Source organism: Leucopleurus acutus, assembly GCF_964270905.1.
Source record: "Leucopleurus acutus genome assembly, chromosome: 8".
In the NCBI taxonomy this organism is placed as follows: domain Eukaryota; kingdom Metazoa; phylum Chordata; class Mammalia; order Artiodactyla; family Delphinidae; genus Leucopleurus; species Leucopleurus acutus.
Window position 1 is genome coordinate 102,493,889 of NC_139151.1, and position 140,078 is coordinate 102,633,966.

At 51.5% G+C, this 140,078-nt stretch overlaps 6 protein-coding genes across 8 annotated transcripts; 5 read left to right on the plus strand and 1 right to left on the minus strand.

Moving 5' to 3' along the window:
* Positions 1 to 21,011: 21,011 nt before the first annotated feature.
* POLA2 (DNA polymerase alpha 2, accessory subunit) lies at positions 21,012 to 46,326 on the plus strand (the record flags this gene model as incomplete). Its single annotated transcript, XM_082844141.1, has 18 exons — positions 21,012 to 21,090; positions 24,562 to 24,686; positions 25,199 to 25,290; positions 25,506 to 25,563; positions 29,048 to 29,154; positions 31,365 to 31,558; positions 32,182 to 32,270; positions 33,521 to 33,676; positions 34,599 to 34,661; positions 35,346 to 35,388; positions 38,867 to 38,991; positions 39,573 to 39,611; positions 40,292 to 40,365; positions 43,326 to 43,434; positions 43,705 to 43,811; positions 44,638 to 44,697; positions 44,962 to 45,088; positions 45,828 to 46,326. 18 exons carry the CDS (start codon positions 21,012 to 21,014, stop codon positions 45,975 to 45,977), a joined length of 1,797 nt encoding a protein of 598 aa, XP_082700267.1. The 3' UTR covers positions 45,978 to 46,326.
* Positions 46,327 to 65,700: 19,374 nt separating this feature from the next.
* CDC42EP2 (CDC42 effector protein 2) lies at positions 65,701 to 66,479 on the plus strand. Its single transcript, XM_082844773.1, has one exon. It carries the CDS (start codon positions 65,788 to 65,790, stop codon positions 66,430 to 66,432), a length of 645 nt encoding a protein of 214 aa, XP_082700899.1. The 5' UTR covers positions 65,701 to 65,787; the 3' UTR covers positions 66,433 to 66,479.
* Positions 66,480 to 76,302: 9,823 nt separating this feature from the next.
* On the plus strand, positions 76,303 to 89,781 carry DPF2 (double PHD fingers 2). Of its 3 annotated transcripts, none has more exons than XM_082844385.1 (12): positions 76,303 to 76,368; positions 77,202 to 77,284; positions 80,847 to 81,007; positions 81,383 to 81,490; positions 81,817 to 81,980; positions 82,828 to 82,920; positions 83,100 to 83,178; positions 84,745 to 84,882; positions 85,010 to 85,138; positions 85,290 to 85,402; positions 86,278 to 86,359; positions 88,390 to 89,781. In XM_082844385.1, exons 2-12 carry the CDS (start codon positions 77,226 to 77,228, stop codon positions 88,464 to 88,466), a joined length of 1,203 nt encoding a protein of 400 aa, XP_082700511.1. In that variant the 5' UTR covers positions 76,303 to 76,368; positions 77,202 to 77,225; the 3' UTR covers positions 88,467 to 89,781. The 3 variants fall into 3 exon arrangements, with proteins under 3 accessions (XP_082700511.1, XP_082700512.1, XP_082700510.1); XM_082844384.1 differs by having other exon boundaries at positions 76,342 to 76,368; positions 77,216 to 77,284; XM_082844386.1 differs by lacking the exon at positions 77,202 to 77,284.
* A 3,261-nt stretch (positions 89,782 to 93,042) lies between these two features.
* Positions 93,043 to 94,458, plus strand: TIGD3 (tigger transposable element derived 3; the record flags this gene model as incomplete). Its single annotated transcript, XM_082844709.1, has 1 exon — positions 93,043 to 94,458. One exon carries the CDS (start codon positions 93,043 to 93,045, stop codon positions 94,456 to 94,458), a length of 1,416 nt encoding a protein of 471 aa, XP_082700835.1.
* A 10,832-nt stretch (positions 94,459 to 105,290) lies between these two features.
* SLC25A45 (solute carrier family 25 member 45) lies at positions 105,291 to 110,467 on the minus strand (the record flags this gene model as incomplete). Its single annotated transcript, XM_082844142.1, is given in 7 exon segments — positions 105,291 to 105,559; positions 105,712 to 105,841; positions 105,845 to 105,970; positions 108,251 to 108,436; positions 108,760 to 108,831; positions 109,021 to 109,064; positions 110,446 to 110,467. Coding segments are annotated over 5 exon segments (738 nt in total). The 5' UTR covers positions 108,787 to 108,831; positions 109,021 to 109,064; positions 110,446 to 110,467.
* A 6,393-nt stretch (positions 110,468 to 116,860) lies between these two features.
* FRMD8 (FERM domain containing 8) lies at positions 116,861 to 137,249 on the plus strand. Its single transcript, XM_082844641.1, has 11 exons — positions 116,861 to 116,975; positions 117,280 to 117,364; positions 118,356 to 118,523; positions 121,226 to 121,327; positions 121,672 to 121,730; positions 121,860 to 122,026; positions 124,500 to 124,724; positions 127,053 to 127,176; positions 128,096 to 128,239; positions 134,258 to 134,462; positions 137,095 to 137,249. Exons 2-11 carry the CDS (start codon positions 117,280 to 117,282, stop codon positions 137,211 to 137,213), a joined length of 1,398 nt encoding a protein of 465 aa, XP_082700767.1. The 5' UTR covers positions 116,861 to 116,975; the 3' UTR covers positions 137,214 to 137,249.
* The last annotated feature ends 2,829 nt before the right edge of the window (positions 137,250 to 140,078 follow it).

A 140,078-nucleotide genomic window follows, 5' to 3' on the forward strand; every position in this document is an offset into this window, starting at 1 on the left:
CGCTCAGCACAACTAGAGAAAGCCCACGCACAGCAACAAAGACCCAATGCAGCCAAAAATATAAATAAATAAATTTAAAAAAAAAACAGGCAAAGTACTCGAATAGACATTTCTCCAAGGATGTACAAATAGCTAATAAGCACACGGAAAGATGTTCAGCATCACTAAATGCTGTGGACCGAATGTTTGTGTCCTCCCCAAAGATCATATGTTGAAACCCTACCCCTCAATGTGATGTTATTTGAAGGTAGGGCCTCTGGGAGGTAATTAGATTAGTTCATGAAGGCAGGGCCCCTATGAAGGGATTAAAGCCCTAATAGAAAGAGGAAGGACCACAAGATTCATCTCTCTCTACCATGTGAGGATACAGTAAGAAGGCCATCACTTGCAAACCAGGAAGAAGATTCTCACCAGACACCAGTTCGGCACCTTGATCTGAACTTCCCAGCCCTCAGAACTGTAAGAAATAAATGCTTGTTTTTTAAGCCACCCAACTTATGGTATTCTGTTATCGTAGACCGAACTGACTAAGGCACTAATCGTTAGGGAAATACAAGTCAAAACCACGATGAGACACCACTTCACACAAATAACAAGGGTTGTCAAGGATGTGAAGAAGTTTGAACCCTGTGCACTGCTGGTGGGAATGTAAAATGGTGCGGCCACCGTGGAAAACAGTATGGCAGTTCCTCAAAAAATTAAAAATAGAATTACCATATCAGCCAGCCATTTCACTTCTAGGTATACACCCAAAAGAATTAAAAGCAGGGATAAGAAGATGTATGTGCACACCAAGTGTCATAGCAGCATTATTCACAATAGCTAAAGCATGGAAGCAACCCAAGTGTCCATCAATGGATGAAGAGATAAACAAAATGTGGTACATACGTACAATGGAATATTATTTCGTCTTAAAAAGGAAAGAAATTCTGACCCATGCTACAACATGAATGAATCTTTAGGACGTTATGTTAAATGAAATAAGCCAGTTGCAAAAGGACAAATATTGTATGATTCTACCTATAGGAAGTACATAGACTAGTCAGACTCACAGAGACGGAAAGTAGAGTGGTGGTTGCCAGGGGCTGAAGGGGAGGGAGGAATAGGCAGTCATTGCTTAATGGGTACAGAGTTTCAGTTTTGCAAGATGAAAACAGTTCTATGGATGGATGGTTATGTTGGTGGTACAACAACATGAATGTACTTAGGCCACTGAATTGTACACTTAAAAATGTTTAAAGTGGTCAATTTTATGTTACGTGTATTTTATCACAATTTTAAAAGTAAATAATGAAAAATAAAACAGGGAAGTTCCCTGGCGGTCCCGTGGTTAGGACTCGGCACTTTCATGGCTGGGGCCTGGGTTCATTCCCTGGCTGGGGAACTAAGATCCCACAAGCCGCCAAAAAAAACCCCAAACAAACAACAAAACAAAACAAAAAAGCTAAAGGACAAACTAATTTTTTTAATTGGCAGCTTTATGTGGTGGTTTCTAATAACAGCTTTATTGATGTATAACTCACCTATCATAAAGTTTACTTTTTTAAGGTTCATAATTGTGTGGTTTTTAGTGTATTCACAGAGTCGTGCAACCATCACCACTGTCAAATTTTATGATATTTTCATCACCTCCAAAAAGAGACTCAGTACCCGTTAGGAGTCATTCCCCATTTCTCCCTTCTCCTAATACCTGGCAATCAATTATCTACTTTCTGTCTCTATAGATTTGCCTATTTTGAATATTTCATATAGATGGAATCATATAAAATCTGGTCTATTGTGTCTGGTTTCTTTCACTTTGTATAATGCTTTCAAGGGTTATCCTCGTTGTAGCATGTATCGGTGTGTCATCCTTTTTTATGCCCAAATAATAGTCCTTTGCGTGGCTAAACCACACTTTGTTTAGCCATTCATCAACTAACTGTCATTTGAGTTGTCTCCACTTTGAGGATGTTGTGAATAGTGGCTCCGAACATTCGTGTACAAGTATTTGTTCGAATACCTGTTTTCAATTCTTTTGGTTGAATTCCTCCAGGGGAGGAATTCCTGGGTCATCAGGTAACTCTGAGCAACTGCACAGTGGCTGCAACGTTCTCCATTCCCGCCAGCAAAGCAATGTATGAGAGTTCCAGTTTCTTCACATCCTTGCCAATACTTGTTATTTTCCATTTTTTAAATTATGGTCATCCTAGTGGGTGTAAAGTGGTATCTCATTGCAGTTTTGATTTGCACGTCCTTAATGACTAATCCGTTGAGCATCTGTTGCAAGCCTTTGACTAATTTTGATTAATTTTCAGAGTTCTGGAAAAGTTGACTTTAACATCTTTTGCCAGTGTTCACATGGCTTTATGCAGGAGAAGATTTTGCAGATCCTTACCCCGCTGTAAGGCCCACCGTCCCTGCTGACTCTTGGTGGATGACATTGATGACATTACCCTCATCATCGTGTTGCAAGGTGGTTTCTGTTATACAACAGAGTCTAACAGCACAGTGGGAAAGGGACTGAGTCAATTTTAGATCCCATCAGCTCATAGATTCTATAACTTTTACATCTTAGTTCATGTTCCATATCCTGTCTCCTTGTCAATACAAGCTTCTGGAAGCAGGAACTGTGGGTTGCTTTGCAGCCTTCCCTCTGGTTCCCAGCACCGTTCTTTGCCTGCTTAAAACATTTAATATAACCAGTTTGGGACATTATTTGGGTCTTTACAAATATTTTAAAGTTGTCTGGGGTTACGATGTTCTGAATCTAGACTCCAGATTTAGTCTGCATTGTCCAATGTGATTGCTATAGGGTCCCTGTGGCTACTGAGATTGAAATTAATTAAAATGAAATAAAATTTACAACGTAGTTCCTTGGTTTCACTAGCCACATTCCAAGCGCACAGTAGCTACGTGTGGCTAGTGGCTACTGTATCAAGCGGCACAGAGCTAGAAATTTCCACCATGACCCTGCTCTAGATACTTCCTCTCCAGCTGTCTCAGAGCACAGGATCATCACTGTTGGGAAGTTGAAGGGGCACTGGGCATAGATTCTCCTTCATTTGCAAGGAGGCAGCTCTTTTAATGAGTCCTGATTACTTTTTTAAAAATTTATTTATTTTATTTTAATTTTTGGTTGTGTTGGGTCTTTGTTGCTGCGCGCAAGCTTTCTCTAGTTTCGGGGAGCGGGGGCTACTCTTCATTGCGGTGCGTGGGCTTCTCTTTGCAGTGGCTTCTCTTGTTGTGGAGCACGGGCTCTAGGCATGCAGGCTTCAGTAGCTGTGGCTCGTGGGCTCTAGAGCGCAGGCTCAGTAGTTGTGGTGCACGGGCTTAGTTGCTCCAAGGTATGTGGGATTGTCCCAGACCAGGGATCGAACCCCTGTCCCCTGAATTGGCAGGCAGACACTGCGCCACCAGGGAAGTCCCCTGATTACTTTTAATGATAAGGTAATGGATAAAGGATATGATTTTCCTGGGTGATTTCCAACTACTAGACAAAGTTTCCAGAGAGGATGACTGTGCAAAATACAAAAAAACAAAACAAAACCAACCTTAAATAATGCTACCATTGTTATCTCTTCAGGGCAGCCTTTCATCAGCTCCCAGCATCAGGACCACTTCTCTCTTTATCAAGCACTCACCCAAGGTCAGTCGTCATATAATCCTAGCCACAACCCAGCCTTACCTGGAGAGAGAACCCAGCCAGGTCTCCTGGTTCCCCAGCCGGGGCTGCTCCCAGAGCACCCCTCCCCTCTCACAGACCAGCCTCCCATCTCCGAAAGACTTAGTGAGGATTATAAAATAGACCCATCAAGCCGAGATGAAGCAGCTGAGACGCCCAAGTCAGGAGAAGGGCAGCCAGCCCACGTGGTCCTGGCCCAGTGCTGGCTTCAAGCAAAGGAAGGCTCTGGCATTAGCGAGAATGACTGTGAACACAGCTGACTTCATGGGTGTGCAACCTTGCAGTTGCTCGGGACCCCACGCCCAGAAGGGTCCCACATTTGGGTTAATGCTCTGCTGCCGCCATCTTGAAATTCTCAATCATTTCTGAACGAGGAGCCCTGAATTTTCACTTTGCACTGAGCCTTGCAAATTATGTGGCTGGTCCTGACCTTTTCCATGGAAGGCGTTAATCTTCGAGCAAGAGACAGGCCAGGCAGGGAGATGGGGGGAGTGAAGAGTTGGGCAGCAACCATGGAGAGCCAAGCAGGGGTCAGCAAGCTGCAGAGCCACCTCAGGGGCCCCTGGGGTCCAGGCATTTAAGGGGTAAATGCTTGCTTGTTGCAGAAACATAACTATTCAGAGAAATTCTTTTTCTTTTCTTCTTTTTTTTTTTGGCCACATGCGCGGCTTGTGGGATCTTAGTTCCCCGACCAGGGATCGAACCCGCGTCCCCTGCAGTGGAAGCACAGAGTCCTAACCACTGGACCACCAGGGAATTCCTCTTCAGAGAAGTTGTAATGACACATAACAAAGGTTTCCATGTTGTAACTTTGTTTTACCGTGATGTTGACAGTTTATTCTCTTCCCAAACTTTTGCCTGGTTTCATGTTCAGGTAAAAGCTAAGAAGTGTTTGAAAGGAAATTCAACCAACAAACTTGTAAAGATAATTTTTCATTCAATATGCCAAACAAGACACTACTATTTAACAGCAAGCCATACTACATGCAATACATTTTTGATGGTTTAAAAAGCAACAAAGTGACTTTAGAACATAAAGGAATACTTAAATATTACTCACAGAAGAAGAAATAGCTAAATGTCCTCTTGTATCTGAAAAAGACTCAAAATGTTCTAGATTTTTTTTTCTTTTGGCCCGATTAGGAAAGAAGAAATAACTAATAAACTATGTAAATACATTAGTTAAAAGAAAACAAGATAAAGAAACAGGAAATAAATCAACTATACTTCAATTTAAAAAAAAAGATAAAACTTTTCTTTTATGCCCACACACAAAAAAGGAAAAGACGGAAAGGAACAGAATGTCAGAGTCAGCCTGCTAATTTTGATGAGGAAGCTCATTGTAGCTACTAACACAAACCGAAAATCTGCTGTTTACTAAAGTAGGAGGATGTATAACAACTGTAGCTTTAATTCCATATAAATGGAGCTAAAAATGCACTACAGCTTGTGGTCACTTGCTAGCTACATGCACGCAGGTATTTCGGTATTTGTTTTGCTTTGTTCATTAATAAAAAATCAGCTAATTCTAAAAAACAAAACAAAACAGGAAAAAAAACTTGCCTTCTTGATAGCTCCATCTTCCCAGCTTGTCTTCCTGAAAGCTTATACTGTGCCCACAACCAGCCAGAAGAACATTTGGACTCATTAAACTTGCCCACCCCTCCAGCCCAAGAAGCTGAAGTGCTTGGGACAACAGGTCTCCTCTGGCTGGACCTCGGGGTGAAACACCTTAGAAGGGGAACAGCATTCCTCCTCAGCTGCTGTCCCCACCCACTCGCCAGCCTTGAGGGAGAGGGGCCGGGGAGGAACAGCTCTTCTTTGATAAATGGGGGGGCGGGGGGGAGGCCAGAGGACCATAGGGGAGAAAGGAGTCGCCTCGAGTTTCCCTTCAGTGAGTGCTTCCTAAAGGGAGAAGCACAGTTCGTCTTGTACGCTCACATGATCCTTGGAGACACAACTCATCTCCCACGATGTCACCTGTAAGGACAAGATAAACAGCCACACCTGGGGCCCAGCTCAGGCCAACCCTGGTTCTAGTTCACGTCACGTCCTAAGGAAGAACGTCTAGATGCTGAGGATCATGCACCTCAAGAGCAGGGCTGGGACAGCGCGGGGAAGAAAGATTGACGGCATTTCCATATTTTCCCTTTTATATACAACACTCCCCAAATAAACAAGTTGCCTTTTCTTCCTAAATTCTTACAGCACAGAGCGCTTGATTCAATTAAAACATGTGACGGTATAGGGCTTCCCTGGTGGCGCAGTTGTTGAGAGTCCGCCTGCCGATGCAGGGGACACGGGTTTGTGCCCCGATCCGGGAGGATCCCACATGCCGCGGAGCGGCTAAGCCCGTGAGCCATGGCCGCTGGGCCTGCGCGTCCGGAGCTTGTGCTCCGCAGCAGAAGAGGCCACAACAGTGAGAGGCCCGCGTACTGCAAAAAAAAAAAAAAAAAAAACATGTGAGGGGACTTCCCTGGTGGTCCAGAGGTTAAGACTCTGTGCTCCCAATGCAGGGAGCCTGGGTTTGATCCCTGGTCAGGGAACTAGATCCCGCATGCTGTAACTCAAGATCCCGCGTGCCACACTAAAGACCTGGTGCAGCCAAATAAATACATTAATTCATTAAAAAAAATTAAAAAGTAAAACATGTGAGTGGACTGACCACAACTGACCATAAATGCAGGGCCACCTAGTCCATACACCACACCTGAGTGAACTTGGAAAAGGTACCCCCCTCCAGGAAGATGCAGCATCCTGGGCACTCAGCTTGGTGGGTGAATGGTGCCCATCCCACCCCCAGGGAGATACAGCTTCACAGTAGGATGCACAGCTTGGCCAGTAAAACATAGGCTCAATTTCGGCAGCCTGTCCTCACCCATCTGGCCAGGCCTCCTTGCTCAGTGAACAGCCTGCACAACTGCACTCAGAGGTTCTGCTTAATCACTAAACATAGCTGTTCTACAATAGGAGGAAAGCAGTTTGCCTGGCCCAGTTCCTATCGTGTACAGTTTACTGATAATCCTTAAAGCCTCACAGCAATAGCTACTTTCTTTTTTTTTTTTTTAAAGAGGAGGCTGTTAACTCAAGAGAGTCTCAGGAAATTGTCTGGTTATGTAAAAGAAAGTGAACCAAATGAGACAAAACTCAGAAAGATATTTGGGCAAAGGTGCAACAGAGGGATAGATGACTTGGTCTCTAGAGTGAGCTGGAGGTGAGTTCAGATTATGGCTACATGACCTCGCTAAGTCATTTAGCCTCAGTTTCGCCATCTGGAAAATGGAGATAATAACGTGCACCTCATCGGGCTATTCTGAAGATTAAAGGAGGTAACATTCATTTATTCATTCATTCATTCATTCATTCAATTGATACTTACTAGCACTTGTTACATGCCAGGCACTGAAACACAACTGTGAATATATATATATAGGGCCCCTACCATCTAGAATGGGGTCAAAAATAGTATAAAGTTTCCATTAAGATGAGTTATGAGAGAGTATGATGAAGGGTAATTGGCCTGGTCAGGTGGGTCAAGGAGAGTTTCTTGTTGGTCTGTGATCTAGAGAAAGAGTGGGAGCTACCAGGCAATGAGAGACCCAAGTAGAGGGAAGGGCATGTGCAAGGGTCCTGTGGCAGGAGGAAGCTTGGCTCATTCATGGAAGCTAGACCACTGGGGCTGGAGCACAAGAATCAAGGGGAAGAGTAATATCAGAGGCGGCTGGAGGGAGGTAGCTGGGGTCAGACTGGGCAGAGGCTTCAGGCCTCAATGAGGATGTGGTTCTTCATCCTATAAGCAATGGGAAATGAAAGATTGGTCTTACGTTAGATGGGGCAAGAGGCGAGAGGTGGCCGGTGTGACAGGATTACATTGCTCTTTGAAAAGATTGCTCTGGCTGCGGAGTAGAAAATAGATTAGAAGGAAGCCAGAGTGGTGTGGGGACCAATTGGTAGGTCACTCCAGCCATCCCGGTGGGATAGGATGGTAGCCTGGACTAGCATGGTGGTGATGGAAAGAGGAAGGCGGTTTCATTGGGAAGAGAAGAGTGAAATAAGCATATCTTGGAAATACTGCAGGTTCAGGTTCAAACCACCCCCAATGAAGTGAATATTACAATAAGGCGAGTCACATGAATTTTTTGGTTTTCCAGTGCATATAAAAATTTTGTTTATACTGTAGTCTATTAAATGTGCAATAGCATATGTCTAAAAAAGGTACATATCTTAATTCTAAAATAGTTTATTGCTAACAAAATGCTATCATCTGAGCTTTCAGCAAGTCGTAGTAGTAACATCAAAGGTCACTGATCACAGATCCCCATAAAAAGTATGACTGGGGCTTCCCTGGTGGTGCAGCGGTTAGGAATCCACCTGCCAGTGCAGGGGACACGGGTTTGATCCCTGGTCCGGAAGATCCCACATGCCGCGGAGCAACTAAGCCCATGTGCCACAACTACTGAAGCCCGCACGCCTAGAGCCCGTGCTCCACAACAAGAGAAGCCACTGCATTGAGAAGCCCGCGCACCACAACTAAGAGTAGCCCCCGCTCACTGCAACTAGAAAAAGCTCGTGCACAGCAATGAAGACCCAACGCAGCCAAAAATAATTTCTTTAAAAAAATGACAATAATGAAAAGGTTTGAAATATTCTGAGAATTAAAATGTGACACGGAGACATAAAGTGACCAAATGCCGTGAAAAAAATAGTGCCGATAGACTTGCTTGTTGAAGGGTTGCCACAAACCTTCAATTTAAGTGGAGTAAAATGAGGTATGCCTACAAATAGGTGATGTGGCGGGAGGGGATGAGAGCTTTGTCGTGAGGACTCCTAGACTTCTGATGTGTGGGCCTAGGTGGACACTAGTGTCACTTGCTGGGACAGACAATGCTAGAAGAGGACCAGGTTGTACGCGAAACCCTAATTTAGTTTTGGGAATACTGAATTTAAGATGCTTCCTCTCTAAAAGAGGCACCAAAAAAGCAGTTGTGCCTGTACCTCTGCCTCAGAGGAAATGTCTGGGCTAGAGATAAAAATCCATGTTGGGAGTTCCCTGGTGGTCTAGTGGTTAGGATTCCAGGCTTCCACTGCCGTGGTCCAGGTTCAATCCCCGGTTGGGGAACTGAGATCCCAGAAGATGTGCGGCACAGCCAAAAAAAAAAAGAAAAATCCATGAGTCATCTGTGTAGAGGTGGCGCCTGGGGTAAGATTGCCTCAACACCACTTGGATCATTTGTAAACTTAAAAAAATTATATACCGTCTTGTGTATGCTTGTTCTGTAACCAAATCACTGAATTAATATTTTAAACTTTTTATTCCTAAAGATTTTATACAATATAAGAATTCATCCAGCCAAGAAGGATATGAGTTCAAGGGAAGCTCCCACACAGAGAAATCTCAGAAAACCTATGTTAGTTATCTATTGCCATGAAACAAATTCATCTAAAATTCAGCAGCTTAAAGCAACAAACATACTATCTCACAGTTTCTATGGGTCAGGAGCTGGGGGGAGCTGAGCTGGGTTCTTCTGCCTCAGGGTCCCTCATGAGGTTGCAGACAGAATGTTGGCTGGGGTGGCATCATCTGAAATCTGGACGGGGCTGGAGGATCTGCTTCCAAGATGCTCATTCATGGCTGTGGGCAGGAGGCCTCAGTCTTTGCTGGGTACATCTATCCCTAGGACTGCTTGGGTGTCCTCATGACATGGCAGCTGGTTCCCCCGGAGCAAGTGAACGGTGAGAGGCTGGCTTTTATGTCCTCGTTCCAGACGTCACACACGGGCTCTTCCACCACATTCAGTCCACTAAAAACAAGTCACTAGGTCCAGGCCACACTCAAGGGGAGGGGGATGAGGCTTCACATTTTAAAGGGAGAAGTATCAACGAATTTGTGGACATATTTTAAACCTCTAAACTGAAATTACACCGTCAAATTCTTTGACCGACAAGAATCAACTCCTTCCTCTGGGTTTCTCCATGGCCTTCCACATTCAGAGGGAGTGGCTGTCGTACCCATATCCACTGATTTCCTTGGCTCTTCAGTAACCACCGGTAATTAAGCCCAGGGCTTTCATTTTGTCCTTCTGAGAACACAGAAGGTGAGTTGCGAGCTGGGAACTGACGCTGATGCAGCCCTGACTGTCTACACTGGTTCTTCACAGCTCCTTCATGCTTCAGATTCTGGTCCTCAGCTTTGCATGAAACAACAAACATGCATCACATGTTTGTTGGGATGGAAACAACATAAAACATGTATCACATCCTCAGAGATAATCAGAATCTGGAGAGGTGGTCCCCACTAAACTCACTTTTGAGAGACTACTTTATAAATACTTAGAATAATTCATACACCAGAACACCTCTGTGCTTGTGGCCTCCCGGGAATCTTTTAGGCCTTATGAATGCAGGTCCACCTAGGGCCATACGGAGCCACTCTGGGCATCTCCAAGAGGACCTGGTCAGCCACCAGGGATACTGCCTCCAAACACCCAGCCTGCTGGGCTCTTCCTTCAGGAAACAGGACAAAGGAGTAGAGATGGATGCCCTTGGAGAAGCAACGATGTCCATGCCCAGCTTCCTCCAGCCACAGCAAAGACCTCAAGACACAAGCTCAGCTTTGCCTGGTTCTGAACCAATCTGGACCAAGGCAAGCATGGGAATCCTGGTATCCAAGGTGCCAGCTTGGGCAACTTCTGGGCACCAGAGCTGCATGAGTTAGAGTACACAGAAAGCCACAATAATAGTGGCCTTAAAATTGTATTATTATGATAATCACTATTTTGGCTACGCCGGGAAGCTTGTGGGATCTTAGCTCCCCAACGAGGGATTGAACCCGGGCCCTTGGCAGCGAAAGCACTGAGTCCTAACCACTGGACCACCAGGGAATTCCCTAAAAAATTAATTTCTTCTGTAATAAGCTAGGCATAAGCCTCAGGGCTGGGAAGAATATGTCTCTACAGCATCAGACACCCAAGATTATTCTCTTTGTAGCTCTGTCGTCCCTTGAGCATTTCCTTTGTTCTCAGAGTCCCCATTCCAGATGGCTACCACCATGTCCCCATTCCAGCCACAGGGAAGGGAAAGAAGGGGAAGTGCCGGCATGCCCTTTCTTCCTCTTAAGGGCACAGCCCAGAGGATGCCCACTCACATGCTATCGGACAGAGCCTGGTCACATGACCACACCTGGCTGCAAGGGAGGCTGGGAGATGCAGTCCTGATTCTGGGGAGCAATGGGCCCAGCTAAAAAGCAGGAGTGTCTTGGCACAAGAAGAAAAATGTGGATATGGGGCAACTAGCTGTTCCCACCATCAGAGTTCTGTCTAATCCCTGCCACGCGCATAAGTAGGATAGTTTACATTTATCAAGGGCATTCCAGGCACCAAGCATTGTGCAAGGGTTTCACTTACATCATCACACAATTTTCACAAAACTTACACTTACTGAGATTCAGGAATATCGGCAAATTTTTCCAGTCCACCCAATAGTGCAAGGCAAAGCCTGCATTTGGACCACCCAGCTAATATTCCACATCTGAACCAGGATCTAGAACAGCACCAGTAGAAATATAACGCAAGTTACGTGTGTAATTTAAAGTTTTCTAGTGGCCACGTTAAAAAAAGTAAAAAGAAATTAATTTATAGGGACTTGCCTGGTGGTCCAGTGCTTAAGAATCCGCCTTCCAGTGCAGGGGACACAGGTTGGATGCCTGGTCGGGTAACTAAGATCCCACATGCCGCGGGCAACTAAGCCCATGCACTCGAGAGCCCACGTGCCACAACTACTGAGCCCGCGCGCTCTGGAGCCTGCGTGCCATAACTAGAGAGAAGCCCACGTGCCACAACTAAGACCCAATGCAGCCAAACAAATAAATAGTTTTTTAAATCTATTGTGACTTGTCAGAAAAATGAATAAATAGGCACATTATTTTTTTAAAAAACAAATTAATTTATAATATACATTATAGTAAAATATAACATTTTTAACCCAATATTTTGGGTTAAATATGTAATCAATATAAAGCATTATTAATGAGATATTTTACATTCTTTCGTTGGCCTCTAGCCAACACTCCAATGCCCAGATGTTTCCTTCACATGTGTCAACTCATTTCATTTTCACAGCCATCCTGGAGTCCACCTGGTTTTATACCCATTTGACAAACTGGGAAACTGAAGTGCAGATGAACTGAAGTTCATGTGTCCAAGGTCACATAGGGCTCAAAGCCAACTTGAGTGGACAGAGTGGAAATCTGCACCCAGTCTACGCTGGCATCTCTACTGGCTGCTGGACCCTAAGCAAGGCATTCCAACCTCCACTTCTTTCCTTTGGTCAATAAGCACCTCCTGAGAGCATCTACCTGCCACACGTCAGGCACCAGAATATAAGAACAGACACGTGGGACTTCCCTGGTGGCGCAGTGGTTAAGAATCCGCCTGTCAGTGCAGGGGACACGGGTTTGAGCCCTGGTCTGGGAAGATCCCACATGCCGCAGAGCAACTAAGCCCGTGCACCACAACTAATGAGCCTGTGCTGTAGAGCCCATGAGCCACACCTACTGAGCCCGTGCACCACAACTACTGAGCCTGCACTCTAGAGCCCGCGAGCCACAACTACTGAAGCCTGCATGCCACAGCTACTGAAGCCCGCGTGACTATAGCCCTGCTCCACAACAGAAGACACCGCAGTGAGAAGCCCGCTCACCACAATGAAGAGTAGTCCCTGCTCACTGCAACTAGAGAAAGCCTGCACACAGCAACGAAGACCCAACGCAGCCAAAAATTAATTATTTTTTAAAAACATTAAAAAACAAGAACAGACATGTGATCTGCCCCAGGGAGCTTACAGTAAAATGAGCTGGAGAAATATGAATCCAAGAAGGACAAATGTGAAATTAAAGCTGTGATAAGGGTCATGAAGGAGAGACTCTGGAGGTCAAGGAAGAGGCCCTGAGAAAGAGGAGCTGGACCACAGCAGGGACTAAAGCTCTGTGGCAGATGGACCAGTGTGGCCTGAGACAGGAGAACAAAGGCTGGACCTTGGGGGTCCAAAGGTAAGAGGAACCCACTGAAAGGGTTCTACGCAGGATGCTTGAATTTCAAACAGATCGCAGTGGCCATAATAAGGAAACGATCTGGGCAGTAGAGGCTAGTCGCAGTAATGCACACCGGGTTGCCTTACATACGAGTAAGGACTACACAGAAGAGGCACCCAGTAGGGCTAGTGCGCAGTAGACATCAGCTGCTGGTATGGCCCCGGCCCTCAGCCCTCCCCGATGTAACGCCCCTCCCCCTCCCACCATCTCCGCACCACGAGGCCAACGCAGCGCCTCAGACGTGGTAGTAAGTCAATAAACTGTAGTTAATTGGTTCAAGGTTCATAGCTTTGTTTTTTAAAATCTTGCCTCCGCCTCTCCAGAAAGCCTTAGTTTCCCATAGCAACAGCGTGGGGAATCTGGGAAGGGTTTGGATAACAATCCTGCAGAAGCGCAGTCCCTGGGACTGTACCACACTACCGCCACCTGGTGGTAACATGTCCACACTGCAGAGCAGTGCCCTCCAAGCAATATTAGTGTCAAAAATAAATAAAAGATAACATTAATGAAGTGTACAAATAAAAATGATTAAGATGGTAAATTTTCGTTTATGTTTTTTACCACAATAAAAATAAATAAAATAATAAAAGTATAAAATAAATGAAATTATTATATAGAGAATGGAATAAATGTTTTTTAAATAAAATAAATTAAAAGTGTAAAATAGGGCTTCCCTGTGGCGCAGTGGTTGAGAGTCCGCCTGCCGATGCAGGAGACACGGGTTCGTGTCCCGGTCCGGGAAGATCCCACATGCCGCGGAGCGGCTGGGCCCGTGAGCCATGGCCGCTGAGCCTGCGCGTCCGGAGCCTGTGCTCCGCAACGGGAGAGGCCACAACAGTGAGAGGCCCGCGTACTGCAAAAAAAAAAGTGTAAAATAAGTCCTTTCTCACTTGACTTAGGATATAACATTGCTTAATCTTGGGATTATGTTGTAGTCTCAAAATTTACTTCTCATTATTATAAATTACATTATTACATGACAGTTCAAAGTATTTCTGTCCTATCTCTACACTTCCCTCAAGCCCTTTAAAATTTCTATTTGGCAAACTTCGGGGGGGTGTATATAATTATATACTATTATACATGTATCATTAATTATGCTATATAGTATATAAAATATATGCTATATTTATACTGCTGTTCTTGGCTCAAAAGCCACCCTTTATTAAGTTTGCATTTTCCAAACATACATTCTCAGCATCGTGTTCCATATGATTTCCACTTTGCGCCAGCTCTTGCTGGGGTACAGAATACATGTGACCTATCCACCCTGTGTGTGCCAACAGCAGTGTACAATTGGCCCTGACCTTAAGCCTTTCAATCATTTCTAGCAAATGTGAGGTCCATGAGGTCCCCATTTGCAATCAAAGTCCAGGATCCAAGACAGGAGATGGTTTGAAATCTCACCTCATTGTTCCCTGGGAGTTCCCCACAATAGTTTTGCTACACCTACTCACAGCTGCAATATAAAAGAACTGGTCCACAGTTTAGTCTGTTCCTTACCAGCAATGCAACCTCCAGCAAATTATCTAAACTCTCCAAGTTTGTAGAATCCCTATCAGTAAAATGGGACTAACAACGTCTTCCTTGCATGTGCTAAAAATGTGCTAGAAATCAAGTGATAAGGTATAGTAAAAGCATTATAAGCTGTAAAGCACTATGCAAGTATTGTATTCCTATGTTAAGATGGGATTCTCTCTGCTTTTTTGGTTTTGGGGGGGGTTTGTTTGTTTGGGGCTGTAGTTAAAACATGAACTTGTGTTGGAGACCTGGGCTGGGCTGGATCTGCCTCAACCTTTAAGCTAGAACCCTCTCCAGACGTGTCACTTCCCTCTCTGAGTTTCCTTATTTGCATGTGGGAAATAGAGGTAACAATACCAATAACTCAGGGATTGCATCATCATTACATGACACAGTGAAGGTCAAAGAGCTGCCCCAGAGCAGGTGTGCAGTACCTGGTAGCCAAGGGCTCTCTTAGAGCACAGGCTGGTCTGGAAGGCCCCCCAGAGAGTGGCTGTTTCCTGACTGGCCACACGGCCACGTGGGCCAGAAGCTGTGCCTCTCTCCACCATAGATAGCCTGGGTTTTATGCCCACAGACAGACTTTATATTGGGAGAACAGCACGTCACTGCATGAAACATTGTATTTTATTCCCTGACCAAACTGTTCCTTTGAGATGATAAGCCACTCGAAAAAATAACGATAAACCCTACCCACCTCAGCCCTTCAGGATATGAAGGGTTTTTTATGGCTTAACAGGAATTATATTATTTCCTTTAATGTGAGATACTATATAACGAGCACTTGTATTGGACTATATTGCTTACAAAACACAGCTACATGAACATTTTTAAAATAAAAGCTTTATTGAGATAATTCACCCTTTCAAAGGGTACCATTTGATGTTTTATGGTATATTCACACTATTGTGCAACCATCACCACTATCAACTGCTAGTATATTTTCATCACCCCAAAAAGAAACCCTGTACCGATTAGCAATCACTCCCCATTCTCCCCTCCCCAGCTCCTGCAACCACAAATCTACTCTCTGTCTCCACCGGTGTCTATTCTGAATATTTCACATGAATGGAAATATACAACATGTGGCCTTTTGTTTCTGTCTTCTCTCATATAACATAATGCTTTCAAGTTTCAGCCATGTTACAGCATATATCAGTGACTTTATTCCCTTTATTTACTGAATAATATCCCATTGTATGGATATACCATATTTTATTTGTCCATTCATGTCGATGGACATTGGAGTTGTTTCCAGTCTTGGGCTATTATAAATAGTGCTGCTATGAATATTTTTGTAGAAGCATTTTGTGTATTCATATGCCTTCGATTCTCTTGGGTACACACCTAGGAGAGGAATTGCTGGATCATAGGGCAATTCTATATTTAACTACTTGAGGAACCACCAGACTGTTTGCTTCACCATTTTGTATTCCCACCAGCATGTTTGAGGGTTCCAATTTCTTCACAAATTCGACAACATTAGCTGTTGTTCCTCTTTTTTTGTTATAGCCATTCTATTGTGAAGTAATATGATCTGCATTTCTCTAATGACTAATGAGGTTAGGTATATTTTCATGTTTTATTGGCTATTTATATATCTTCTTTAGGAAAAAGTCTATTCAAGTCCTTTGCCCATTTCAAATTGGGCTGTTTGTCTTTTTGTTTTTTAGTTATGAGTTCTTTATGTATTCTGGAAAATGGACCCTTATCAGATACATGATTTGCAAATATTTCCCCCTATTCTGTGGATTATTTTTTCACTTTCTTGATAGTGTCCTTTGATGCACAAATTTTTTAATTAAAGTGAATATTTTATCATTTTAAAAGTGACATGCTATTATATCCATTAGTTAAAAGAGGAAATCATTCTCTTGTGGTATTGAGTACAATTCAGCAGCCGTTCCTAATAAACTCTAAGTAAAATAGAACTAGAAGAAAATAACTAAATTCTGATTGTGCATTCTTAACACAAACCAGTAGCAACCATCAAGCCAAATGAGGTCATCCTGAAAACCCTGCCCTCAGATACAGAAGAAGACAAGGTTGTCCACTGTGATTCAATAATGTTTTCAAGGTTTGGATTAGTGTAAAAGGTAAAGCAATTAAATTAACGCAAGAAATATCAGAAGAATAGTTGCATAAGCTTAGGTTGGGAAGATCTTATTAAGCAAAGTAGGAAACCTAAAAGTCATAAGGGAAAAGATAGACATAAAAGTTGTAACACTTTGGATGAAGAAACATGGTTAAAAGATTGAGGAAGAAAACACAGGTAAGATGCTCTTTGACATAGGTCTTAGCAATATTTCTTTTGGATATGTCTCCTCAGACAAGGGAAACAAAAGCAAAAATAAACAAATGGAATGACATCAAACTAAAAAGTTTTTGAATGGTGAAGGAAACTATCAACAAAACAAAAAGGCTGCCTACTGAATGGGAGAAGAAATTTGCAAACGATATATCTGATGAGATGTTAATATACTATACAAAGAACTCATATAACTCGACATCAAAAAACAACCCAATTTTAAAAGTAGGAAGAAAACCCGAATAGACATTTTTCCAAAGACATACAGATGGCCAACAGACACATGAAAAAATGTTCAACATCACTAACCATCAGAGAAATGCAAATCGAAACCGCAATATCACCTCACACCTGTCAGAATGGCTATTATCAAAAAGACAACAGGGACTTCCCTGGTGGTGCAGCGGTTAAGAATCCACCTGCCAATGCAGGGGACATGGGTTGGATCCCTGGTCTGGGAAGATCCCACATGCCGCAGAACAACTAAGCCTGTGCACCACAACTACTGAACCTGCACTCTAGAGCCCGCGAGCCACAACTACTGAGGCCCGCGAGCCTAGAGACCGTGCTCCACAACAAGAGAAGCCCCCGCTCCCTGCAGCTAGAGAAAGCCCGCATGCAGCCAAATAAATAAATAAAATAAAAAACCAAAACAAATGAACAAACAACAAAACAGAAACAGAGTCATAGATACAGAGAATAAATAGGCGTTTGCCAGAGGGGAGGGGGTGGAAGGAGGAGAGAAATAGGTAAGGGAGATAAAGAGGTACAGACCTCCAATACAAAATAAATGAGTCACAGGAATGAAATGTACAGTGTGGGGAATATAGTCAATAATTTTGTAATATCTTTGTATGGTGTCAGATGGTAACTAGACTTATCGTGGGATCATTTTGAAATGTACAGAAATATCGAATCACTCTGTTGTGTAACAGGTACTAGCATAGTGTTGTAGGCCAACTATACTTCAAAAACAAACAAAATCATAGAAAAAGAGATCAGATTTGTTGTTATGAGAGGCAGGGGTGGGGTGATACGGAATTGGATGAAGGTGGTCAAAAGGTACAAACTTCCAGTTAAGATAAATAAGTACTAGGGATGTGATGAACATGATAAATGTAATTAACGCCATTGTACATTATATATGAAAGTTGTTATGTTAGAAAATCCTGAGTTCTCATCACATACACAAGTTTGGTGGGTTTTTTTTTTTCTATTTCTTTAATGTATCTCTAGGAGAGATGGATGTTCACTAAACTTCTTGTGGTGATCATTTCATGATGTATGTAAGTCAAATCATTACACTGTACACTTTAAACTTATACAATGCTGTATGTCAATTATATCTCAATGAAACTGGAAGAAAAGAAAAGAAAAATACCTCTGCTTAAAAAAAAAAAAAAAGACAGGTTGGGAAAAAAATGTGTGCAACGCATTTGATGGACAGTGGTTATTGTCTATGGCAGGGGTCTGCAAACATTTTCTGTAGAGACAGACAGTAAATATTTGAGGGCCACAAGGTCTCTGTCACAACTGTTCAAGTCTGTCTTTATAGCACAAATGCAACCATAGACCATTCATATACAAATAAGCATGGCTGTGTTCCAAGAAAACTTCATGGATACTGAAGTTTGCATTTCATATAATTTCCATCATACATCATAACATCATGGAATATTATTATTCTTTTTTCTCCAACCATTTAAAAATGTAAAAACTGGAAATTCCCTGGCAGTCCAGTGGTTAGGACTCCACGCTTTTACTGCCATGGGCCCGGGTTCAATGTCTGGTCAGGGAACTAAGATCCCGCAAAACACCCGGCGTGGCCAAATAAATAAATAACTAAACAAATATGTAAACACTATTCTTAACTTACAGGCCTCATAAAAACAGGTAGCTGGTCAAATTTGGCCTAACGGCCATAGTTTACAACCCCTGATCTTTGATATACAAAAACTCCTGCTACTTGGTAAGAAAGGCAAAGGACAAAGGATGTAAACCTGCAGAAAAGGAAATCCAAATGGTCAGTAAGCATTTGTAACAGGATATGGAGAGATTTTTTTCCTGTTAACAGAGTAAATATATGACAAATAACCCCACATTCTAGAGGGAGGGTCTTGACATGCTTTTAAAAGCTTTCAAGAGGCCAGAACCAGTCCTTTGACTATCAACCCCCATCACCCACCTCCAAATAATAGGAGACAGCTAAATGATTCATTAAAGGAAAGAGAGGGGGTCAGTGTCATACTTAGCCTATTTGACACACAGAACAGATGACTTTTTAACTCTTTCTCCCCTTTATGAGACTATTTTGGTAATTATCATGAAATGAAGCTACACCCAATATTGAAGACATTACGTATTTCAAAATAGATCATGTCTTTGTTCCAGTAACTTCCTCTTTTGCTTTTTTTCTTAGTTGTGCTCTATTGGGCCAATGTCTTTTCCTGTTGGAACAGTGCCCTCTTCACATGCTATAAAGGGATTCTGCAGATGCAGTTATGTCCCCAAATCAGTTGACCTTAAGAAAGCGACATTATCAATGTGGTCCTAACCTAATAACATGAGCCCATTAAAAGCAGTGTCTCTGGCTGGTAGAAGAAACCTCTAGAAAGGAATGCAACTTAGCTGACACTTTGATTTCAGCCTTACTGAGAACCCAGACATGCTGTGCCCAGACTTCTGACCTACAGATCTGTGGGCTAATAAATGAATGTTGTTTTATGCCACTAAATTTGTGATAAATTATTACATAGCAATAGAAAACAAATATACGCTCTACTGCCCATACCCAGGTAGACTGCTCCCACCCTCTGCCCTTGGTACCCACCAGTAAGAAGCCTTAGGGGAATGTAAGGTGGTTTTCCCTCTCCAGCCCTCCCCCAACTGTGGTTAGTATGCAGACTACCCCCTGTTTCACACGGCTGGACTGAGGCCAAGACAGGGCTCTGCCTGGCTCTTCCTCCCTCATCTCATGTCCTGAGGTGCCCGCTAAGTCTTTGGTCTCTTTAGTGCAGTCGTGAGAATCACTGCTGTAGTGATACCCTATACTTTCCTACCTTTGGATGCTGTTTCCATTTTTTAATTGTACTTTTTTATCGTAAATTAAAAAACGAAGAGCATCTTTGTTCATAAAACTTTGAATTTTGGCTGGTTTTCTTAGGATAAGAAATGCTGAGTCAAGGCGGATGAACATTTTTAAGGCTCCTGACATACACCGCCAAAGTTTTCTAGAGACTCTACCCATCTACCATCCCATTAGTCAAGTATGATGCCTAAGGTTATTTTATCTAAGCTGAGGCAGTGGAGATTTTGGGTCAAAGAACTAGGAGATATTTCGGGGTAAGACCCTCTTCTCATTTTACCTCTGAACTCTCTCCCCCTTAGGGACCCATCTTCACTCCCAAGCTTCCAGTCGCCTAATGGGAACCTCTACCTGGAAATTCCAAAGGCACCCAAACTTGATATGTCCAAAACCAAATCATTTCTGTCACCTTTCCACCTCTTTTCCACTGAAATGCTCCAGATCCAGAAAACTGACCTATCGCTGTGGCTGGGACCACGGTGGTAACCATGACGATAACCATGGCAACCAGATTCCCTAACGAAGTCACACGGAGTGCAGACATGAAGCAGGAGACACAGAGGGACGACAAGCCCGTCCTCTCCCGCATTGGGCACAAAATGGGACACTTAAGGGCATATACACGACAGCGCCTGCGCACCAAGGCACGGAACGAAAGAGTGACGAACATACGTCACGGAGCTTCGCGAAGCCCGGAAGTCAAGGCATCGGCGGCTGGTGCAGAACCGCGGTTTCGGTTCCGGGAGTCCGGGTTTTTGTGCGCCCAGGCCTTGCTTTCGCGCCCGGCTGGGGATAACTGCGCAGCCGCCGTAGGGCGGGCCGACCGCCAGGCGCGGGCGCACGAGCGGGCGCGCAGGCGTTTGTGCGCACGCGCCCTCGGACGCGCGTGCGCGCGTGTAGTCCGGGAACTGGGAACAGGAAGCAGAGGGGAAGGGGTGGGGTTGAACCCGGGTCTCGCGCATGCGGGCGGCATACAAAGCATTTGGCGGGTTTTTCCGGGCTGCTCAGCTCTAATCCCGTCTTGAGATGTTCAGTGGTGGCTTTTAGGAAGCTGGACGTTCTCCCCAGGAGAACGACTTCTCAAGATTTCTGCTCTCTTCCTTCAGGCGTTTGGGGGCTTCAAGAAAAAGAAAACGTGTTTCTCCGTGACTGACGGCTGGGGCCTTCCGACGGCCTGAGGTCTTGGGCCATTTGGTCACTCTTCGTCTCGGTCCCTTGGAGGGTGAAAGGATCAGAGGGACCTCGTCCTGCTCATCGATCTCCACGCCTGTGGGTTTCTTGGCGTCAGGTCGGAGCTGGGTGGGCCCGGCCCCGGCCCCGGCCCCGGCCCTCCTCCTGGGTCATCATGGCCGTGTCCGCCCAGCTCTTGGTGGAGGAGTTGGAGATCTTCGGCCTAGAATGCGAGGAGGCTCTGGTTGAGAAGTGTGAGTCCCTTGCCCCCTCCCTGGACCCCAGCCCAGGTTCACGCTCCCGCTCGGTTCCGAGGTTCACCTCCCCTAGATGGGGCTTCTCCGTGTTTGTGAGATGAGTTAAACTGAGTATTGAGGTTTGGGATGTGAGGACTGTGAAACGCTCACAGGGTACTGCGTGGATTCCCAAATCAAAAATAATATGAAGAGCGATTTTAAATCGGCGCAGTCTCACCGAGTTTGGAAAATGCTTAAAGCTCAATAACAAAGCAAGAGATGTTGGGGTTTTGAAAAGTAGCTTTTTATTCCTGGCTCCTCCCTTTCCAGCCTACACCTAAACTTATGCTGAAGCATCACTTCTCATCAAAACTGTTGGTCTGTGCAAATATGAGTCCCTTGAGGTGGGTTCCTAAAATTGAATTTTAGCTTTGGAAGGAACTTTAAGGAGCTTGTCAGCTGTTTACAGATGGAGAAACAAATAAGGAGAGTTAATTGCCTGAGCTGGTCTGTGAACCAGGTCTCCTGTGCCCGAGTCCGGTGCTGCATTGTATTGGTCCATCGTATCGGTCAGGGCCTGGGGCAGTGTAAGGAGTTGTTGGAAGCAAAGTCTTTGGAGGTGTGGACAGTCTCAGTTTTAGAATCAGGGTGATTGTGCACCTGCCTTAATCATTCATCAGCATATTGAACTTCTTTTTTAATATATAAAACCAGGATGCAAACGTGGTAATTTATGAGAGACCAGAATACTCCAAGTTTTTATCTCCAGGGCATTCTCTTCCTAACAGGAGACTTGAATGAGAAAGCCAATCATAGTCAGAAATTTATTTGGTGAGCCTGAAATCAAAACAAGAGAATTTATAAAGGCTTCCATCTCATGTAGGACTACATTGGCAGTGCTGTTGGAATTCTAGACTTGGAATTCATAATTGCTAACCTCGCTGGGACTTTAATATTGCCTGACAGTCATACCATATTTCCCTGGTCTGTTCACCCTGAGTCTCCTATGATTATTCGTCACCTGCCGCGCCTTTAACAACCTTCTGTCCCACTCTCACTCTCAGCCGATGAACTTACTTCCTGTTTTGCTGAGAAGAATAGAAGGAATTAGAAAACTTCTTTAAGCTACCCCCATTACTTCTTCCCACTGACCTGTGTCTGTGCCATATTCCTTGCCTCCTCCCATTACAGTAAATAAATTCTCCATATTCCTGGCAAAAGTCACATGCTCCACTTGAGTCCTAAATCCCATTCCTTCTCCTCCTCAAGAACATCACTCTAATAATTCTCCCCTTATTTTCCGTTTTTCTCTCTATAAGGTTTTTTTTTCCTAATAGCCTAGGAATGTGACTCTTAGACTCCCTCCGTTTAAATACTGCATTGTCCCGCCTTCCCACTCCAGTTATCTTCTCCCAATTACAACAAACCTCCTCCTCAGGATTACCTGTTCTTCAAATTTTCTTCTTTAAGCCCATTTCAGTCAGCTTTTTCATCCCCACCACTTCACTGAAATTGCTCCTCTCAGGGTCACCGACGACCTTCACCTAAAGCCAGGGATGCATTTGCAGTCTTCGTTTGGATGAATAGCAGCATTTGATGCCATTTATCGTGTCCTCTCCTTTAAAACACGTTTTTTCTCATAGCTGCTTGGATGCTCCTCCCAGGTGTTCTCTACCATGCGTGTCACCTCCTCTCAGCCTTTGCGGATTCACCCGCATCCTGAGCCCCGAGATGCACTCGGCTTCTTGGTGATCTCACCTGGTCTCCTGGGTTTACATTCATGTGTTTGCTGATGACTTCCAAATTATATCTCAGCCCAGACCTTTTGCCTGATCTGCGGGCTGGTCTGCCTCCTAGATGTCTCCAGCTGGATGTCTCATTGGCATGTAAACTCCACGTGTCTAAAGCTAAGCTCCTGCTTCCTCTCCTCATAGTTCTTCCTGCTGCCTCCCCAGCTCAGTTAACTGCCCCCTTCCAGGTGCTCAGGCTAAATCCACAGCATCATCCTTGTCGCCTTTCTCTCTTCACACCCCCCATATCCAGTCAGCAAATCCCACTAGCTTTACCTTCAAAGTGTTTCCCACCTAGAGTCCAACCACTTCTCCCCCTTGTCCACTGCCACCACCTTGATCCAAGCCACCATCATCTCTCACCTGGACTTTGCCATGGTTCTCTTAATTGGTCCCCCTGATTCTGCCCTTGTCCCCTTCAGTCTGCTTAACACAGCAGCCAGGGTGACCCTGTTGAGTGGAAGTCAGATCTTGTTACTGCTCTGTTCAAACCCTCTGGTGATTTCTTGGCTTGCTCAATAATTACAGTGGCCAACGGTCTGCACCCCCTTCACCCTTTCAACTCATCTTCTGTCGCCTCCTTCCTCAGTGCATCCCAGCCCCAGAGGCCTTACCGATCTTGCTTCTCCCTCAGGATCTTTGCCTGAAAGCTCTTCCCCTCAACACTGTCTGACTTGCTCCTTTACTTCCTTCAAGTCCTTACTCAAGTGTCACCTCCTCGGGCTTCCCTGGTGGCGCAGTGGTTGAGAGTCCGCTGGCCGATGCAGGGGACACGGGTTCGTGCCCTGGTCCGGGAAGGTCCCATGTGCTGCAGAGCGGCTGGGCCCGTGAGCCATGGCCGCTGAGCCTGCGCGTCCGGAGCCTGTGCTCAGCTATGGGAGAGGCCCCAACGGTGAGAGGCCCGCGTACCGCAAAAAAAAAAAAAAAAAAAAGTCACCTCCTCAATGAAGCCTTCCCTAATCACTGGGTTTAAAATTGCCAGCCCAGGGCTTCCCTGGTGGCGCAAGGAAAAAAATTTTTTTTTAATTGCCAGCCCCTCCCCCCACTCCCCCATCCCTGTCCAAGCTTTATTTTCCTACAAAGCACATTTAATTGTCTAACGTACATCTTTTACTTATTTGTTTTATTTTTTCATTTTTTAAAATTTATTTATTTATTTTTGGCTGCATTGGGTCTTTGTTGCTGAACGCGGGCTTTCTCTAGTTGCAGTGCACGGGCTTCTCATTGCGATGGCTTCTCTTGTTGAGGAGCAGGGGCTCTAGGCGCGCGGGCTTCAGTAGTTCTGGCATGTGGGCTCAGTAGTTGTGGCACGCGGGCTCGAGAGTGCAGGCTCAGTAGTTGTGGCACGCGGGCTCAGTAGTTGTGTTACATGGGCTTAGTTGCTCCGTGGCATGTGGGATCTTCCCAGACCAGGGCTCGAACTCATGTCCCCTGCATTGGCAGGCAGATTCCCAACAACTGAGCCACCAGGGAAGCCCTACTTATTTGTTTTCTGTTTCCCCTCCATAGTGAGCTGCGTTAAGGACAAGGGTGCGTCTCTTTTTATTCACTGCTGTGTCCTTGGGCCTCGAACAGTGCCTGTCCCTAGTAGGTGCTGAATAAATTTTGATTGAATTTAAGTAGAGGATTATTTTCACTTTTCAAGATGAAAGCTGCAAGCAATGAACTAAGTTCTTACGTGTCCAATTTCCCCCTGCAGTGATAGAGCTGTGTGTTCTGTATGGACAGAATGAGGAGGGAATGGCTGGCGAGCTTATAGCCTTCTGCACCAGCACACGTAAAGACTGCCTCACCTCAGAGACCCTAAACTCTTTTGAGCACGAGGTAAGAACAAACTAAAAAAAAAAGAAAAGAGAAGAAAAAAGAACAAACTGTAGGCAAACTGATAACGTAACTCTCCGTGTCTACTCAGTCGGGCGACAGTGCACTGTATTGAGAAGAGTGTGGGCTTTGGAGTCGGGCCTGGATTTCAGTCCCAGTGTGAGCTTGGACCAACTAACCTAATGGCTCCGAGCCTCAGTTTCCTCTCCTCTCAGTGGTTCTCTTGATCTGTACTTTTTATGGTTATTGAATGAAATGAGAATGGATGTAAATCACCTAAAACTGTCTTCAACAAATAATTGGTGTTAATATTAGAACTATTATGTGTTGTAGGGAAACAGTCACAGGTGAAGTCTTTAATTTTTGGTCTATCGTGCATCTTCTGCATTCTTCCTTTGAGGAATTTTATATCTTTGATTATGTTTCAAATGCCCATTATTACCTCATGGCTGTGGGGAACGCCTCCTCTATTACTTGACTGTGGAATAATATATTCATTATCTTTTCTTCCTCAGTTTCTGAGCAAAAGATTGTCCAAAGCCAGGCTCAGTGCCTCCAAGGACAGTGGGCATGCGGGAGCCAGAGACATCGTTTCCATACAAGAGCTGTATCCTTTTCTGATCAAGGCCTTTGCATCAAACCACATATTGTATTTCATCATTTATCTATCGTTATTGTTGTCATTGCATTATTGTTATCTGTTGCATATATAATTTTAGAAACAAGCAACAAATGTAACTAATACTCAGATTTCTTATTTGATCAACCCTTGCCTTAGATTTTGGGTGGAAGTTTATTGTTTCTCTTAACCAGTGTTCTTAGAATTGAAGTGGAGGAGGAAGAGGAGACCCTCTTGAATGCTTACACCACACCCTCTAAGGTGCGTGTGCCGTGTTTAGAAATTGCGTTCTACACATAGCATTTTTTTCTTTAGTCTAAAAATATCAGCACAGCGTTTGAAGTTCTAAGGGAGAAAATTCACCACTCATACAGTTTCCTGCTCTACTTCCACTTATGCATCGTCCTTTCCGATCACATGCATAGATGTTTATGCATGATGGCAGTCCTTGTGGACACATGGTTGTCCTGCTTCAGTTATCATATCATAAAATTTTTATAAATGCAATTTCTCCATAATTACTCTTTTTTAATGGTTGCCTAGTTTTGTATCAAGTGGACTGTAACTGAATGATCCGACTTGGGTGTTGGACCCCAGTGTGAGAGGTGGAGTAGGGCAGTGGAAAAGCATGGCTTTCCATGCCTGAGTCAGAGACCTCGGTGACCTTGAGTGAGTTGCTTTTATCTCTCTGAGCTGCCTTTTCCTTTCCTTTAAAATCAGGATCCATTCATTCACTTATTGAGCAGCTACTATATGCCAGGCACTGGGTGAACTGGTGAATGAAACAGGTTTGGGTGTGCTCTGCCCTCAAGAAGCTGGCAGCCAGCGCCGATAATATCTCCTATCTCAGAGGGCTTGAAAATTAAATGAATGTGTAAAGCGCCAAGCCCAAAGCAATGTATTCAGTAATATCAAGAGTAGTTACTCTTTATAGAAAATACGTTTGTGGAAATCCTTAACCAGAGAGTAAGCCTTAATCTTTCAAAGTAAATTACATTGTAAGAAGGGAGGTGAATAGTTTAGGTGCGCCTGTCCAGAGCAAGAAAGCGAAAATGTTCACAGTGTTCTGCAGGACTGACTCATGGTAATTCAGCTCTCAGTAGACTGATGCATAAGTCAGATGCCAATTTACTTAATTTACTGTTGACGTATACACCCTTCTGATGGCTGAAATACCATATCGAGGACACCCCATTCCTGCTACAAAAGTACCTAAGAGGCTCAGTCACAGATTAAAATTTGTGACCATGGAATCAGAGCTGAGAGAGTTGGGTTGAAATGAGCAAACAATTTGAAATATGTGTCTGAAGCTCAGAGGAGAGGCAGAATGGGGCTGGGCTAGAAACGGGAAAAATGCTTAGAACAGTGCCCATCACACACAAACTGTCAGGCATCAGTGGCAGCATGATGACAGAGTCAGAGCCAAGCCTTGGCCTTTCCCACCCAAACAGTGCCAGTGTCAGATCTTAGGGGCAGGGGTGCCCCTGTTACAGAGGTGAATATGTCAGTGGTCTTAGCTTGTCACCATTAAATATTTGGCTTGTGCAATTGACAGCTACACTTTTGCTCCCATGCTCACCATAAATCTTGGCTCTTCACGTGTCCTTCCTGCCAGGGAGAGATGCGTTCGCCTGAGGATTTGAAGTTCCCATGATGTCGGCATTATGATTCTAATAAGTGAATAAGCTGGCATCCTTGGCTACAATTTGGGTTCCTGTGTGGTGTGAGGATATGCTCACCCCAGGATATGAGACTGTGGTCCCTCGGTATTTCTCATTACAGGTGAATGAACTGGCACGTAGTATTAGCAGTGAGTCTCCTGAGCTTGGTTAGAGGGAGCGCACCCCCAAGGAGCGTAGCTGGAGCTGGTTTGCTGACACAATCAGGTTTCACCGCAAGGTCTGAGGATGAGAGCCGCGAGGCTCTGCTCTCTCCCAGAGTCCCATCCTCTGTCCATGTCCTGGGAGACATAGAGTTCTGTAGCCCACTGTATATTAGAAGGGTCTTTGGGGGAAATAGTTTGAGAAAATATATCAAAACCATAAAATCTTTACCATCCTATGGCCCAATAATCGTCCCTAGTAAGAGTCTCCCCTAAAAAAATAATCCAGGGCTTCCCTGGTGGCGCAGTGGTTGAGAGTCCGCGTGCCGATGCAGGGGACACGGGTTCGTGCCCCGGTCCGGGAAGATCCCACATGCCGCGGAGTGGCTAGGCCCGTGAACCATGGCTGTTGAGCCTGCGCGTACGGAGCCTGTGCTCCGCAACGGGAGAGGCCACAACAGTGAGAGGCCCACGTACCGCAAAAAAAAAAAACAAAACAAAAAAACAAATCCAAATTCTAGGAAAAGCTGTGTGTGTGAAAATGGGCATCTCAGCATTATTTATAGTCACCAGAAATTACAAATGCACCCAGAAATAGAGAAGTAGTTAAGTAAATTATTGTATATCAGTTCAATCAACACAGCTACTAAAAAGGATGAAGATTGTGACAATGTGGGAAAATGCTCATAATTAATATAGAGCAAAAAATTCAGTGTATGTATTACTTAAGTGAAGGTTCATATTCAAAATAAGATTACAACTATTAGGATTTTTTTAATTGGAAAAACATTCAAATACTAGGAAGGAATATTTTTATTATTTATTTATTTATTTTTTGCGGCACGCCTCTCACTGTTGCAGCCTCTCCCGTTGCGGAGCACAGGCTCCGGACGTGCAGGCCCAGCGGCCATGGCTCACGGGCCCAGCCGCTCCGCGGCATGTGGGATCCTCCCGGACCGGGGCACGAACCCGTGTCCCCTGCATCAGCAGGCGGACTCTCAACCACTGCGCCACCTGGGAAGCCCTAGGAAGGAATATTTTTAAATGGCTCTTGTATAAGGGTGGTAGCATAAGGGTCTTTTTAAAATCTAGTTTCCATTCCAGCTCCTTAATGGTGGTTTTGAATCCTTTCTCTCCCATCTGTTCGTCGTCACCCCTCTAGGCAGCTTTGGTGGCATAACTTAAACCTGCAGCCAGGAGGAGCCCAAGGATAGGGGAATGTCTGCAGACTAGCTGGCCGCCTGGTTGCCATCCAGGCAAGGATTTTGTCATTCCTCAGCCACGGTTGGTCGTCCCAGACTCTGGGGAGCAATGGATCTCGGGATTTGGGGGTTTCACCCTATGCTCTGGGCATCTCTGGATTCTTGATGAGCAAAACCCAGAAAACAGAAGTGACCATCAGTGAGGCATTTGCTAAGTCCTCTCCAAGTATGAGCTCACTCATGTTATCTGCCTGGAGTCACTCCCTTCTTTAATTTTGAAAATGCGTGGTAGACTTTGCCAAAATAAATAGTAACATGGTCCCATCCCTTGTCAGGAAAATGTGTCCACGCAGGTCAGAACCGTATGCATAGCAAAACTCACAGCTGTTGTAAAGCAAAGAGAGGTGGGGAAGGAAAGTGAACATGTGAGTGATTTGAGAGGACAGATCGCCTGCTTGGCAATCCTTTTTGGGGAATGTTGGCGTTTGTTTCATAATTGCCTCCCAAATGGAGACATGATACTGATGAATACTGGGTTACAGTTGACGAGGATTTCTCTCTGAGATTATACTTGGAAAATGGGGCCTTAAGAAGAAAACCAACCCTATCCTATCTGTGCCCTTCATTCGGGCACCGTTCTCCCTTTCTTCCTAAGGAACTGTACACTTAATTAGCAGCCTGGATCTAGAGTGACTGGGCTCTTTTCCTCTTTTGTTTCTAGGGTTCTCAGAAGCGAGCTATCACCACTCCGGAAACCCCCCTCACAAAAAGGAGTGTGTCTACTCGAAGCCCCCATCAGCTCCTGTCACCATCAAGTTTCTCTCCAAGGTATGGCTCATAATTAATTCAGCTGCCCAACAGCAGGCCTGCCCTTGCCTTTCTCTGGTTTCTAGTGGCGGCTGACACTACAGCATGACTGAATGAATATGAGTGGACCTCTGCAGTGAGCTGGCTGGAAAGCCTATGGCTCTCTGCCCTCCCTGCTCTCTTGTCCTGTGTGGAAAATTACTGTTTCTTACGGTAATTAAGGGAACTCACTTTCTACCTGCTTTTCTGTGGCTCAGTTCCTAGATCAGGAACTGATATCTTCTACTGAAAACAACCTGTCTATTCAGAAGTTGGGAGGCCTTTGAGTCTTGCCAGTAGAGGCAAATAGGTTTCCACCTGCTTCTGTTAGTTCGTGTGTTGTTGGGTTTTTTTTTTTTAATCTGAAGTATTTATTTTTAAAAAAGAAAAGCACGTATCTTTGTTCATAATGTTGCGTAACCTGTTCTTTGTCCCTCACTCGGGTTACAGTTAGTTTCTGAGAGTTTTCTTGTCACTGGGAATCTACACCAACTTACTTGGTATTTTATCCCTGCTGCCACCTCTGCACATAAATCCACAAAGATCACATGTGACTTTTGGAAATCCATAAATGACATGTCTTATGTGAGAGAATTCCATAGATGAGAGCTCTACTGAGGAGGAGAAAGGCGCTGCCACATCAGGATGAGGCAAAGGAACAGTGATGTTAACCAGTTAGGGAAACACTTGGCTGCTAGGAGTCACTTCTTCTAGACGGAGCAGAGCTTAAGACTTTCTAGCCCTGTCACATTAGAAAGGAGATGATAGGGAATTCCCTGGCGGTCCAGTGGTTAGGACTCGGTGCTTTCACTGCCGTGGTCCTGGGTTCAATCCCTGGTCGGGGAACTAAGATCCCGCAAGCCACGCGTCATGGCCAAAAAATATTAAAAAAAGAAAAGAAAGGAGGTGATAGCCGTCATTCAAGCTGAACGGTGGTTGGATTCTGAGGGACGATTTGACTTTAGTGTGGTCCACTCCTGCTTTCGGGAGTTCTCAAACGGGCTTCCGAAGTGAGCTTTCCAGACTTAGAAGGGCATCTTTGGATGCACAGAGATGGTTGGTGTGGTGTACAGAGATGGTTCTTATAGGTGCTGGCACCATGACAGCAGTTCTATCCTCTCAACAAGCAAGGCTTTGCAACTCGTAGATCTGTCTACAGCTGACGCCCTGTGAGCGACTCCCTGCATTAAAGGGCCGGCTGTAACGCCCACCCCATGGAGCTTCACAGGGAGGAGCTCGGAGCAGTCGGCGATGTGCTGCCTAGTCATTTTTTAATGCACGCCATTTTTTAATGCAAGCTGACATTAGAAACTCGCTTTGTAATTTATGAAAGTAACTTCTAAATTATTCAGGTAGAGGCAGCATTGGAGATAGAGGTAATTAATGAAGCTCGCTTTCTGTAGCCTCCCTGGGAAGGAGGAACTGGTAGCACCCATTGCAACGGTGCCCCCATAGAACTTGTTCCTGCAGAGTTTCGGAACATTAAATGAAGCCTGTTTTAATTGGACCTCTCTCTACGCCGTGTTCATGACCAAAGGGTTAGAAGACCTTGCTGTCCTCTAAGCAGATCAGCAATACCCGTGTGTCCTTGGAGGTGGAATTTATCAGTCAGTGAGTGGAAATACGAGAACTTGTCCGTTGAGACTCGGAGAATGGGAGTGTTTGTTCACCAGCTGACAGAACTCGTTATGCGTCCACCTGCAGAGACACTGGGGAAAGCTGATTCATTTCATTTAACTTCACTTCATTGCTGTTTCTACCTTGAACTGTGTCGTGAGGTCTTAGGTGTATGCACGGCAACTTTTGGCTTATCCACAGTTCCAGGCTCTGATGATGTTCTAACAAACGCTGAAAATTCATAAGAAGAAAATAGTACTCGGAACTTGCTTTTTAATCAATTCAGAGTTTGGGTTTTGTTTTACTTTGTTTAGTTTTAAGCCAGTAGAAGACCTTTTAAAATGTGTCCTTGCATCTAAACTCCTCTGAACACGTTTGGTATTCCTCAACCCCCTCGTTCCTGAAATTCCTTAAAGGTCCAGAATGTCCAACCCCATTAAGCTGATTAGATTTATAAAATGTGAGGCCAGCCTGATGTTCCTCCAAATCTCCATTTTCAAAAGGTAGCCTCATCCTATTCCTCTCTCCTTTTAGGTATGAACACACTAACACTAATGTCTTTTGCTTCCAATTAGTGCTACTCCCTCTCAGAAATACAGCTCGAGAAGTAACCGAGGAGAAGTGGTTACCTCCTTTGGCTCAGCACAGGTGATGTCTTGGTCCGGGAGAGAAGGAGCCAGTAACATCAGCGTGAAGGTCTTGGGGTATCCAGAGCCACTAACCGGGAGCTACAAATCCATGTTTCAGAAGCTCCCAGACATTCGAGAAGGTAATTGTTTTTCTCTTTGAAATTCTGGAGGATATAAAACCACCCGGAAGGGTCTCGAGTCAGTAACAAAGCTTCAGCTAGGCTGGTAGAACAAGTTTCAAGGTTGCCTTTGATAGATGTCCTCCGGGTGCCCCTATTAGTAAAAGGATATGAGATGATAACTCTCAATATTTCTCCCAAATCACGTCACTTTGCTAAAGAGAAAGCACATAACCATTTCCCAGTAACAACCACTTGAACTGTTTAAAGAAAGCCAATTAAAGTGTTAAAGGAAGCAAAGACATTTATGGCTTCTTCCTTGTGAAGAATGGAAGGCTTTCCAGGTTGGGCTTCGCTTCCCCGAAACCTCCCTGACGACCTGAGTGAGAGGAAGGCTAGGGTGGGAGCCGGACTGACTCTGGGATTGTGCTGCGTGACCCCCTGTGGCCAAATGGAAGGCCGGGTTCAGCAGCACAACATCGGGAAATTGGCTCGGCCTTCAGAAAGTTACGAACTGGCCGGTGTCCTAGGCACCCTTCCTGCTTCTGTAAAATGACTGACTTTAATGTTTTACAAGGTGCTATGTTTTCTCTTCTTGGCAAGTAAAATGTCTTAAACACACTTTCTGCCCTCTGGGATTTCAGTTCTGACCTGTAAGATAGAAGAACTTGGCAGTGAGCTCAAGGAGCATTACAAGATTGAGGCTTTTACTCCTGTTCTAGTCACAGCACAAGTAAGAATTATTCTAATAATCTTTCCTGAATGATATTGTTTTTTTAAATCGATGAAAAAGCAGCCTCCTGCTTCCTTTTCACTGATCGTCTACCTTCTAGTTAGAACACCTATCTGGGATGAATTTGGTAAAATGGGTTGTAAGTGCTCTCTGGTTTTGTGACCAGAGAAAATCATTTCCTTTGCACTTGTATTAGAGTCTTGCATGTAAACAAAGATTGAGGGATTCAAGCATTCAAGTATCAGGATATGAGGACAGCAGCAAGGTGAGGATCTCCAGAAACGGTGACTCACAGTCTCTCCCCTTCTCTGGCCTCTGTCATTAGGGACCAAGTATTGCCAATCGTGTCTTTATGTCATAGTTTAATCTGGCACGTGCACCAGTGCTTTCTCTCTAGAACGTACTTTAAGGGGAGATGTGTTCTCAAAGATTCTTTATGGTACCTCTGTCATGTGTTTGCATTCAGAGAAGAATGGCCAGTTGGGGAAGATAGGCAAAACCATGTCATATAAGGAAGTTTTGGGGGAATTTGGGAGGAAGTAGTGGAGGGGAGGCTGGGATGTACGATCTCGTGGGGAAAGATTAGACTTCCTCAGTTTGCCCCCGGGAGTGGGAACAGGATAGAGGAAGCCACAGAGAGGGAAATTTCAGCTCAGTTTAACGAAGAACTTCCTGTTAAGAGGCACTCTGGTGTGTGGTTCAGGATATGGCCCTGGAGCCGAACTTCTGGGCTTCAAACCCAGGCTTCTCCCACTGTTTGACCTTGAATAAATTATCTAACCTTTCCGTTACTGGTTTTTCTCATCTGTAATATGGATGCAGTAATAGCATCCACCTTCGGTTGTTGTGAGGATTAAATGAGTTAATACACGTAAGCCTTTAGAACGGTGCCTGCTGTTTAGTGAGCTCAGTAAATGAGAGCTTTTGTTAACGGTTATCCAGGGATGCGGTGCATGGGCTGCTGGGGGTGGCAAGGGGGCAAGTTCCCCTTAACTAGAGATGCTCTGGCTCAGGCAGCCACTTAGAGGGGCTCAAGCATTAGGTGGTGGGCAGACTAGATGCCTTTTAAGGGTCCTTCCACCCCAAGGAGCCAGTGATGATGTTTGTGGTCACCTCAGGCTCAAAATGATGCCCCGACAAAAAAAAACGTGTGTTGTTGTTTTGAAAAGGTCTGTTTCGCTCTTCATTACATTGACCAGATTTTGAGCTCCTGTCCCAAAGACTGTCATTCTTATGTGTACCTTCGGCAGGAGCCCGTCACCCTGCTGGGCCAGATTGGCTGTGACAGCAACGGGAAGCTGAACCACAAGTCGGTGATTCTTGAGGGAGATCGGGAGCATTCCTCAGGCGCTCAGATTCCAGTGGATCTATCTGAGCTCAAAGAGTATTCTCTGTTTCCTGGACAGGTGAGATCAGGGGCGTCTCCCACTGGGCACGGGCGTGCTTGTTTGCTCCGTAGTGTGTGTAGAGGGCTGTGGCTCCAAGAGTGAGCGTTTCGTCACTGGCCAGCTGCCCCTCGCTTTTGACGTCTGATGCCGTGAGGTGTAGCTGGAGCTCGGGCCCAAGAGGGGACACCAGTGTAGGGATTTCAACCTTCCCCCATATGCTCGGACCTTGGCTCTGGGATCTGCTGCCAGGTTCAAACCCCAGTTCCACCCCACAAGGCGGGTGATTACAGAGATATTACTAACCTCTCAAAACCAGAGTGTCCTTGCCTGTGAAATGGGGATGATAATTCCTACCTCACAGGAGAGAGGTAAAATGAGGTCACCCATGTAAAGTACAATTATTATTACGCCAACATAACCCCCTTGGTTTGTTTTCTAGAAAAATACCCCCAAGTTTACAATTACAGAATGAGAGTAGCTGGACAATACTTCTTTTTTTTCTGGCTACGTTGGGTCTTCGTTGCTGCGTGTGGGCTTTCTCTAGTTGCGGCGAGCAGGGGCTACTCTTCCTTGTAGTGCGCGGGCTTCTCATTGCGGTGGCTTCTCTTGCTGCGGAGCACAGGCTCTAGGCATGCGGGCTTCAGTAGTTGCGGCACGCGGTCTCAGTAGTTGAGGTGCGCGGGCTCAGTAGTTTTGGCTTGCGGGCTCTAGAGCACAGGCTCAGTAGTTGTGGTGCACGGGCTTAGTTGCTCCGCGGCATGTGGGATCCTCCCGGACCAGGGCTCGAACCCGTGTCCCTTGCATTGGCAGGTGGATTCTTAACCACTGCGCCACCAGGGAAGTCCTGGACAATACTTTTAACTCTATCAGAGTATAACTTATTCCAGACCTCCCGTTCATCTCCCCTGTGATGCAAGCCTGTCTGCTGCCTGTCTTTCAGGTTGTGGTTATGGAAGGAATCAACACCACTGGTAGAAAACTTGTTGCCACCAGACTCTACGAGGTACCGGTGTCCCCCCGCTCCCCCCCGGTTTGCTGCAGGCAGTGTATGCGGTTCTGTCTGTCCTAGAGCCCGTCCTTTGTAAGGGCCCAGTTATTTGCTTCTCAATTCTCTGTCTATAGAGTGAGACTTACCTCTAGGTCAGGGCCTCGCAAACCGTTCCCCTAAAGGGCCAGACAGTAAATATTTCAGGCTCTTGTAGGCCGTATGGTCTCTGTCACAATGTCAGCTCTGCCATCGTAGCACAAAGGCAGCCATAGGCAACCCGTAAACCAACGAGTGTGCTGTGTGCTAGTAAAAGTTTACTTACAAAAACAGGCGGTAGCCAGATTTGCCCCATAGCCCGTAGCTTAGCAGTCCCTGCTCTAGCAACAATCCTCCACAGATTTCCAGAGGATGCGAGGAGAAGTAGCAGGACCCATCCTCGTCTAGCAGGACCCTGATCCTACAGGCACCTGTTTTGCTCCTGCTTTTTGCTGGGTGTTTTATGAGTTTAGCCGTGACCTTGTGCTACCCAGGTTTCTTTGCCACTCAGTAAAGAAAAATGGCAGGACCATCAACTCTGTAGGCTTTTAGCTCCAAGGGGCAAGACACCCGCAAACACACCACCATTCAGTGCTCACCGCATTCCTGACCAAAGACAGTGCCGGGGGCAAAACCTCACCGTAGCTTCTCTCCTGTTTGAAGGGCGTGCCACTTCCGTTCCATCAGCCCACTGAAGAGGATGGAGGTAAACTTTGCTTCAAACATTATTTTGCTAACAGTGCGGGTGGAGGGTGGTGGACAAGGGTACAGGAGTGCAGTTCCTCAGGCCCCAGGGAAGCTACACAAGCTGTTTGAGAGCACCATGCCGGAGCTCCAAGGGCGACTGTGAATTGGTGGGTTCACTGGCCCTTTGTGGAAGGCCAGGGGTCTGAGCCTACATGGCTTTGTCAGCGTTATCGCCTGTGCTCTGACTCCACAAGGCCTGTCGTTTAAAGACTAATGTTTAACAGGTATTTGAAGGTAGCTTTGAAAAGGGAAAAGAACAACTATTTATTTATTTATTTAAATTTAGAAAAATTTTTTAAAGAGCAGCCATTTTTAAAAGAATTTCTGTAAATGCCATGTGATATCCTGGACTAGATCCTGGAAGAGAAAGGGGACATTAATGGGAAAACTAGTGACATTTAAATAAAGTCAGGAGTTAGCAGTAATATACCAGCATTAATTCCTTAGTTTCAACAAATGTACCATAGTTATATAAGATGCTAGCATTAACATTAGCGGATGCTGGGTGAAAGGTGTACATATGGGAACTCTGGACTATGTTTGGAACTTTTCTACAATTCTAAAGTTATTCCAAAATAAAAAATGTGTTTAAAAATTAGGCAAATTTCTCAGAAAGCCTAGAGTTATTTGGTCACTAACCTAGACGGGAAAAGACGAACATTTTAATAAACTTTGCTTCAGAACAATTGCAAGCATTTTTGTAAGCAAAGCAGAAGACTGCTGAGGATTAGCAGGGAGATGGCTGACACTAGCACATTGTCAACACCCCCTCCACGTTAATATCGTGTGAGGTCATTCTTAGTGGCAGCCTGGAATCAGGAACGAAATCTAGGAGTTTATGACATTGCACATTCGCTCAGAAAATAAGTGTTTATGGAAGCAAGAGTGCTGGTACTGGATCGACTTCAGGTAACGAAGAAAACAGACAGGGCTGAAATGCCCAGAGCCTGAGCTGTGCCAGGGAAGCCTTTGGAAGCAGTTGAGTAGGTTGTTAACAGACAGTTTGTGAGCAGCGTCTGGGCTCACAGCACCCTGGGTGTGGACACACAGAATAGGACGTGAGCCTGGCCCTCCTGGCACTCACCGTTTACCTGGGATTGACGTCTCCTGTAGGCTCCTCAGAACCATTAGCTTTGTCCCCCGCAGCAGCACGGCACTGCTGGGTGTGGCGAGTGTTACGCTTCCCCTTGAATTCTCTGTCTCAGTTGAGTTGTTGCCACTCTGGCAGGTGAATAATGGTCCTCATTCCTGGAATATATTCCTGAACGTATTACTTTATATGGCAAAAGGAACTTTGCAGGTGTGACTGAGTTAAGGCTCTCGAGATGGGGATTGTCTAGGTGAGCTCAGTGTAATCACAGGGGTCCTGATAAGGGAGGGCAGGAGGGTGAGAGTCACAAAGATTAGAAATGTTAGGCCGCCGGCTTCAAAGGTGGGGGAGGGGCCATGAGCCACGGACTGCAGGCAGCCTCTGGAAGCTGGAAAGTGCAAGAAAACAGATTCCCCTCAGAGCCTCCAGAAGGAATGCAGCCCTGCCCACCCCTTGATTTTAGGACTTCTGACCTCTAGGACTGTAAGATGATAAATGTGTATTGTTTTGAGCCGCGAAGCTTGTGGTAATTTGTTACAGCAGCCGTAGGAAACTAATGAAACTGCCTGTTAAGAGGTCAGGGGGACTTCCCTGGTGGCGCAGTGTTTAAGAATCCACCTGCCGACACCATTGTAAAGCAATTATACCCCAATAAAGATGTTAAAAAAAAAAAAAAAGAATCCACCTGCCGATGAAGGGGACACGGGTTTGAGCCCTGGACCGGGAAGATCCCACATGCCGTGGAGCAACTAAGCCCATGCGCCACAACTACTGAGCCTGCACTCTGGAGCCCGTGCGCCACAACTACTGAAGCCTGTGCACCTAGAGCCTGTGCTCTGCAACAAGAGAAGCCACCGCAATGAGAAGCCCACGCACCGCAACGAAGAGTAGCCCCCGCTCGCCGCAACGTGGCCAACAAAGACCCAAAGTAGCCAAAAATAAAATAAATTAATTAAAAAAAGAAAAAAAAAAAAAGAGGTCAGGGATCTTTGGGTTTTGTTGTTGTAAGCTACAGAACCAGGTTCAGACTAACTTAATAAAAAGAGAATTTGTTAGGGGAAATCCAGGTAGCTCACAGACTGGACAGGTGGCTGGAACAGGCTTACAACACGGATTAGGGCTTAGTAACTCTAGGTGTCCAGGTAGCAGGGAGTCCCCCGCTGTCTCTTCCAGGCATCTCTGCTGGGGAGGGTCAGCGCCAATCTTTTTCTGTCCTTGGGTAGTTCACCTTGAGATTCCAGAATCCAGAGGAGAGTGTGAATGGCTTAAGCTGGGTCCCGTACCTGCTCCTTGGCTAGGGGAGGACAGTGCACCTAATTTACAGCCCCCCCTGGTGGAGGGGGGCGCTTATGGAGGACGAGGCTGATTCTCCACAAGGAAAGCAGACGCTGTGAGGAAAAGGGTGCCCCAAAACAATGGCCCTGCACCCCATCACACAAGAGTCTCCCGTCCCAAGCCTTGCACCCCAGCCTGTCATTGTGGACTCCTCGAGGTGCCAGATTCTCCAGCTGCACTCACCAGCAGATGGTCCCACACCGAGCACTCAAATCTCAGGGCCATCCGGGCCCCTGCCTTGCCCTGGCTTCCGGCACACCCTACTTACAAGTGTAAGCAAAGTCGCAAAAAGGCAAATACCACAAGATTCCCCTCAGACGAGGTTCCTAGAGTCGTCAGAATCATAGAGACAGACAGTGGGAGGGTGGGGGCCGGGGAGCAGGAGTTGGTGTTGAACGGGAACAGAGTTTCGGTTTTACGAGATAGAAAGAGTTGTGGAGAGGGGTGGTGGTGATAACTACACACCATTATGAATTTACTTAATACCACTGAAATGTTTACTTAAGATCAGAGGGAATCCCCTGGAAGTCCAGTGGTTAGGATCCGCTCTTTCACTGTCAAGGGCATGGGTTCAATCCCTGGCTGGGGAACTAAGATCCCGCAAGCCTCTCAGCGCAGCCAAAAACAAAGGTTAAGACGGTAAGTTTTGTGTTATATGTATTTTACCACACCCCCACCCCCCCCACCCCCCCAAAGTAAATGTTGGGAGGAAAACCATGTAAGCAAATGGTACTTTGATCAAGTCTCTCCAGACGCCCACTTCCCTACCATGACTCGTGCACTGCTGGTAAATATCTACCGAGTTCTAGTTGTTTGCGTACTTACCTGTCTCTGCCAGCAATGGAGGGTTCTTTGAGGGCAGGATGAGGTCTTGCTTCTCCTGGATTCCTGGAGTTGCACACGTAAGGAGACTCTCAGTGAATTGAGTCCCGTGGCATCTTTCCCTAATTGTCCTTTCTCCCACCATCCCAGCGTCCTCTCATCAGCATCTTAACAATCTTTTCTTTCTTAGATTCTGAGCAAATCATGGTCCTGGTGGCCTGTGGGCCATACACCACATCTGACAGCATCACGTTTGACCCCCTGCTCGACCTGATCACCATCATCAACCGTGACCAGCCCGACGTCTGCATCCTGGTAGGAGGCCCTCCTGGGACAGCTTCACCCGGGGAGGCACCAATGGGAAAACTGGGGGGTTGGTCTTAGAAAAAGGTCTGATGGGGTTCTAAATTTTTAGGATGAGTGTGGGACTCTCCTCCTTTTTAAAAATATTTTTTAGCGCTCAGCCTACATCTTTGGCGAGGTGAGGTGTGCGTGGAATTAGTCCAAAAGCCCGAGCTGTTTTGCCGCCCTGCACTGACTTTACAGTATCCCCACCTCTGTCTCTTACTCCAGTTTGTGAACTCACCTCTTCTGAAAACTCACAATACAACTGCATGGAGGTAGATTTCCCGTGCTGGGTTGAGAAAGGAAGAAGCCCGGTATTGTAGGAGGCAAAACAGCTAGCATCCAGGCGTCAGGTCCTTCTGCCTGTGATGCTAGCTGGGCGCCCCTGCCCCAGCTGCTGCCTGACCCAGGCTGTACAGGTGGCCTTGGAGGGACGATGGACCCTGGACAGACAACTGCTAGGAGAGGCTATGTGAGGGCACTCACACACACGTGTGGTTCTGATTTGTTCTTTCGGTACCTTTGTTTCTCCCCTGCGGGCTTATCTGCAGTTTGGACCTTTCCTGGATGCTAAGCATGAACAGGTAGAGGTAAGTGACTGGGGTTGGGAGGGGGAGATACCGGGTACTCACATTCAGTCGAGCCCCCACTGTTACTTTCGTCTCTTTGAGTTTACCCTGCATCTGTAACAACCTAAATGAATCCGTGTGGCTGATCAGGAAAGCATTATCACAGGGCATTTTTAATAAAGGTACTGAATTTGAGGGCTTCATTTCACCAGAATACAGAGCTGTTTGGAAGCTGGGGGAGGGGGATCCAGATATCCGAGTCCCGGTCCTCCTGGTGTGCGACCGACCCTTGGTGCTGAGGCAGGTGCCCGCGGGTCCCGGAGGTGCGCCTGTGAAAGTACCTTCCTGGCTGCTACCCTCAGCTCCATGACCCACATCATCTTGCCATCCTTTGAACTTAAAACACAAATGACCCTTCTGAGGACATTTCTTCCCTTTGTCTCAGGAGGTTTTACCTGCCACAGAAAAGATTTCAAAACGCTCTTCTTCCTAGTCGTCCCCTCGGCTCACTTTCAGGAGGACTGATTCTCCACTGCCTCCTTCCTGCCCCCAGCTAGACTCAGCTCCTGGAGCACAGAGGCCACTGTGACTCCTTCAGCTCCTCGCTCAGGGGCTGGCCCCCAGGGTCATCTGACAAGCGCTCAACAAGTGAATAAATGCCAAACGTCTCCCCTGTAAACCTGTCTCCTCTTTTCTTGCAGAGCTGTCTACTGACAAGCCCATTTGAAGAAGTTTTCAAGCAATGTCTACGAACGATTATCGAAGGGACACGAAGGTCAGAGTTCAAAATACTGGGCAGAACCTTACGCTTCCTAAGTTTCTCCAGGGCTTCTCATTAAGAAACTGAAACTATTCAAAAGTCGTGGTAGTTCCCATCCTTATATCCTTTTGAACTACAAAGATCAGATAGAACCCTTGAACTTCAAGTGCACAGATGCTGAGTGAGGAGGCGTCTTTGTAAAACACAAAGATAAACACACTTGAAAAGGCTACACAGACTTGCGCTCTTCCCTTGCTCTTTCTTTCCTTCCTTCCTCCTCTCACTCCCTTTTGTATAAACTCATATTCCACGGGAATCTTCCCAGGGTGGTGTTTGATGACTTACACCACAAAATCCCTTGTGTGAGTGAGAGTTTGGGGTGAGCCCAAGTCCTTCCCCGAGTCAGTGCTTCCCTCGTTTCACGGGCGCCGCCGGCTTGTATGAACCATCGTAGAAACTCATGAGGGTGGGGATCTTGAATGCTTGCCCCAGACCCTAGGGACGAGACTGGGAAAGGTCATAGCAGTGATGAGAAATGGGCAGTTCTAAATTGAGAGAAAAGCCTCTATTCCAGGAAGGGTCTAAGCTAGAAGTAGAAAGTTTTTCAGGAAGCTGACACCTCCGCTTCCTGTCCCTTCCCTCCAGCGCCAGGGTTTGAGAGAAATTGCCCTTGGTGGCGGATCTCCTCCTCTGGGGATCTGCCTCCCTGTAGCTGAGCTCATCAAAAACAAACATTCCCGAGGCTAAGCTTTTAAAAGTAAGTCTGTAACAAAGGTGGTTTTTAAAACAAGATGTATAATCTTCTGCCCCTTGGCCGTGAGACCTGATCTCAGGCTTGATTAGCTGTAACTCTACCTTCTTGTACCAGCAGCACGGGCCAGTGTCGTAGGCCTCTCGGACTGGGGAGGAACACCCCCAACTGGCCCAGAGTCAGGGGGCATGAATCGTGCAGGTGACAGCCTGCAGCTGGATCTGCCCCTCCCTCCCTCCAAGTGAGATAACATACGTGCCTTCCCTCTGCCTCCCAGGTTTGTTGTGACCCTGAATGAGTTTGTCAGACCTGGAGGCCCCTAGCACTCCTCAGGAGATAAATCCCGAAACACGAAACAGGGAGCAGGGCTGGTGTCCCTGTTTTATCAGCCCTCAGGTCCCCTCTGGGATAGGCAGGGACTGCGGGGCGGTGCCCTTGCGCAGGCTGGGTGCTTTTCAATTTGAGATGGGGTTCTGTTTTGGGTTCCTCACCCCGTATGGTATTGACAGCAGTGCTACAAACAAAGAACAAACCAGGCATTGTTGCCCTGGGGGTGAGCTCCCAGCACCACCAGGCACTTTCATCTGAGGCCAGTGTGTGCCTCGGGGAGAGGGGCTGCCCCACCCTTCCCAAAACAGTATAAAAATGGCCCTCCTTTGGGGGGAATTTATTTTTATTCTGAGAGGTCAGACACGCAGAGCATTAAGCTGATTTATCAGTGAAAACCAGAGCCAGTGAGGAAGCACCTCCCCTCGCAAGAGCCCAGCAGAGGGGGGGGGGGCTTGCGGGAGGGAGCGGCTGCAAGGCCCCTCCCCACCGTGATGTGTGAAGTTGTGCAATGCTCAGCATAGTTGGAGTTTTCTCTCGGATCCCTCCCCCTGCAGCCAGCCTATAACCCTGAGCCAGAGGCCCGTTTCCTCCTTAACTGTTGCTCTGCCAGAGCCTGCGCAGAAGCAGAGCAAGTCCATCTCTTAACGGCGGCCAGCCGTGCCTCCGCCTTCCTGTCCGTTACGGACTGAGCCCCGGGGATCTGAAGCACAGACTGTCCCCTTCGGGTCCCCCCCCGGCCTGTCTGCCAGACTTCAGCACCCAAATCCATAGACTTGGCTACTTACAGGGACTTAACTTTCAATGTCAAAGGGACTATAACTAATTCACAAAGTGCCTTTGGTCTCAAGATTCTGAATTTCCGCTGCAGAAGCCTCACTTCACGCTTTGAGCGGGCCTGACAAACAAGTGACAGGTGTGACAACCATCACCAACACCTTTATCCCATGTGAGAGGCAGCCACGTCCCTATACCTGCACAGGTGCCTGTACCTGCCTCTGGGAAGCCACTGCGTCTTAAGCAAGAGAGGGCGCTAGAAGTGAGAGCTATTGGTGGCTGTTAAACTCGCCCCAAAGTAACACTTTCCGTCTTTACAATAGACCCCACCCCGCCAAGGACAGGTTTTTTTCCCCCTTTCTTCTGCGTGGCTGGAGAGGTTAAAGGTTGGCCTCTAGAGTTAAAGGGTTTTTCTTCACTTACATCTTGTAACCCTAGAGATTCTCCTGCCTCCATCAAAGGAAATGTCTGTCATCTCTGCTTTTACTGTTGCAGTTAGATATTTCTTTCATCTTTGTAAGACAGGCTGCTAAGAAAAACCAAGGGCGTTGATTCCCTGTGCGGGAGGGGTGGGCGGGGCGGGCTCTTGGCGAACCAGAACCTGCCGTGCCTTCCCCTCCCAGATCTGCTCAGCCTGCCGGGTCCCTCCCGAGGGAAGAGGCCCCCAGCCAGGGAGGCTAGTGACGCCTAAAAGCCACGTCTGTTCACACAGTGTGAAGAGTCAGAACTTTGGCTTCAGATCTGGCTCTGAGGATTTTCAGTCAAATCCTCGTCTTTCCTGCTTTCCTAGATCTCCGTTTCTTCTCCCCTTTTTCTACGAAACAGTAGTCCTCTTCCTCTCTCGAGTAGAACATCGTACGGAGCCAGGAGAAAGCGTGTCCTGGGAGAGAGCCATGAGCCCCATCCAGGTGGTTGTGTGTAAATTAGGACAGGTCGTCTCTCGTTCCCGGTGTCCCACGGGGAACGGCACCCCGCCTGCATAGGAGAGCTCCGTTCGGAACTTCTTCCCTGGAAGTAGGCTCTCGTGTCCAGCTCTGACCCTTTAAGTCTGTCACCCAGCTATGCTAACTCAGTTGCACTCATTTTCCTTCCTGTTCTGATGCTTTCTTTGGCAAAGTAGCTCCGGCTCACACCTCATCTTCGTCCCATCATTGAGAGACGTGCACCACGAGCCTGTGTACCCACAGCCGCCCTTCAGCTGCTCCGACCTGCCTCGGGAGGACAAAAAGGTACCAGCGCCCCCTCCTCGACCAGGCAGCCAGAGTCCAACGTGCCGAAGGCGACCCAACTCGTCCCGGAAGCAGAGGGCGGGGGCGCCTTTGAGGCACACGTGCCTGCGTCTTAAGCTTCTCTTTGTAACAGGCAGGCGTGTGACTTACTGTCCGTTGGGTTGGTCCCCCTTTCACTGGTCCCCCCAGCCCTTGCAGACCCCCCATTTTCACGGGGAAGAAGTTTCTAGCTTTGGTGTGCAAACGTCTGTCCCACCCTTCTCATTTTAGCGAGTGCAGTTTGTGTCCGAGCCCTGCACGCTCTCCATAAATGGAACGATCTTTGGCTTGACATCCACCGATCTGCTGCTCCACATGGGGGCTGAGGAGATCAGTAGGTGAGAAGGGTTTTTCGGTCCCACAGGCAGTTCCTCTGGATCCTGGTCCTGTCCTTGGCCAAGGGTTGCTTGGCAGGGTTGAGAGGGCAGCCCCTAGAGCAGCACTTTGTGCCAAAGCCTTTGGCCACTGAGTTTCTCTGCACCCAAGGGGAGCGGTGGGATGCATGTGTTTCTGTTACCACTTGTTTCTGTGGTGTTTGAGACCCTGAAGGACCACATCCATTCTGTCTTTGCACTTAACTTCTAGTCATAGAAGTTCATCTACTTTTCTTTGTTTGCCACATTTGTGACCTAAACAAGATGTCCCTGCTTGTAGAGGGTGACTGTGAATTCACCCCGCAGGGTGTTCCCCCTCCCAGAACAGTGTGTAGCCCTGCAGAGGATCAGACACAGCCAGATGTGTTGAGCTGAGGCTCAGCGGTTCACTTCTCGCATCGCCGTGATGGGAAGGAGTGTGGAGCAGTTTGCGTCCTAGGCGAGAATGGGTGTGTGTTTGGTGGCTCCGGTTGGAGGAACAAGGGTCACGCCGGCTACAGCTGGCCTCGCGCCGGGACAGACTCCACGTTCTCTGGCACGATGCGGAGCTGGTGATAGCCTGCCTGGGCCCTGATCGCAAGGGGTTCCTGCTCTTTCCCTTCTCAACCCAGTGTCCTGCTCAGCAGACCGAGCATTTGTGGGCAGGTCTTTAAACTTCCCCAGAGGTACCTTCTTGTCACACGCCTTGGCCGCGTCGCTTCTCTCTAGTTTAATAACTCCTCCCCGAGGAGAAACAGGCACTGATAAACAAGGTTCCACTTTCCGTTTCTTGCTTTTCTTCCTCTCCTAGTTCTTCCGGAACTTCAGACAGGTTCAGCCGAATACTCAAGCACATCCTGACGCAGCGGAGGTGAGCCTGCCCGGCGGAGTAGCTGACCGTGAAGGGAGTGCTTAGGGCTCAGGGAGCTCTGACAGATTTGACCTCGACACCTTTCCCAGGCCACTACCAGGGAACTCCACCCTGGGATGACAAGCCTGCGTCCTGTCCCCTAAACACAGAGGAGAGGGAGAGACGGTCTGTGAAACCGTGGGAACCAGTGACATAGAGGAAATCCATCTGGGGAGGGGGGTCCCTGAATCAGCTGCCGCTGACTGTCTCTCTCTGTCTCTGCAGCTACTACCCGCTCTACCCTCCCCAGGAGGACATGGCCATTGACTATGAGAATTTCTATGCCTATGCACAGCTGCCCGTCACCCCCGATGTCTTCATAGCCCCTTCAGAGCTGAGATACTTTGTGAAGGTAGGTTTGAACTCCACCATTTCCCAGAAACGCCAGAACCAGTCTCAGAAAACAAATGTTAGTAAAATGCGTAAGTGAGCAGCGCCCCCTCGCTGCCCTCCCCGCCCCAGGGCACGGCACTCCGTCAGCCCAGCCTGGGGTGTTAGTAAAACGCGCAAGTGAGCAGCGCCCCTTCGCTGCCCTCCCCGCCCCAGGGCACGGTACTCAGTCAGCCCAGCCTGGGGGCGCCGGAGACAGGTAGGAAGACCCTCAAACCATGGTTCGCACCTGAGGCCACCTCAGGTGCCCTGGGCTTGCCTGCCCCCCTCCTGAATTCTGAGATGACCTCCAAGCAGCTCTCGGTCATTCTCATCTCTGCCGCCTGAGGCCCTGCCCGGGGATCGGGTCCCTCACAGGGAATCCACCTGATCAAGCCCCTCTTGCCAAACCAGAGCCAGTTCAACCTCGAGAGGTAAACTTTTTTTCATGTTGGGAAACAAATAGATCAAGTTTGTCTCCAAGTTTGGGAGCTTATTGTCACCCTGCCGAGTCATCTTCTTTATTTTGTTTCAGAGACTCAAAAGGTTCTGAGTTTTCTAATAATAAATTAACATATTTGACTTAGATGGTTTTGTCGGCCTGCATTTCCAGTTTATAAAGTCCTCTTTAGGGTCTAATCGCTAGATGAGTCCAGCTTTTTCACATCAGTCCCGATGATTTTGGCCTTTCCAAACCCACAGTCTTTCTTTCCTTCCCCCAGGACATCCTTGGCTGCGTCTGTGTGAATCCCGGGCGCCTCACCAAAGGGCAGGTGGGGGGCACCTTCGGCCGACTCTACCTTAGGAGGCAGGCCGCGGGCGCCGAGGGCAGGCGGAGCCCATGTACTGCTGCCCAGGTGGTCAGGATCTGAGTCTCGGTCCTCTGTCATCCCCCCCGTCGTGCGGGCCTCCCAGACACTGAGAGCCCGGGAGTAGACCTCTGCCAAGATCCCACCCGTGGAAGGAGAGGGGGCAGCCAGCTGGGGAGGACAGGGCTGCGGGCAGGGGGCCCAGCGGGAGGACCTTGGGCAGCTGGACCCCTACTCCGCGTCGAGCTTCTCTGGAAGAAGCTGTTGTTTCTTCATGGACACTAGGAGCCCAGCGAGAACTGACTGTGGACGCGGTGCGCTCGGGAAGGTCAAGGCTTTGCGATTTCCTACTGTCAGACATAGAAACAACTTTTGGAGATATGAAAGTAAATTCTGTGGCTTCTGAGTTTAATCTTCTTTCCGCTCCGTCTTTTTCCTGGTAGTGAACAAAGAATGTTGCCCCCCTGGACCTCTGTGCGGCGTCTGTCACTGGGTTCCGCCCAGCCCCAGCCCCGATCCTCCTAAGGCTGCTCCCAAGGCCCCCGCAGCCTCTGTGCTGAGGAGGCGCTGGGCTTGGGCCATGGAGCGAGCAGCTGGCTGCGGGCCCGGCCCACCCAGCACGGTCCTTGCCGGCCTGCTGTGGTCCCAGCCTGACCCCTCCATCGGGAGGGGCGGCCTCCCCGAGCTGCGCCAGAGCTGGATTCCCCGGCGCTGGCTCAGCCGAGTCACCAGCAGCCTGGGGCTCACCTCTAGCCCAGAACACTTGGAAGGCCAGGCCTTCCAGGGTCCCCAACACGTCCCCGCACCTGTGTGTCCTGGCATCTGGGGAGAGGATGTCGCTGGCTAAACGTGGAGCGGGTTTCTGCCCTGAGCTGGCGGCCGTCTTGCCTCACACGCCAAAGCCAAGGCTGGAAACCCGCAGCTGTCAGGCCGGGGGAGCAGCCCGTGCCGATGCCTTGAGTCAGAGATAAATAGTTAACCTAATAGTGTGCAACCTTTGCCTTCCTCCTCTGATGGTGAAGTGGAATCAACAACAGATCGGACCAGGCTTGGGTAAAACTGGTCTCCCTCTGAAAACAAGCAGTCGCTGCTTTGTTTCATTCGTTTTATAAGCGCCTCCTCTGAAGGCAGGAATTGGAGACAAGCCCCAGCCTGGGGAGCTGATTTTCCCTCCTCCCCAGGATCCCCCACACGGGAAGCATCCAGCCACGGTCAAAGGGCCACTGTGACTTAGCAGCCTCAGGATGGAGCCCGGGCCCCTCTTCCACAACCTGATAGAGTTGCCGCAGTTCGAGAATGTCATTTGTATTTCTATCAAGCCACATATCAGCTAAAACCCCACCCCTCCCCACCTTGGAAAACCCTTGCCGGGGAAGATTACGAGCCTTTGGCCACAATAGACAAGGCTCCGGCCCTTACCGTTTGAGCCCATGTGCGGCTCCTTGGGTGTCACGGCTCTGGCAATTCTTATGTTGCTGCTGCAGCAGCCTTGTGGGGAATGGTAATGTCCTGGTGCCCATTGGTCAAGGACGATCCAGAGGCCCCAGTGGGATGGGGCGGTTTACAGAGGGGAGAAAAGACTTGTATCCTGGTGGGAGGGAGGCGTGTGCCGGGCAGGCAGGCGGTGGTGTGCAGCTTCCCGGGAAAGAGCCCGTTGCCTGGATACAAGTCGTGTGACTGTTGGCAATGCTCTGGGAGGACCTGAGCAGGCATTTAAAACAAACAAAAAAAGCAGGATGAGAACCCCAGATTGCAGACAGGTCTGGCGACCCGTGCCCCTCTGACACCAGACGCTTCCCTTTTGCTCTTGGCGGGAAGTCGGTGCCCAGCGACTACCGGCTGACTGCTCCTCGGCCCTTCTTCACCTGGGTCACCAGTTTCCTGAAGCCTCGTCCCACTTGCTTGTGGGGGGATCTCTTCCCCCCTCCCCTCACTGGGGCTCAGGATTCTGAAATAAGGCTCTGGGAGGGGGCACTGGTGACGGGGGTGGATGAAGTGGAGGAACCTGGCTGGGCCTGGACTCCTGGGACCCACCTGCTTCAGAATCCCCTTTGGTGGCATCTTCCCTCGTCCTGGTCGTGCCCTGGGCCTTCAAGACACAAGCCCAAGGATGAAGCAGATGGTTCTGAAGAAGCAAAGTCCTGCGCTCTTACCACGTTTGCCTCCCAGGCCTCGATGCCCCAGCCCTGCCCAGCCCTGGCCTCGGTGTTTCCTTTCCCTTCACTCAGGGTCTCCTAGCCCGGCTCAGCCCAGCCTTGCGGCTTCCCCTAGTGCTGGGAGTAGCCATTGGGCTGATTTTTCACTTCTCTGTTTGATACACGCTTCCTTTCCCCCGACCCTGGGGCTCCTGGCTGAGCCACCTGAGAGCCAGTTCTGGTTGGACACACGTGGCCTCTCCCTCCAGACGGCCCTCTAAGTAGATGTGAAAGGTCTTGACTGACTGGGGTGGGGTGAGGTAGGTTTTTTTTTTTTTACATTAAAAAAAAAATGTTACTGAGATATAATAATAACATGAATTTCACCTTTTTTTTTTCCTTTTCTTCTTTTTTTTTTTTTTTTTGCCAGCAAGGTCTGTGGGATCTTAGTTCCCAGACCAGGGATTGAACCCGGGACCCCAGCAGTGGAAGTGCAGAGTCCTAAACACTGGACCGCCAGGGAATTCCCGAATTTCACCATTTTAATGTGTATAGATAGTTCAGTGGCTTTTAGTACATTCACAATGTTATGCAAACATCATCACTATTTCTAGAATATTTTCTTCACCCCAGAAAGAAGCCCCATACCCACTAGCACTCACTCACCATCTCCACCCCACTCCCATCCCCTGGCAAATGCTAAACTACTTTCTGGCTCTATAGATTTACCTATTCTGGGCATATCGTATAAATGGAATCAACCAGTATGTAGTCTTTTGTGTCTGGCTTCTTTCACTTGGCATAATGTTTTCAGGGTTCACCCATGTTGTAGCATTATCAGTGCTTCGTTCCTTTTTATGACTGAATACTATTCCACTGTACAGATAGACCATGTTTGGTTTCTCCATTCATCAGTTGATGGACATTAGTGTTTCCACTTTGGGGGCTATTGTGAGTAGTGCTGCTGTAAACACTACAAGTTTTTGTGTGAACATGTTCTCAATGCTCTTGGGTATATTATATACCCAGGTATGGGGGGAGGGGCTTTAGAGTTATGGAAGAAGGGAATGCAAGGGAAGGGAGGGAGAAGAGAAGAAAGAAAAGAAGGAAAGAAAGAAGTGATGGGCCTGGAACTGTGCTTGCTTAGGAGCCAGATGCCTCGAGGAGGCTAGACTGCCTTGCTAAGAAGTTTGGATCGATTCTTGTGCCTTGGGGAATCTTTGAAGGCTTCTGAGTAGTGGAAGGACAACATCCAATCTGTGTCTTAGGAAAGGGCTGGCAGTGCCGCAAAGGGCAAAGTGAAGCTGGGAGAGGCGGGAGACGGGAGACACGTCCAGAGCCATCAGAGGACAGAGCCCCCCCAGCAGTCTCTCTCTGTTCCTATGGAAACAGTACCCCAGTTCCCCTCTGGAAGAACTGCCTGTCCTCCCCCCACCTCCCTTGCCTAAACCAAACCGCACGTTGCATTTCTCTGGCCTCAGTGATTGGCCAGGGATAGGCACAACCAAGACATGCCAAACACAATGACTCTAAGGCTTCTGCTGGAGGTGGGAGAAAAGACACACCATAAGGGTGGAGCTGCTGCAGCCATCTTGCCACCATGAAGGGAAACGCCTCCTGAATATGGATCATTCATATGATCCATATGATTCATATGATTCTGAGAGCCAGAAGCTGGGGAGAGAGGTCAGCACCAGGCTACAATGTCCGAGCTCTGGTGAAGTGAGCCTCCTGCCCCCAAACCTAAAGCACAAATACCAACCCCCCTTTGCAACAATGTGTGTGAACCTAGAGAATATTATGCTTAGTGAAATAAGTCAGAGAAAGACAAATACTCTATGTTAGCACCTATATGTGGAATCTAAACAATAAAACAAACAAGTGTATCTAACAAAACAGAAACAGACTCAGATGCTGAGAACAAAGCAGTGCTTACCAGTGGGAGGAGGAAGGGGGAGAAGCAAGATAGGGGTATGGGATTAAGAGATAAAAACTACTATATATAAAATGGATAAGCAGCAAGGATATAGTGTACAGCAAAGGGAGATATAGCCATTGTTTTGTAATAACTTTAAATGGAGTATAATCTATAAAAGTACTGAATGACTATGTTGTACACTTGAAACTAATACTGTACATCAACTATACTTCAATTTAGAAAATAAAATAAAAAGAGAAACAGCAAATACCACCACCACCACCACCATCCGGGTTTTGTTTGTTTTGGCCATGCTGCGCGGCTTTCGGGATCTTAGTTCCCTGACCAGGGATTTAACCTGGGCCGCAGCGGTGAAAGCGCCAAGTCCTAAGCCCTAACCACTGGACCACAAGGGAATTCCCCCCCACACCCCTTTTTTTTTCTTAAGTTTAAGTTGAGGAGAAAACACAGCTTGGGTAGGAAGGAAAGGGAATTACCATTTCTGAGGACCAACTGTGTGTACTTTGACACAGAGATCACATCTAACCCTCTGGCAGCCTCCAAGAGGTTCAAGATCACCGGCCGAAGTAAGCAATGGGGCTGGGATTTGAACTCCAATCCCTCGTCTCTCCTCTGTGCCATACTGACCAACTTGGCCACCCAGCAAGGACAGACTTCAGAGGAGTCCCAGGGAGCAACCCAGGTGCCTGGGAGCATGTGGGAGGAGGGGATGCCTGGGTCTGTTGGGGCAGGTCGGGATGAAGGGGGCACCCAGATGGGCCCAGCCTCCCAGGACATCAGGGATGACAGATCCGGGGTCTGGTGAGGCGTGAGGATTGGAGGCGTTGATCCAGGGGTCGCCTGCGTAGAACTCATTACGCTCAAGAGAACCCAGAGCACTGGGAGTCTGGCCGAGGAGAGGGGAGACCAGAGGGGGAGCTTACGCGCCTGGCCTCAGAGTCCGGAGGTCGCTGGGGTGGGACTTAATCACCCACGCTCAGGCATTTGGGCCCCTCTGTCACCCTGGCCTCATCATTCTAGATCTTCTTTCCCTGAGCGGCCAGGCCTATCTATGTCTGCTCCCTCTGGGTCTGCCCTGGAAATGCCAGGGCCCCATGGGCCTCAGGGCTGGTCTGCTCTGGGACCCACTGGGCCCACGGCCAGCTCCAGACTCCCCACCCAGACCCACCCTCCTTCTCCTGTCAGCAGGGAGCCCGCCTAACAGCTGAGAGCCATGCAGCTGCCGGGGCCCAGGGCCCCTCGGGGGTCTTGGGGACAGCTGCTGGTCCGTGACCCCACTGACCCCTGTCCCCGTGCACTGCTCCCTGAGAGCCTGGGCATCTGCCCTGAGCCTGGCGGGGCCCCGCAGAGCCCCATCTCTCCTGCTGGCTCCCGTGGCTCCCAGATCCTCCCAGGGTCTGAGCATTTCTCACTGAGAGAGAGAACTGAAGGCCTGCAGGGCTGAGTCAGCAGGCCCTACCCCCAGGAAAGGGGGAGAGCAGGGTGGGCAGAGGCAGTCCCGTAGCAGCCCCTCTCTGCTCCGGGAGCTGGAGGAGCCCTGGGCCAGTGTCTGGAAGGCTCAGCCATGCCTGAGTCCTGGGGGGCTGCTCCCGGGGCCCACTTTCCCATGAGATCTGGAGTCCTCTTCAAATGTTCTTCTTCTTAGCCTAACTTCCAAAATATACAAATAGCTCAAACAACTCAATAACAAAGAAACAAACAACCCAATCAAGAAAGGGGCAGAAGACCTAAATAGACATTTCTCCAAAGAAGACATACAGGTGGCCAAGAGGCACATGAAAAGATGCTCCACATCGCTAATTATTAGAGAAATGCAAATCAAAACTACAATAAGGTATCACCTCACACCGGTCAGAATGGCCATCATTAAAAAGTCTACAAATAACAAATGCTGGAGAGGGTGTGAAAAAAAGGAAACTCTCGTATACTGTTGGTGGGGATGTAAGTTGGTGCAGCCACTATGGAGAACAGTATGGAGGTTACTAAAAATAGAACTACTATATGACCCAGCAATCCCACTCCCGGGTATATATCTGGACAAACCTATAATTCAAAAAGATACATGCACCCCTATGCTCATAGCGGCACTATTTACAATAGCCAAGATATGGAAACAACCTAAATGTCCATCGACAGATGAATGGATGAAGAAGATGTGGTATATATATATATATATATATATATATATATATATATATATATATATATATATATATAATGGAATACTACTCAGCCATAAAAAAGAATGAAATAATGCCATTTGCAGCAACATGGATGGACCTAGAGATTATCACACTAAGTGAAGTAAGTCAGACAGAAAGATAAATACCATACGATATCACTTATATGTGGAATCTAAAACATGACGCAAATGAACTTATCTACGAAACAGAAACAGACTCACAGACATAGAGAATAGACTTGTGGTTGCCAAGGGGAAGGGGGGTGGGGGAAGGATGGATTGGGAGTTTGAGATTAGCAGATGCAAACCATTATATATATATATGTATAACTGAATTGCTTTGCTGTACACCAGAAACTAACACAACATTGTAAATTAACTATACTTCAGTAAAATAAATTAAAAACAAAATAAATGAACAAAGAAACCCCAAATGTTCTGACCTTAGATTATTTCCAATCACAGTGGTTTACCTCTGGGGATGGGTGTTGGAGAACCAGGGGTCAGGGCTCGGAGGATTATTTGTCGTGTCCATTCTCACATCCTGTTTGACATCTTTTGCCATGTGCATGGACTATTTTAAAAGAAAGAAAAAATTATGTGTGTGTGTGTATACACACAACTCTCTTGCCCCTCTGCTCCACGATGCCTGCTCCCTGAGGGCAGGGACCCTGTCCCGTCCCTGTAGAGTGCTTGGCGCACAGTAGGCCCACAAGAGATACCTGCCGAAGGGATGCCTTGTCATGAAACGTCCACCTGGGCCCTAGCCCGTCAGTTCCCATGCCTGTTCCCACGCCTGCTCCTGTTCGCAGACACTTGCAGTGGTGCCGGCTCTGTGTGGGGATCTCTTCTCAGCATCGGGATGCAGACACGTACCACCAAATGGAGAGAATTCCTGCTCCACCTAGAGGGGGCGCCAGGAAAGCACCGAGAGCCACTGTGCCTCAAACAGAGGTAGCCCACTCCAGGGTCTTTTTTTTTTTTTTGCCTGCATTGGGTCTCTGTTGCTGCGTGCGGGCTTTCTCTAGTTGCTGCAAGCGGGGGTTTCTCTTGTTGCAGAGCACAGGCTCTAGGCGCACGGGCTTCAGTAGTTGTGGCACGTGGGCTCAGTAGTTGTGGCTTTCGCTCTCTAGAGCGCAGGCTCAGTAGTTGTGGCGCCCAGCCTTAGTTGCTCCACAGCATATGGGATCTTCCCAGACCAGGGCTGGAACCCTCGTCCCCTGCACTGGCAGGCAGATTCTTAATCACTGCACCACCAGGGAAGTCTCAACTGCAGGCTCTTTTACTTCCTAAACCCTCGTCTCCTATTTGCCCCCTGTATGCTACCCACGGTACCCTGCCCTTCATTCATTCATCTGTTCATTCATTCACATTCATTGGCATCCACTCTGGGGAGGCAACAGTGGTTACAGCCCAGTGGGGGATGGACATGAATCAGATGACGATGGCTCAGAGAGGACCGTGGTCTGGAGTTTCTCCGAGGGAACTCGACATCGATTGGGGTCCGGAATGCTTCCCCGAGGGGAGATACCATGGCTGAGACCTGCAGGAATCGCAGGAGGCGGCCGGTGAAGGGAGGAGCCATGTAAGGAGCCCGTCCTGGAGGCTGGGTGTGCTCAAGGCCAGAGAAGAGGGAGCTGAGAGGTGGCTTGAGGCTGGAGGCCAGCAGGGTCCCTGACCAGGGTTTGTGGCCACTGAAGCATGTGAGCAGGGGCGTGTGGCCGTCAGGTTGGTGTTTTGCATCAGTCACGATGTGGGGTGGAGAGTGGGCGGGGCCCCTGCTGGGATCCTCCATCTCCCTTGGTGGCCCCACTGTCCTCCCTTTCCTCCCTGGCCCCTCTCATCACCCAAGTCACCACGCTGGACCGGCCTGACCCCGGTCCTTCCTCCCTGGCCCCTGTGGCCCATCTGTCACCAAATTCCAATCTTTCGACCTCATCATCTCCAGCGCCGTCTTTCACACCACAGCTCAGAGCCAAGTTCCGTCTCTCTCCTGATCCATCCCCCCCAAAGTGGCACCTGCCTCCAATCAGGCCTCCCTCCACGTCCCCTTCTCTGAATCGATCCTCTTAAGCATAATTCTCTAATTCCTTTTCCAGTTCATGGAAAAGGAAATAGAAATGGCCCTGAAGCCTATGAAAAATGGCCAAACTCACTTACAAGAGAAACACAGATTAAAACCACACTGAGGCTCCTTTGTCTTTAGTTAATGTTTACCTACCAGAGTGACACAAATCAAAAAGGCTGAGAACCAGTTGCCAGTGAGGCTGAGGAGAAATGGGCCCTGTGGTCCCCCTGGACCTGGCACATCACCTGAGAAAGACAAGTGGACAGAGCTGACCAAATGACAACAGAGAGTGTCCTGTGACCCCCAAGTCCCTATGAACTTATTCTTCAGCTGTGCTCACACGAGTGTGTAACAGCATCTGTGCAAGATGGCAGCACTGCTTGTCACAGGAAAGGGCTGGGGACAACCTAAACGTCCGTCAACTGAGGCCATGGGGGTGGCTGATGGGCTGAAAGGCCCTTGTCCAGAACAGAGGGAGTGGAGAGGGGGCTTGAGGCTGGAGAGGCCATAATTTGCATAAATTATGGTACACCCCATGTGAAATACTGTGCAGCTGTGAGAAAATGAAACTGACGATATACTCTATGAACTGACATGAAGTGGTCATAGATATAATGTCAACTGAAGAAAGGAAGGTGCCGGACAATGTGAATAGCAGAGGCTCAATAAATTGTGGCTTCCCATGGCTCCTGCAGAATCTCCCCCATCGCCCCCAGCAGTGGGGCCTGTCCTCCCCCTGCTCCCACCAAGGTCTGCTGTACTTTGGGGCTCTACTTGTCTAAATATTGCCATTTGTGTAAAAAAAAAAACGGACGGGGCTTTGCTTGCATGTGCAAAGAGTATCTCTAGAAGTGTTTACAAGAAACTGATAACGCTGGTTGTTTGTGGAGAGGAGAACTGGTGCCTGGGGAACAGGGGTAAGAGGGAGACGTTTTGCCTCTTGTGACTTCTTCTTTTATATTTTTATTTATTTATTTATCTGGCAGCTTCGGGTCTTTAGTTGCAGCACGCGGGATCTTCGTCACGACATGCGGGATCTTTCGATGTGGCGCGTGGGCTCTTCAGCCTGCTGTGATTTCTAAATTGTGAACCACACGAAAGCATTACCATGTCAACAAGATAGTTTAAATTAAAAAAATGCAATTCTGGTCATGTCGCACTTCTGCACAGATCCTTGCTTCCCTCCCACAGCATTTGGCAGCTCTTGTGAGCTATTGTCTGCTTTTAATTATTCTTTAATGGGCAAGTGACAGAAACCCAATTCCAATAGGACTAAACAAAAATTGTAAGTTGTTGCTTCATGTAATGGATGTCTGATTCAGGCATGGCTGGATCCAGAAGCACGAACAATGTTATTGAGAGTCATTCTCTGGGCTCTGCTTTCCTCTGTGCTGGCTTTATTCTTGGACAAGCTCTTCCGTGAGTTGACAGCCCTGAGTTGACATCTTGGCATCTGTCACCCTAATAGTCACCACAAGTTCCCAGGCTGAAGCCCACTGCTGACATGCCCATCCCTAAACCATCCCTATGACTCAGATTGGGTAGGCTGGGGCCTCAGACCCACTTTTAGAGCTTGGAGGCAAGGTCAATCATACTGGAGACTCTGGAAAATTGAGGGGTAGTCATCAGAATAAGAGGAATGGGAGCTGGGCAAGGATAATGGTGCTCGCCAGCCACCCTCCTGGTCTTTCCCCCTCTCCTATGCCGTGGTCTGCTGGACACATCTATCCTGTTTCCCGCTCACACCACGCATCTACTTGCATTCCTTCTGGCCTTTGCCTTTGCCTCTCCCTGCTCCCCCTGAAATATCCTTTCCTTCCTCTGCCTGGCAAATTCCTACTCATCCATTAATACCCTGCTCAAATATCACCTCCTCTTGAAGCCTTCCTAACTCTTCCATCTGTTTCCCCACCTCTAGCAGAACAAATCCTTCTTACTGCTGTTCTTTTTGGTTCTTCACTCAATCCATAGTCGCTCACTGAGCCTCGCCTATGCTGCCTGGGATAGAAAGAGGTAAATCAGAACTGGCCTCTGCTTTCAAGGACCTCCATTATGGCACAGAATGTGCTGTGTTAGAATTGGTTATTTGTTTCACTCAGGGTATCTGTTCTCTGAGGGCTGGGCCCAGCCTTGACCCTCTGTGTCTTCTCCAGTCAGCACAGCTCTAGGCACAAGGTAGATGCAAATGAGTTTTCAAAATGAATAATGACAAGGTGCCTTGAAGGGGTGGGAAGTGTTGAAAACAACGCCTGCTAACTCTGTGTTCCCCAGGCCAAAAGACAGCCCTGTGGCTTGGATGTTCCCAGAGGCCTCCGGGAGGAAGTGCCTCAGTCCCTGCTAGGACAGGGCTGTCACCACTCCGGAAACCCCCATGGCCCTGGGCCTGGGGCCAAAAATCCAGACCCAAAGGAAAGTCCCCCAGTAAGGCCCTGCCACCCAACTCCCAAGGAGGGGTCCAAGGCAGAGGCAGAAGCTGGCGGTAGCTTCGAAGGGACTCTCATCTCGAATCCCAGCCTCTGCCAGGTCAGAGTTCTATGAAGGCAAGTGAAAAGCGAGGAGGGCAGGGCTGGAGTTGGCAGGAGCCCAGGGGAGGAAGGAAACAAGAAACAATCAAGGAAAAATCCAAACCAGGCCTGGGGTTGGCTCAGGCCACGGAGCCCTGCAGGCTGAGCTCAGGCTGTGTGGAGGAGGCTTCCTAGGGGTGGACGGAGCTCCTGCCCTGCTCCCTGTCTCCCTGTGGCAGGGGATCGGGGTGGCGGGGGCTGAGGCCCTTCCAGAGACCTTGTCTCCTCGCACTGCCCCCTAGACGCCCCCAAGAGTATCACCACCCTTCCCTTTTGACTCCCTGCTCTTAGACCTGTCCCCAGACTCCTGGTCCCCTCATCCCACCTGCCTCCCTAGGTCCCAGGGTGGGCGGGGCCGAGGATAGCTGGCTCCGGCCTGGGAGTCCTACCCCTCCGGCTCAGTTCCTCCGTTCTTCCAGGCTAACCTCGGAAAAGGGGGCCTCAGACTCTATCCCCCAGGGCCTTTGGGGGCTGGGGCTGCTGACGTGGGTGATTTTCAGGAAGAAGAGGCTGGGCGCGGGGAAGGAAGGGCTGAGTCAGTCCCTGTGTGGTGATTACAGGTCCTGTGGGTGCGGGGAGTTGCTGTGGGACTGGGCGGCAGATGGGTGGGGACTGGGCTTATCTCAGGATCAAGGCAAGCCTCCAGGCTGAGAAGAAGGAATTTGAATACCACATTTTTTTTTTGGATTTTTTGGCCGTGCCGCACAGCATGTGGGATCTTAGTTCCCCGACCAGGGATTGAACCCTGCATTGCAGGCACAGTCTTAACCACTGGACCTCCAGGGAAGCCCCTTGGGGCATTGCTCCTCCCAGGCTTCCTTGCCTCTAACCTGTCCTGAATGTCCCTCAGGGTCCTACCCCCTCAGACACCGGGGTGTCCAGGAGTCCTTCCAGCAAGAATAGTCCAGGCCCTAGCTGAGGCAGCAAACCCTCAGTCAGGCTGGGCAGGGGGCACTTGGCCTGAGTGTCTACGGGGTCAGAAATTCAGGACACCCTGGCCCTCCCATGGCTCAGGATCCCGGCCTCACCACCCGTACTTGGGCCTTTACACACTCCCTGAGAAGTTGCATAAAAAAGCCAGTTTTAGTCAATGAAATCCTGTTTTATAAATGCTCATTAATTGCAGGGCTGCCATGGCAACACTGGGCGTATCTGCAAAGATCTCGTCCATTCAGCAGAGCAGAGAGCTGCCAGCAGCCCCATCCCCAGGGATTCCTCAGGCCCCAGCCAAGTGACATGACCGCATCTGTGAATGGGGAGAATGAACCACCTACCTGAGTGCTTGCAAAGCACAGAACCCAGTGCCCGGCACAAAGCGGGCCTTGGATGTGGGCTTTGTGGGGGCCGTATCTCTGGCTGATGGCAGGAGAGCAGCACAGGGAGCCGGCACTGGGCGGAGCCACATCACAGCCAGGTGGGATTAAAACAGTCCCCAGAGCGCAGTTCCTGTCGCTTTGGGTCCTGGTTGGGAGGATGGCTAGTCGCTGAGGGAGGGGTCCGGGGGTTGGGTCAGGCTCAGGGGCCAAATCTGCTGCTCTCTATCCATCCCTCAAGGCTCCCCAACTGCACAAACACACACACACACACACACACACACACCCCAGAACCTCTCCAAAGGGCTCTGGAGTTCGTTCCTGGCTTTGAGTGACCTTGGATGAGGGTCTTTGCCTCTGCAAGCTTTCACCTCTGTAACTTTGTTTTGCCGCCAGCCCTGAATGGAGCTCCTGACCTTCCCCGAGCCCCTTCCTCCAACGGAGGACGCTCAGCTGATGGGCGGGGCTGCGCCGCAGGCTCAGGGGGTCATTATTAGAGTCATCTAGGCATCATTAGACTCATTCCAGGTCAGGTGACAAGGCCAGTCACCACCCCCCAAAGCTCCTGTTATAATGTTTCCATGAAACTCCTGCCTGCGGGGACTGTGTGGTCCCATCAACAATACACTCGCAAGTCCCTTCTCTTGTTTGGGACTCATGTAACTCCCATTTTACAGACAAGAAGGCTCAGAAAGGGACTGTCCGTTCTTCGTCTGTGGCCACAGAGCAAGTCAGCAGCACAGCCAGCTCAGAACCTGGGTCTGTGGCTCAGAAGCAGTGCTCAGGGCCTGGCACCTAGCTGTCCCCCTACCTGGCTGTGTGTGGGAAGGAAGGCGGGGTGGGGGGTGACAATGGCTGGGTGAGAAGACTGAGTGGGGACGAGGGCCCAGAGCTAGCATGTCTTGCCACTTGCAGTCTAAGTAGATCACTGTCAGGGCCCGAGCTTCGGTTTCCATTTCTGTAAAGGGGGATAGTGATGCTGGCTCTGCCCACCTTGCTGGGCTCTCAGAGGATTTGAGGAGCTCAGGGGCAAGAAGCACTTGGTAAGGGGCACAGGCAAGCCTGGGTGGGTGGATTCTTGGCAGAGCCGCGGTGGCAGGAAGGGAGAGAGGTACAATACTTATCCACACACACGACAATTTGGCCCAGGGCCCCATTCCTCCACTGTCCAGGCCTCAGTTTTCCTCTGAGCCACCAGGCCAGTCCTGGCAGAATCCACCTGACTGATGCTCCCTGGGGAGTTAAAGGAGGACACTTCCCTGTATGTTTTCTATTGCTGCTGTAACAAACCACCGCAAACTTGGGGGCTTAAGACAACACAAATGTATTAACTTACAGTCCCGTTGGTTTGAAGTCCGACATGGGTCTAAAATCAAGCCGCCAGCTGGGCCGTGTTCCTTCTGGAGGTTCTGGGGGAGAATCTGTTTCCTTGGCTTTTCCAGCTTCTAGAGGCCACCCACATGCCTTTGTCTGTGGCCCCCTCTTCCATCTTCCAAAGCAGCAACACAGCATTTCTGTGTCATCACATCTCTTTCTCTGACTCTCCTGTCTCCCTCTTCCACTTTTAAGGACCATCATGATTACATTGGGCCCACCCAGATAATTCAGGGTAATCTCCCTCTTTTAAAGTCAGTTGATTAGTAACTGTAATTCCATTGGCAACCTTAATTATTCTTTGCTGTGTAACGAAATATATTCACAGGTTCCAGAGACTAGGACATGGACATCTTTAGGGAGGGGCCATTTGCCTACTCCACTCCCCTTCTCCCCAACCTTCCCTCCCTCAGGATGCCTTCCTGACCCCCTCTCCCTAAGAGTCCCACCCACATTTACAGTATGGAAGCTTTCATCATCCTGGTCACATTGTACGGTCACAGCTGTCACCCTCCAGAAAGCAAGGTCCCCTCACCTCATTACCATCCACCCTTCCTTTGCCCCACTCTTCTTAGCACTTGCTCCCGCAGACGGGTATCACAGTCTACTTGGGGACTTGGGTTTCCTCCATTTCCCTTCATTGGACAGTAGGTCCCAGTCCGGAGGGGGCTGCGTCCCCAGCGACAAGAACAGCGCCTGGCACCTATAGATGCACAATTATCTGCTGAATCACTGAAAGGAGCAAGGGCAGAGTTCCCTTTAGTCTATCTCCAGCTCCTGTGTAGGGCCTGCCCTTCAGTAAATGTTGCTCGTACCGAATGAATGAATGAACCAACCAACCAGCCAATCAACTAATGTTGGAAAGAGTCTAAGTAAGGGTCCCACCCCAGCCCCGGAAGTCACTTAGCCTGACAGCAAACACTGGCATGGCCCGGCCACTCCGCCCGCACACACCCTCAATGCCCTCTATTCTAAGGGGCGGCAAACTCCTGAAAGCTCTCGGAAGTCTGTAATATTTTAACATAGACGCCTCTAAGGCCTCATTCATTTCCTTAGTAGTCACTGAATACACTTGTGCGGGCGCCTCCCCGGACCCGGCCCTCCTAGAACCGAGAGTTTTGGTTCCGACGGGCACAGCCGGAGTCCGCGGAGTCCAGCCCGGGCAGCCGACGCTGCCTGGGCCGCAGCCGCCCGAGCTTGGACTGGACCCTCGGGCCTGCGCGACTGCTGGACCCCCGCGCTGCGCCTCCAGAGGGGGAACCCAGGCGGGCCAGGGAGTAGGGCGAGGCTGTGGGCGGGGCCTAGTTGGGGCGGTCCCGGCATTGGCTCCGCGGCAGGGGGCGGGGCTTTAGGGGCCACTGTCAGCACTGTAAATTCACAGCCCAGGTCTGTCCCATCGCCGCGCGGTCCAGCTCCTGAGCTTTCGCCGCCCGCCGGTCAGTCGCTTGAACGCGCTCAAGGTGAGTTCAGGCCGGGACTCTGCGGCCCGACCGCGGCTCCTAGGGAGGCCCATCCTTGAGGCGCCCCATCCCAGCTCGCGCCCCGGCCCCCGACTCACCTCCACGTAGATCCTTTCCCGGGTGCCTCGGGCTGCACCATGTTTCCCGCCCGCGCCTTGGTCCCGGCGGCCACGCCCGCTTCCCCCTCGGCCTGCGGTGCGCCGCGCATCCCGAACCTGAGCTCCCGGTCCAGCCTTCCACACTGCGCCAGAGCCCCCGCCCCCCACCCCAGGACCCGGGAGTGCCCTCCCGCCGCCATCCCCGCCCGGGCTCAGGGTCGTATTTTTAGTCGATGGTGAGGTGTCCTCCTATCTTTAGCCGTGGCCGCGAGTGTCCTGAAACGGATCCGGACTGCGCTGGGCTGCACTCGGGCAGAGGGCTGGGAGGGGTCGGCGCCGGAACCCGAGCTGGGGCTGAGGAGCCGGACCCACGGGAGCCAGGGGCGGGGGCTGCACGCCAGAGCTCTGGCCCTGAGCCGAGCGGACACTCGGACATCGCCCAGGCCGGAAAGCACGGGGGAGGCTCCTCCCTGAGTTTGGATACCCGGGCAGGGTCCAGGATCTCTCCCTTTCCCCCCACTGTCGGGTTGTGAGACCAGAGCCCCCCAAGAGAAGATCCCGCAGACAATCCTCACCTGGTACGTCAACGTGCGGCTCCTTGGGGGAGCAGGAGACGCTCTGGAGACCCGGGTGCGCGCCGGGAACCCTCCGGGACGAGGGGCAGTATAGGGAGAGAGCGCGCCACCTAGTGGCCGCGGAGCCGAGCGCCGCTCCGCACAGCGACGCTGGGAGACCCCGCTGCCAGCGAGGGGGACTCTACGCAGGCAGGCTAAGTCCTGGCCGGCAGGCGGAGGCGGACCCCTCTGCTCGGGGGCTGTTCATTTTTGGTCTTGTTTGGAGCACTGTCCCCGGAGAACCAAAATGCTTGAGGAAGGCCCTACAGCTATTTGCTGAATAAATATCGGGGCTGACAAGTGACCCGCTAACCCTGTCTTTGTACATCGGCGCTCTCTCTCACTTGCAGTATGGCAGTAGGGTCTCCAGTAGCCCCCTGGTAATGGCTTTATTGTCATCCCATTTCATAGACGAGGAAGGTGAGGCCCAGAGAGGAAAGGTGTCTTCCCAAGGTTAGGGTGAGTTCCAGGTAGAGATGGGTTCAAGGTCAGAGGCCTGCTTTTTGAACACTCCTGGTGGAGAGTGGCCTAGTATTTCTTGTGACAGGAGTGGTTCTGCATCCAGGAAGTCATTTTCTCTAAAGGAGGCCCCGGGCTCCTTCCAGAGCAAGCCAACAGAGCTGGGATGTCTCCCATCTGCTCCTCCCAAAGCTGCAGGAAGGCCCCCTGTCCCAGGCCCCCAGAGCCTTGTCCTGATGGAGAGCTCATTCTCACATCTCTGGACACTTGCAAATTGAGAGAGGGGGCCAACCAAGAGGTAGGACTTAAATGGAGGAGGTCTGGGGACCCGGTGGCCCCAGCCCAGGTGGGAGCCTATTTCTCTCCTGCTCCCCAAGCAGTTCACAGAGGTTGACACGGCCCACTGCATCGGAGCCACTGGGACCCAGCTACGTAGTAGTGCCCACTCTTCCTCTTACTAGCTGGGTGACCTCAGCAAAGTTGCTTAACATCTCTGAGTTTCAGCTTCTGCCTCTGTAAAGGCCAGTAATGACACCCACCGTGCTGTGCCTGGGACGTTAAAATGGAAACCATGCAAGGGTAGCTGGAGCCTGGGGTCTTGTAGTTGCCAAATCTGAATACTTGGGGCTTGACGGTTGCAATTCCCAGCTCTCCCCTGGTGGTTGAGGCTGGCCCAACCCTTCCCCCCAGCCTCAGTTCTCCCCACATCTGGAATTGGGTGGGTACATCTGGCTCAGAGCAAGAGAGCTGTCAGGGACACCGGATTTGTTGTGGAAACATTCAGGCTGTCTTGGCACCCCTGAATGATGGGAGGGAACTGGCCCAAGTTCTGGGCAGATCCCCTCCGTTAGCCCCCCTCTCCGTGAGTGAAAAAGAAGGAAAAGCTACCCCAAGACTTCTCCTGCCAAGGGGACAGATAGGAGGTGTGTCGGCATGCCCCCAGGCCTGGCATGGTGGGCACAGATAAATGTTTGTTAGATAAAGGAGTGATAGGAGTCCAAGACTTCCACTTCAGAGCACTCCCTGCCTCCCTCTTCCTCCCTCCAGCTTCTTCCAAGCTTAGCTGGAATTCTGCCACCGGAGAGTCATTCTTTTGTTTCCTATTAAGCTGCAGGTGCTCTGGGAGGGGCAAGATGTCCGGTCTCTTTGGCTCAGCTCGACTGACCCAGGGTGTCCGGTCCTGGGGTGGGGTTTCCTGAGTAAGGGCCTGGGCTGGGGGGGGGGGGTGTAGCTGGGACTCAGCCTCTCCTGCATCCTCTTTCCTCCTTCCTGCTCCCTCCTGCCAGTCCCCTCACTCTTCCCTCGCCCTGCCCGGCCTGGCCTGGGATGAATAATGGGGCAGAGGACCTGGCAGAGGCCTCCCTGATGCTGCTCGGTGCTTCCCCAGTGATTTCCCACCTGCTCAGCCCCTGTTGGCCTGGGGAGAGTGGGCTCATCTAGGTACCTGCTGGGTGACCTTGGGCAAGTTGCTTTGCCTTCCATGCTCTGATTCTACACATCAGGCCAATCCCCCACCGTGGGAACTAGAGGAAGTGCTTGCTCCACTTCCTTTTTCTGTCAAACCTGCACGATACCCCTCCAGAGTGTATTTATTTTTTCCACATTAAAAAATCTTTATTTTTTCTGACTACATGAATAATACGTGCTCATAAATAATACATGCTTCTTATTAAGAATTTGAGCTTATAGGGCTTCCCTGGTGGCGCAGTGGTTGAGAATCTGCCTGCCAATGCAGGGGACACGGGTTCGAGCCCTGGTCTGGGAAGATCCCACATGCTGCGGAGCAACTAGGCACGTGAGCCACAACTACTGAGCCTGCGCGTCTGGAGCCTGTGCTCCGCAACAAGAGAGGCCACGATAGTGAGAGGCCCGCGCACCGCGATGAAGAGTGGCCCCCACTCGCTGCAACTAGAGAAAGCCCTTGCACAGAAACGAAGACCCAACACAGCCAAAAATAAATAAATAAAAGAGTTCCTTTTAAAAAATTTTTTAAAAAAAAGAATTTGAGCTTATTAAAGTATGAACAAGAGAGGGAAGTCACCTGAAATTCTACCACTTTGAGGGAACCACCATCAACATTTTGGTGACCATCCTTTCATATTTGGCTTACATATATCATTTCTTAGTAATGGTCCCCAGATATTAGTTTTTTCTGAGGACAACTTTCCTCCCATGTCACAAGCCCCACACCCCATCCCTGCCCTCTACCCCAGTCTAGGTATCCCATATGACAACCTAGTGCCAGCCTTCTATATTCGTCTCTGTTCCTATATCGAATATAATCCTATGCAGACCTGTATATGCAGGTACACATACATGCCTGTTCAGGGAGTGGGGAGGAGAGCTGGTCAATGTTTTCAAAAAATGGAATCTTCTAGACTACATTTTTTCATTTTGCTTCTCTCTCTCTGCAATGCCTTATGGGAATCCCTCCAAAATGTCCGATAGCTCTAATTTTATTTATTTATTTGTTTGTTTGTTTATTTAGTGGCTTGTGGGATCTTAGTTCCCCTACCAGAGATTGAACCCCGGCCACAGCAGTGAAAGCGCTGAGTCCTAACCACTGAACTGCCAGGGAATTCCCTGATAGCTCTAATTTTAAAATGGGAATGATAGGAGGGTGGTTGTGATGATTAAATGAGATGTGTGTGCAAAGAACTCAACGAAATTCCAGGCACAGAGCAGAGCTGCCATGCCCCAGATATTTGTATCCCCCACTCCATCTTCCCCTTAGGCGCTGGGGCAGGGAGGAGGGGCAGAAACTACATTAAGCTTAGGCCCTGCCCATAAGGAACTCCTCACGGAGAGGAGGAGAAAAGGGAAGCTCTGAGCAGGTGACCTCACTTCCAGTAGGATGTGATGGGGCCAAATGGGAGGTGTCGGTCGTTATGCACTGTTGGCTGAACTCCTGCTGTGCCAGGCCTGGGAGGGTGAGACAGAGGTTACAAGATCTCAGTCCTCCGTCAATCGGGAGCTGAGACAAATCTGCGAGACCTCCAGACAATTTGGCACTGGTCATGTCCTGGGCACAGTTGAATGCAGACCACAGCGATGAGCAGAGCTGGGGACTCAGGGCAAGAGATCAGAGCCGGGGCAGGTATGTGACTTCAGTCCTGTCGCTTAGGTTCCCCACTCACGGAGGGAGGGGCTTGGCGCTGCTGATCCAGGCCTTGAGGTGCAACAAGTCCATGAGCGAACACAGGCTTCAGCCAGGAGGGCTCCCCACAGGCGTGCAGCGCCACGTGGGCTCCCAGGGCTGACGAAAGAGACCCAGAACCAAGACGGATGCCTCTGCCTTTGTCCTTCTGTCCCTGACTTGTACCCTTGATGTTTCAGCTCCTCAGCCCTGGACCAGAGAGAAGCTGGCGAGGACGAGCCCAGAGAGCGTCACTGCCTACGAGCTCTGCGCCTTCCTGCTTCCAGTTTTCAGACGAGTTTTCAACCCTCTTGGGAGAAAGTGATTTTGTTATCTCGATCCTCTGACTTCATCGATCGTTTATCTTTCTTTTCCAAATTCCTTGGGCCAACTTTGGTCACACCACACGCACTTGGCAAGTGCTTGGTGTCTGGAAACCTCCCTCTAGGTGTTTCTTGAGGGTGGTGAGAGGAGGCAGCGGAGGCCGTGGTCCTGCGAGCAGACTGTCCAGGCCTGGGTGGTGAGGTCGCGATGTCCACCAAGGTGCCCATCTATCTGAAGCGCGGCAGCCGCAAAGGCAAGAAGGAGAAGCTGCGGGACCTGCTGTCCTCAGACATGATCAGCCCGCCACTGGGGGACTTCCGCCACACCATTCACATCGGCAGTGGTGGCGGCAGTGACATGTTCGGCGACATCTCCTTCCTGCAAGGCAAGTTCCACCTCCTGCCGGGGACGGCGGTCGAGGAGGCCGAGGAGGATGGTGGCTTTGAGCTGCCCTTCCAGTTCACACGCACAGCCACCCTGTGCGGGCGGGAGCTCCCCGACGGGCCGTCCCCTCTGCTCAAGAACGCCATCTCCCTCCCTGTCATCGGCGGGCCCCAGGCACTCACCTTGCCTGCCGCCCAGGCCCCACCCAAACCCCCTCGCCTGCACCTGGAGAGCCCTCAGCCTTCCCCACAGCCCTCCCCGCAGGAGGCAGGGAGTGTGGACATCTGGCGGATTCCAGAGGCTGCCTCAACCCACAGTGGGCTGAGCCCCGAGTCTGGGGCTGAGGAGCCCTTCCTGTCCCACGCCAGCTCCCTGCTCTCCCTGCACGTAGACCTGGGGCCTTCCATCCTGGACGACGTTCTCCAGATCATGGACCAGGACCTGGGCCACCTGCAGATCCCCACATAGGACCCAAGAATGGCCAGGCTGGGGTGAATGCCAGAGACAGTTGGTGGACACGGCCCTGATCTAGAAGTCGGGGTCCCAAGGTCCCACCTGCGTGGTTGCTGGCCAGTGATTTCTCACTTTGAGCCTTTGTTTCCCCTCCCTCCCACCCTCTCCCCGTGGACAGAGTGGCCTCTTTGCTTTCCCCTAAGCCCCACGAGGATATGTGTAGACGTCAGCCCAAAGTGCCCTGTGCCTCCTGGGCCACCCGGACCCCCACCGCCAACTGCTCCTCAGACCCCTTGGACTGAGGCTCTGCTGAAATGGAATCTGCTTTTCACCTCCCTCTGCCTCAGCCCCATCAGCGCCCTGCTGGGGGGCGGAGGGTGAGGGAAGACGTGGGGCACAGCCAGCTGGATCTCTGGCTCTGTGTCCTTAACTGGGAATGTGGCACCAGTGACCGATGTCCCTCCGCCCCACCCCTCCTACATGACCAGGGGATTCTGGTTGCAATAAAACTTGCTGCTGCTGGTACTTGTGTTCGCCGTACCCTGCCCCCAGGCTCCTCTTGAAGTCAGGCCAGGCTCTGGGAGCTGTGGGCTGACCCTGGGGGAGACCCCAGCCCCAGAGAGCCTTGAACAGGGCGGGGCCTGCCTTCTGGAAGACGGTACCCCATTCCTAGCCCATAGTGAGAATGAAGCAGGAACGAACCAAGTGCCAACTGGGGATATTCTGACATTAATTCGGGTGTTTGACAAGAGGCGGCCAAGCACCGGAGTAGGCCAGGAGCTGGCCCTGGGGGCTGGGGTTTGTCAGGGAGGCCCAAGAGGCAAGGAATAACCACAGGCCTGGCGCAGTGGAACCAACAGCTTCTCGGGCGCCAGAGGGCTGAGGGAGCGCACGGGAGGGCGGGCTGGGCCTGGGGCTGGGCGGGATCAGCCTTGCTCATCAGCAGACCCATCTCATCAGCGCTGCCTATTGAGCACCTGCAGTGCTTCAGACATGCTCCAAGTCTGGTGGGGCGAAGGGGCAAATCTGTAAGCAAGTAAATTTCCAATAGTGTTGAACACCATGAAGAAAACACCAAGATCGGTAATGTCTGGGGCAAGGGTGCGGTGGTGTCGTGATTCTGAGCCAAACCTGAGGGCTGACGGACTTATGCTCACGCATAAGCAAAGGCACTGAGGCACCAGATTGAGTGACAGAGAGGATCTGACACGTGGCAAAAAGAGCAAAGGTCTCTGAGTCCAACCTAGCCTTGTGAGGCTCAGTTTCCCCATCTCTAAAATGCAGTCAGTGATACCTACCTAACAACCTTGCAGGGTTGTTAAGCAAGTCAGGGATAACGTTTATTAGCGTGCACATGGAAGGTATTCAAACATGGTTATGCTGTGAGACATAAAGGAACCCGGGGCTCGGGAAAGGCAGGACCGTAAAGCTGGAAAACTGGGTCGGAGTCGGCTTAGAACAGTTCTCCTTGCAAGGCTGAAGCTGAGGCCATGGGAGCTGCCGAAAGAGTTTAAGCAGGAGAGACGGGGGGTCAGACCCAGGTTTTAGAAGGGTCACCAGCCAGGCCGAGTGGGGAGACGGACCAAAGATCAAAGAGGAAGAAGCCGTTGCAGGAAGAGGGCTGGCTCCGCGTGGGGACAGTGGGAACCGAGAGGAGGGGAAGGTGCTGGCGTGGGGCTTGGTATCTGACTGGTACAGACCACGTGGGCAGCTGGAGGCCAATGCCGGCCTCGGTGACCCCTCTTCCATTCTCTGCTGGTTCTTTTCCATCCTTTTGACCCTACAAATCTCAGACTCCCACCTCACCCCCAGGCTTTTCTACCTCTAGGGAGAGATTTCATACCAGAGGCCGAAGCAGAATTAGACCAGGAGGCATTTTTCTTGACTACACTGATTTGTTTTTTAAAAGGTGATTTGTTTTTTATTCTGATAAAACATATATAACACGAAATTTACCATTTTAACCTTTTTTAAAATTTATTTATTTATTTTTGGCTGTGTTGGGTCTCTGTTGCTGCACGCAGGCTTTCTCTAGTTGCGGCGAGCGGGGGCTACTCCTCATTGTGGTGCGCGGGCTTCTCATTGCCATGGCTTCTCTTGTTGTGGAGCGTGGGCTCTAGAGCACACGGGCTTAGTTGCTCTGCAGCAGGTGGAATCTTCCTGGATCAGGGCTCAAACCCATGTCCCCTGCATTGGCAGGCGGGTTCTTAACCACTGCGCCACCAGGCAAGCCCCCATTTCAACCATTTTTAAGCATATGGTTCAGTGGCATTAAGTACATTCACATTATTCTGCAACCATCACCACCATCCATTTCCAGAACTTTTTTCATCTTCCCGAAGTGAAACTCTGTACCCATTAAACACTAACTCCACATTTCCCCACACCCCCTGCCCCGGCCCCTGGCAGCCACCCTTCTACTTTATGTGTCTATGAATTTGACTACTCTAGGGACCTGATACGAGTGGAATCATACGGTATTTAGTTTGGGGGTTTGTTTTATTCTTTTGGCCGAGCCTCACGGCTTATGGGATCTTAGTTCCCAGACCAGGAATTGAACCAGGGCAGTGAAAGCACCGAGTCCTGACCACTGGACCACCAGGGAATTCCCTGTTTGTCTTTTTGTGACTGCCTTATTTCACTTAGCATGATGTCTTCAAGGTTTATCCATGCTGTAGCATGTGTTGAAATTTCATTCTTTTTAAAAGCTGAGGACTTCCCTGGTGGCACAGTGGTTAAGTATCCACCTGCCAATGCAGGGGACACGGGTTTGATCCCTAATCAAAGATGCCACATGCTGTGGAGCAACTAAGCCCATGCGCCACAACTACTGAGTCTGTGCTCTAGAGCCCGCAAGCCACAACTACTGAAGCCCACGCGCCTAGAGCCCGTGCTCCGCAACAAGAGAAGACACCACAATGAGAAGCCCATGCACCACAGCGAAGAGTAGCCCCCGCTCACCACACCTAGAGAAAGCCCGCACGCAGCAACAAAGACCCAACACAGCCAAAAATAAATAAATAAATATTTTTTAAAAAGCTGAATAATATTCCATTGTCTGTGTATTCCACATTTTGTTTATCCATCCATCCATCAATGGACACCTGGGTTGCTTCTGTCTTTGGCAATTTTGAACAATGCTGCTCTGAATGTGAGTGTACCCATATCTGTTTGAGTCCCTGCTTTCATTTCTTTTGTGTGTGTACACTGAAGTGGGATTGCTGGATCACATGATCATTCTATATTTAATTTCTTAAGGAACTGCCATTTTCCATAGGAGCTGCACCATTTTACGTTCCCACCAAACTTTTTGTTTTTAATCTGAAATTTTTGCCATCATTTACAGAATAGGAGATGTACTATCTGTAGTGGGATTTGAACCCACTGTGAGACCCCAAAGCCTGTACTCAACTGCAACCCTCTCCCCCAACACGGGTTCAGCTTCAGACCCTGGTAAAGTGTGAAGGCAAAGGGTGGGGAGCTGAAGGCCAGCACCGTCTTACCTGCAGGTTCCCCCTCGGGGCTTGAGTGGCTTGTCTCCATCTGCCCAGGAGGGGGAGACAAGAAAAAGGACAGCTTCCTTATAGCTTCACCCAGCTGGAAGAAGGCACCTCAGCTTGGACCTGAGGTGAAGACAGAGTGGCCATGAAAGAGGGACATTCTTGTCCCGGTTCCCCTGGCAGTGCTCCCCACCTACCTTGCATCAGGCATCAGGCCAAGGACCCTGGGAAACCACTCAGGGTTGCCATGTCTGGGTGGAGAAAGGGGACTAGATGGCGAAACTGAAGCATCAGACTAAACTCGGGATACCTGCTTCACCAAGGTAGCCAGAGGCGAAGTGAAGGACTTTCCCTCTTCAACTTGGATCGCGCTATACATATCCTGCAGATACCACCTCCCACAAATAGGAGGACAAGTTGTCGTTGGACAGTCAAAAACATGACAAATATGCCACGGGAATTCCCTGGTGGTCCAGTGGTTAGGACTCTGCGCTTTCACTGCTGTGGGCCCAGGTTCAATCCCTGGTCAGAGAACTAACATCCCGCAAGCCTCATGGCACAGCCAAAAAAAAAAAAAAAAGACAAATATCCCTACAGTCCACTGTTTTAGATGTCCAACGTCCATGCATGTCCTTATTCTAGTATTTACTCTTAAAAATATCATAGGTATTATATATATATTATATATATATTATTATATAATATATAATACATACATGGTATAATACATCTATGCCTCTTTCTGTCCAAAATACATTCACTCATTTCCCAAAGGGAGACAACTCACAATCTTGTCAATGACCACATCCACTTCCAAGTCCAGGATTTCGAGATGATGTCCATTCCCCCTGCAATTCCTTTACCAGCCCATCTCAATATTTTGCAAACTACAAACTACACTGTAAAGTTAATTACCACCAATATACCCTATACACAAGAGTGGAGAGAAAGAGAGAAGAATGGGAGAATTAAAATATATAAAAAATACACTGGACACAGCAATAAAAGAAATATATGTAGACTTTTCTACAACAAAGCTTTGTCTGGTGTGAATAACCTCCCTTCTTCACTACCCAGTTCTTGATACCTTTGCCTTCAACCTGCATCTTGCCTGTTCAGGGTTCTTTACCAGGTGACATGTCCTAAATCTTCTTTTTTAAAGAATTTGAGCTCTTGGAGGATCTCCCTGTATAGACACTTCCCCGAAACTTTTTATTTTGGAGCATTTCCAACCCACAGAAATATTAGAAGAATGGTACAGTGTACACCCATACACCTTCATCTAGATCTGCCAGTTATTACCATTTCGCCTCATTTGCTCTATCTCTTTAATATAAAAACTTTCTTCCTGACCTTCTGAAAGTAAGTTGCAGACGTCAGGACACTTCAGTATTTATTTCCATTGTCTTTCTTTAGCTTGCTTGGGCCTTATTTGGCTTCTGCAACGTGTGAATTCGTGTATTTCATCATTTTTGGAAAATTATTGATCACTTTCTCTTTAAATATTGCCTCTACCCCCTTTCTTTCTCCTTACCCTCTGGGACTCCAGTTAAATGCATCTTAGATCTCTCTATATATCCTCTATGTTTCTAGTCTAATTCTGTATTTTCTTTTCTTTTGTCTTCCATGCTGTATTAAGGACAAGACAATGTCTTCCTATGTACCCTGTAGTTCACTTGTTCTCTCTTCAGCAGTGCCTATTCGCTTTTTCACCAATTTATTGTGTTCTTAATTTTGGTGTTGGTATTTTTCAGTTGGACGAGTTCTATGTGGTTCTTTAAAAGTTCTGTTGTGACACTTCTTAATAGAAATGTGTTGCCTGCAGATATTTTTACACTTGTCTTTATCTTCTTTAAACACAATTAGCAGTGTTATGTTATGGTCGGTATCAGATAATTCCAGCATCTTAAATCTGTATGGGTCAATCTGTGCTTTATATTATTTGCAGTCAGTTTTTTCTTTCTTTCTTAATTTTATTTATTTTTAGCTGTGTTGGGTCTTCGTTGCTGCGTGTGGGCTTTCTCTAGTTGCTGTGAACAGGGGCTACTCTTTGTTGCGGTGCATGGGCTTCTCATTGTGGTGGCTTCTCTTGTTGCGGAGCCCGGGCTCTAGAGCACAGGCTCAGTAGCTGTGGCACATGGGTTTAGTTGCTCCGCCGCATGTGGGATCTTCCTGGACTGGGGTTCAAACCCGTGTCCCTTGCGTTGGCAGGCAGATTCTTAACCACTGCACTATCAGGGAAGCCCTGCAGTCAGTTCTTGTGCAAGGTTTCTTGTTTCTTTGTGTGCTTGATTATCTTTGACAAAGAGCTGGATATTGTATCTGAAAAAGTATTTTTAGAAATAATTTGAGGCCTTGGATGACAGTACATTCTTTCAGAAAGGATAGTGCTTGGTCCCAAATATGCTTCCTTCTGCTAGGTGACTAGAGGCATTATAAGGATGGGTCCACTTAATCCAAGTTCAAGGCTTGAGCTTCCCTGGACCACCTGCATAATATGACTCTGGACTACTAGTCCACAGAAGTTAGGATCCCATCTTAAAGTGGGCATGTATTGGTAGTAGGGCATCTGACTTCTACCTTGGGCAGGCTCTGGGTTTTGATTTTGACCTTCCCCACCAAAGACCACCAAACAACAGCTTAGCTTCACAGTTATATCTTCCAGATCAGTAAATGTCCCCAGGACAAAAATTGCCTTGAATTCTGGGCTTACAGCTCTGGGCTTCAACCTCTTAAATGTTAGCTCAGGAATTCGTCACTATACTACTAGCTTGTCAATGCTTTTAAGTTTTTTTTCACTTCCTCTGTTTTTTTAGTTTGTATTCAGTGGGAAGGTTGGAATTAAATACCAAATCAGGTGGGCTTCCCTGGTGGTGCAGTGGTTAAGAATCCGCCTGCCAATGCGGGGACACAGGTTTGAGCCCTGGTCTGGGAAGATCCCACATGCTGCAGAGCAACTAAGTCCATGAACGACAGCTACTGAGGCTGTGCTCTACAGCCCCCGAGCCAGAACTACTGAGCCCGTGAGCCACAACTACTGAAGCCCACGTGCCTAGAGCCCGCACACCGCAACGAAGAGTAGTCCCCGCTCTCTGCAACTAGAGAAAGCCCGCACGCAGCAACGAAGACCCAACGCAGCCAAAAATAAAGAAAGAAAGAAAATAATTTTTTTTTTTCTGTCCGCGGGCCTCTCACTGTTGTGGCCTCTCCCATAGCGGAGCACAGGCTCCGGACGCGCAGGCTCAGCGGCCATGGCTCACGGGCCCAGCCGCTCCGCGGCATGTGGGATTCTCCTGGACTGGGGCACGAACCCGTGTCCCCTGCATTAGCAAGCAGACTCTCAACCACTCTGCCACCAGGGAAGCCCCAGAAAATAATTTTTTGAAAACTACCCAATCAGGAGCCTGTCTCCCTGACTGTAATTTTTTTTTTGGTCTCACAGCTTGCGGGATCCTAGTTCCCCCACCAGGGATCGAACCCGGGCCCTCACAGTGAAAGCGCCGAGTCCTAACCACTGGATTGTCAGGGTATTCCCATCACTGAACACAATATTAAGCAGATCCCCTGGGTTTTGTTTATATTTCTCCCTGCCCCCACTGGGTAACAGCAATCCCATTTACCCTAGAGAATTAAAATCAGTCACCCCAGCCAACAATGGTACCCACTTTTTACTTTGCCCAGTGGCAGGTGGAACTCAAAATAGCCCACTGGCAGTCTCAGATCCTAATTTAGAGAAAACATTTTTGTGCCCCCTGGTGGAAGCATTCCTTCATTGGGTCCTAAAGGCTCTAGATCAGCCAGAGCCCTGAGCGGCAGAAACAGAAAACAAACATTTTGCAAAAGAGTCATTAGTTGAGCTTGCAAGAGGCTGCACCCCGACTTCCACTGCTTGGTTCCTGTCTGTAAGAGTAACACTATATATATATATCGGTCACTGGTTCAGAGCATAGGGAGTATCTGTTATTCAGTGATGGAATATTTCTTAAAAGAATCCTAAAAGAATCAAAAGCCATTGGTGCTGCGCTCATAAACTGCCTTTCCAATAATAGAGAACTAGCCTACTTATCATTTCTAATATTTTTTATTTAAAATTTTTTATTGAGACATACCTACAGAGAAGTGCACAAATCTTGTGTAGGTCAATGAATTTTTACAAAGTGAATAAACCTGTGTAACCCAGATGAAGAAAAGGAACATTACTAGGCACCTAGTGCCCCCCACTCCTTGTTATTATCTTCCACAGGGAACCATTTTCCTGAATTCTATCCCCATAGGTTAGTGTGTCTGTTTACATAACTTGATATAAATGGAATCATACGATATGTCCTCTTTCAAAATTGGCTTCTTTTATTCAAATATTAAGTTTTTTGAGATTCATTCGTGTTGTTGTGTAGCAATAGTTTGTTCTTTTCAATGTTGTTTAATCCACTCTAGCGCTGTGGGCATTTGGGATGCTCCAGTTTGAGGCTATTACAATTAATGCTGCTGTGAGCATTCTCATACAGGCTTTCCCATATATGTATCCACGGACAGAACTGCTCAGTCATGGGGTATGTGTGTGCTCAGCTTCAGGGCTCGCACACTGTCTTAGACAGTTCAGGCTGCTGTAACAAAGTACCACAGACAACAGACATTAACTTCTCAGTTCTGGAGGCTGGGAAGTCCAAGATCAAGGTGCCAACAGATTTGATTCTTGGTGGAAGTCCACTTCCTGGTTTGTAGACGTCTGCCTTCTTGCTGTGTCCTTACATGGCCTTTCCTCATGGAGAGAGATATTTCTGGATTCCTTTTCTAATTAGGGCACTAATCCCATCATGAGGGCCCCACCCTCAGACCTCCTCTAAATCTAATAACCTCCCAAAGACCCCACCTCCAAATACTATCACACTGGGGGTAGGGCTTTAATATATGCATTTGGGGGTCACAAACATTCAGGCTGTAATGCATACTTTTGACTCCTGCTTTGGAGTCACCTGTGATACCCACAATCATTTGGAGGTACAAGAGTGCACCAGGATTGTTGCTGGGTGTCCTTCCAAGCCGCTGATGCCTATTCTGCAAGTTTGTGCAAGGTAGGCAATGAAAATACCTCTCAACTCTCATCTGCCAAACATGATTTTAAGGCACAGTGATGGTAAGATGTGTCCTGATTCTGAAATATTAAAATGGGGGTGGGGTGGGGAATAGGTGCATCTTAGAATTGCTGAAATAAGATATATTACCAGGACCAAAGACCAAGCCCTGGAGGCTCTGACAGTTACAGGTGGAAGAGAGGCTGGAGAGAGCCAGCAAAAGAGGCTGAAGGTGAGCCTCTGTGATAGCATAGGATAGCCTCTTTGTGAAGGTGTGCCAGTGTGATAGGGGGACAGCCAGAAGAGTGCATGTCTCAGAGACCTGGAGAAGAGTTTGAAAAAGAAGGGAATGGTCAGTGGTGTCATGGGGGTTGATAGGCTGATAAGGACAGAGAGGAAATCTCTAAATCTGTTGAAATGGAGGTCGTGGTGTCTTTGTTAGAAGATGTTTCAATGAACTGGGGGAACAAAATCCCCATTAAACTGGGCAGAAAGAGACTTGGAAATAAGTCAACAGAGATATGGAGTATAAACAGAATATGTGTTTTTATAGGGTGAAAAGAGATGGGGTGACAATCAAAAGCAGAATGGGCTTAAGGAAGGGCTCTGATCTTTTTCAAAGTCGTATTTGTAGATGAATTTGCGTGATTCAATAGTGAAGGAGAAATGAATGGTACAGAAGATAGTTGCAGGAGGGAAGTTCTTCATGGAGGTTACGAGCTTGGGAGTAGGAAGCAAGGGAGAAGAGGCGGGCATCAATTAAGTTGGTGGCAGGAAGGTGGGGGAACTTCTGTCAGACCCCCAATATTCAGGTCAAAGATCTGCCAGGTTCTGGGAGTTAACTTCGCCCTCCCTAAAATGGGCACATGTTTGGCAGCCCAAGTGGACTGTTCACTCCTCTTACCTTCGAGTACCCACCAACCCCTGGCCTGTAAGTGAGGGTAAAGGGTTAACCATGAGGTTAAAGAAAGGTCGGCGAGGTAGCAGGACGCATGAACTCTATCTAGGCCACCTCTGGGCCTGCCAGTTCTCACCAACCTCTCACCTTCTCATTTTTGGACGGGCCCAGACCCTCTCTCTCTCCTCCCACTCCACCAGGTGGAAGAGGGAGAACTGGAGCCGGAGTCTCGGGACGCGCGCCCGTCTCCGTCGCGCCTGCGCATTCGTCCCTCGTCGCCATGGCCCAGGAGAACCTGCAAGTATCTCGTACTCCGTCGCTCGCTCTCGGGCGCGCGCGCCCGGGCGGCGCCTGCGCAGAAGGACGAGGAAACTGGCTCCCCGTGCGGCCCCAGCGCCTGCGCGCTGCGGGCTCCGGGCCTCTAGGCCTGAGGGAGAGGAGCCGGGAAGATGGCGGCTGTGGTGGAAAATGTAGTGAAGCTGTGAGTGGTCGTTTCGATCTCTCCTAGGCCGGGAGGTCTTGTAAGGGGCCTGGGAGCAGGGGGCGGTATGGGAAGGGACGAGGCGGAGAGAAGGACGTGCCCGGGAAGGCATTGTTGCGACTCCTAGTGGGGAGGGCAACAGGAGACTCCAGAGAAGACGTTGCGCTTCTTTGGAAACTTGTGGAGGCCCTGAGGGTGGCCCACAGGAGCCCCTAACGGGCAGCCTCCCTGTGGGGCTAAGCGGTCTGGGCGCTGCCTTCATGCTGAGGGTTTCCAGAGTATGGCGCCCTTGTTGCGTACGAGAGACGGTCCCGGGTTCGCTCCCGAGACGTCTCAGTCCGGGGGAGCCGGGCAGAGGGCGGACCCGGGAGTGGCCCGGCCGCCGACCCCTTCTCATCGGCTGCACGCAACCGGCCCTGGAGGAGCGGGCTCGGCAGCCCTGGCGCTGTTAAGCACTCTGGGCTGTTTTATTCTAAACAGCCCCGTGATGTTCCGGGTGGCGGAGGGGGCGGCGGGTGGTCCTTGAGTATCAGGTACCCGAGACCAAAAATATTCTTGGGAAGAATTTGTTGAGGAGCAGATACAGAGGGAAAGAACTTCAGGGAATAGGGCCTTTGCGCCGCCCAATCCCAGCCATCCAAAAGCGGGCATTGGACGGACGCGGTCCAGGCCGCCCTGCCGCCCAGAGGGGCATCTAGGCCGTCCGTCTTCGCTGTGCAGTACTCTTGGGCTAGGCAGATTTCGAGCAAGGTTAAAGTTAATGGTTGTTGGGTAAATGGAGAATGGCCTGTTAGCTGTGAGTTAAAGATGCCTTGGGACTTGATGTAACCCAGCCTCCTCCCTGCAGAAGAATCTGAATGAATTTTGCAATGGGTTCATGCCCCCCGTGGGCGAATACAGCAAGCTCCTTTGATGGGTAAGTTTGGCTGGCTGCAGAGGTAGGAAAATTGAGAGCTGTCTGGGTGTCTAGTTTTGGATTTTGACTGAATGACAAGGTAAAGGTTTGGGAACTCTTCTAAAGGACTCACAGCTTCTCATCTGTCTTTGTGGGGGGCTGAGCCCCACTCTTCCCAAGAGCCCTTTTTAAGGGTACATTTGCTTCTCTCCCTCCCCCTGCCTGGAGCCTTTTCTTTGAGAATGCTTTCCCACTTCCATTAAGCTAAGTGCCTTCTCCTTCTCCTCTTGTGGGTTGTTGTTGTTTTTTTTTAACTTGCTTTCAGCTCCATCCTGCTGCCTCTTTCAGCCACCCCTCCTCCCAACGCTATTATCTTTCTCTCTGATCTGCCCACTCCAGTTTCCCCAGCTCTCTCTTCAAGCTGACATTTCCATCAATTTAGGAATGATGCTGTTGATCCTTATATAGTTATCCTTCCTGACTCAGATGTTCTTTCTTTGTTTCCCTCCCTTTCTCTTTGTTGACTCCCCCTGTCCCATCGTAAGGGGAGGTTTGACACAGGTTTCATGCTTCTCGAAAAAGAATCTAAGCTTCTACTTTGGAAACCTTACTGTACTGGGGGAATGTCAGACTAGCCTAGGTTTAAGAGTTATACGTAGTGAGATTCTTTATGTTGGAAGACTTTCATCGGGGAAATAGGGGTAGCAACTCTTTTGTGTGATGTTAGAAATGAGGGTTTGGCCATTTAAGTAGAGCATGACTTATTTCTCTTTAAAGAACTGTAGAGATCGTGGTTCCTGAATACCAGTAATGAGAAACCAACTTTCTCCTCCTCAGTTCTAGCTGTAGAGAGCTGTGGACCACAGTTAATACAGTTCCCTACAGAACTTGCCCTTTAAGAAGGGACTTGCCGGCTTCCTGTACCATATTCTCATCCTGGAAAGAGGTGCTTTTCTGGCGCTTCTCTTGACCATGGTGTGTGCCTAGTCTTCTGACAGCTGAGGTTATACATCGAGGTCAGGACTACTAGCTCATCTTTTCTGACTTGCATCTTGTTCTGGGAGAAGAATTTCCCTGTTTATAAATTTTCTGTCCCTCCCAAACGTGGTGTCAGAATTGAAACGATCTTTAAGGGGTCTTACTAGGGCAACATAATGGTATAAAATAGCTGTGGTTGCTGACTGGTTTTGAAATCCTCTGAGTTAGGTAACGAGATCTGGAGAATGATGTTACCTTGAAATTTCTTGAAATAGGAGCCTTAGATTCTTAAGAGATCTCTCTCATTCTCTCTTGCTCTGTCCTCGTCAGATCCTCTCTTCCTCCAACTGGTGTTTCATTCTCAGCTGTCTTACTCACGAGACAGTTTGCCCCACCTTCCGAAATCCCACTTAACTCTCAAGAGCTCTGATAGAACATCTCTCATCCATCCCCCCCAGCTGTTTCCAGCTTCCTTGTTCTGACTTTGCAGCTCTCAGCCTGTCTAGCCCTTCCTTCCATTTGACTTACAGTGTCAGTGTCAATTCTCATCAGTGGAAACAAAGGAGCTGCTGCACTCAGCCTTGTTTATCCAGTTTTCCTCTGTTTAGTGAGGACATGGCTGCCTCCTAAAGGCGAGCAAATATGAACCTGTTCCCTTCGCTCTACTGTCCAATACAGGATTCATGCCTACCTCAAATTACAGTCATTACGGCGGTTGAATTAAGCCAGGCTGTCTTGTGGTGTCACAAGATGTGTGTGCAGTGCGTGTCTTTTTCAGCTGCTGGGAATGTGCTAAGCTGTGCCTAAGTGGTCTATTGTGGCTGCCCAGTGAAAGCCCCCCTCAGATTCCAGAGAAGGGTTTGTTGCTGTAGCTTGAGTTATGGACATAAACAACAGAAGACCTCGGTTCAGCTTCTTTTGCTAGGAGTCTCCCTCTTGTAGAATATGTCAGAGCTTATCTAGTTCAGCCTCCCCAGTCAATAGCATAGGAACCTGAGGTCCATGTAGGTTGATTAAATGTCCACATTTATGTGGTGACTTGCAGCCAAGCCAGGACTTTTTACTCCTTAGTCAAGATGCTTCAGACACCATCGTGGGTACTGAGGATATTGTGGGAAAGAAATCATCTCTGCCCTCATTTTGTTTATTTTGAGATTGATTGGATATATAAATGTGAATATAGTTAAAGTTCCCATACTAAAGTACTTGTTAAACCCTGAAGCATGAGAACAAGATTGGTTCTATATACATGCTTCTTAATTTATTTACTTTTATTTTTGGCTGCATTGGATCTTCGTTGCTGTGCGTGGGCTTTCTCTAGTTGTGGTGAGCTGGGGCTACTCTTTGTTGCAGTGTGCGGGCTTCTCATTGCGGTGGCTTCTCTTGTTGCAGAGCACGGGCTCTAGGTGCACGGGCTTCAGTAGTTGTGGCTCGCGGGCTCTAGAGCGCAGGCTTAGTAGTTGTGGCGCACAGGCTTAGTTGCTCTGTGGCATGTGGGATCTTCCCGGACCAGGGATCAAACCCGTGTCCCCTGCATTGGCCGGTGGATTCTTAACCACTGCACCACCAGGGAAGCCCATACATGCTTCTTAGAACCAGATAACTCCTGGCACTGTGCAGTTTTGCAGCTTTTTAAAGCACTTTAAAAAATCAGATTTCAAATTGAATCTTTTGAGTCCAAGAAGTTTCTTTCCTAAAAAATTTGATGGTGTGAAAATGGAGAATGGAGAATGTCCTAGGATAGGCCTTTGAGCAAACAGGTTTTGTATCAGTGTAATGGTACTCAGTAGAAAGTAGGCTTCGAGAGTGTCCAAGTATTTTCTGATGTTTTCCATTTATTGTAAAATTAGTATATAGAATTAGTTGGCTAAACACCTAGTTTAAAGTTCAGAAGAATAAAATGGCACATAGGAGAAAGTCCCCTAGTCACCTGGTTTTTCTCCTTGGAGGCCTACAGTTTCTTTTCCACCAATTGGCTACATAAATGGTGGCATCCTATAACACTGCTCAGCCCTGTACCTTTTTTTTTCTAGTTGTCTTGGAGATTGTTTAATGTTAGTACACGAAGAGTTTCCTTTTTTTTTTTTATGGCTAAGTAGAATTTCATTGTATAGATAGAGTTAGTATAGAGTTTGCTAAATATAGTTTCATAAGTCTCCCAGACCTTTTTGAATTCTTTTCTCATTTGTAAAAAGGAGCTAACCTCTGCTTCTCAGAATCCTGAGGGTTAAGAGAAATAGCATCTTGGCTAGCACAGGGTTATACTCTTGAGAGGCACAGAATGAACATTATTTTCTTCCCCTCTTTGTGGGTTAGACTAAGGTCCGATTAGACACATGATGAAATCCTGTGTTCCTGACGGTAATTTATTTGTAAAGTACCTTTCCTCATAATGACTTAGTGAAGGGGCTTGGTGTCCCGTGAGGCAGAAATGTTAGCAAATGAAAGCAGAGTGACACCCTCCAAGTCCCTTGAGCCTTCTAGAGAAGCAGATGGCAAGTGAAAGGGATAGCTCAGCACCAGCCCCACACACGCACGCACGCACGCACGCACACACGCACGCACGCACACACACACACACCCCTGATCTTTGTCTTTCCTGCAGCCTTGGGGAGCAGTATTACAAAGATGCAATGGAGCAGTGCCACAATTACAACGCCCGCCTCTGTGCTGAGCGCAGCGTGCGCCTGCCTTTCTTGGACTCACAGACCGGAGTAGCACAGAGCAACTGCTATATCTGGATGGAAAAGCGACACCGGGGTCCAGGTGAGGGTCCGCTCAGGAGCACGAGGAGGAATAAGCACCCTCATCTCGGGTGGTGAGCAGCTGAAGGGTTTTCCTTACTGCTTTCCACCGTGGGTGACTATAGTCTCCCCGTATTAGAAGCCCAGGGAGGATGGAGCGCCTTTGCTTTCTGCAGGCTGCACTGCTGGAGCTCTTGTGGGGCTCCTGGAGAGCTATGTGTTAGCCAAGGCCTCTGAGCTTACATCTGTTTTTCTTATCCGCACCCCGTCCCCAGGCCCTCACTGTCCATACTCCTCCCTTGCTCTAGAACTCAGTCAGGGCCTACTCATGCAGAAAGTGTTCGGTATTGTTTTCTAGGGTTAGGTCTTGACTTCTCTCTCTTTTTCCCTTCCACAGGATTGGCCTCTGGGCAGCTGTACTCCTACCCTGCCCGGCGCTGGCGGAAAAAGCGACGAGCCCACCCTCCTGAGGATCCAAGACTTTCTTTCCCAACTATTAAACCAGGTAAAGCACACTCCTCCCTGAGCAGGGGCGTAGCCTGCTGTGTAGTAGGAGGCCTGCCCATCACCTGTTACGTACCAGGCCCAATGCTAGATCCTAAAGATGCTAAAATGAATGAGATGTGATTCCTTCTGTAAAGAACTCAGTCGAATAGAAGAGACAGGTAAACAGATAAGTTATGGTGCCAAGTGAACCACGGTGTCTTGGTTCCTGGGCAGCCAGAGACCAGAAGACAGTGACTGGCTAGTGGCTGATCTAGCACTGTAAACACCCGGAGAGGTCTGCTTTCAGCCCTTCTGAGCCTCGCCTCCTCCTGGCCTTGCCTGCAGACACAGACCAGACCCTGAAGAAGGAGGGGCTGATCTCTCAGGACGGCAGTAGTTTAGAGGCTCTGTTGCGCACCGACCCGCTGGAGAAGCGAGGCGCCCCGGATCCCCGAGTTGATGATGACAGCCTGGGCGAGTTTCCTGTGACGAACAGTCGAGCACGGAAGGTACAAGATTAACACTGTGGTTAAGGGAACTTTGATGGAAATCAGTCTCCTCTTCATCAGAGGCCACCCAGTAATCAGAATAGAAGTAGAAGCTGTGGGGCTGGAGGCAGCCACCTGGACTTCTGTTCCTGCTCCATTCCGTAATGAGAACTTCATTGTTACCTTCCAGTCTTTCCTGCTCCTTTCCTTCTAACTACAGACTCCCGTTCATCTTCTGTTGCCACCAAAGTTTTTTGGTGCCTGGGGTTACATGGGTGATGCAGACCTGGTCTCTGCCAACAAGGAAGATAAAACTGTACATAAAAATAATAAGAGCTAAAAATATGCCAGGCACTGTGCTAAGTGCTTTTCCATCATCTTCTCCAGTCTCTACAACCTTATGAAATAGGTATTGTTGCCCATTTCACATATAGGGAGGCTGCAGCAGATCAGTGGGGAAAAAAAAAAACTTCCCACCAGGCCACCCAAGTAAGCAGGAAGGCTCTGATTTAAATCTGGGAAGTGAGGTGTCGGAAGGGAACCACCACTAACACACACCTAAGGTGGCAGGTCAGAGACAGGAGAGGCCACAGCTACTTGGGGTATCAGGGAAAGTTTTATGAAAACATGGGGTTTGATTTAGCCACTTGGAGATGATGGGAAAGGCATTCCAGGCTAGGGGAGCAACATGAAGAGAGGCGCAGAGGAAGGAGAGCCCAAAGCACTGAAAGAACAGCAGTGAGGAGTGAGGCTGGAGCGGAGGGGCCAGGTCACAGAGGAGGTTCTGGGCGGCCTCGGCCAGTCCCATCATGGGGGAGCTTTTGGATGTTCCTTATTTCTGCCCATCCTAATCTTCCTGTCCACTCAGCGGATCCTAGAACCGGATGACTTCCTGGATGACCTCGATGATGAGGACTATGAAGAAGACACTCCCAAGCGTCGGGGCAAGGGGAAGTCCAAGGTGAGGGGCCAAGTGCTGCCTGCAGCCTGGGGGCTCAGGTAACCTGCAGAGTCCCACTGTTTTATTGCTCGTTGTTGCCATTTTCCCTCTTGAGTGAGATGAGCAGCCAGCTTCCGGGAGAGTCTAACTCCTCAGGCCTAGACACCTTATTAAGGGCTTTTTTTTGCTCTTCTTCACAGGGTAAAGGTGTGGGCAGTGCCCGTAAGAAGCTGGACGCTTCCATCCTGGAGGATCGAGATAAACCCTATGCCTGTGACAGTGAGTGCCTCACGAGTGGGTGGGTAGTCCTTGCCTTGGACCCAGCTCCTCAGGAGATGAGAGGAGGGGAGGTTGTGTCCTTGTTCAAAGTGGTAAAACAAGCCTGGACTCTTGTCCTGCCTGCTGCCTGGTTCCCTCTGAGATCCCTGAGAGGCCTGGCCTCCGCTACACGGTGGGTGAGCCCTGCATGCTCTGGGGGAGATTGCCCTCCTCGGGGTGGGGGTACCCGTGAGGGGCACACACAGCAGGCAGGGTTGGCCTCAAGTAGGTGGCATCCAGGTCTGCTGGCCCCAGTCAAGTCAGGGCCCCAGGAGTCCCACACTGACTTTTTCAATGTCTGTGCTCTCTCCCCCTTTTCTCTCTCTTGCCCACTTCTGTCCCTCCACCCTGGGAGCACCATCACCGCTGGGGTTTCTCTCTCGTTTGCTCCGCTTTCCTGCTGCTGCCGCACCTGTCTCAAGTGTATCAAGGCCTTCTTCTCATGACTTTTCTTTCTGTCTTTCAGATAGTTTCAAACAAAAGCATACCTCGAAAGCGCCCCAGAGAGGTAGCTCTCTCAACTTTTCAGACTTTTGGTTTTCCTATCCCTTTTTCCCTCCTCCCTTGTTCCTGCCTTATCATCTGTGATGCTAGTTGTAAAGGCTCTGGAATGGCATGGGGACAGGAGCAATGGGCCTTCTATGTGCTCCGCTCCTCACGGTCCTGGAAGCTGCCTTTACCACTGCTTGTCTCCCACAAAGTTGCTCCTAGGGCTGCTCGGGCCCACTGCATGGGGTGGCTTCAGAAGCATTATAAGGAACCCGTTACAAACAGATCCCTCTGCTCCCCCCTCCCCAGAACAGACACATAGTGGTCCGCTAACGTTCCCCACCATCCCGCCACCCCCTCCTCCCATCCCTTCCCTGTTCCTTTCCTGCTGCCCCCTGCTCTTCTTGGTATCACTGCTCAAAACTGCGAGATGCCTCGTGGGGATCTGCTTTTCTTGCTGGTTGGGGGGTGGGGGGTCGGGCAGGGCACTGATGTGGGAGTGTGTTTGAGTTTCTTTGGGAGACAGCTACCCCAGCAGACTCAGTTGGTAGGTTATCCCCAAGAGATCCACCCCCTAGCTCCTTTATTTGGGCAGAGATGGGCTATGTCATATATGGAGTAGCGTAAGCCTCCTTCATTTACTGAGAGGTAAAAAAGTTTGGAGTCTCTGCTACCTTTCCTCCTTCCTGCCATATTGCAAGACTATAGAAATTTCCTCTCCCTCCTGACCTGGAGCTCGCCAGACTATTCCCAGGGCAGGCGGTGATGGGGCAAGGGCTCAGCCTCCCAGACAGCCTACGTGGAGGAGTAGAGGTGGCCGTGGGCTGGAGTTTAGTAGGGAGAAGAGCCATGGAAGCTGGAGAGCCCCAGGCCTGATGTTCCTGGCCACGGGGAGGCGGCTGTCACTAAAGGCCTGTCCCTGAGCAGAGCTGATGGGGGTGATTACCTCTGCCTCAGGTGGAGCCCACAGCTTAGAGGGGCAGGGATGTGGCACTCTGGGATCCTGACACCTTTCTCTGCAATCTTCTCTGCGCTTAGTTTGTGGAAAACGTTACAAGAACCGACCAGGCCTCAGTTACCACTATGCCCACTCCCACCTGGCTGAGGAGGAGGGCGAGGACAAGGAAGACTCGCAGCCACCCACCCCGGTCTCCCAGAGGTCCGAGGAGCAGAAATGTAAGCCGCTGTCAGAGGCGGGGCAAACAGGCGTTGGCCTGGTTATGAAAAGCCCTCCCTGCAGGGATGTTGAGAGACCCAGAGGCCCACATGGGTATCATGAAAGTTCTTCCCTTTCTCCCTGTAGCCAAGAAGGGTCCCGATGGATTGGCCCTGCCCAACAACTACTGTGACTTCTGCCTGGGGGACTCCAAGATCAACAAGAAGACAGGACAGCCCGAGGAGCTGGTGTCCTGTTCTGACTGTGGCCGCTCAGGTACCTCCAACCCAGGGCCAGGGCAGCCCTAGCCGGCACCCAGTCCCCGAGGGGCTCGTGGCTTGCCAGCATCCAGCGGCTGTCACAGTCACCCAGGTCACCTCGCTTCTCCCCGACCTCCGGCTGCCTGTTTCACTCGCTCCCCCCACAGGGCATCCGTCCTGCCTCCAGTTCACCCCCGTGATGATGGCAGCCGTGAAGACCTACCGCTGGCAGTGCATCGAGTGCAAGTGCTGCAACATCTGTGGCACCTCCGAGAACGATGTGCGTGTGTCGTCCCGTCCCGTCCCACCCCCGCCCCCAGCACGCTTCTGCTCAGCTTCTACTGTACTTTCCACCCGTGGGAACTTTGATTTGTTGGGCAGGTGGTCACTGAGTACCGACTTGGTGTCAGATACTGTTTTAGGCAATAAGCACGCTAAAGGCAAACAAGGTCCCTGCTTTCATGGGGTTTACGTTCTTGCGGGAACAAGCAATAAGCAAGGAAGTGGGTGATGTTTTTATGCTCTTCCATGAAGAAAGTGAAAGCAGTAATGTGGCAGAGAGTAACTGGATAACTGATTCAGATAGAGACGCCTTTTCCAAGGAGGTGGTGTTGGTGTTGAGGTTTGGGTGATACAAAGGAAACAGTCCAAGATTTGGGGAGAGAGTATTCCCAGGAAAGAGTAGCCAGCAAAAAGGCCTAAAGGTGGACACACTGGGTGGATTGAGGCCCCTGTGGCCGGCTGGAGCCCTCCTGCAGTGGGAGAGCACGTAAAAGATGAGGCTGGAAGGCAGGTGCCATCAGCCCCGAGAGTCTAATCAGGAGTGATGTGGTTTGTCTTACGTCTTAAAAAGGTAACTCTGGCTGCTCTGTGGAGGACAGATTGGGAGGGAACAATGTGGAGGCCATGAGATCCGTTAGGCGGCTGGTGGCGTCCAGGTGGGATGACAGTAGTGACTCTGTCTGGGTGGAAGTGGACAGCAGTGATTTTCTGTCCAGAGGGTCCCATGTCTGTTCTTACTGCCATCTATCCTGCCCCTCCTGGAATTAGCAGTCGTGTCTGCAGAAGCCCTCCTTCCTACCTGTCCTCAGCAGCCCAACTGAGGCCCATTAGTCATTCACCTCCCCCCTTCCTCTTCCATCTTGCCTTCCCTAGGACCAGCTGCTCTTCTGTGATGACTGCGATCGTGGCTACCACATGTATTGTCTCACCCCGTCTATGTCTGAGCCTCCTGAAGGTAGGTTTCCCTGATCTCTTACTCAGAGCAAGTATTTTATTAGTAACTTGGAAAATCGCCTGTACGGTTAAGTGAGTTCTCGTATCAGTGATACATTCTTTCAGATTAGGGAGTAGGCACATTGCCTTCACTCAGTTCAGAGTGCTTTCCTAGCATTGCAACTTTGAGGCTTTAATGTTTGTACATTATCACCAGATAACATTTACAAACACAGAAAATCGACAGCCTGAGAGAAAACAGATGCTGAGCAGAGAATAATTACCAGAAGGAGAGATTTGTTTTCCTCCAACAAGTCTAAGAAACTCAGTTCTTAGTTTGTCTGACGCGAGACTAGTTTTAGCACTCCATTCTCGACAGATGTGAGCGTTTGTTTCTGCCAGTGTGGGGGAGGGAGTTGAACCTGGAGCCTGAGTGGGTCACTCTGGCCCTCCAGCAGTGCTTAACGATGCTTCAGGTTTATGGAAGGTCTTCGACAAAACCAGTGGTGACACCAAAAAGTGGCTGCCTTGCCGCAAGTCCTCTTCCAGCCAGGTGTCTGTGCCGAAGCCCCTCCTTTATAGAAATTCAGAAGCTTACTCAGGAGGACACAAATGCCTAGTAGCTGTTACTGTGACAAAGGATGTGGGCCAGCATTACAGGCAAGAGAAGGTAGCTCACTGTCATGTGGGCTGACTTGTAGTGTAGGTCGGACGGCTGTCACCCCCTAGAGAAGAAGGCCACTAACAAAGTCTGAGGGTCCTGCCGCAGCTGCAGGGGAGCACTCGGCTTTTTCATCTGTCATCCCGCGTTTATGAGTTTCATCTGTCATGCCATGTTTGAGGAGAAGTAGTGTGCTTTTGGGGTTTTTAACCATAAAATACCAGTTCACAGGCACAATTCTACATTAACTGTAGAAAGGCTTTCCTAATCACGTGCTGTCAGACACTGAGGTAGTGGAGAGTTGCAGGCAGCTCGCGGGGGGGCCCCGTAGAGCCATCAGATGGTCTAGGCTCTAGGTCAGGGGTTTGCAAACTGTGACCCTCTGGCCAAACATAGCTGCAGCTAGTATATATAGCTCACAAGCTAAAAATTACTTTTACGTTTTTAAAGAGAGTTTTTTTTTTTAAAAAAGATATGGCTGAGACTGTATGCGGCTCACAAAGCCTCAAGTAGTTAGCGCTCTCCGGCTACTTACAGGAAAGCTCATCAACTGCTGCGTGTTTACCTTTGGGTCAGAAAGGATCTTACCTTTTCGAGAGTCACATATCTCTGAAGAGCTGATAAAAGCTGTGGATTCTTTCCCCCAGAATAATGTTCGAATACACATATGTACAATTATGCTTATTAACTTCAAGGTATAAAGGGCTAATTTTCTTTCTCAAAAAAAGCATAGAAGAATCCAACCATAGCAAATATTAATAAACAAGGTATGAGCTAGTTATTTTTCTCATAAGGGACATTATTTCCTGTTTTTCTATGAAACCAGACTTGGGTCACAACAAGTTGGGTCATCAGAGTTGGCCCCCTTTCCTCTGATTGGGTCCTCAGCCTCTCTCAGGCACCTAGTGACGGTGGGGAGCCCTTCTCGTCTTTCCGTGGTCTTCACAGAAAGCTGTCTTCTGTGGAATCAATATTGGTTTCTCTAGAGCCTCTATTCATGATCTTTATTCTAACCTTTGGGGCCATGAGAATGAAGTGTGGTTCTTCTGTAATCACAAGTTTACAGCTTTTTAAAGCTTTAAAAAAGTTATATCTACCCAGGTCCTCTTTAGTGATTCTGATTTAATAGGCCAAGAGGGCCTGGGCATCTATATTCTGAAATAGGCCTCTAGGCGATTATTTCTTATATCTCCATTGAGAATTATTTTTCATGATATTTGAAGACCTAGAGTTCCTCCCTGCTCAGGATAACTGTGAAACTTTGCTACTGCAGAACATCTCCCATCCTGCCTGTAGCCAGTCCTGCTACTGGAGGTGAGGTATGGGGAGCAGAAGAACAGCAGATGAGGATTGTGCGGGGCCCCTCCTAACCCCGTTATGCTTCTCTGCAGGAAGTTGGAGCTGCCACTTGTGTCTGGACCTGCTGAAGGAGAAAGCTTCCATCTACCAGAATCAGAACTCCTCTTGATGTGGCCACCCCCGATCCCCCATACATCTAGGGCTGTTTCTCTCCTGTGTTTCATACCCACCTTCCCTTCCTAATCTCTTTCACAAGTCCAGAGAACCTCGGGGAGGTCGTGCCAACCTGCCTTTGGCAGCAGCAAGCTGAGGTGGCAGCTCTGACCGCCTCTGGCCCCAGGCCCTCAGGGAGAACGGAGCATCACACTGCCCCAAGGCATACCTGTGGGCCCAGCTTCTCACTGTTCTCCATGAAGTGCATTCACTCTGTCTGCCTTGGGCCGCGGCCCTGGTATTCACAGCGTTCAAACCGTGTCCTCCGAGAAAGAGTGGGAGAGCAGCTCACTTCTCTCAGCTCTGCCTCCACTCTGGTCCCCAGGGTTTTCCCTTCCCCTGGAGGTGAGCCAGGCTGGGGCCTCTGCCAGAGCAGCTGGGAGTGAGAACTGAGCAAGCTTGCAAGAAGCTTCCGGTGCCCTCTGTGCTGCTTAGCCTCACAGCCTCCTTCCCCCAGAGTGGCTCTCTGCGGCTCTCTGTTCCTGCTACCCAGGATCCTTTGCCTGAGCCAGGATGCTCTTGGTCACCCTCCTGGCTCTATCCCATTCCCACCACTCCACCCCAGGGGGAGGAGCAGCTTCACCTGATTGTTCCTTGTGCTTGCCTGGCTCACTGTCACAGGCCCTGGTCTCTAGTGACTGAAGCATTCCCCACCCTTGTTATTTCCTGTCTTCTGCCTCCCCTCCTCATTCCCTTTGGTTTTGTGGGGAGAGGGGAAGCATTAGGGGGCCAGGCCAGCAGCTTGGGGGCCACAGGGAGATGTTGGACAATGTGCCTGTTTTTTAACTCGATGAAAAAGCCTACCTCCGAAATCCCCTTTTAGTTCTTCCTGGACCTGGGCATTCAGCTCCTGCCCTTAACTGAATTGGGAGCCTCTGCCTCCTGCTCTGTGTATCCTGGCTCCTGGGTGGTGGGGACGCCACATAGACATCCCTTTCTTCCCTGGCACACTCGCTAGCAGCTGGTAAGGTCTTCGCACCCTGATTCTTCAGTTTTCTGCCTGGTGACACATTAAGTAGTGGGGCGGGGACAGTCCATGCCAGGACACCCTGGAGTGTCCTTCCCCTTGGCTGTGGGAAGGCCCTAATTCACTGTCACTTTGGAGTTGAGGTGTATTTTTTTTTTTCTTTCTTTAGTTCCTGTATACTAAGCATTAGTACAAATAAACATTTTTACACAGAGCCCTCTGCTGGATTGTTTATCTCCAAACTCCCTTTCCTGGTTAAGGCCACTTCATCCTAAATCTTTCTTCCTTAGGACAGTGGCTTTTTTTTTTTGTTTCGCGGTACGCGGGCCTCTCACTGCTGTGGCCTCTCCCGTTGCGGAGTACAAGCTCCAGACGCGCAGGCCCAGCAGCCATGGCTCACGGGCCCAGCCGCTCCGCGGCATGTGGGATCTTCCCGGACCAGGGCACGAACCCGCGTCCCCTGCATCGGCAGGCGGACTCTCAACCACTGCGCCACCAGGGAAGCCCAGGACAGTGGCTTTTAAATGTTTTGAAGCATAGCTTTTACCCCCAATTAAAATTTTTGCTTAAGCTCAGTAGATTAAGTTGATAAAAAATTGGGTATTTGTTTAACTTCTTATGTAAATTAGATTATAACAATTTTTATAAAGAACAATGAAGTTTTGATTAATACAAAATTTGGGTCAAAAAATAACTTTAAAATCCTGTTTATTTCTGTATTTTTGTTGGTTTGGAGGAAATTCTGCTGGATTTGTATATGCAAGTGGTGACAGGTTTGTAACAGCTGACCTGGCGATTTCAGATACTTAAAAATAGGTCCAGAAGCTTGATTATAATGACAGGAAAATTAATGACATCACAGTGAAACACATGAAACCTTTTTGCACGAGTAATGAACATGAGCAGAGAGATACCTCAGCCTTGCTTGGCTGGCGTACTTTCATTGTATGCAGTGCGCATGAACTCAGCCCATAGCGCAGCGCTGCAGCCTTCCTCCAGGCATATATACGTGCACAAAAATGAGTTTCCTTTTCCTGCAGCCGTTTTAAAGATTTGAATCAGTTATGAACCCCCTGAAGTATCTTTAAGGTTTTCTGGGACAGTCTGAAAGCCACTGTTTCCTACTGAAAGGTGTGGCCTGGGCCCTTGTGTTCAGTTAAGTAAGCAGGGTGCTCTAGTTTGGGAACTGTGTTAGGGACAGCACAGCCCCCATCCTCATGCCTTTACATGGAAGTAGGCCTGGAGCAGAGGGAGGAAAGCAATGAAATGATCCTTGGTGGTTCAGTGGTCTAAGACGAGAACAGATAAAAGAAAAATGTAAGAAATGAGGATACTGGTGAGAACACTAACAGGCATAAGTGAGAGGAAATTTGGAAAGTTTGCAGGCGGATTTAGGATGGCACACAGAAGGATGGAAGAGGGCTCAGGATTGGGATGGGAAGGGAAGCCTATGAGAAAGCAGACTCATCTGTGGCCCCAGCCTTCCAATCAGCTGTAAAGGGAGAGGAAAGGAGGCTAGATCTGAATGGGGAGCGCTAGACCCCAGGTTAGAAAGTCTGTATTTGATTGCAAAGAACTGAAGGCTGCCAAGGAAGGGAATAATATTAAATCTTGGGGCTTCCCTGGTGGCGCAGTGGTTGAGAGTCCGCCTGCCGATGCAGGGGACGCGGGTTCGTGCCCCGGTCCGGGAAGATCCCACATGCCGCGGAGCGGCTGGGCCCATGAGCCGTGGCCGCTGAGCCTGCGCGTCCGGAGCCTGTGCTCCACAACGGGAGGAAAAAAAAAAAGAAAAGAAAAAAAACTAAATAAAAATTAGTCTTTGGGACTTCCCTAGCTGTCCAGTGGTTAGGACTCCACGCTTCCAATGCCGGGGCACGGGTTCAATCCTTGGTTGGGGAACTAAGATCCCGCATGCTGCGTGGCATGGCCAAAAAAAAAAAGAAAATTAGCCTTTTCTCACCCTAAACCAGAACTGGCCCCAAGCAAGTAGTTTATTGTAGCCGGGCTGATAGACGTGAGGCCGTGCTGTCCATGGTAACATGTTTTGCGTAGCTTAAAACCTTCCATTTTTTAAAAAAACACTCAATGAGGGGTATTAGACCTGTTTGGCAGATGAGGAAGCTGCCTAGGGTCACGGCTAGGAAGACCTCCGGCGTTCACGCTGCCCAGAGTCCCGTCAGGCCCCGAGGGCCGGGACGCCTGATGCTGGCGGCGCCTCCAGGACTCCCGCCGCGTCCGGGATCCGCCTCGCCGTCCCTTAGCACTGGAAGCTCCGTCCCCCGGGGGACCCGGCGACCCGCCACTTTCGCGATGCCCAATGAGACTTAGCCAGGGGCGGGATGGACGCCACCGAAGGCCAATCTAACTGGGCCGGGGCGGGGCTGAGGCGGTGGGAGCTGAACTGCGGACCGCGGTCTTCCCTGTCGGGAGAGGGCCCGGCGCGGGCGGCGCGCTCGGGGCCCTGCTGTGCGCGCGCCCGCCACCCGCGCAGCGCCTCTGTCCGCTCCGCGCGTCCCTCCCCTGCTCTCCCGTAACCGCCGGGATAGGGGCTCGCGAGCCGGGCCGGGGCCGGGGCGGGAGCCGCGGGACGAGCGCCTGAGGTGGGTGCGGAGCGGGAGGCGGGGAGGCGGGGAGGCCTGGAGGCCCGGAGGCCCGGCGGGCGGATAACTGGGTCCGCCCTGCCGACGGACCCCGGGTCACCGTGGGGAGAGGCCGGCCGGGTTGCGGAGCCCGACTCCCGGCCTGCCTGGGTCCCGGACGCTCGTCCCCGCGCTGTGGTACCCCTCCCTGGCCACGACCCTCCCGGCTGAGGACACCCCGCCCCTCTCAATGCCCGCGGCCTCCTAACCCCTCTGGCCCTTCGTCGCCTGTGCACCTGCCCTTTCGGCCTTGTGCTCCTACTCCCCCTCCAGGCAGGACCCTGGCCCAGCCTTACCTGCTCAGGACCCAGCACCAAATTAGACTTGCTCCTTCAGCCCCCAATCCGTCCCTCTTTGTCGTCTGTACACCTGTCACCTCAATTCTGTTCATTCACTCCACCACCCTGCCCCGAACATCTTCATCTACATCCAGCCTAGGCCATCATCCCCCCACCCCCTCCCCCTCTCGGGGATTCCTCCCGCCAGCTCTGATTATCCCTACACCTGCCCCACTCAGCCCCAGGCCCCCTGTCCTCGCCCGTCCACTCTCCTTTGTTGCCTCTGCAGCTGTCCCCTCGGCTCTATTCATCCTTCTCCCCCAAACCCCAGCCCAGACTCCCTTCTCCCTCTGACCAGGGGGCCACTTCCTCTGGGCTCTGTTCTGTCATTTCTCCCCATCAGTGCCCGGCCCACTGCTCACTCAGCCTGGCCATTTCCCTTCCTTTCAGCCCAGCCCTCTCACCTCCCGCTCAGGGTACCCTCACCCTCTTCCAGCTGGTCCAGTCTTCCCTGGCCTCTCCCCCACACCAGCCTATCTCCCAGCCTCATATATCTCTTTTCTTACTGACCTCCTCTCCCAACACGAGTGGCCTCCACCGTTGGCCCCGCTTGCCGTTTCCTCCCCACACAGGTGCTGTGGAGACACCATGGAGCTGTGCAGCAAGAAGAAGCTTCACGCCCTGTCCCTGGCTGAGAAGATCCAGGTGCTGGAACTCCTGGATGAGTCCAAGATGTCCCAGTCGGAGGTGGCCCGGCGCTTCCAGGTCTCCCAGCCCCAGATCTCCCGCATCTGCAAGAATAAGGAGAAGCTGCTGGCGGACTGGTGCAGTGGCACGGCCAACCGGGAGCGCAAGCGCAAGCGGGAGTCCAAGTACAGCGGGATCGATGAGGCTCTGCTCTGCTGGTACCACATTGCCCAGGCCAAGGCCTGGGAGGTGACAGGGCCCATGCTGCTCCACAAAGCCAAGGAGCTGGCCGACATCATGGGCCAGGACTTTGTGCCCAGCATTGGCTGGCTGGTCCGCTGGAAACGCCGAAACAATGTGGGCTTCGGGGCCCGCCATGTAGTGGTGTCTCCGTTCACCCCTGAGCTGCCTCCCCGAGCTCCCACGCCCCAGGCCCAGCTGCCTCTTTCTCTTAAAGATTTCTCCCCAGAGGACATTTTTGGGTGTGCTGAAGTGCCCTTGCTATATCGGGCAGTGCCCGGCAGAGTGGGTGTGTGTGATCGGGTACAGGTGCTGTTGTGTGCCAACAGCAGGGGCACAGAGAAACGGCGGGTGTTGGTCAGTGGGCTCCAGGCTGCCCCAAGATGCTTCTTTGGGGTCAGCAGTGAGGCCCTGCCCGCCTCCTACCACCCTGACCTGGCCATCCCCTGGTCAGAATGGTTGGCACAGTTTGATCGGGACATGGGGCGGCAGGGCCGACAGGTAGCCTTGCTGCTGGCTGCCCGAGTGGTGGAGGAGTTGGCAGGCCTGCCCGGGCTTGGCCACGTGAAGCTCTTGCCTCTGTCCGCTGCTAGCACCACGCCTTCCCTGCCCAGCTCCGTGGTCCAGGCCTTTAAGGCCCATTACCGGCACCGTCTGTTGGGCAAGCTGGCTGCCGTCCAGAGCGAGAGGGCTGGTACATCGCTAGCTGAGGCCGGGGCAGGCATCACAGTGCTGGATGCTCTACACATGGCAGCGGCGGCCTGGGCCAAGGTGCCTCTCCAGCTCATCGTGAGCAGCTTTGTTCAGGAAGGGCTGGCTCCAGGCAGAACGGCCCTGGCCCCGCACAAAGCCTCGGAGATGCCACCCGTCCCCGGTGGGCTGAGCCTCGAGGAGTTTTCCCGCTTTGTGGACCTGGAGGGTGAGGAGCCTGTGTCTAGAGTGTGCAAAGAGGAGGTGGGCACCGAAGACCAGGGTGGGGGTGGAGAGGACGTCTTGGAGCCCCTGCCCACCAAAGCCGACGCCCTCCGGGCTCTGGGCACGTTGAGGAGGTGGATTGAGTGCAAGGGCACCGGCCCTGAGCTGTTTGCAAATTTCTACGCCTGTGAGGAGGAGGTGGAGCGACTCTGCTGCCTGTGAAGGGCCCTTCCAGCCGGAGCCCCTCCTCTCCTGTTTCCCATGGAAACGCCCTCGCTCAGAAGGCAGATTGGGGGCTGGTCTCTTTCCCGTGGAAATGGAGCTTTTGTGAAAAGCGTTGGAGGGAGACAAGTTGGGAGACTAAGTCTAAGCTCTGAGCGAAAGTTCTCCAAGCCCTGAGAAGAGGGTCTAAAGATGGGGTGTCAGGGAGTGAAGCTAGGCTGCATGGTTTCTGAACCGCTGTGGAGTCAGGGACTTGGGAAGGTGGAATTCGGGCTTTACAGACAGGCCGATCCCTTGAATTCTGTGTTAAAAACAGTTCTGCTTCTGGAAATAAAGTTTTTAATCAGAAAAGAGGCCAGGGTGTTATTTTCACGGGAGAAGGGTGAAAACGTTCACCTCAGATTTTTAAATGGATTGCTGAGGGTCGCTGCCACGCGGCCGTCGAGCTGTGTGCGGATGACCAGTAGTGAGCCTCTCCTGGCAGGAGGGACTCCCAGGACGTGGGGACTCCTCATGGGCAAACAGGCAGATCCCAAGTATTGCCCAGGACATTCTGCTGCTCTGATTTCTCTCTCAGATTGCCATGGTAGGGGTGGTGTCTGAGAAAGAAGGGGACAAGCTAGGGACATTCTAGGGGAACAAAAAGGAGCCAGGGGAATTCCTTGGTGGTCCAGTGGTTAGGACTCTGCACTCTCACTGCTGAGAGGGCGAGGGTTGGGTTCGCTCCCTGGTCACGGAACTAAGATCCTGCAAGCCGAGTGGCCAAAAGAAGGAGGCAGGATTTGGAATAGCCGTTCATTTTTGCTTTTCATTCATGTGATCATTTCACGACATCTCTTCAGCAAGGCCTCCTGCGTGACAAGGTTGCGAAGATGGTGTCCCCGCCAGGCAGGACCTTGCAGACAGTGACAGTGGAGTGTGATTAAGGGTCGTCATAAAGGCGTGTGCACAGTGCTGTGGCCCTGGGGAGCCTCGGGAGGAGGTGAGCTTTGAGCTACAGCAGAAGGACAGACAGACAGAGGAGTGGGAAGGATAGTCCTGGCAAAAGGGCGGCAGGCGAGGAGGCAGCCGTCCCGAGAGAGCACGGGGAGGCCCAGAGAGCTGGAGGCACCTGTAGCCCCCCAAGCCTGGTGGTGGGGCGCCCCCAAAGGGTTTCACTCATGGTGGGGACAGGTCATTTGTGAGGTTCTAGAACACTGAGATGTGGAGGGTGGGTCAAAGACGTGAGACCTAGAGGCAGAGAAACTCCCACTGGTCCCAGTGACAGATGGGGAGGCCTGAGCCAGATCCCGCACGGGAGCAGGGTGGGAGAGGACGGCTCACCTGGAAAGGACCAGGACTTTGGACGCAGACAGACCCTGGCCGCTGAGGAGTGCAGCTCCAGGCCGAAATCCTACATGAGGCCTTTCACGCGGACCGCAGGAATCACAGGACAGGGCGGTGTGGTTTTCTGGGAAGCATCACAGTCAAGGACTCAGACCAGCCCAGGGACCTCCTTGTGTGGCCTCAGCTCAGGTGCTCTCTAGGGGCTTCGCCAACACCTCCTTACTGGGGGCGTGGGCTGAGACCCTTCCTCCTCTTTGATGTGGTACCTTTCACTCCCAGCGCTTCTCTCCCTGCCTTCCCCCACTCCCCATCCCACTCCCACTGTCCATAAAGAGGCAGGAGACCGTGTCATCTGACCCTCCCCGGTGCTGTTGCATTGGGGAAAATGGACCCCTGGGGAGCTGGCACCTCTTTCTGCCTCTCAGACAGTAGCGCTCAGTGAATAAAGACCGACTGTTCTTTCAGGTTGGTTCATCGTCCTCACTGACCACCTCAACACCTGGCAGCCCGACAGTGAGACAAAGGTGTGTCATTGCCCACTCACTTTTAAACAGTTCTGAAGCTGCCTGCTGGCTTTCCATTTCTGCCTAAGGTCCCAAATCATTCAGCCTTTCCCCACAGATTCTGCTCTCCTACCTGTATTCTTTTTCTTTCTTTCTTTTTTTTTTTTTTTTGGCTGTGCTGGGTCTTCGTTGCGGGCTTCTTTAGTTGTGGCACATGGGCTGCAGAGCTCGCAGGCTCAGTAGTTGCAGTGTGTGGGCTTAGTTGCCCCGAGGGCTGTGGGATCTTAGTTCCCCGACCAGGGCTCAGACCTGCATCCCCTGCATTGGAAGGCAGATTCTTAACCACTGGACCATCAGGGAAGTCCCACCTGTATTCATTCAAATTGTCCTTTTTCTGAAGTCATTCCAGTTCTGACATATCTCTTTTTAATTGTTGAAGCCAAAAGTTACATGATCTCTAAAGGCCTGACCAAAGCAACCGAGGGGCAGATAAGCAATCTGTTCTCAGGTGTGTCGTATTCCTGTTGGAGGAGCGGGATAGAGCACCGGGTTTTCTTGCTGACTTCTTTCCAGAGCTTGTTTCTGGTTTTTTTTTTTTTTGCGGTACGTGGGCCTCTTACTGCTGTGGCCTCTCCCGTCGCGGAGCACAGGTCCCAGACGCGCAGGCTCAGCGGCCATGGCTCACCGGCCCAGCCACTCCGCGGCACGTGGGACCCTCCCGGACCGGGGCATGAACCCGCGCCCCCTGCATCGGCAGGCGGACTCCCAACCACTGCACTACCAGGGAAGCCCTACAGCTTGTTTATTAAAGCCACCAGTCCCCCCAAAAGAGGGAATTCCCTGGCAGTCCAATGGTTAGGACTCGGCGCTCTCACAGCCTGGGCCCCAGGTTCGATCACTGATCAGGGAACTAAGATCCCACAAGCCATGCAGCGCGGCCATAAAGAAAAAGCCACCAGTCATCTCTTCTTTTCTTGCATTGATATCGTGTATCGTACTTAACTTTTGGTGGGTGGCTCCATGGGCTCATTCAAGCCGTATTTACTGAACGCTTTGCTTGTGGAGCCGGTCCTGTTCTGGGACCTGAAGCTAGCGCTGAACAAGACAGAGAGGATCCTCCTCGCTAAACCCTTCCTTTCTGGTAGGGGGGGATAAAGAAAAGACAAGTAAAGAAATAAACACGGTGATTTTGGACAGCAATAAGTGCCAAGATGAAAATAAGACAACCATGTCCTAGAGAGTGACTGGGAAGGGGAGTCAGGGAAATGTTGGGGGGAGTAGTGACTGATAAGAAGGGAACACCCATTCTTCCAAAGGAAGAGTGTTCTCTGCAAAGGGAACAGCAGGTACAAATATCTAAGGTTAGAAACCGCTTGACAGGTTTAAGAAACAGAAAATGAGAGAAGGCCAAGCAGAGGAGGAGGGCAGAGAAGTGGGCAGGGGCCTCTGAGCTGGCAGCACTTACATTTCATTGGAAGTGAGACAGGAAGATTCTTTTTTTGCGGGGGGGCGGGGAGAGTGGGGAGATTTAGACAAAGGAGGAACATGATATGTTTTACGTTTGAAAAAAACTAATTCCAGTTGCTGCATGAAGAATACATGGCAAGGTAGGGAGCAAAAGTAGAAACCGGAAAACCAAGTAAGTTAGGAAGCTACTGTGGTTGGTGGGACTTCCTCACGCACTGGGCATAAGGTGTAAGGAGCCAGAGAAGGCGAAGAGGACTTTGGCTACTCCCAACAGACCTAATTTTTTTAATCAAGGTCAGGCAGTCCTATCCAATTTTGCAGGTTTTGCCACATGCAAAATGGGGGAAAAAGAAATTATGTGCATTATTTCAGTTGATTTAAATTTTCTATGTTCAGAAGGCATTCAAGGCTCCAGGGCAGCAAAGATGCATAAGACACAGTCCCTGTTCCTAAGAGGCAGAAATAATAGGGGTCAGCCATGAGCATTAAACAAATTAATATTTATAAAATGTTTGCTACTCGCCAGGTGCTATTTTAAGCACTATGTATAGGTGCACTATATATATATAGGTTAGATATTATTGTTATTACATTCAGCAGCATCATCAGTCTTGAGAAGATGACGAACGGGATCCAGAGAGCCCCAAGGCAGAAAGATTGGCTCCCCGTCTTTTTTCTCTCTGCATTGCACTCTAATTTCTCCCAACCTACCTCCCAGTTCTCTTCAGCTGTGACAGTTCTTTTTCTTTTTTCTTCTTTTAAATATACAGAATCAGGGAATTCCCTGGTGGTCCAGTGGTTAGGACTTGGCGCTTTCACTGCTGTGGCTTGGGTTTAATCCCTGGTTAGGGAACTAAGATCCCGCAAGCTGTGCAGTACAGACAAAAAAAAAAATATATATATATATATATATATATAGTCATTTTTATGCTGTCTTGTTTCTTGTCTTTTAATTCTTTTATATATTTAGATCTTTTGTGCATGGTTATTTTACATTCTGTATCTGATAAATCTAACATCTGAAATCTTTGGAGGGATAAATCTGTTGCTTTTGTTTCTCCTGAATCCATGGTGGCTCTTTTTTCATTGTGGGTCTGGTCGCTTTTTTTGTCGTGGGAATTTTTTTATTGGTTGCATTTAATCCCTGGAAAACCTGAAGATCCTGATTTGGGGGCGCTCCTTTAGAAAAGCCTGTAGTTACTCCTTCCAGACACAAGGTGGCGCTACCATCATGATAAATTAGTTTCTGGCGGGGGAAGGTGTCCCAGAGCTGAAGGACAGTGTGGTAGCAGGTGCCGTGGTTCACAGGAGCCCATCTCATTCTTAATTTTTTCCCACCACAGGGAGAGGCAGTTTTCTTTGTAGGTTCCCTTTACTGGTGGGTGGAGGTTTTCTGGTCTACTCTTTCACTAAAGGTATAGCCCCTTCCAGGATCTTGACTTAATTTATCAATCTTGGGTTCAGCTACCTTAATGTCTGGGCCAAAGCCTAGTCTTCTGTGTGTTTCTTTAATCTTCAAGGTTGCAGTGTTAGCATTTGCCCCAAGGGCTGCACAGTTCCAACACGCTGTTTACGCTCACTTCCTTGTTTTGAAGGGGTCTTTGGGAAGTTCCCTTACTTCTTGCAAAGTTAGCAATGGTTTTAAAATCATGTTTTAATGGTTTGGAACCTAGTTGCTTTAGACACAAGTAGCCCTCGTGTCACTATACATGTAAATTAGGTCTCCTGCAACTTCTCCTACTGTGATCGGTGCTGTAAAAATAAGTATAACATTTGATGACACGAATCCAATGAGACGCTATTTAACATGTTTGCCCAAGTTATAAACCCTTTATGTGGGACTTCCCTGGTGGCTCAGTGGTTTAGAATCCGCCTGCCAACGCGGGGGACACTGGGTCGGGTCGAGCCCTGGTCCGGGAAGATCCCACATGCTGCGGAGCAACTAAGACCATGTGCCACAACTACTGAGCCCGCGTGCCCCAACTACTGAAGCCTGCGTGCCTAGAGCCTGTGCTCCGCAACAAAGAGAAGCCACCACAATGAGAAGCCCACACACCGCAACAAAGAGTAACCCCCGCTCACTGCAACTAGAGAAGGTCCATGCACAGCAACAAAGACCCAACGCAGCCAATAAATAAATAAATGTATTAAAAAAAAAAAAAAAAACCTTTACGTGTGACCCTCAGACACCACCCCCATTTTCAACCTCAGAGCAGGTTCATTTACTATTTCCTAGCTCTCAGGGATTCTCTCTGAGTCTCAAATAATGATGACCTCTAATAACATCTGTTAATTCCTTAAGGAATTTAACAGGCGTATTCTGAGTCCCTGCTGATGTACAAACATCTGGCTTTTTAAAATATCTTCGGCCATTTCCTGCCTGATCTTTGTTTGTCTTTCCATCCTCCTTTCCAAGAGGAGTGAGTTGTTTTCTCACTAATCATGCCACGCTTAACTCTCACCTCACTGCAGCACTGTTCTCCGGGCCCTACTAGCAGCCCCTGCCATAGGCCAGTGGAAGCAACTCAGGCCTGGGACTGCATGGCCCGAGGGGTGCCGGCCATTCTCTCTGGTTCTAATGAGGTGCATAAAGAAAAGGAGCTCCAGCCCCTGCACAGATGCCTCTGGACAGAACCAGAGAGAGGAGACAGAAACCCATGCCCAGCAGTGCAAAGGCAAGCTTACAGGCATCATTTCTGCCCCCAAAAGGATTTAATTAAAACAAAATCAAAAAAGGATTTTAAAATGTTATTCTCTTGCTAACTGGTAATGTGGTGAGAAATGACAAACTACAGAGGACCACTCTGACCTACTGATCCGTCCTTGCCCCGTTTCTAAGAGCCACCTTCTGTTTCACATGCATACTGCTTGCTCCCTTTGAACCAGCCACCAACTCCCCTGAGATGTTCCAGTGACTGCTCCCCAGCACTTCTGTGTCCGGCCTAAAATCCCTGGCACCGTGGTGGTCCTGGACTGGCCACTGGGGCCCAAAGATGGACCAGTTGGAAGGAATCTCAGAGGAAAATGGGGCACAGAAAGGGCAGTGACTGTCTCAGACAGACCCTGTTCTTTCACACCAGGAACGTAGGCTTCCTGGATCTGTGCAGGAGTTGAGGCCACCAGAACTGGAGTCTGAGTCACTTCCATCAGACTCATAACTTCCTCAGCTAGAATGGGCAGTGTATTTCTTCTATTAGAAGCATCCAAGGACTTCCCTGGTGGTCCAGTGGGTAAGACTCCATGCTCCCAATGCAGGGGGCCCGTGTTTGATCCCTGGTGGGAGAACTAGACCCTGCATGCCGCAACTAAGAGTCCCGCATACTGCAACTAAGACGTTCGCATGTCTCGGGGCTTCCCTGGTGGCGCAGTGGTTGGGAGTCCGCCTGCCGATGCAGGGGACACGGGTTCGTGCCCCAGTCCGGGAGGATCCCACATGCCGCGGAGCGGCTGGCCCGTGAGCCATGGCCGCTGAGCCTGCGCGTCTGGGGCCTGTGCTCCGCAACGGGAGAGGCCACAGCAGTGAGAGGCCCGCGTGCCGCAAAAAAAAAAAAAAATGTTCGCATGTCTCAATGAAGCTCCCGTGTGCTGCAACTAAGACCCAGCGCAGCCAAAATAAATAAATAAAATAAATAAAAAATATATTTTTAAAAGAAGCATCCAGAACACCATTTCTTTTTTTTTCTTTAACATCTTTATTGGAGTATAATTGCTTTACAGTGTTGTGTTAGTTTCTGCTTTATAACAAAGTGAATCAGCTATACGTATACGTATATCCCCATATCTCCTCCCTCTTGCGTTCCCCTCCTACCCTCCCTATCCCACCCCTCTAGGTGGTCACAAAGCACTGAGCTGATCTCCCTGTGCTATGCGGCTGCTTCCCACTAGCTATCTTTTTTTTTTTTTTTTTTTTTCCGGTATGCGGGCCTCTCTCACTGCTGTGGCCTCTCCCGTTGCGGAGCACAGGCTCCGGACGCGCAGGCTCAGCAGCCATGGCTCACGGGCTTAGCCGCTCCATGGCATGTGGGATCTTCCCAGACCAGGGCACAAGCCCGCGTCCCCTGCATCGGCAGGCAGACTCTCAACCACTGCGCCACCAGGGAAGCCCACTAGCTATCTATTTTACATTTGGTAGTGTATATAAGTCCATGCCACTCTCTCACTTCGTCCCAGCTTACCCTTCCCCCTCCCCGTGTCCTCAAGTCCATTCTCTACATCTTTATTCTCTGAATCTTTATTCCTGTCCTCCCCCTAGGTTCTTCATAACCAATTTTTTTTTTTTTTTAGATTCCATATATATGTGTTAGCATACGGTAATTGTTTTTCTCTTTCTGACTTACTTCACTCTGTATGACAGACTCTAGGTCCATCCACCTCACTACAAATAACTCAATTTCGTTTGTTTTTATGGCTGGGTAATATTCCATTGTATATATGTGCCACATCTTCTTTATCCATTCATCTGTCGATGGACACTTAGGTTGTCTCCATCTCCGGGCTATTGTAAATAGAGCTGCAATGAACATTGTGGTACATGGCTCTTTTTGAATTATGGTTTTCTCAGGGTATATGCCCAGTAGTGGGATTGCTGGGTCGTATGGTAGTTCTATTTTTAGTCTTTTAAGGAACCTCCATACTGTTCTCCATAGTGGCTGTGTCAATTTACATTCCCACCCACAGTGCAAGAGGGTACCCTTTTCTCCACACCCTCTCCAGCATCTATTGTTTGTAGATTTTTTTTTCTTTTTTTCTTTTTTTTTTTTTTTGGCTACATTGGGTCTTTTTTGTTGCTGCGCGTAGGCTTTCTCTAGTTGCAGTGAGCAGGGGCTACTCTTTGTTGCGGTGCCTGGGCTTCTCATTGCGGTGGCTTCTCTTGTTGCGGAGTGTGGGCTCTAGGCGTGCGGGCTTCAGTAGTTGTGGCACACGGGCTCAGTAGTTGTGGCACACGGGCTTAGTTGCTCCGCAGTGTGTGGGATCTTCCCAGACCAGGGCCCGAACCCGTGTCCCCTGCATTGGCAGGCGGATTCTTAACCACTGCGCCACCAGGGAAGTCCTGTTTGTAGATTTTTTGATGATGGCCATTCTGAGTGGTGTGAGGAGATACCTCATTGTAGTTTTAATTGTAATCTCTCTAATGATTAGTGATGTTGAGCATTCTTTCATGTGTTTGTTGGCAATCTGTATCTCTTCTTTGGAGAAATGTCTATTTAGGTCTTCTGCCCATTTTTGGATTGGGTTGTTTGGATTTTTTTGATATTGAGCTACATGAGCTACTTGTAAATTTTGGAGATTAATCCTTTGTCAGTTGCTTCATTTGCAAATATTTTCTCCCATTCTGAGGGCTGTGTTTTCATCTTGTTTATGGTTTCCTTTGCTGTGCAAAAGCTTTTAAGTTTCATTAGGTCCCATTTATTTTTGTTTTTATTTCAATTTCTCTAGGAGGTGGGTCAAAAAGGATCTTGCTGTGATTTATGTCATAGAGTGCAGAACACCATTTCTTAAACTTTAAAGTGTGTAAAAGTCACAGGGACAGTTTTGTACAATGCAGATCCCCAGGCCCCAACCTCAGAGATTCTGATTCTGTCAATCCAGGGTGGGGCCTGGGATTCTGCATTACTAACCCCCTCTAGGAAGTCCTCATGCTACTGCTCCATGGACCACTCTGGGATCACCCCTGACCTCGAAATGGGCAGACCCTTACCTACTGTGTTAGTTCGGGTGAAGGCTACAGAGACGTCAGAAGGCAACAGCCCAGGGTGGACAGTCAGCTGTGCTCCCAGAGTCCCCGGGTTCCAGGTGCCTCCTGTATCCTCAGCAGTGGCCCCCAGGGGTCACCATTTCCAGCCAACAGTCAGGAGTCTCCTTTTAAGCCAGCGATGGGCAATTTGCAAGCGTCACTTTTGCTCTCATTTCTCTAGCAAGAACCCAAGCACAAGTTCCCACTGAGGGGAACGTAGCCTCGCTCTGCAGCCACGTGCCCTGCGGCCACGCTATGACGATGGAAGCAGGGAAGAATGCCGCCGTCTGTGACACACGATCCAGTAAACAAGAGCTCCGAGGAGTACGTGGGGAGGCTGACGCTGTACGTCGAGCCCGCGCGAAATTGAACTTAGGTGACTCGTGGGGGACTGTCACAAGCCCCAGGTAGAGCAGGGTAGCAGAGCAACGAGGCTCTGGAGGTGGAGGCTCAGATGCCTCCAAGTGAGCTGTGTGACACACTAGCCGTGCGACCCGGGGGGGGTTACATACTGTCCCTGAGCCAAGGCTGCCGCCTGTGTAAACTGTGATGATAACACCGTGATGCTTGGAGTCCCCGTAAATGGCAGGAATTCCAGGCGTTCAGGTCACCATGAGGGGGGCCCAGTTTGATCTCAGACCACATCAGGACATGAGTGAGTACAAACTCTGCTCACTTTATTGCCAATTAAGTGAACAATTTCAGCCAGTTTTTAATTCCCGTTTAGCAGTTAAGACGGGTAAAGAAAACAAGTGCCATTGATGGGCAAGGCAGACACCACGGCACTGGAGGCCCCGAGAGGGGCCTGGACAGGCGATGGAGACCGGGGTGTGGTGATTGGATTCGGGGCCAGAGGCCGGGAGTGCACTTCATTTAACAAGCACTTACTGGGCTGCTTCGAGCATTGGGCTCCGTGCCGGGAAACAATCAGAAGATGACCCCTGACCTCAGAGCACCCAGTCTAACTGGGAAGCTGAGAAGTAAACCCACAACCACAATAAAGCACAGGCGAGGGCTATGATCAAGGCATGGGGGCGAGCAGAGAGGTCTGCAGACCCCAGAGTCAGTTCCGGGCAGGAGGGGGTGAGCAGAGGAAGGGCTCCAGGAGACAGTGCTCAGCCTGGGTTGGAGCCGCTCAGCCCCGGGGATGCGGGAGTCACCCTGCAGGCACTGCCCACTGCTGGCCCAGGGGGAACGGACCTTCTAGGTGGGAGGCGAGGGCACAGCTTGTTCAGGGACCTCAAGCAGGACTGGGCTGCCTGAGAACAGAGGGAGAAGCAAGCTGGGGGGAAGGAGAGGCCAGGAGGAGGGGGAGTTTGGGCTTTTCCCTGAGGGTGACGGAGCCACTGAAGGATTCTGGACTAGAGGAGACCGGGCTACCCTCAAGTCATGCGGGGAGAGGTTTGAAAGGAAGTGAAGGGGGAGGCAGGTGAGGATGTGTCACTGGAATCCAGGGAGCTAGGCGGTCAGCACCAGGCAGCTAAGCAGAGGCCCTGCGAGTGTGCGGACGGGAATGTCACCAACGCCACTGGCCGAGTTTACTTCCCAGACTCAGAAAGCAAAGGAATCAAGGTACTTGCAGCTAGGAGGCCCACGCCAGCCTTGGAGTCCGGGTGGAGTCCAGGTCCCCAGGCCTCCAGCTCCCCGAGGCGTCTCCCCGGCCCCCTCTGCGTGCTGGGGGTGTCTTGATAAAGAGGGGCTCAGCCTCTCGCATCAGAATCACAAGCTGGTGCTTTCAACTTGGCCTCCAATCTGGGCAGGTGGGCGGTGGTCTCACTGGGGAGCTCGTCACTCAGCCAGGCTCATCCCCGGGAGTGGAGGAGGTACTCGTAGCTGCGGAAGGTGACGGCGTTGACGGGAAAGGCACGGGCACTGTTGATGCTGAGCCCCTGGAAGAAGACCCCCAGCCCTTCCCGCCGGGCACTGCTCACCATGCAGTCCAGCAGCCCCTGGTGCACCCTCTGCCTCAGCCCCGCCATCTGCATCCGGGACTTGATCACGGCTAAGGGGGTGGCTGTGACCCAGGAGGTGACGCCGGCTAAGCCCCCTGCCACCAGCACTGTGCCCGAGCCTGGGGTAGAGGAACTGGGGGTGAGGGGGGTCAGACTGAGGAACGAAGCATCCTCCCGCATCCGCAGGCTCCCTTCCCATCCTCCAGGGCTCAGTCCAGCTCCCCTCCGCCACTCCTCTCTGTCCTCCACCCTCTCACGCCACTTTGCTTACTGGGGTTCTGGCCATCCGGCGTGAATTGGCAACACAGCCATTCGTAGGTGACGAAATAGATTCCCAGGGTGGGGTTGTCCCGCAGCGTCAGGGCCCAGGCTCCCTGTATCAGCCCCCGGGGCCCCTCGGCCTAGAAGATGGAGGCCGCGCAGTGCACGGGCCCCTGGTACTGGGGTGGGGGGCTCCCTGACTTCCCCCTGGGCTCTGTCTGGTTTTGTAGCCAGACTTTGATGAGGTCAAAAGGGGCCAAGCAGTAGGCCTGTAGGGAAAGAAGCATGAAGGGCCTGGGTGGAGCTTTGGACGGGAACAGTCCCTCCCTCTGATCTTAATGGGGACGGGGGGGGGGGGGGTGGGGGGGGTGGGTGGGGGTGGGGGGGGGTGGGGAGGCAGTGGGCATTCAGGGCAGCATCTTCCTTCAGAATCTCGCCCGCTCTCAGCCTCTCCCACGGGTAGTGGGGGATGGGCCAGAGCCCCCTCCCTTAGCATCAGGCCCCTGACAGCAAGGGACACTGCCCCTCCCCTCGGCCGAACTTGCTGGCATGCATGCGATGCTTAAGAAAGGGAGTTCCCTGGCGGTCCAGGTAGGACTCGGCGCTTTCATTGCAGTGGCTCAGGTTCAAAAAAAAAAAAAAGGATTCAGCCTTTCAGTCTGTGCCCAAGAAACAGCAGGGGAATTACCCCTCCCCAGGGGTAAGGAGGGCACCTCAACTTCATAGATTCCCCCTTCCCCACCTCCTGCAGGACACCTCTCAGAGGCCCCTGGGTGGAGAAGCACCTCTCGCAAACCCCCAAGCACTAGTGTCCCAGCAGAAGGTGGGTGACAGGGTGGGATCTGCGGGTCCTTGAACTTTATCACCTGCCTGGGGCAGACAGGACACAGATTTGGGGTAATGTTGGTACTGGGGACATGGAGGGAGGTTGTGGGGAGGGGCCGAGGTGTGGGTCAGGGACGCAACTAGGTCAAGGTCAGCTGTGAAAGTTCAGGTGAGAATTGAGGTCCAAGCTGAGGTTAGCATATCATTTATGGACTTATGTGGTTTTTGTTTTTTCCTTCCGTGGAAGGTACACAAGCTCAGTTCCTCAGCCCTGGAGATGGCTGATGGCGGTGGAGCCTGGCGGTTGGCTCCGGTGATCTTTAGAGGGTGACAGTTTGCTTATTTCCTCCCCTGCAGGAAGGGCAGTGGGCTGGGGTCCCCCCCTGTGAGATGGCTTCCTGATGCCACCCTCCCAGCAGAGCCTGCGGTCAGTGCTGAGCTGAGGGCTGCTCCAGAGCGGTGAGCTCCTGGGGTGAGAAAATGGCTGGGCGGGCTACGGCCCCTCCCCTTCCCATCCTGTGCCCACAGGGGCAGTGGGGACATCAGACATTGCTGCTGTGTACAATGATGTCAGCCCTAGCTGAGTCAGAAGCAACTTTTGTACACAAGAGAGGTTGTCATTCCCTGCCCCGTGCTACAGAGTCTTCCTCATCATCTCCACGTGAAAATATATTTTCCGTTCCAAGACCCTGTTAACCAGAGCCGTGCGCTTGGTGGCAAACGGGGCTCCAGCTGGTCCCTGGACCCCATCCCCATCAGTGACCCGACAGGCCCCAGTTCTGCCATCTGTTCTGTTTCGAGGAGCCAGAGGGGAGGAGGACGGAGGAGCTGGGCCCGGCTGAGCCTGACTCAGGCCACTGAGCCTGGGGGTTCCTTCTCGTCGTTGTTTTTGTGGGGTGCAGGTCTCAGGGCTTGGGAACTATGCAGGCATGAGCCCCACACAAGGGGCAAAAGCAAAGCCAGGGCCTTTCGGGTCTCATGAATGATTCATTCATTGAGTGAGCCCTAACTCTGTCCCTGCTCTCTGCCTTGGGATGTGTACAGGAGCATCAGGGCAGGTGTCGAGCAGAGGGTGGCCTAGGGCACTGGCTGGGTCGTGGGACGGAGCCAGGCGCACGCCCTCTGCCTGAGCTCAGGCCCTCACTTAGCTGGGGATCCCCCCGGTGCCTGGAGGCCCCTCTTCCCTCCACCCCAACCCTCGAAAGCCCAGTCCTTAAGCACTGAGAGCAAAGGCCAGAACCAAATGATTAGAGCCGCTTAATGGTTATAACACCCCGAGCCTCCCCCAGCGAGATTTGCGGACAGGCCCCGGCGAGGCTCACAGATGGAAGCAGACCCCTCCAGAGGGGGGCAAGCCCTGCCAGCCTCAGAGGGTGACACCAACTGCTTCTCCATCATGTCCTCTTGGCACTGTCTCCCCCCCACCCCAGCTCTCTCTACCTTTTTTGCCCCCTCTGTTCTCCATGACCCTCCCCTCCAGACCTGCAGCCTGGAAGGCCACAGCTCAGCCATCAGGGCCACAGGGAGCAGCCAGGAGCAAGCCATTCCCCCACAGCAACTCGTGTTCCCTTCGAGAAGGCCTGGGGTCTGCAGCCGTGGGTGGCCAGAGGGGGCTGGGAGGGAAAGGAGTGAACTGGCCATCACTGTGCCTGTGCCTGTGTATGCGACCACGAGCACGTGCGCTTGCCCCAGTGTGTGCACGTGCCCCCATGCTGCCCCCTCACCTGCAGGAACCCCCCTGTGCATCTGCCTATGAAGACGTGCGTATAGCTGGGCGGCTGGGCCCGCCGCTCCTGGTGGGAGGTGGCTGTCAGTACCAGCAGGGCGCTGCTGTAGACCCCGAACAGGACAGAGTTGACCACAGCTATGCTGGCGATGGGGAAGCTCATTCCCTTGACGAAGCCCAGGGGCTGCAGAGAGACACCGGATGCTAGCTGGGCGGGTGCTGTGCGAGCCTCACCCTTGCCCTTTCTGGGCCTGGCAGGGCCTCCTCTGGCTGGAAACTGCTCCTGGGCCTGGCCACAGGGAGGAGGAAGCAGCCTAAGGCTGGGGGTGGCCTCAGCTCCACTTTGGGGGCATTTAGCTACTGCTCAGCCCCCCAGTGGCCCCAGATTTGGGTCTTCTTTCTCTCTTCCATGGGCAGAGCTCTGTGGGCGGGGAGGGGAGAAGGAAGCTAGCACCGACTGCCCAGAGGTCTCCCGCCCCTAAGCCCCCCAAAAAGCCAGTCACCCACCGACTCGTGGCGGTAAGTCTTGACCATACAATCAATGATGCCCCAATATGTGGTCTGGGTCTGCAGCCGCACCTGGACAGGGAGGACAGAGCAGGTGGGCAGGCTGGGCATCCTGCCCAGCTCATCCCTCGGCCCCTCTGAGCGGGCTGCCCGCAGGGCAGGAGAAGCGGGAGAGAGCCTCCGTCAGCCAGGCCCTGCTTTCTCCCTGATGTCTGGTTCAGGCGACGTCTTTCATTCCGCGGGTGCTTCCCCTAGACCCACCTTTACAGTGTCAAAGCGGTGTCCCAGGACCAAGCCCAGAGCTCCTGTGGTGACAAGAAGGTGCTATGAGTGAGGACCCTCGGGCCAGGCCGAGGAAGCAAGTTTGTATCCAGAGGGGAGCGGGATTCAGGCAGGAGAAAGCGGGGCAGGGCTTGCCTGCCAGAGTCCAGAGAAACGCCAGCTGCCCCTTGCACCCTCCTCCACTCCAGGCACTGGGCTGGGAAGGTGTGGGGACGGGGGACAGCAGAGACAACCCTGGCCCTGCCTGGAGGGCGCACAGGCAGAAGGGAGGAGCCAACCCCAGACGCCCAGTGTCCTCGCCCAGACCTGACACCCGAGCATCTTGCTGACTTATCTAACTGGGGGGCTCCGGGGCTCCTGCCTTGCTGCCAGCTCTGTTCCCTCCTTCTGCTGTCCAGGGCAGGGCCTTGATGCAGGACCGGCCCTCCCAGCGCTCTGCCCTGTAGCCGGCAGTGCAGAGCTGGGGGCCCTTAGAGAAGTCTTTTTCTTTTTTTAATTAATTAATTTTTTTTTTGGCTGTGTTGGGTCTTTGTTGCTGTGCGCGGGCTTTTCCAGTTGCAGCGAGCGGGCACTACTCTTCCTTGCGGTGCGCAGGCTTCTCACTGTGGTGGCTTCTCTTGTTGCAGAGCACAGGCTCTACGCGTGCGGGCCTCAGTAGTTGTGGTGCACAGGCTCAGTAGTTGTGGCTCGCGGGCTCTAGAGCTCAGTCTCAGTAGTTGCGGCGCACGGGCTTAGTTGCTCCGTGGCATGTCGGATATTCCCAGACCAGGGCTTGAACCTGTGTCCCCTGCATTGACAGGCGGATTCTCAACCACTGAGCCACCAGGGAGGCCCCCTTAGAGGAGTCTTACTGGCACCAGGGGAGGAGGTCCCAGCCCCCAGTGTCTCCCCACCTCCTGGTCCTGCCCTACATAGCGGATGCTGGTCCCCGAACTTTCGGTGAGGTCACAGCCCCAGGAGGCAGGTTCGGATGTCTCTTTCTTCAGAGAGAAGTGTCACCTGGACGCTGGACTGGGTCCACAGCACAGCTGGCCTCAGGGCACGTTGCCAGGTAGGGCAGAGGCCCAAAGGGGAATGCAGGACAGCAGGTGAGGTCAAAGGTGAACTTCCTTTCTGAGCCCCGGAGAGTGGCTCCGGCAGCGCAGGTGAGTCTGGGAGAGCGCTCAGCATGGCACCTGGGCACTTGGCAGGTATCCAGGTTGTTGGGGGGCAGCCTGGGGACTGGGCAGAAGCACCTGCCTCTCCTCTCCTCTCCAGCAACTCCCAGGAGGCTCCAGGACGGCTGGCTCTGGGTGCTCCAAGGCCGCCAGGACTTTGGCTTCAGCTCCTCCTACGTCACCCACCTTCCCCAGGAAATGACCCATAATTGGGGTTACTATGACGGAAGGAAGAAAAGTGTCTCACCAGAGATCCAGCCGGTCACAAACTCCTCCATGGGCACTGTCTGGCAGGAGCGGGCACTGGTGGCTCCAGCAGAGGGGATGCTGGTGAAAGTGTAATTCCACCCTCCCCCTGACCCTGGACTGATAATCTGCTACTAATGTTTAACCCTGGGTGAGGGCCCAGTGCCAAGACCAGGACGGGAAGGGAGCCAACGCAGGCGGCCTGGTGGCCTGGAGCTGTGCAGAGCGTGAAATCTCACAGGGCAGGGAGGATGGCCCACCGTGGCCTGACCCCCCTTGCCGGCCAGCAATGGCCTCGCAGTGTGACTAGGCCTGGCAGCTGGGCTCAGGCCCTGGTGGGACCCCTCCAGGGCTGCCTCAGTCAGCCAGGGTTTAAGGAGCCAGCCCGGCCCGGCCCAAGCAAGGCCCGCGGCAGTGGGGCCTGGCCACGGGGAGGCAGGCCCAGCAGAGAGGAGTGACTCACCGGGGCCCAAAGCCGCCTTCTCCAGGGGTTGTTTACGACTGACTCCTCCGCGTGTGTCAGAAACAGCCTCCCTCGCCTTCCCCTCCCCATGCCTCTTTCCGGGGTAAGGCTGGAGACTCGGTGTACAAAGGGTGGTGTGTCTGTCTGCCTGGGGGCGACCAGGCTATGACTTCCCACTTCTCTTCAGACAACAACCCAAACTGACAGGACAGGGACCTGAATCCCTCCCTTCCTCTCTGCTTCCTTAGACCAACTTCCTCTGTCGCCAGTTCATTAAATAAGTGCTATAGCATGAATGATTTTTTTAAAAATAAATTTATTTATTTATTTTTGGCTGCGTAGGATCTTCGTTGCTGTGCATGGGCTATTCTCTGGTTGTGGCGAGCGGAGGCTACTCTTCGTCGCGGTGCACGGGCTTCTCATTGCGGTGTCTTCTCTCGTTGCAGAGCATGGGCTCTAGGCGCGTGGGCTCAGTAGTTGTGGCACAGGGGCTCTAGAGCACAGGCTCAGTTGTTGTGGCGCACGGGCTCAGTTGCTCTGCGGCATGTGGGATCTCCCTGGACCAGTACGCTCGAACCCGTGTTCCCTGCATTGGCAGGTGGATTCTTAACCACTGGGCCACCAGGGAAGTCCCAGCATGAATGATTATTCCACTCACCCTCTTGCTCTGTTACGAGCTGAGTATGGTTAAATACAGTTACTCTTTGTTTTGAAAATGCTATTTTGTATCATTTAAACATTTGTTGCCACTTTGCTGTACACCAGAAACTAACACAACATTGTAAATCAACTATACTTCAATTAAGAAAAAATTCATTGCCTCTTTTTATAAATCAGATGATTGCTCACCTGTTGTGTCTTCCGTTAAGTGTCTGGTACTTTTATTTTTCCTACTCTGTCATCTTTCTCTGCCCCAGAAGGGGGGCAGTGTACATGGAGTGGAAGCAGCACAGGCTTTGGCACCTTCTAAACCGGGTTCCAGTCTCAGCAGCCCCGGGCAGCCTGGTGATCTGTGACCAGGCACACACTTTGAGGTTCTCTGCTCCCATGTCATTTGGGAGGCTTGGGAGGTCATTAAAGGGGGTTTCCAGGTGTTGGTGTTGTCGAGGAAAATAATTGATACACAATGTATAACAGGAATTGAAAAGAGTTTTATTTGAGCCAAACTGAGGACTAGAGCCCGGAAGACAGCCTCTCAGGTAACTCTGAGGGACTGCTCCGGAGAAGCATGGTTTTCGGCACAGTTTTATGCCTTGTCAGAACAAAGAACATCAAACAAGTCAGGGAGACATTCCTTCATGGTTTCAAAAAAACAGATCAGCACGTACATAGAGCGTCAGTATGGCCTTGGCGCCTGGGAAGTGAGACTTATCATCGAAGGAGCACCAGCATTGGCGTCCCAGGAAGAGAGGCACTTAATCTTCTATTTATTTATTTGGCTGTGCTAGGTCTTAGTTGCAGCCTGCAGGATTTTTAGTTGCGGCATGTGAACACGTAACTGCGGCATGCGAGATTTAGTTCCCTGACCAGGGATCGAACCCGGGCCCCCTGCATGGGGAGTGTGGAATCTTAGCCACTGGACCACCAGGGAAGTCCCTAATCTTTATTTTTAATGTGGACATTCTTTGCTTCTGGTCAATGCGCCCTTTTCTCTAATGATTAAAGCAGACGTACAGTGTATGCTTGGTAGGCCACAAACAGGCTGTTCCAGTTAGCATCACGTTCAAGTTAACTCAGGTATAAGCCATAACTCAGGTATGAGCCATAACTCAGGTATGAGCCATAACTCAGGTATGAGCCATATAAGCCATAACTCAGGTATGAGCCATAACTCAGGTATGAGCCATAACTCAGGTATGAGCGTTTCCTTTGTTAGTGTCCACGTTCAGGACCACATCATCCAGGCGACGTTTCTGACTTTCTCTGGCAACCTCACATCGATTCCTATGACGTAAGGCCCGGGAGACAGCAGTGGTGGGGATGTGGTGGCAGGGTGGGATGCACACGTGCTACCGGAACACGGGGCAAGACAAGGGGGCAGACCCGTGGATGCAGGCAAGGTGCTGACTGCAGGTTTGGGTGCAAACGCAGAGAGAATGGCAGCGTACAGATGTACCACGTTCTTCACATCGACAGCCGTCAGATTTCTATTCTCAGGAATGCTGGGAAGTTGGGGCCTGGGGTGGGGTTGAGGAGGAGGGGGTCTTCTCTCAAGGGCATGGAGATCCAGGGCTCAGGCACCACTGCCCAGAGAAAGCTGTGAAGTCCCCAAACGTGTCACCAACCCCTGGAGTTGCCTTGACCCCTCCCTTTCTCTCAACCTCACCACCATTCCGTGAGGAAACTGCGTTCATATTACCTTCCAAACGGATCCGGAATCCAACCCCTCCTTACCTCCTCCACTGCTACTGCCCTGGCCCACAGCCAACATCACCTCCACTTGGATTCCTGTCCACAGCTGGCCTCCCTGCCCCCACCCTGTCCCTCCCACCCACCCACTTCCCCTTCCAGTCTGTCCTCCACAGCAGTCAGATGACACAGTTGAAACTGAAGTAGACCATGTCTCTGCCCTGCTCCACACCCTGCAATGGCCCCATCCTGCTCAGACTCAAAACCAAAGCCTTCCAGGGAATTCCCTGGCAGTCCAGTGGTTCAGACTCCATGCTTCCACTGCAGGGGGCACGGGTTCCATCCCCGCTCGAGGAGCTAAGATCCCGCAACCCACACGTCGCCATCAAAAAAAACCTAAAAAAACAAAAAGCCAAACCCTTCCTAGGCTCCAGGTGCCCTCGAGGTGCCACCCTGGCTTCCTTCTCTTCTTCCAACAGGCTCCCGCCCCCAGGCCTTCACCCTGGCTGCTCCCTCCTCCGGTCGGCCTCCTCTGGCCTGGGCTCAGACATCGCCTGCGCAGTGAGCCCGCCCTAACTGGCTCGCTGAATACTGCCATCTGCCCCACCTGCCCAGCATTCCAGGTGCCCCTTCCCTGGCCCAACCTTTTCTTTCACTCATCACCTTCTGACACACTATGCAATTAACTTGTTGTCTGTCTGAGCAGGGATCTCTGGATGTTTTGTCCACTAATGTTACCTTAAAGGCTTAGAACTATGTGTGGCACGGTGTAGGCAATGAAGGAGAAATGAATGCGTGGACAAGTGAGGGAACAGCATTAGTGAGCTGCCCTGCAGCCAGCCCTGGGTCTCCAGTTCTCTGTCCCCATCTCCAGTGGGCCCCAAAGAATGTAAAGTCCTCCAAATACCCGCAACCTGCCCCTCCAGATCTCTTACAGCTCTTAGTTTCCCATCAAATGCCCAAGGACCAGCCCTGCTGATGCTTCTCCTCTCCCGCTGCTGCCAAAGCAGAACACATCCACCCCCACCACATTCTCACGGGTAGACAAGTTCTAGGAAGCAGGGTTCCATCTCTGACCCCCTCCCCCTAGAGCTGCCCAGGGCCCTTAGGGCTGCCCCCAAAGACCTTCCCGAGTACTGGTCTCTCGCGGAGGGCTGGGCTGTTATCCTAGCTCTGCAGCTCGTTCTCTCCTGAGTGATGCTGGGCAATCCCTCTGTGGGCCTTTACTGTTTGCAAAAGTAAAGGACCAGCCCAGCAGATTGCTGAGTCTAAGGCCTCTTGGCTCTAAAGTTCTTCAGGCTGCCCTGTCACTTCAGAATGGGTCCCACTCTCTTCTCTAATCCCACCACACCTCCCCAGTTCAAGGGAGACCCATTGCCACTCCCCAGAGGCTGGCAGAAGGGCAGCCCCACCCCTGACTAGCTCTTCTCCAATCCTCCAGCAAGATCCACCAGCTTGACCCTCTGTCTGCCAGAGCAAAGCTCCGATCTTGACATTCTGTAGCTCACGACCTCCAAAATGGCCTCACTGTCTGCTAAACACACCACAGCCCTACCCCTGGTGTTCATGCCTGCCCCCCCAGCCCCCCCCGCACCAGGTGCACCCCCACCTTCCCACCTGCTGTGCTCTGATGGCCCAGGGCTTCCCTGGTGTCCTAACCATGCTCCCACACCTCCCGCTACCTGGAATGCCTTCAGGAATCTCCTCCAGCGCCGCTCCTCGCTGGATCTGGGTTCCAGTCTCCTCACCACCACCACACGTACTGCCAGACGTCAGCTTTGTTACTGAACCTTTCTGATCCTGTTTTCTCATAAAATGGAAATATGATACTCACCTCTTAGTGTGTTATAAAGATTAAAGCACTTAGAAAAGGGTCCAGCACATCGTACACACTCCGCAAATGGGAGCTACTACTGTTCTCACCTCCACTCCGAAGGTCCATGAGGATGACATGAGGAAACACACGGGAAAGGGCCCAGCATACAGTAGGTGCTCAGGAATTGAGGACGCTGCTCTTCCTGCTTGTGACAGTTTATAGCTCTTAAGGCAATTCTGTCATCTTATGTAGCTTTAAACATGCATCTCTCGGGACTTCCCTGGTGGTCCAGTGGTTAAGACTCCGCACTCCCAATGCAGGGGGCCCTTGTGCCATCCCTGGTCAAGGAACTAGATCCCGTATGCCTCACGGTGCAGCCAAAAAAATAAATATTTAATTAAATAAATAAACATGCATCTCTCCTGGGCTTCTTTCCCTCTCCTCTCTCCCTCCACTCCCCAATGAAACCCCTGAGGGCAGGGGCCACGTCTCACCCAGGTCTCCATCCCCGGCCCCAGCCCAGGCCACACACCCAGTAAGCACTCAACACACTGAACTGTGTTCACACTTCAGTCCAGCTGGTTTAGGGAGGCCACCAAGCCACTGTGGCCTGTCCCAGAGCTGAGAACCTGGAGGGAGATGCCGATTCCCACTGCTCACATCTGAGCTTCCTTGAGTCCTCAGGTCATGCTGGGAAGGAAGACATGATGTAATGGGCCAACTGTGGGGGCAGCGTGGGTTCCGCAGGTCAGGCAAAGAGCTGTTTCAAATACTGAGGAAACTTGGACTGGGTTAGGAGCTGGAGCTGCCTTCCCATGCGCTGGAATCAGGGCAGGGCGAGCGCTCTACCTCCCACCCCACCCCCTCCTGATCCCCCAGCCCATTGTTGTCACTTAGAACAACCTCTGGCTACTCTGGCTTAGGAAGGCGCCGTCTGGACCTGTTTTTCTCTCTGAGGCACCTCTGCACCTCAGGCACACACATGCTGGCCTTGCCAGGACATACATGTTAGTGACATGACCCTGGGGATAAGTGGTTTCACACCTGCTTCTTCGGGGCCCCAATGCCTCTCCCAGCCTGCGAACGACGCAAGGTGTCCCAGGCTGTGTCCAAGATAGTGAAGGCTCATGTGACTGCTCCCTGGAATAACAGGTGTGCCCAGCCTGGATTTCTGACATGTAATTTGAGGATCTCTGGAGGTCATCGAGTACAACCTCTTCATTTTACAGAGGGAACTGAGGCCCGGAGGTGAAGGGGCTTGTCCAGGATGAGCGGGGACAGGGACCCTGTCCCCTGACCACCGCGGAGAGCCTACCACCCCTCACGGCCTCGAGGCGCTGCAGTACAGGCGGCGGCTTGCGTCACCTTTACCCAACGCCCAGCACAGTGTGGCTCCATGATACGCAGCCACGAAGCATCTCCCTTTTACAGGTGAGGGGACCGGCCCAAAGTCACACGCGTTTGAGCGCCAGAGCTCGCGCCCCCATTCCCGATTTCCTTGAACCTTCGCCACATCCTGTTACCGGCCAAGAGACGGGACCCTTGTTTGTGTGGGCCACTGGCCCTCCAATCACTCGAGGAGGTGGCGAGGAACTTTCGCAACGCAGGCACAAGAAGCTGGAGGCGTGACGCCGGAATAGGCGCGAGCCGGCGAGGGGCGTGAGCGCGTGGGCGGCAGGCAGGGCGCGTGCGCGGCGGCCCCGAGCTCCGATTGGCTCCTGCGGGCCGGAGAGGCGGGGCCGTGTGCGGCGCTTCCTCCGCCTCTGCTTCCGCGTAGCAGCCCCGGGAGCTGGAGCCGAAGGGGGATCAGAGTGCCGGCCGGCGGTGAGGCCGGGGCAGCAGCTGGCGGTCGGGGTCAGGGCAGGAACCTGGACTGAGGCGAAGGGCGCTGCGTCCCTGCAAGGTGAGAGAGCGGCGACGCCCTGCACGGGCCCCCGCCCCGGACGGGGGTGCGCCGTGCCGTGCCTGGGCACCCCGGCGAACCGAACTTGACCCGTCTTCTGACCACCGCGGCCCCGACCCCTTCCACCTGCCCCGACCTCCAGTTGACTGAGGACTCCCACCCCTGACCGCGCTAGTCAGCACACCAGTGCCTCCAGCCCTGGTTGTTCACCTTCGTAGATCAGTTCGGGACCCCTTCCTTACTCAGTGAGAGCTTGAAGGGCTCCGGACTCTCCACTAGCTGCTTTTTCTCTTTCCCTCTGCAGATGGACGGAACAGAAGGCAATGCTGGGCAACCCGGCCCCGCTGATCGGTCCCATCGAAGCAGCGTGTCCTCCCTGGGAGCCCGAGGTGGGTCCCTGTCCCCAGTCTTCTCCCCGCTGTACCCTCCTAGGGCCCCAGCCCTGGCTTGTCATCTCTTTCAATGAAGAGAATCTTATTTATTAATTAACAAATAAGGTCTGTCGAGGTGTGGAAAAGTGACAAGTCAGTCAGGTATTAGCTATACTTTGCACCTGAGGCATTTGACACACTGACTTTCTGAAATTGGTCAACTAGCCAGAGGCGAGGCAGGATTGGAACCCCGAGGATTGGCCTCGAAGCTGAGTGCTTCTTCATGGTACCTGTGGTTCCAGTGATGGAGAATTGAATCTGGCTGCTCTTTCAAGGGTCTCCTTTTGGCTCCAGGCTCCAAATAGGCATCCCACAGGCTGTCACAAGGGAACACTCAACTTTTTGGATTGTACTTCTGTTTAACACTGAAAGGCCGTCGTGTTGAGTCCTGAGTCTTAAAGAGTCCCAAGGAAGCTGAGCGCTGGAACTGGCTTTACCCTGGGATGGCCTTGAGAATCCTCTGTCCCCATGTTAGCTTGGGCCAGAGAGAGATAGTGATTTGCTTAAGGATGATAGCGCTCTCCCTCCCTGCTTGATTTACTAACTACTGTAACCTCAGGATGGGTTCAATCTATCTCTGCCTCAGTCCCACCTGTAGAATGTTCTCCTTCGGGGGAGAAGCACACCAGAGTTCTTGGGGCTGCCAGGGGAGTGTGTGTGGGTGCAGCAGCCCTAATTTTGAACTTCTGGGGGTTAGGGTGGGTCTAGGCTGGTCCCTGGGCTGGAATTGCTGGGTTTCTGGGTGGTTTGAGGGTCTTCAGTAAGTCCTAACAGACAGCACTCTTCACGGGGTCCTTAGGGGATGCCGGGGCTCTGCCTCTGGAATGTAGCCTTGGTCACCCCGAGGGTTGCAGGGTGGGGGCTGCAGCCCCAGAGCGGGGAGTGGAGGGTGCCTGGTTGGCATGCCTGGGCAGTGGGCCCAGCTGACCCTGCCTGGCCTCCATCACAGCAGCCGACGTGCTGGTGTACCTGGCGGATGACACAATGGTGCCCCTGGCTGTGGAGAACCTGCCCTCGCTCACTGCCCACGAGCTGCATCAGGCCGTCCGTGAGGTCCTGCAGCTCCCGGATGTTGCCCTGGATGCCTTTGCGCTCTGGCTTGTCTCCCCTCTGCTGGGTAAGACTTGGCAGTGAGAAGCCTAGGGGGAAGGGCTGGAAGGGCGCTGACCAATGGGGAAGGAAGGGGCAGCTTCTGGAACCTCTGGCCGCTATACATCGGGGGAAGGTGGGACGTGTTTGTGTCCTGGAGCTGGCTGTGGCTTTCAGGACCCAGAGCCCTGAGAGGTGGCCTGGCTCCTCTGCCCCCGCCTCTCTTTTCTTTGTGCTGGAGGCAGAGGAGGGGCCAAGCCTACCCCTCAGCCTCAGTGCTGCTGGAGCCTGCACATCAGGAGGAGTGGGGGCAGCGGACAGGGAGGGAGGGGGTGCGTGTTCACCGAGCACGTGGTCTGTGCCACAGCCTGAGCTGGCATTTTGCAAGCAGAGTTTCACCTTATCCTCATGGCCCAGCCTGGTCACGCAGATGAAGAATTGAGGTTTGTAGCCATGAGACCAGTGAGTGGTGGGGCCAAGATCAGAATGGAAGCCTGGGTGGCCCCCAGCCAGCCTCCTTGAGCTGCATCCTGCTCCGTGGAGGCAGGGAGGAAGGTGGGACCCGGCCCAGGAAGCAGCCACCCCTGAGGATGGGACTTTTCCTGAGAGTGGGGAGGATGAGTGGGAACCCAGCTTCTCTGCAGGGGGCCTCCAGCCTTGCCTGGTTTCTGGCCCGTGATCACCCTGTCCTGCCCTTTCAGGCTGAGATCCCAAGGCGGGCGGGTGGAGTGGGAGTGAGGGCAGTGGGAGCCCTCCAGCCCACAGGCCTGGGGGACATGAGGTGGGGGGGAATGGGGAGCTCCCTGGGGCCTCAGAATAGGGCTTCTAGCCTGCTGGCTTGGTCAGGAGAGGGGCCAGGAGAGGATGCCCCAGCTGGTGCCGGGACCAGGCATGTTTTCTGCACTCATTCCCCTCCCTTGTAGAGGAACAGGGGCAAGAAGGGTGTGCCTGGTCCCTGGGCCCCTAGGAGTTTGTGCCTGTGCCCTGGAGGGAGGGTATGCCCACATGGTCGGAGAGGGAGTGCCTGTCTCCCCACCCCCACCCTCTAGTGGGAGCTTCCTGCCCAGCTACTGCTCTCGCCCACCCTCTTCCTGCTGATCCGTCTCTTTCCGCTGCTCCCCACCCAGCTCAGCTGCCCCTCCTTCACCCTTCTGGCTGTTGGTCAGGACCGTGGGCCCCTTGGCTCGTGTCTCTGCAAAGCTGGGGGTGGTTTCATGGGGCCCCTGCCCTACCTCAGGCTCCCTGTCCCTGCAGTGGGGCAGCTCACTTCCTCCCCCACTCCCTCGTCATCGCATTCCTGCTCCCCCTTCACCGGAACATGAATGGGCTGCCTGTGTGGCCCGTGGGTCACCCTGGGGCACCGCCCCATCCCAGAGGCCCCAGCACAGAGTCAGCGCCCACTTTGTTCCCAGGCTGGGTTCAGGAAGGCTGAAAGGCCACTTCAGCTTTGACTCGGGCCCTCAGAGCTGTTGGTCCCGCACCACGCCCGGAGTGGGTGACATATGCCCCAGGGACGGGGTGCTGTCTGCTGGAGCCGCCCTTCAAGGTGGATGTTTGGGAGGGTTTGACCTTCTGCATGCCATTGTCACTCTGCATGGAACAGGGCTCCAGGGACTGTCAGTCTCGTTGGGGTGACAGCCCCCAGGCAGGAAGGCCCCATCTGGAAGCGTGGGACGGCAGGGTCAGCGCAGTCCTCTTCTGATAACGGGAGTCCTCTGAGCTGCTGGGGCTCGGGGTGAGGCTGGCTGGGGACTGTGGACAGTGTCCCGGGGTCCCAGCTAGCCACTTACCTCATTCGTCTCACAAGTGTGTGCAGAGCAGCCCGCCCACAATCTCGTACTGGGCAGAGAGCTAGATGCTAGGGGTCCGGTGAGGAACAGGAGTGAAAGTGTCCCTGCCCTCAGGGGACTCACGGTCTGAAATGTGCCGGGAAGGCTTGCCAGGAGCAAGTTGCCAGGAGTGCTTCCTGGTGGAGCCGCTGATTCTGGCGGCAGCTGGGTGGTATGGCATTGAGGCCGGGAGCTTGCAGGATGGACGATCAGCTGGAGCCCAGAGCCCCCGGGGGAGTTGCTGGGGTGGAGGCTGGCCGGGCAGAGGCCCAGGCAGGGCCAGGAGCAGGGGAGAACAGCCCCTTGGCCCTTTGGGCCTCAGTTACCAGCTTTGGGCTCTGCTTCCTAACGGCGGTGCTGGAGCCATCTGTACCACCGGCCCCAGCACCTTCCGTCTGCCACAGCCTCTCAGCTCCAGCCCATCCTGGGCACAGTAGGGAACAGTCAGAGGCTGACTCTGCCTGGAACCTGACCCCCTCTCATTGCTGTGTGGCTTTGTTTTTTTTGTTTGTTTGGGTTTCTTTTTGTTTCTTTGGCTGAGCCACACTGCATGTGGGATCTTAATTCCCAGACCAGGGATCGAGCCCGCGCCCCCTGCAGTGGAAGTGCGGAGTCTTAACCGCTGGACTGCCAGGGAAGTCCCTGTTTTGTGACTTTGGACAAGCACTTTAACTTCTCTGAGCCTCATTTTTCTTCTCTGAGCCTCATTTTCATTGGATGAAATGAGGGTAGGGTTATTGCAGGGCAGTTGCCTTTAACCACTTGAAATGGTTCTGGACACTTTGTGCCTACTTCAGTTAATATTGGTCACGACTGCGTCATCGTTGCATTGTTGTTGTTGTTAGTGGGTGGCAGTCGCACTGGTCAGGGCTTCATGGCCGCTTCCCCTCTCGTCCTGCAGAGGTGCAGCTGAAGCCCAAGCACCAGCCCTATAAGCTGGGCCGCCAGTGGCAGGAATTGCTGCTGCGATTCACCGACGCTCCGGACGATGACGTGGCCATGGGTCAGTGCTGCTGCCTGTGCGTCCCTGTCTCGGGCCCACCGGGGTCTGGAGCACGGACCCCGGGCCCAGCCAGGCCTCCCCTGGCAGGTGGAGCTGCCCTGGCTGAGAGGCAGGGCCGGCATCTCCCCCAGAGGAGGGAGGGGTCCCTTAGAGGAGCCCAGGAGGGGTGGGCTGGGGGCACAGTGAGCAGCTTGCGATAAGCCACGCCCCCTATCGCTGGACAGCCCAGGGGTTTTCTGAGTGGTGGTGGAGGAGGCTTGGGGAATGGAGACTGGGCCAGTCGGGGAGAGGGCAGAGCTGGCTGCGTGGGGCGGCCGGCCGGTGACCCCCTCCTCTCTCCCCAGATGAGCCTTCCCTGCAGTTCCGGAGGAACGTGTTCTTCCCCAAATGGCGGGAGCTCCAGGTGAGGCAGGGATTCCCAGGCGGTACCATCCAGGTCTGGCGCCCTGTGTCCAGCCTCCCCTTGTCCTGACCCCTGGACACTGGTGCCCCTCCCAGCTGAGCCACCCCTCCCTGCCACACCGGCCTGCAGATCCATGACAAGGAGGTCCTGCGGCTGCTCTACGAGGAGGCCAAGGGCAACGTGCTGGCTGCTCGGTACCCATGCGACGTGGAGGACTGCGAGGCCCTGGGCGCCCTGGTGTGCCGCGTGCAGCTCGGGCCCTACCAGCCTGGCCAGCCCACTGCCTGTGCCCTGAGGTGAGGGCCAGCGTGACCTGAGGCAGGGGCCCGAGGTGGGGAGGGTGACCTCGGAATCCTGGTTACAAGTGGTCTTGCCAGGTCCTGGAGTCAGGAGGCCCTGACGCTGTGTGACCTTGGGTGAGTCACCCCACCTCTCTGAACCTCCTTTTCCTCGTCTGCTCTGGGCTGAGGGGCCTGGGCAGTGGGAGACAGGGGAAGTGACATCCGTGAGAGGACCCCCAGAGGTGTGTGAGGGTGGAGCCCGGCCTCCGTGTGAGGTCAGGGGGAGTTGGGCTTGTTCTTTTTGGGGGGTCGCAGCCAGGGTATGGCCAAATACTGAGTCCCAGTTGTCAGTGACAGTCTCACTTAGTCTCGAGCTCCAGGGACGAGGCCCCATTTCCCGGACGTTCCAGTATGCCGGCTCTGTGCTTCCTACCCGTCTCTCTAGAAGCCGTGCTCTTTGCTGTGTGAATTGGCAGGGCCTGGGGTCGTGACGATTGAGCTACCCTGGAAGCAGACCAGGCTGTCTCTGAGCTCCGTGGACAGTGATCTTAAAGTTTAGAGATATTTCCAAAGAAGATGAACTTTTTTTTTTTTAAACTGGTAACAGTTATGTAGTTTTTTTTAATTTTTAAAAAAAACTTATTTATTTTTGGTTACATTGGGTCTTCGTTGCTGCGCGCAGGCTTTCTCTACTTGCGGTAAGCGGGGGCTACTCTTCCTTGTGGTGTGCGGGCTCCTCATTGCGGTGGCTTCTCTTGCTGCGGAGTGCTGGCTATAAGGCGCGCGGGCTTCAGTATTTGTGGCGCATGGGCTCAGTAGTTGTGGCTCGTGGGCTCTAGAGCGCAGGGTCAGTAGTTGTGGCACACAGGCTCCGCTGCTCCACGGCATGTGGGATCTTCCCGGACCAGGGCTCAAACCCGTGTCCCTTGCATTGGCAGGCGGATTCTTAACCACTCCGCCACCAGTGAAGCCCTGAAGATGAACTTTGAACACAGCCTGTCCTAGACCCAGGGCTCTAACCCACACCAGCCCTTCAGGGTACAGTTGTGTTGCGGGGGGAGGATGCACAGAGACAGGGCCCTGTGTCGGGGCCCAGCAGGGGCTACCCTGGGCTCAGTGGAGCCTGAGTGATCCCAGCTGAGCTGGCTGGAGGCTGGCAGCCGTAGAAATCCTGGCTCTCGTGATGGGCACGTCTGTTCATATTGCAAGTGACAGCGAATCCAGCTCAGACTATTTGGACTTGAGGGACTTTGTCAAGAAATGGACGGGTCTGGGGTGATTGAGGTGCAGGGGCTCCAGTTGGGTACCCCCAACCCACAGATCCTGTCCTCACTCTCCTCGCCCAGCCCTGTGTCCCCTGGGCCAGCTCTCAGTCAGACAGGCTCTTGTCTCGTGGTGGCCAGGTGGCCACAATAGTTGCACGTTGGCAAGGAGAGACCTCATCCCTCACGTGACCAGAGTTCTAAGACTCATCTGGTGACTGGGCCCACGTCCACCCAAAGGAGACAGAGTGGCCAGAGTGCTGATTGGCTGAGGCCCAGATCCTCCCTTAGGACCTGCCATGAGCCTGCACAGATGCTGTGGACTGACAGTGGGAAGGCGGGATTTCCAGTGACGAGTGGGCGCTGTGGCTGGAAGCAGGGATGTTGGGGGACAGATGATGAAGATGCCTACGGCAGCCCTGAGAAGTGGGGGCAGCCCCCTGGATACCCCTCCTCATGCCGCCCTGCAGTTGGGCCTCTCTGGGCATCAGGGTCCTTCCTTGCATCAGCCCTGCTGCAGGGCCAGCCATCCCTTCCCATGGCCCGGGGTGTTGGTCCTCCAGAAGCCCCTGCGGGGACCCCTCCCCTCTTCGGTGACAGTGACAACCTCGGCCATATTTGTTTGGCACCCACCACATGCCAGGCGCCTGCCGGCACCCATCCATGTGAGTAGGGATCCGTGTCCTTATTTAAACGTGGAGACGTAGACTTGGAGAGGGCGCTCACTGCTCGTAGGCTGGGCCCTGGCTGCAGTCCACCTGGAAGGGCCAGTGCCTGGCCAGAGTCAGGGGGCTGCCTGAGGGGGAAGAACGGTGCCGTCACGCCAGGATGCTTCCCGACTCTGTGTGTGTGATTGAAAATGCCCTTTCCTTCATGAACCTGTGCTGATGAGTGGTAGGTTGGTGGTTTTTTTACCTCCCTATTTGGCAGAACAGAACATTGATAGCTCTAGGACCACTTCTTGGTTGCAAAATCACCAGTTTAGAAACTGAAACCTTCCTCTGGCCACAGTCTGCTTCTGGGGTGGGCCTGGTTTCAGCTCTCATCCCGGTCTCCTGACTTCTCCTTCAGGCCTCTCATGCTACAGGGTTCTCAGCAGTGGGCTCTCCGGGGGTCCGTGTGCAGGGTGCCCCCTGCCCTCCCCACGCCCTGGGAACCTCGGCGCCTCCCCAGCCCGCAGGCATGGAGCCGCTCTCATGCTGGGCCCTGTTTTCCTTCCTTCACAGGGAGAAGCTGGACTCCTTCCTCCCTGCCCACCTCTGTAAGCGGGGCCACGGGCTCTTCGCTGCCCTCCGGGGCCGTGGGACCAAGGCCGGAACTGGCGAGCAGGGCCTGCTGAACGCCTACCGCAGGGTGAAGGAGGTAGCTGGCAGCGAGAGCGAGCACGAGGCCTCCCTCAGCCCCCACTACCGCGCCTACCTCCTCAAGTGCCACGAGCTGCCCTTCTACGGGTGAGCGGCTCCCTGGCCGCGGCCACAGCCCCAGGCCCACTGTCCCTCCCTCACGGCCCGTGAGCCCATCTCCGTTCCCGCTGAGCTCTGTCCTCACGCGAGGTGTGTCCGGATGCCAGCACCTGGGGCCCCGCGGGTCCCAGGCTGGACACTCATCCTCCGCCTTCCCCATCACGGGCTAGGACACCGGACAGGTCCTCTCCTTCCTCCTGCCGCAGCCACGTGGTCCATGGACCTGCCCACCTCCCCCTCAACCAGATCTCATTCATGCAGGCACGTCTAGCCAATAGCTCTTGTGTGCCTACCGTGTGCCCGCACCCTCTAGGTGCTGGAGACACCTCAGTAAACAAAAGAGACCACCGTCCCTGCCCGTGAAGAGGCCGTTCTAGTGGCGAGAGAGACAGCAAGCAGTAGAAGCCGAGAACAGACTACAGGGGGGCAAGGGAGCAGCTGGACGGCCCGTGAGGACAGTGGCCGTACTCCACAGGGTACTGTGGCTCAGGCCGCACGGTGGTACCGCCGGAGGGGAGACGCGGCCAGATTCCAGAGACGTTGAGGGTGGAGTTGAAGGAATTTGCAAGATGTGCAGTACAGGAGGTGAAGGAGAGCAGGCAGAGAGGACTCCAGGTTTCTGCCTGAACAGCTGCAGGGTGGCCTTGTCATCAGCTGAGACAGGATGGTGTGTGGCGGGGGGCAGGTCAGGGAAGTTCGGGGGCTTGTCCTTGAATGTGTTGATTTTGAGATGCTCTCCAGCGACGCAGGTGGCGATCCTAGCGGGCATTTGGGTTTCTGAGTCTAGACTTGGGTAATGGGTGAGTCATCAGCACGCAGGTGCTGTTTGAAACCAGGAGCCCCAGCAAGTGAGTGTGGACCAGACAGAGAAGGAGCCCGGCCAGCAAGGGTCTACACCAGCGCGGCGAAAGGAGGTGTTGAGGAGGAGGGAGTGACCAAGCCTCAGGTGCTGCTGCTTCAAGGTCAAGTTCAACAGGTCCCGAGTGGCTGATAGTTGACCTTGGCTCCAGCATCTTTGGGGTAGCAGTGGGTGGAGGACAATGAGAAAAAGAATCAGGGAGTGTAACCAGCTCCTTGGGAGCTGCGCTGTGAGATGGAGCCCAGAGGCGGAGCAGCAGTGTGGGTGTGGGGCGGCAGAAGGCCTTTAGCTTTCATGGTGAGCGAGATGCATGTGGCCGCTGTTCGGGTGGCTTCAGTTTCCTCAGCGGATTAGGAGTCCCAGCCCTGAAGCGAGCCTGTGGGAGTCTTCCTGGAGTGGGAGCACCGGGCCGTGCTCTTGGAACTGAAGGTAGAGCGTGCTTGTCTCCAGTCCTGTCCTCGGGGCTGCAGGATTTTTTTTTGTATATATAAATTTATTTTGTTTTTTTATTATTTTTGGCTGGGTTGGGTCTCCGTTGCTGTACACGGGCTTTCTCTAGTTGCAGCGAACGTGGGCTGCTCTTCGTTGAGGTGCACGGGCTTCTCATTGCAGTGGTTTCTCTTGTTGCGGAGCACGGGCTCTAGGCACGTGGGCTTCAATAGTTGCAGCACACAGGCTCAGTAGTTGTGGCTCGCGGGCTCTAGAGCGCAGGCTCAGTAGTTGCGGCACGTAGGCTTAGTTGCTCGGCGGCATGTGGGATCTTCCTGGACCAGGGCTCGAACCCGTGTCCCCTGCATTGGCAGGCGGATTCTTAACCACTGTGCCACCAGAGAAGCCCGGGGCTGCAGGATTTAACTAGGGCTCTGGCTTAGCCAGGGCTGAGGGGGCGTGTGGACGAAGGCCCAGGGCAGCCAGAGGAGAGGAAGAGGCCGTGGCAGGGCAGGATGGAGGAGGGACAGCTCAGCGGGTGGGTGTCCTAAGGTTGATGCACCCTTTCCCTTTCTTGGTGTCGAGTCCTGAAGCTGCTTCTCTGCCTGGGCAGCCCCTGGGGGACAGTGGGCAGCGGGGCTCTCCCAGCCTCCAGCAACCACAGCCTGCAGACCCTGAGCCCTTGGGCTCCTGGCTGTTCCCTGAACGTAACTTGCTCTGTCCCACACCCGGGTTCATGCTCTACTCTCTGCCTGCAGTGCCCACCCTTCGCTGTGCCACCCAGTTCCTCCTCCTACCTGATCAGCTCAGATGCCACCACCTCCATGAAGCCTCCTTCTCGCCGCCCCCTCAGTTTCTCCCTCCCCTGGGGTGGGTTTCCATTTAACTTCCGTCCCCCAAACAGCTTAAGCTTCTCAGGTGCCTGGGACGGGGGCTGGCCAGGGCATTCCCTGGTGGGTGAACCCGGACCCTGGGCCATCAGTTCTCGCTGCCGGAGGGGACAGCCTAACCCCACCTTCCCTCCCCAGGTCTGCCTTCTTCCACGGCGAGATTGACAGGCCAGCCCAGGGCTTCTTGCACCGGGGAGGGCAAAAGCCAGTGTCTGTGGCCATCAGTCTGGAGGGCGTGCACATCATTGACAGCAGGGAGAAGGTACCTGCTGCTCCTTCAGGGTGGGACCTGGAGTGGGGGCCTCACTGGAGAGGAAGGGAGTGGGGTCATTACCCAGGCCTTCCTGGTTCCCTTGGGCTTCTGGTTGGCCTGGGAGCAGGTGGGCGGCCTGTCTGGCCTCCTTCCCTCAGATGTCCCTGGGGCTTCCTCTGTCATCCCGGGGGCTTCCCTGGGTCTGCTGTGTGTCAGCTGTCCTGCCCAGCCTGCTAGGCAGGGCGGTGGCGTGGACAGGGGGAGGCTGCAGCTGGAGACAGGTGGAGAGTCTGGTAGGGCCTGGCTGCTCTGCCTGGCCAGTGGCTGGAGACTAGCTGGTGGTTTTCCAAAGAAGCCCTGGGAGCTTCTCCTGCGGGACTGGGGGCCCTCCTTCCCGCGTTTGGTGCTGGTTGTCTCGGCTGCCTGTGTAGGAGGTGGTGTCGGCAGCCTGCCCTGTGGGCCTCTCTGCGCCTGGACAGGGGTCCCTGCTAAGCCAGCAGAGAAGTTTGGGGGAGACTTCTGGTTGTCCCCAGGGAGGGATCCCAGCCCTTCCTGGGCATCTGTGCCCCAACATGCCGGGCCCACATCCGGCCTCCTGCTGAGATGCTAACCAGCTGATCGCAGGGGAAAGGCCTCCCCTCCCCACCTTCCTTTCCCCGAGTCACTACCCCAGCTGTCAGGAGCTTGACCCACTGATGAGAAGTGCGTGGTTTAGGGGGTCTCATCCTCCCTGGACCACAGCCTCCTTTGAGGGTCTGATGGAAGCGGGGCTTCTTCTCCTGAGAGAAACTGACACCTGAATTTAGGCTCAGCCTTGGAGGTAAATAGCCTGGCCAGGTGTATCCTCCTGGCGATGCCCGCGTGGGATGGGGCAGGGGAGCAGGCCTCTGCCCAAAGGAGTCCAAGCTCTGTGTCTCCCGCTGGCCAGCACGTCCTGCTGGGCCTGCGCTTCCAGGAGCTGTCGTGGGACCACACCTCTCCTGAGGAGGAGGAGTCTGTCCTGTGGCTGGAGTTCGACGGGGACAATGAGGGCACACCGGTCAACAAGCTCCTCAAGATCTACTCCAAGCAGGTACTGGTGGGTGTTGCCTGCACCGGGGGTGGGGATGGGGGTCGGGGAGGGTGTGCTCAGGGGGTCCCAGACTATTGGAGGCTCCAGGCTGGGTGGCAAGGAGGTGAGAGGGCTGCTGAGGGCCTGGGGACCAGGGGGCCAGCTCCTGCTGACTGGGAGCCACCCTTGCGGGTTCGGAAGGCCTGGCCAGGTGGTGGGGCAGTGGTTGGTGGAGGGCTGCCCGGTACTGTGTGACCAGCCCGCACTGGCTCCCTCGGTCCTTGAGCCCCCCGTGAGCGGGGCTCTCAGGGGACGAGCAGGCGTGGAATGGCTAAGACCCCTCTTTGCCTTTGTTTCACTTTCATCCATTGGGCACCTGGTCTTCCCAGCCAAACCTTCATCCCCGCCCCTTCCCCTCCCACCCTGGTTTCTCCAGGAGAGCCCTTCCAGGACTCAGGGCCTCCTTGCTCTCCGCCCCAAGCACAGAGACGGGCTCCAGGGACTCCTGTGAAAGCACGTGCCCCCTCCTGGGGGCCCGCCACAGCCAGGCTTCTCCCGTTGCTCCCTCTACGCCTTCCTTCCCACCGCTGCACCCACTGCTCCAACCCCAGCAGCCTCTGCCCTGCTACACCCGATACCCGGTGCCTGCTCTTGCTCCTGCAGGCTCCCCTCCTGGGCCCTACGGGCCCCTCCCACCTCCTGCCCTTCTCCCCCTGTCTCCCCTGCTGGGCCTCCTTTCCAGGGCCTCGCAAGGGAGTTCTCTTCCTGTCCTAGCTCTTCCCTCTCTCGTCTTTGAACACTCGGCCGTCCCAACCTTTATGCTGATGACATCACATTTTCTACATCACTCTTAGTTCCCCGATCAGGGATCAAACCCATGCCCCCTGCAGTGGAAGCGCGGAGTCCTAACCACTGGACCGCCAAGGAATTCCGTAGAGTTCTTTTTTAAGTAAACATTTTATTGAATTATAATATACATGTAGAAAAGTGCCCAGCTCTTTTTTTTTCAATATATAAATCTATTTATTTATTTTTGGCTGCGTTGGGTCCTGGTTGCTGTGCACGGGCTTTCTTTAGATGTGGCAAGAGGGGGCTACTCTTCGTTGCCGTGTGCGGGCTTCTCATTGCGGTGGCTTCTCTTGTTGAGCACGGGCTCTAGGCGCGTGGGCTTCAGTAGTTGTGGCACGTGGGCTCAGTAGTTGTGGCTTACGGGCTTTAGAGCACAGGCTTAGTAGTTGTGGCACACAGGCTTAGTTGCTCCTCGGCATGTGGGATCTTCCCGGACCAGGGCTCGAACCCGTGTCCCCTGCATTGGCAGGTGGATTCTTAACCACTGCACCACAAGGGAAGCCCCCCAGCTCTTAATCTCAACAAATTTCCCCAAAGAAACCCATGTAACACCTTTCAGATTAAGAAAGACCCCTTGAGCCCCCTCCCAGCCTTGCCCCCACCAAGGGACCTCCGCATCCTGACTTGTGTCACCCCAGAGTCATTCTGCCTGGTTTTGAGCCTTAGGGCAGTGGGTTCCCACAGTGTGTTCTGTTCTGCCCGGTGTCTTGCGCTCAGCCCTGTGTCTGTGAGCTCCATCCTCGTCCCCACTGCAGGTGGCAGTGCTTTGGTCTTTCATGCGGCTCTCGGGTGTTCCCACATGTGCATTTGCTGCTGTTGACTTTTCCATACCATAGCGGACGGGCACTTGGGTCTCCAGTTTGGGACTGTTGCAGACAGTGCTGCGTGGTCAGTGTTGCACATGTCCTCTGTGTGCGCGTCCAGGTACGCGCCCAGGAGCCGACAGGCCGGGTCACAGGCAGGTGCTGTGCTCGGCGTTCACCCACGGTGGCTGGATGCTGGCTGCGGCAGTAGTTAGTACTGTCATCGTGAACGTTCAGCCAGTCTGGTGGGTGAGGAGGAGTATCTCCTTGCGTTTTCTTCCTTTATTATTTAGTCACTTTATTGAGGTATAATTTACAATAAAAGTGAGTTTTAACACGTTCACACACCCTTGTAACCACTGCCACCACAGGCAAGCTATGGAGGTGCTTAGATACATCCATGTATCTTTCTAGAGGGGAAATGTCTATTTACGTCTTTTGCCCATTATTTTTTCTTTTGCCCATTTTTTAATTGGCATTATTTCCATCACCCCCAAATCTCCATGTGGTTTTAATTGACAACACACACACACACACACACACACACACACGCACACTAATGAGGTTGAGCATCTTTTATGTGTGTATCCACCATCTGGATACCCTGTTCATTGAGGTCTTTTGCCAATTTTTCTTTGGGGTTGTGCTTTTTTTTTTTAAATTGTTTTGTACATTTTGCTTCTGATTTAAGACTCACCTCTTCACCCGCTACTTGACAGCTCCCCTTAGCTATCCCTAGAGTTCAGCTTTCTCCAGAATGTCATAAACACATGCAGCATAGTTACCCAGGAGAAATGGAGATATATGTCCACACAAGACTTATACTAAGATATTCATAGCAGCTTCGTTTGTCATAACCAAAGAATTGGAAACAGCATAAACGTCTGTCAACTGGTAGATAGATAAACAAATAGTGGTCCAGCCCTGCAGTATCTATACTGTATGCAGCCTTTTGAGCCTGGCCTCTGTCACTAAGCTTCATGCTCCTGAGATTCGTCCACATTTCGTGGTGTAGCGGTTCGTTCCTGCTGATTGTTGAATAGTATTCCGTTATATGGATACACTGCAGGTCAGCTCTTCACCCACTTGTTTGGGTTGTTTCCTGTTTGGGGCTTTTGTGAATAAAGCTGCTCTGAACGTTTGAGTACAGGCTACTGTGTGGGCGTGTGCCTTCATTTCTCTTGCATAAATACCTAGGAATGGGATTACTGGACTGTATGATAAACATATAATCAGCTTTACTAGAAACTACCAAATGGTTTTCCAAAGTGACTGCACCATTTTGTTATCCCACCAGCAATGTCTGAGAGTTCCAGTAGCTCCGCATCCTTGCCCAGCACTTGGTGTGGTCAGTTTTTGTTTGTTTGCCATTCTAATAACTGTATGGTAGTGATAAGTCATTGTGGTTTTAATTTGCGTTTTCATAATGACTAATGATGTTGATTATCCATCCGTGTGTTCATTTGCTGTCCATAGGTCTTCTTTGATGGAATGTCTGATCAAATCATTTGTCCTTTTTTTTTTTTTTACTTTTTTTTTTCTAACATCTTTGTTGGAGTATAATTGCTTCACAATGGTGTGCCAGTTTCTGCTCTACAACAAAGTGAATCAGCTATACATACACATATATCCCCATATCTCCTCCCTCTTGCGTCTCGCTCCCACCCTCCCTATCCCACCCCTCTAGGTGGTCACCAAGCACCGAGCTGATCTCCCTGTGCTATGTGGCTGCTTCCTACTAGCTATCTGTTTTACGTTTGGTAGTGTATGTATGTCCATGCCACTCTCTCACTTCGTCCCAGCTTACCCTTCCCCCTCCCCGTGTCCTCAAGTCCATTCTCTATGTCTGCATCTTTATTCCTGTCCTGCCCCTAGGTTCTTCATAACCAATTTTTTGTTGTTGTTGTTTTTAGATTCCATATATATGTGTTAGCATACGGTAATTGTTTTTCTCTTTCTGACTTACTTCCCTCTGTATGACAGACTCTAGGTCCATCCACCTCACTACAAATAGCTCAATTTCGTTTCTTTTTATGGCTGGGTAATATTCCATTGTATATATGTGCCACATCTTCTTTATCCATTCAGCTGTCGTTGGACACTTAGGTTGTTTCCATGTCCTGGCTATTGTAAATAGAGCTGCAATGAACATTGTGGTACATGACTCTTTTTGCATTATGGTTTTCTCAGGGTATATGCCCAGTCGTGGGATTGCTGGGTCGTATGGTAGTTCTATTTGTAGTTTTTTAAGGAACTTCCAAACTGTTCTCCAAAGTGGCTGTATCAATTTACATTCCCACCAGCAGTGCAAGAGGATTCCCTTTGTCCATTTTTTTTTCCTTTATCCATTTTTTAAATTGGGTTGTTTTCTTACCAAGCTGTAAGAGTTCATTATATATTCTGCCTACCAGTCCCTTATCTGATATATATTTTGCAGATGTCTTCTTTCAGTCTATAACTTGATGTTTTTTCCTAAAAAATGTTTTTTAAAAAGATGTTCTTAAATCTTCCAGTCCATTTATTTTATATCTCCATTTATTTGTCTTTGATTTCTTTCACTAACATTTTATGGTTTTCAGCATACAAGTCTTGTGCATCTTTTATTAGATTTATCTCCCCCTCCCCCTTTTTTGGTGCTACCAGAGATGGTACTATTTTTAATTTCAATTTCCAGTTATTCATTGTGGTGTATAGAAATGCAGCTGATTCTGTTACCATATATCCTTTTATCCTGTAACCCTGTTGAACTCACTCACTATTTCTAGTATCTTTTTTGCAGATTCTTTGTGATTTTCTGTGTGGACAGTTACATTGTCTATGAACAGGGACAGTTGTATTCTAACTTTCCAGTCTGTTTGCCTCTCAGTTGTCTTGGCTGATAGCACTGCCTCGGACCCCCGTTACAGTGGTGAGTAGGTGTGAGCAGACATCCTTGACTTGAGGGGAAAGCATTCAGTCTTTTTTTTAATATAAATTTATTTATTTCTTTTTGGCTGTGTTGGGTCTTTGTTGCTGCTTGCGGGCTTTCTCTAGTTGTGGCGAGCGGGGGTTACTCTTAGTTGTGGTGTGCGTGCTTCTCATTGCGGTGGCTTCTCTTGTTGCGGAGCATGGGCTCCAAGCGTGCGGGCTTCAGTAGTTGTGGCACGCGGGTTCAGCAGCTGTGACGCGCGAGCTCTAGAGCACAGGCTCAGCAGTTCTGGCGCACGGGCCTGCGGCATGTGGGACCTTCCCAGACCAGGGCTCGAACCCGCGTCCCCTGCATCAGCAGGCGGATTCTTAACCACTGCGCCAACAGGGAAGCCCAAGCATTCCGTCTTGCTCTGAGTAGGTGTGGTGTTAGCTGTGTGTTTTTCATAGACGCCTGTCGTCAGGTTAAGGAAGTTCCCGTCCATTTCTAGTTTGCTGAGTTGTATCCCGAGTGGATATTTCATTCTGTCGGATGTGGCTGAGGTATAACGGCAGCGTCCCCGAACCTCAGGAGCATCAAGCGGTGTTAGAGAAACTCAGAGGGCTCAGGGCCTGTCCCCACCGGCTGCCCGCTGCCCAGCGCCCCTCTCAGCTCAGCGCAGTTCCCTCGGGGAGGCGAGGAGGCCGGTGTGGAGCCCGGACCCGCCTGTGCACGGTTCCCTGCCCTGCTCTCCCTGTGCAGGGCAGCTTGTGTGGCTCTGGGGAGGCCTCGGGCCACCCCATCGGGCAGCTGGGCACCAGCTGCCCCCTTGGCCTCTGACCCTGCTCCCCAGCGGGTTCTCTTAGGACACGCGGCAGGCATCTGTCCACCTCAGTCCCTGCTGTGTCCTGCCGCCTGCAGCGGGGTGACACTTCATAAACACATGCTGCCTAAGCGACACCACCTGCTGGCAGCTTTCTGTCTGTGGGTCTGCGATCCCCGCCATATGGTGCCCAGACTGTGCCCGCTGACATCTGGTCACATCACCTTTTATGTCAACATGCGTAACGTTTCCAGTCTGTTGAGAAGACGTCACTTTAGAAGAACGTTTCCGGAGGGGGCCGCTTTCCCTGCCCGGTGACCTCACCACCGCCTTCTCCTTGGCTGCGGGTTCTTCTCTCAGCAAACGCACAGGCCCAGAGAGCCCTGCCCCCTCCTCCCTCCCGACCTGCGCCTTCTAACTAGAGTGTTCCTTCTTTCCCAGCCCATCTCTGACCCCTGAAGTCCCCCCACATGGGAGGCCTCCCCTGCCTCTGGCCCACAGAGCACACCCCCCTTCCTTCTCCTTGCGTAAAGGGTGTTGGTTTCCTCATTGCCTCCCCCACCAGAGGGCAGGGGGCTGTGGGTTCAGTTCATCTGGCTCTGCAGCAGGTAGGGAGAGGTGGGCCTGGGCCAGGGCTCCCCCCGCCAGGCCTCACGCCGGCCCCCTCTCCTCCCCAGGCCGAGCTGATGAGCAGCCTCATCGAGTACTGCATCGAGCTGAGCCAGGCCGCGGAGCCCGCCACCCCTCAGGAGAGCGCGGCCGGCCCGGCCTCGGCCCCTGGCTCCTCACCACCCCCCACTCAACACCCCCAGCTGCGGAGGCAGGGCAGCGTGGTGTGCAGCCGGATCCAGCATCTCTCCACCATCGACTACGTGGAGGAGGGTGAGTGACCCCCCTCGCGGTGTACACGTGTGCCTACGCGCGTGCACACGCACGCCATGGGGAGCTCTGGAGGGTAGGGAGGTGGGGAGCAATTCCAGACCCGGTGAGTTAGCCTCCAGCGGCAGGACCTGGCTTGGGGCGTGGGGGGCAGGCTGGGCACAGGTGTCCCATCGTCTGAGCTCTGCGATAGGGAATCTGAGGCCTCTGGGGCTCTGGCAGTAAGAGCCCTTCTCCGTCCCTTCTCACTGCTGCGTCCGCAGACGTGTCCAGATGTGAAAAAGTAGAAACTACCAGTGTCTGTTATTAAAGGTGTGGGTACAGGAACGATGGGCCCACACCCTGTGGGATCAGTCCAGCTGGTAAAGATGCCGTACGTACCCTAGCGCACTGTGGTGTCTTGGATCGAGTCCCAGAACAGACAGCGGACATTGTGGAAGAACAGGTGAAATCCACAGGTTTGCCGCTTAGTTGATAAAGCTGTACCAGTGTTCTTATCTATGACACAGACCGTGGTAACAGCCAGACCGTGCTGACACAGGAGAGGCTTATGAGGATATGCAAGCACTCTATGTATTATCTTTGCAACTTTTCTGTAAGTCTAGAATTATTCCAAAATAAAAAGGTTTTTTTTTTTGGTTTTCAAATGGCAAGAGGTTCACAAAATAGCACTGAGTAGAAAAAATCAGGTACTAGGAGAAAATCAGGCACGAGTACTAGGTACTAGGTGCTCATTAGCATGCGAGACAGCGTCCACGTGCACAAGGAGGGAGGGACCCCTTTGCAGCCATCAGCTGCTGTAACTTTCCTTTTTTCTTCGTGCTTCGTTCTGGCATTTAAATTTTTACAAGCATGTCATTTTTATCATCGGAAAAAGCAAAATAATTTATAATTTTTCTCTGACACACTTGTTACCACAGTTGCTGTCTTCCTCTCCTAGTGAGCTCAGCCCCTTCCCCCGCCATCCCCTGTTGGTGGACATCATAGTTACAGTTGACCCTTGAACAACACCGGTTTGTGCTGCGCGGATCCACTTACACGCGGGTCTTTTTCAGTAGTAAATACTGGTTGGTTGAATCGGTGGATAAGGAGGAACCACGGGTATATGAAGGGCCAACTATAAGTTATACCCAGATTTTCGACTGCGCAGAGGGTTGGCATTGTCCTAGGGCTGACTGTATTTCTAGTTCTCAGCTACTACAAACAACGTACCTGTAGCCAAATCCTTACCTGGAATCTGAACTGTTTCCTCAGGATAAATTCCTAGAAATGGGGTTGCTGGGTCAAAGTGTGTGCCCACCGTGCCCGTCCCAGGAGGAAAGGAGGCACCTGCCTTCCCCACCCTCACCCACAATGGGTGTTATCGTCCTGAGGGGCAGAGAACTCACTGGAGTTAGGGTTTGGATGCTGGTGAAGTGGCATCGTTTCTACATGCTTGATCACGTACAGTTCTTCCTGCGTTGCTGTTCATTTCTGTTGCCTGTTTTTCTTTTGTGGCTTGAGTTTTTAAATTAACGTCTTATGTTAATATGGTGTATTTGTCAGAATTAATGAACCGATATGATGCAGTATTATTAACTAAAGTCCTTAGTTTTAACCTAACGTCCTTTTTCAGTCCCAGGGTCCCATCCAGGACACCACCCTACATTTGGTTGTCATGTCTCCTTAGGCTCCTCTTGGCTGTGACAAGTTACTCAGACTTTCCTTGTTTTTCGATGACCTTGACAGTCCCGAGGCGTACTTGTCAGGGATATCGTAGGATGCCCCTTTATTGGAATTTCTCTTATGATTTTCTCATTATTAGGTGGGGTTATGGGTTTGGGGGAGGAAGATCACAGAGGTAACATGCCATTTTTACTACATCATATCAAAGGTACCTTATCAACATGATTTATGACTGTTGATATTAACCTTGATCACCTGGCTTGAAATTTTTAACTTTTAAGAAGTCTTTTTAGGGACTCGCCTGGCGGCCCAGTGGTTAGGACTCCAGGCTTCCACTGCCGGGGCCGTGGTCGGGGAACTAAGATCCCGCAAGCCTCGCAGTGAGGCCAAAGAAAGAGAGGTCTTTTTAGCTCCTTGAGGGTTGCCTTCAGCCAGTAGTATGTGTTAGAGGTATTTTGTGGTTTTGGCCTGTTCTTTTTTTCTTCTTCTGCTTCTTCTTTTTTTCTTGTAATTGAATTATAGTTGACATACAATATATTATATATTGTGATATATATAGTGATTTTGACAAACATAGTGATTCAGTATTTTTATATGTTACAAAATGATCATAAGTCTAGTTACCATCTGTCACCATACAGAGTTATTACAATATTATTGACCATATTCCATATGCTATATATTACATCCCTGTGACTTACAGCTGGAAGTTTGTACACCTCTCTGGTCTCTTCTTGAACAGGTTTAGACAGCACAGCAGGCCCAGCATCAAATGCAAACCCTGGTGGCCTCTGATTTGGAGGCTGGCCACCCACCCCACGTGTCCTGTCGCTGGTGGGAGAGCTGGGGTGGGGCTGAGGCTCAAAGCCGGCAGGAGTGAAGAGGAGAGCTCATCCTGAACAGGCTCCAGAAGGGGCTCCCCTGGGGCTGGGCCCCCTCCCCTCAGCGTGTCCCTCTTGCTCCCCGACAGGTGAGCAGATCAAGCGGGTGAAACCGAAGCGCAGCACGTCCTTCTTCAGCCGGCAACTCGCCCTGGGCCAGGGGAGCTACGCCGTGGTGCAGCCCACCGAGAGCCTGGAGCAGGGCTGAGGGCCGCAGTGCCTGGTGGGAGGGCGCGGGGGCAGCCCCCGGGCGTGGCCCAGCATCATGCTACCTGAGGGGGAGCGCTGGGAGGAGGGCAGCCTCAGCGTGTGGACAAGTCACTTCTGTACCCGGGACGCTGCCCGGGCTGTGCTGTGCAGAGCCAGCTGGGGGCAGCCGCAGGATCCCTCCTGCAGCCTGCCTGCCCTCCCTCCGGACGCTGGGCCCCGCTGCAGTCTCAGGACCAATCTGACCAGGCCCCGGCCGCCCCCTCCCACCCAGGGACTCGCCTTTGTGCCCCTCTCAAAACGGACAGTATCCCCTGCCCTGAAGTCCCCGCTGGAGGCCGGTGTCCCCACTGGAGGAGGAATAGGGCTCAGGACACTTGGGCGTACTGTGTGTCTTTGGTCTTTCCCCTGGACTTTGGTGACCACATCCCTGCATTCCTCCTGCTGCATTCCAGCCCACACCACCAGGCTGGGACGTGGCCCTGCGGGGAGAGGGCAGGGGGCCTCCCTGGATGGAAACACAGCAGGAACAGAGAAGGTGAGGCCCCCACCAAGCCCTCCCCGGCTGGAGGAAACTGGATGGCCCCTGCGCCCCTCACTCAGGCCTCTTTTGCGGGCAGGAGACACCCTGACCAGGGGAAAGTGCGCTTGCTCATCTCGGTGATGCCGCTGTGCTGGGAGCTGGCTGTCCTGTGGGCCAGCAAGGCCACCGGACCCACGGTCCACACCCGGAGGAGCTCCCAAAGCCCCTTGGGCTTCAGGTTTTAGTTTTGATCTTCCTTTGTCTGCTTTGGTTCCATGAAGCCTGTGAACTTGGGCAACTCACAAGGATGCTGCCACCGGCCTCAGAGCCACTGGCGCTCCTTCCAGGATGGCGCTGTGGTTTCACCCAGCCTGAGCCAGGGGGCCGGCCCATGCACGGGAAACCCCAGGACGGGAGTGGTCTCCTCCTTCCTGAGGACCTTGTAGGTAGGCTGGATGTGGCCTGGGCATGGCTCTTCCCACACCCGCCTGCCTTCCCCCAGATGAGCTGGCCTTGGGGAGGGCCTCCCAGCCCTCAGGCTCCTCCGTGGTAGGTCCCTGGCTTTCATGAGCGCTTCCTGGGACTTGAGGCAGTCCCAGCTCAGCACAGGCTTTGCTTTGTCTTCCCTTCCCCGGGGAGAATGTGGGAGAGGAAATGTGAACCTCTTGTCTCCGGATTTCCGGTCACCTCCTTCTCTCTTGGTGACTCTTGAGCACTCCAGATGTTTCGAGGTGGCTTGCCTTTCAGCCGTAGGGACTGTTACCTGTCAATACATAGGCGTCTCCAGTCCTTTGCAACGTCCTAGCCGTAGGACACCTCATCTCTGCTCCTGGAGCCCCTCCCCAGCTCCCAGCTCTCTGGTTATCTCATCCCGCTCACTGTTCTGATGCCAGGTGCATTCTTACCTGATGGGTTGACGGGCCTGGCGGGGGGGTGGGGGGGGTGTACACACAAACTACTTGTTTTGACCCTTCAGCCTCTTTTTCCTATTTTCTTAGCATCCACTGTACCTTAACTTTTCCTGCCTGCCCTTTCGGGCAAAGCAGTATCTTACTAAGTGTCCTTCGAATATTCTTATCCTTTCGTATCATGTGACTTATCAATAATAAAATCAATTTCCAGCAAATTTTGGGGTGGTTTATGGTGTGAAATAATGAGGGTGTGTTAATTACAGCCTGGGAGTTAATTATAGGCTGTGTATTTGCTTTTCATCAAATATGCATGAAGGGGTGCAGCCCGCTGGGCTTGCCAAGCTAGACACAGGTGGAGAACCCAGAGTAAAGCTTTTTAGTCTCAGCGGTTGGTGAGGGACTCCCAGGGTGGGAAGGTCCAAGGGGGCTTTTGGGGTTCATGGTGGGAACCAAGGTGACAGCTCCGCAGGGAGCAGGGGAACAAGCAGCTGGCAGTGGCAGGCAGACGCTTTGTCCCTGTCCAGTGAGCCTAATTGGCCCGGCCTGCTGGACGCTGTGCCGTCAGCTCACACCTCACGCTCTGGGCTTGGGACCCAGGGCCCAGTCTGGATGCCAGTGCCTCAGGGGAGAGGCCAGAGAACCCAGGAGGTCTGGGGGTTTCTCCTGCCAGCCCTGAGGTCTCCTCGTGCCCCGGGCTTGGCCAGGAGGCAGTCTGTTTCCCACAGGTGCTGTTGGCGGGTGGGCACGGGACAGCACGAGACCCACACACCAGAGCACTGGAAGCGCCGCAGGAGGCAGCAGTGGTAACTGTGGGCTTTGGCCCTGGAGGGTGGGCACTGTTTGGGGGCTTGGGGTTCACACTGAACATTTCAGGAGCTGGAAGGAGGAAGCCATGTGTCCCGGTAATAGTGCGGTTCCAGGACTAGGGCCCCTCCCCTTGGGCGTCTGTGACAGTGAATGGGGTCCTCTGTGTGGCATGGGCAGCAGGACACCATGGTCGTGGGCACTTACATGAGGCATCTTGAGCCTCTTCTTGATGGGAATGATAATAGTACCCACCTCATAGGGTTATTAGGGTGCTTCAGGGTCTGGTGTTGACAGGCACTCGATAGGCATTAGCTATTTTCATCATCTCTAAAAGTCCTGTATCTGGAAAGCTGGGTGGGAGAACGGGATCCACCTGAGAGGCCGGGCCCTGCCGCTGGCACACCGCTCCCCCCCTCCCCCCGTGCTGTGGTGGGGAAGGGAGCGCTGACAGCCTGGGGCCTGGCAGGCCTGGAGCCCTTCCTCTCACCCAGGCCCCTCTGCCCTCGCCACCTGTGCTAGTTTCCTAGGGCTGGTGTCGCAGATGGCCACGACCTTTTATTTTATCTTTTTGGCCGCTTGCGGGATCTTAGTTCCCTGACCAGGGATTGAACCTGGGTCCACAGCA

Coding starts and splice junctions, on each gene's coding strand:
- DPF2 (XM_082844385.1), top strand. CDS start 77,226: ATGAATTTTGCAATGGGTTCATGCCCCCCGTGGGCGAATACAGCAAGC. Junction 81,981..82,827: donor CGAACAGTCGAGCACGGAAG/GTACAAGATTAA, acceptor CTGTCCACTCAG/CGGATCCTAGAACCGGATGA. Junction 86,360..88,389: donor TATGTCTGAGCCTCCTGAAG/GTAGGTTTCCCT, acceptor GCTTCTCTGCAG/GAAGTTGGAGCTGCCACTTG.
- FRMD8 (XM_082844641.1), top strand. CDS start 117,280: ATGGACGGAACAGAAGGCAATGCTGGGCAACCCGGCCCCGCTGATCGG. Junction 117,365..118,355: donor GTCCTCCCTGGGAGCCCGAG/GTGGGTCCCTGT, acceptor CCTCCATCACAG/CAGCCGACGTGCTGGTGTAC. Junction 134,463..137,094: donor CATCGACTACGTGGAGGAGG/GTGAGTGACCCC, acceptor GCTCCCCGACAG/GTGAGCAGATCAAGCGGGTG.
- CDC42EP2 (XM_082844773.1), top strand. CDS start 65,788: ATGTCCACCAAGGTGCCCATCTATCTGAAGCGCGGCAGCCGCAAAGGC.